The 142,998-nt window shown below is 36.3% G+C and overlaps 14 protein-coding genes, 1 long non-coding RNA gene and 2 pseudogenes across 20 annotated transcripts in view; 12 read left to right on the forward strand and 5 right to left on the reverse strand.

The window, feature by feature from the left end:
* LOC123889760 (uncharacterized mitochondrial protein AtMg00810-like) overlaps window positions 1-91 on the reverse strand; it is a 1,529-nt gene extending 1,438 nt beyond the window's left edge. Inside the window, exon 1 of the mRNA XM_045939251.1 lies at window positions 1-91. This exon is cut by the window's left edge and continues 1,102 nt beyond it. Coding sequence (XP_045795207.1) covers window positions 1-91 — 91 coding nt within the window.
* A 13,318-nt stretch (window positions 92-13,409) lies between these two features.
* On the forward strand, window positions 13,410-16,594 carry LOC123902619 (protein WHAT'S THIS FACTOR 1 homolog, chloroplastic-like). Of its 3 annotated transcripts, none has more exons than XM_045952387.1 (3): window positions 13,410-13,580; window positions 14,275-15,529; window positions 15,985-16,594. In XM_045952387.1, exon 2 carries the CDS (start codon window positions 14,289-14,291, stop codon window positions 15,468-15,470), a length of 1,182 nt encoding a protein of 393 aa, XP_045808343.1. In that variant the 5' UTR covers window positions 13,410-13,580; window positions 14,275-14,288; the 3' UTR covers window positions 15,471-15,529; window positions 15,985-16,594. The 3 variants fall into 3 exon arrangements, with proteins under 3 accessions (XP_045808343.1, XP_045808344.1, XP_045808345.1); XM_045952388.1 differs by having other exon boundaries at window positions 16,157-16,594; XM_045952389.1 differs by having other exon boundaries at window positions 14,287-15,529.
* A 743-nt stretch (window positions 16,595-17,337) lies between these two features.
* Window positions 17,338-18,166, forward strand: LOC123902620. Its single transcript, XM_045952390.1, has one exon. It carries the CDS (start codon window positions 17,434-17,436, stop codon window positions 17,893-17,895), a length of 462 nt encoding a protein of 153 aa, XP_045808346.1. The 5' UTR covers window positions 17,338-17,433; the 3' UTR covers window positions 17,896-18,166.
* Window positions 18,167-18,673: 507 nt separating this feature from the next.
* Window positions 18,674-20,826, reverse strand: LOC123922643 (adenylate isopentenyltransferase 3, chloroplastic-like). Its single transcript, XM_045975342.1, has one exon. The coding sequence runs from the start codon at window positions 20,406-20,408 to the stop codon at window positions 19,425-19,427; it is 984 nt and encodes a 327-aa protein (XP_045831298.1). The 5' UTR covers window positions 20,409-20,826; the 3' UTR covers window positions 18,674-19,424.
* Window positions 20,827-32,732: 11,906 nt separating this feature from the next.
* On the reverse strand, window positions 32,733-36,034 carry LOC123924722 (transcription factor bHLH7-like). 2 transcript variants are annotated; one of them, XM_045977695.1, is made up of 9 exons: window positions 35,884-36,034; window positions 35,791-35,851; window positions 35,340-35,699; window positions 35,159-35,242; window positions 34,141-34,293; window positions 33,918-33,983; window positions 33,658-33,729; window positions 33,521-33,580; window positions 32,733-33,114 (listed from the first exon to the last, which is right to left on the reverse strand). In XM_045977695.1, exons 3-9 carry the CDS (start codon window positions 35,673-35,675, stop codon window positions 32,926-32,928), a joined length of 960 nt encoding a protein of 319 aa, XP_045833651.1. In that variant the 5' UTR covers window positions 35,676-35,699; window positions 35,791-35,851; window positions 35,884-36,034; the 3' UTR covers window positions 32,733-32,925. The 2 variants fall into 2 exon arrangements, with proteins under 2 accessions (XP_045833651.1, XP_045833645.1); XM_045977689.1 differs by having other exon boundaries at window positions 35,791-36,034.
* A 6,429-nt stretch (window positions 36,035-42,463) lies between these two features.
* On the forward strand, window positions 42,464-45,732 carry LOC123923967 (R3H domain-containing protein 4-like). Its single transcript, XM_045976718.1, has 8 exons — window positions 42,464-42,549; window positions 42,645-42,740; window positions 42,820-42,890; window positions 43,519-43,627; window positions 44,100-44,182; window positions 44,692-44,850; window positions 45,016-45,117; window positions 45,249-45,732. Exons 2-8 carry the CDS (start codon window positions 42,677-42,679, stop codon window positions 45,399-45,401), a joined length of 741 nt encoding a protein of 246 aa, XP_045832674.1. The 5' UTR covers window positions 42,464-42,549; window positions 42,645-42,676; the 3' UTR covers window positions 45,402-45,732.
* A 1,762-nt stretch (window positions 45,733-47,494) lies between these two features.
* Window positions 47,495-50,130, forward strand: LOC123923958 (uncharacterized isomerase BH0283-like). Its single transcript, XM_045976710.1, has 6 exons — window positions 47,495-47,808; window positions 47,940-48,131; window positions 48,531-48,842; window positions 49,121-49,282; window positions 49,484-49,567; window positions 49,807-50,130. The coding sequence occupies exons 1-6, from the start codon at window positions 47,779-47,781 to the stop codon at window positions 49,912-49,914; spliced, it is 888 nt and encodes a 295-aa protein (XP_045832666.1). The 5' UTR covers window positions 47,495-47,778; the 3' UTR covers window positions 49,915-50,130.
* LOC123923947 lies at window positions 49,825-53,282 on the forward strand (annotated as a pseudogene).
* A 3,361-nt stretch (window positions 53,283-56,643) lies between these two features.
* LOC123884374 (uncharacterized isomerase BH0283-like) lies at window positions 56,644-58,949 on the forward strand. The gene is made up of 6 exons (XM_045933462.1): window positions 56,644-56,737; window positions 56,866-57,060; window positions 57,331-57,636; window positions 57,931-58,092; window positions 58,414-58,497; window positions 58,587-58,949. Exons 1-6 carry the CDS (start codon window positions 56,708-56,710, stop codon window positions 58,692-58,694), a joined length of 885 nt encoding a protein of 294 aa, XP_045789418.1. The 5' UTR covers window positions 56,644-56,707; the 3' UTR covers window positions 58,695-58,949.
* Window positions 58,950-62,484: 3,535 nt separating this feature from the next.
* LOC123902317 lies at window positions 62,485-69,718 on the forward strand. Its single transcript, XR_006807548.1, has 3 exons — window positions 62,485-62,830; window positions 64,820-64,873; window positions 69,484-69,718. It is a non-coding gene; the product is annotated as an uncharacterized LOC123902317 (long non-coding RNA).
* On the reverse strand, window positions 65,758-66,540 carry LOC123902316. Its single transcript, XM_045952001.1, has 4 exons — window positions 66,400-66,540; window positions 66,179-66,303; window positions 66,035-66,104; window positions 65,758-65,955 (listed from the first exon to the last, which is right to left on the reverse strand). Exons 1-4 carry the CDS (start codon window positions 66,499-66,501, stop codon window positions 65,818-65,820), a joined length of 435 nt encoding a protein of 144 aa, XP_045807957.1. The 5' UTR covers window positions 66,502-66,540; the 3' UTR covers window positions 65,758-65,817.
* Window positions 69,719-96,556: 26,838 nt separating the features above from the next.
* Window positions 96,557-99,285, reverse strand: LOC123889777 (protein FAR1-RELATED SEQUENCE 5-like). The gene is made up of 3 exons (XM_045939273.1): window positions 97,135-99,285; window positions 96,706-97,044; window positions 96,557-96,622 (listed from the first exon to the last, which is right to left on the reverse strand). Exons 1-3 carry the CDS (start codon window positions 99,283-99,285, stop codon window positions 96,557-96,559), a joined length of 2,556 nt encoding a protein of 851 aa, XP_045795229.1.
* Window positions 99,286-101,161: 1,876 nt separating this feature from the next.
* On the forward strand, window positions 101,162-102,809 carry LOC123898910 (probable aspartic proteinase GIP2). Its single transcript, XM_045949950.1, has one exon. It carries the CDS (start codon window positions 101,306-101,308, stop codon window positions 102,617-102,619), a length of 1,314 nt encoding a protein of 437 aa, XP_045805906.1. The 5' UTR covers window positions 101,162-101,305; the 3' UTR covers window positions 102,620-102,809.
* Window positions 102,810-104,569: 1,760 nt separating this feature from the next.
* On the forward strand, window positions 104,570-106,141 carry LOC123881428 (annotated as a pseudogene).
* Window positions 106,142-107,544: 1,403 nt separating this feature from the next.
* LOC123921859 (probable histone H2A.2) lies at window positions 107,545-110,930 on the forward strand. Of its 3 annotated transcripts, XM_045974573.1 has the most exons (6): window positions 107,547-108,078; window positions 108,175-108,370; window positions 108,509-108,526; window positions 108,698-109,019; window positions 109,630-109,756; window positions 109,859-110,930. In XM_045974573.1, exons 1-4 carry the CDS (start codon window positions 107,869-107,871, stop codon window positions 108,865-108,867), a joined length of 594 nt encoding a protein of 197 aa, XP_045830529.1. In that variant the 5' UTR covers window positions 107,547-107,868; the 3' UTR covers window positions 108,868-109,019; window positions 109,630-109,756; window positions 109,859-110,930. The 3 variants fall into 3 exon arrangements, with proteins under 3 accessions (XP_045830520.1, XP_045830529.1, XP_045830536.1); XM_045974564.1 differs by having other exon boundaries at window positions 107,545-108,078; window positions 108,175-108,526; XM_045974580.1 differs by lacking the exons at window positions 108,509-108,526; window positions 108,698-109,019; window positions 109,630-109,756; window positions 109,859-110,930 and adding an exon at window positions 108,459-108,494 and having other exon boundaries at window positions 107,550-108,078.
* A 12,079-nt stretch (window positions 110,931-123,009) lies between these two features.
* On the forward strand, window positions 123,010-126,884 carry LOC123921880 (small nuclear ribonucleoprotein SmD1a). Its single transcript, XM_045974587.1, has 4 exons — window positions 123,010-123,188; window positions 123,299-123,375; window positions 126,274-126,465; window positions 126,555-126,884. Exons 1-4 carry the CDS (start codon window positions 123,175-123,177, stop codon window positions 126,614-126,616), a joined length of 345 nt encoding a protein of 114 aa, XP_045830543.1. The 5' UTR covers window positions 123,010-123,174; the 3' UTR covers window positions 126,617-126,884.
* Window positions 126,885-135,497: 8,613 nt separating this feature from the next.
* On the forward strand, window positions 135,498-139,572 carry LOC123910429 (F-box protein At2g27310-like). The gene is made up of 2 exons (XM_045961530.1): window positions 135,498-136,309; window positions 138,406-139,572. The coding sequence occupies exon 2, from the start codon at window positions 138,420-138,422 to the stop codon at window positions 139,539-139,541; it is 1,122 nt and encodes a 373-aa protein (XP_045817486.1). The 5' UTR covers window positions 135,498-136,309; window positions 138,406-138,419; the 3' UTR covers window positions 139,542-139,572.
* Window positions 139,573-142,998: the final 3,426 nt, after the last annotated feature.

Raw genomic sequence — 142,998 nt, forward strand, 5'->3', positions numbered from 1 at the left:
CCCATTTGCAACCAACAGGAACTTTGTCATGGGGAAGATCAACAACAGACCAAGTTTTGTTTTCATCAAGAGCAAGTAATTCAGCATTCATAGCATTCCTCCAACACTCAAATTTAGATGCTTGGGTATAGGTTTTAGGTTCAACTATGGCTGAGATTGAACAACAAAATGTATGATAATCAGGAGCACAATTATTGTAAGATAACACAAAAGAAAGTGGATAAACAATGTTAGAAGATGCTGCAGAATGTGTACCTATAAGAGTCTCGCAATGAAAAATCTTCTAAGTGTCTAGGGCGATTAATAACTCTAGAAGACTTTCGTAAAGGTGCAGGGTTAGGGATAGGACTAGATTCTAGGGAGGTAATGAGAGTGGAATCATTAGAACTAGGATCGATGATGGGTGAAAGAGTAAGGTCAGGTTCAAGCATAACAGGAATGGGTAAAGAATTAGGGTCGGGTTCAGGGTCAGCAAGTAAAGTATGATGCAAATGAGATGCAGAGGATGTAGAACCAGTTTTCACAGAGTTTGATATATGAAAAGGAAAATCGGTTTCATAAAAAATTACATTTCTTGAAACAAAAATTTCATGTGAATTTAAATCATAAAGAATATAGCCTTTAGTACCATCTTTGTATCCTAGGAATATGGCTTTTCTAGCTCTAGAATCAAACTTGGTTCTATGAGCTTGCAAAGTGGTTGCATAGCTCAAACAACCAAAAACCTTAAGATGAACTAGAGATGGTGGTTCGTTATGAAGCATTTCATAAGGATATTTGAAATTATGAAGGGGAGTAGGTAACCTATTAATGATGTGCACAACATGTTGAATGCAAAAATTCCACATTGTTAAAGGTATACAAGAATGGAAAGAAAGGCACCTAGCCACATTGAGAATGTGTTGATGTTTTCTTTCAACAACTTCATTTTGTTGAGGAGTCTCAACACAAGTCTTTTGATGGAGGATTCCTTTAGAAAGTAAAAAATCACCCATGGCAAATTAGTGCCATTACCAGACCTAAGACATTTCAAATTAGTGTGAAACTGATTTTCAATATAGGCAACAAAGTGAATAAGACTCTTTCTAGTTTCATCTTTCGATTTGAGAAATATAACCCAAGTAAATCTAGAATAATCATCAACGAGAGTTAAAAAATATTTATAACCTTGCAAAGAAGTAGTATAATAGGGACCCCAACATGTAAAATATCAAAAGGAGCACTAGATTTCGACATACTGTTAGGAAAAGGTAATTTTCTTTGTTTTGCAAAGTGACAAGAATCACAAGGAGGCATATTATTCTTACTAGGAACAAAAGGAAAATTTCTAGAAATGGCTTGCAAGCCTTTATCAGAAGGGTGGCCTAATCTTAAATGCCATAAAGTAAAATTGCTAGAAACAGAATTACAAATGGAAGAAGCAAAACTAGTATGATCTGCGGTACTAATGACATATAAGCCTCTTTGAAGTTTAGCTATACCAAATACTGCCTTGGTACTAATCTGCAAAATTTCACAAGATTGAGATGTGATATTCACAAAACAGTCATTTGTACTAACTAATTTATTCACAGAAATTAAGTTAACATGAAATGAAGGTATGTAAAGAACATTATGCAGAATGAGAGAAGATGAAATTTGAACAGTGCCAGAAATATCAGTAAAAATTTGAGACCCATTTGGCAATGAAACAGGAATAGGATTAATGTGTCTATATGAATGAAAGGTTTTAATGTCATACGTGATGTGATCAGTTGCTCCCGTATCAAGAATTCAAAAGTTGGAAGACTTACCATTACTAGTGGATGATTGTGAATGAAGAGCAAGGGGTGTGGTAGAGACCGAGTTTACAGTAGGTGTTGGTTGAGACTTTGATTGCTGAATCATGCTAAGAATGCCATCATACTGATCTTGAGTGAGACCAAAAGGTGGTGTTGCAGTAGTGGAGGACTGTGAATCAGGTTGTGTAGAAGAATCAACTGCAGCAACTGTGTGAGAAGGCTGAGAAGAATTTTTTCCTTTGTTCTTATAACCGGGAGGATAGCCATATTTAATTCAACAATTTTGAACAATATGATTAGTGCCTTTGCAGTATGTGCACAACCTGTTGTATCCTTTAGGAGCAGAATTTGGTGCTTACCCCTTTCCTTTTTCATAATAATTGGGTTTTTCCATTTTGATTTCTATAATGAGAATTTGCCAATAAAGCAGTAGAAGAATCAACTTCAGGAGCATCATGAGTAATTAGATCAAGATTGGAGTAGGCAATTTCTCTTTCTTGTTGGATCAACATCGAGAAAACCGTATCAACATCAGGAAGAGGATTCATTAGCATTATTTGAGACTTAGTATTGGAAAAGCGATCATTCAGTCCCTTGAGAAACCGAATGACGTAATCTTGTTCGCGATAAACCTTGAAAGATTCTGATGGATTATTTCGCAAGTGAACGAATTACCACGTAGTAATAAAAATATCGATCCACAGGGATTGTGTGATTAAACTAGTCGAATAGTGCTCATAGACATTATGCAAGAAATACACATAAATTGGGGGTATGTTGAGTTATGAATTGCTAGAAAACGTGCTTTGATATAATGGAAAAGCGAGGTAGAATCATCGGAATCGCCTAGTCTATAGCTAAACAACATGCAATCTACTATATCATAGGAATCTACTCAAGTGTTAACAACTAGATCGACAAATTAGTGAATCGCAATCTCTTGTCAAAATCCACTCTATTCGTTGTCGATACTCCCCCGATCTCTCGGGCGGAAGCTACCTACAACGAATGATATTAACGCGCGTCAATCGTTCGCTACACTCTATGCCTCAATCTCTCGACCGGAGACACTCGAGCGCTTAATGCAATTCAGTTCAGAAATTAAATCAATACTCTCGCACGTGACTTAACTCGAAATCATTACAACACTAATGAAGGATTATAAAGCATTAAACATCGAATTGCATTAAATCAACACTATAACAGAGTAGTTTCTTACACATATAGCAGATTACATGAAGTCTATCTACATCCTAGGCTATCCTAGATCCTACCTCCGAAGAACTTAGCTCCTCATCTCCCTTTGTCCGCGTCCGAGCTTCAATGTCATGGCTTGTGAATCCATGCTATCGATGTGCTTGGAGCTTCCTTCGGAGTCTTGAATCCCAATCTTGAAGTTCAAAACCCAGAATGTAGATCAAATTTGCAGAATTTTCCAACCCGAAAACAGAATTATGCAGAAACTATATATACAGAAGGCAACCACGCCGCGCGCCAGATCTATCACGCCGCGCGTGGTTGCAAATCCATCAACTACGCCGCGCGTGGTAACAGAATCACGCGGCGCGTGATCAAGTCAGAGAGCAATCTTCATCTTCAACAAAGCTTCACGCCGCGCGTGGTAAGGCATCACGCCGCGCGTGATCAGAGTAAAAATCTTGGCTCCCTGTGAGCTCCATCACGCGGCGCGTGATGGGCTACGCCCCCAGCGTAGTGAAAATCCCCAATTTCCTGCAATTTTTCCTGTTTTCTTGCAAATCAAGTAATCAAGCTTATGGTTAGATTTCTCTTATATTTATTGCTAAAAACCTACTAAAATGCATCTAATGTTGCTAAAATAGACATGGATTAGAGAGTGTGACGATTCGTCATCACAACCCCAAACTTAAACCTTTCCTTGTCCTCAAGGAAACAACTTTTACCTCAAGCTTTTGTGTCAAGACCTTGGCATTTTCCTTAAATTCACTCGAATCATACATACGTGAGAATCACCTGATGATCAATGATCCACCTGCAAACAATGCTCAATCGCACCATCGTTCCCGCAAGACATTTTCAAGTAGTTCACACTTTTCGACCAAGGCTCTATGATTCCATCACACTACTCACATGCACTCTTCAGTTTTTGGCAATTCACTCAAATCAACACATCAATGCAAGTCAACAATAATTTTGCAAGTAGTCTAAGAATTCATTCGGTTCACTTTGTGCACACACATTAGAGGTCTTTTAGGGTTATAACGTGGCTTGGCTAGGGTGGATGGTGACATTTTGGATAAGTAGTAGAAAAACTTGGAGTTAGATCCCCCTATTAGTCAAAGAACATTCTCATAAACCAAACCCCCTTTTTAAATATAGTGGACTAGAGAACTTTTTCACAACATCGAACAAAGTTTTGCAATTCTTTGAATTCAAGGCTATCACTTCTTTTCTCTATTTTTTTGATTTTTCACATTCATTCATCTTCTTTTTTTTTTTTTTTTCATTTCTTTTCTCTTCTCTTTTGCCTTGCAACTTTTGAAATTTTTGAAAAAGTATTCGATCAAAACTTTTATAAGTTCTCTAGTACCCTCACCCCAAACTTTATTTGTTGCTAATTCCAAAGAGCAACCCCAAACTTAGTGGTGAGCAATGCGCATCAACCACTAATTAGGTGCCTAACCTCCAAGAAAGTCATTCCTTTTTTCATCAAAAATTTCTTAAGGTTTTGCAAAAATAACATTTTCTTTCAGCTCAAATTGGTTAAGCAAAGGATAATTATAAGTAAGGGTGGATAGAAAGGCTCAAAGGTACCAAGAAACATGCCTCGTGTGTGCTACAAAAGTACCAATCAAATAAAAAGGACGACAAGCAAAATCGAGAGACAATACATGAGTGGATATCACACATAGAAGAAAAAGGAGTGTTTGGCTCAATACCTCTCGGTTGGGTCGAATCAAAGAACCGGTCAAAAAGTGTGCGTTCCCTTCCTTTGCCTCTTGATCACATGAGTGCAACAAGCTATTGCACTGCAAGTTTCACATATCACACACGGAGAAAATCAAGTAATTGATACTCAAGTAACTAGAAGGAACATGCCAAAATATTGAAACAAACTCTAGAAGTAAAAACCATTCCACAATCAAACAAAAGAAGATTCAAATTTAGAGTACACAAATAAAATATCCAGCCAATATCCAAGCAACATCAAATATTATTACAAACCAACGAAAGTAAAAGACAATTAAGGAAAGATAGAGTAGTAGAGTAGTAAAGTAGTAGCAGCAGCAGCAGCAGAACATCATCACCAACAACGTCAAACCGCGTCATCCGGCTGGCCAGTGAAGTAGTTTGTGAATGGGCTATTCAAGTTCAGATTCAACCCATCCACGTCCAGCATCTCCCTCTCCATAGCAGCAGCCTCATCCTGCTCAACCCGGCGTCGCCTCTCGATCTCGGCCAACTCAGAAGTTCTCAGACCCGAATTGTACGCTTGTCTGGCCTGAAAAGATGTCAGCTCCCTCGCCTGATGCGCCTCCCAATCAGTATCAACGGGATACAAAGTCCCGAAAGTAGGAGGAGGGAAAGTAGACCGATAAGTCATCGCCTCGGTGTACATGGAAGAGGCGGTATCAAAGTAAAGATTCGGCAGCCCCGAATATTGAGAAATCTCCATCTGATGCAACATCGAAGCAAGCTGATTCATATCATGAGAGTAACGAGGAGGGTCCTGAGCTGGTATATCGTGATACTCATGTACCGGATCCCCCTGTTGATCCGGATGATTACCTTCTTCAAACCGATTAATTTCTTCCTCCTCCCTCAAAGCTTCCTCTCTTGCAGCATTCCCCTCACCTCAGGGCACAATCGGACCTCTCTCAAATCTCTTCTCAAAGTATGATAAAGATAGTGGACGGACGGGATGTAAGTCACCTTCTTGCACACACATAGGGACATTGCTTGCTCTACACAAAGCAGCAATTAAGTTGCAATGCCCCAAAGTAAAAGTCGGATTATTATTATTTGCCATTTCATGTAAATCCCTTTGTAACCAAAGACCAAGATCGATATAATGACCATCAGCTAATAATCGAACAGCAGCAACATTATCAATCTGGATTTCAGAGTTATTACCAACCACTCTAACATTCTTAAGCCAAAATTCCCCCCAAGCACGGTGAATAGGGTTAAAACTCGTCAAACTCAACCTAGTAGGAAGGGATGAGGCGGAGTGTGACAGCCATCTAGCTCCAGGCCTACAAACAATCGCCTTTAACTCTTCTCTCACCGCAAGGCCACCATTAGAAATTCGTTCCTTCTCGGATACCAACTCACAAGCACTTCTCACACGACAACCCAATAAAGTATTAATGTGAGCTGCGGAATAGTACACTCTTATTCCCCTAACTGTCGAATAGAACTCCGGAACCGACGACTGGTCAGGCAAATAAGCGTTCGCGAGAAACTCCCTTACCCACATCTGATTTCCCGGATTAGCTTCATCTTTAATCATCAACTTATTAAACTTCCCCCATTTTCTAGACTTGACCTCATTTCCTATCTCAGCCACACCATTCAGCAAATCCTCACCAAAACCCTTCTCTTGATTAATAGTAAAGGTTCGAATTTGTGAGTACCTTTTCTCATGAACTTCACTAATGAAGTGGGGGTGAACCTGTGGCCGAGTAACATTGCTCCGGCGAGGAGGAGATGCTTGAGCGGACCGAGAAGATTGGCCCTTGCTTGCACTCATCTTTGTTCTTGGTTTCTTTGGAGGCTCTTGTGGTGGATTAACATCACTCTTCTTCTTTCCCTTTCCGGTTAGCCGTGTCAACATGGTGATAGTAGATAGATTGAAGTGGGTTAATTTGGGAAAGTGGTGAAATGTGATGAAATGAGGGATTTGGAGTGGAATTAGGAGTGGGTGATATGGGTGGTATGTGAATGTGAAGGAAATGGATGATTGAAGGTGATTAGAAGTGAAATTGGAGAGGTTTGAAGAGTGAAAATGGGTTATCAATGGAGTTTTTCGTGTGGGAGACCGTGTGAATTGATGATGGGACGGATGGAGTAGTTGAAAAGATGAAGAAATTCAAATTTTACACGCTTTCCTGTGCAGCCACGCCGCGCGTGACCCCTGCTACGCCGCGCGTAGTACGAACTGTAACGGTCAAGAACTTCTTTCAAACAGGCCACGCCGCGCGTAATCACCATCACGCGGCGCGTAATCACTTAGTCAGAGACTCCATATTTCTCCAGTTTTCACGCAGCGCGTGATGCATCCCCACGCCGCGCGTGATACATTCTAAAACTCCTTCCTCTGTGTTGAAGGATCACGCCGCGCGTGATTGTACTACGCCCCCGGCGTAGTAGAACTCTGTTGTGCCCTGTTCTGCTTCCTGTTCTTGCTTCTGCTACACACCTACCTACATACTTCAAAAAAAAAACACACTAAAACATTAGAAACCGTTGGGTTGCCTCCCAACCAGCGCTTGTTTAACGTCCCGATGCTTGACGTTCCATACCCCTAAGGGTTAAGGAAAAGAAGTGCCACCATGTGGCAAGTAGTGTGCATTCCAAGGTAACTTAAGAGCATGTTTAACAATATGATCATAGACCTGGACTTTAAAACATTGTGGGTCTCCATCATCACATGTCATCTTGTCAAAGACATTGAATGTAACCTGCTGATCATCGGTCCTTAGCGTGAGTTCCCCCATCTCTACATCGATTAGGGCACGGCTAGTTGCTAGGAAGGGTCTACCAAGGAGTAGAGGCTCCCAATTCTTATCTTCTTCCATGTCCAGAACCACAAAGTCTGCGGGAAACACAAATTCACCCACTCTAACCAACACATCATGGAGAATACCTTCCGGATGCACTATCGATCTATCCGCCAAAGAGAGACTCATCTTTGTCGGTTTTGCTACCGCTCCCGGTATCTTCTTCATCATTGATAACGGCATCAGATTAATGCTCGCACCCAAATCACACAAAGCCTTTTCAATAGTGAGCGTTCCAATGGAACATGGAATTGTAAAGCTCCCCGGATCTTTCTTTTTCTGAGGTAGCTTCCTTTGGATGAGAGCGCTGCACTCTTCCGTCATACTTACCATTTCATCATCTAATGGTTTTCTTTTCTTTGTGAGCAGCTCCTTCAAAAACTTTGCATAACTCGGCATTTGCTCCAATGCCTCAACTAAAGGTATAGCCATCTCAAGCTTGTTCAACACCTTCATGAACTTCTTGAACTCCTTCTCCCGCTCAAGATTCTTAACTTTCTTTCTCCTAGGAAAAGGCATCCTAGCATATGGCGATTCATCAACTCCTCTACCTTTCTCAACCTTCTTACTCTCTTTTTCTTTTATCTCCCTCTGTTTTTCAACTTCTTCTACTTCATCCTCACTAATCTCCACTTCCTTAGACATGTTTTCATTTTCTACTTCTCCCTCATATCTCTCATTTTCAACTACGACCTCTTGCTTATTCTCAACTTCTCCCTCAATGACTTTCTTTTTCAAGGGCTTCTCCACAGCTGGCCTTTCCGGTATCTCTCTACTCCTCAAAGTGATTCCATTGCAAGTTTCATTTTTAGGATTATCATGAGTGTTTCCACCGAAACCTCCTTGGTTTTGCAACATAGAAAACTGTCTTGACAGCTGACCCATTTGCACCTCAAGATTCTTTATAGAAGCTTCATGATTCTTGTTAGAGGTTGCTTGACTCGATTTCATCGCTTCAAAGTTGCTTTGGGTCATGAGCATGAACTGATTTAGAGTCTCTTCCATCCTTGATGGAGGCCTTTGCTGATGTTGCGGTGCACCTTGACCTTGCATACCGTTCCCCCACCCGGAACCGTTGTTATTGTTGTTGTACGGCTTCCGGAAATTGGCTAAGTAGCGAGCCTCCTCTGAACCCTCCGGGAAGCATCCGCCATTTGGGTGATCCTGCAAACAAAAATCACAGCGCACATTGTCAATTTTACCTATTGGAGAAGATTGAACTTGCGGATTGGACAGCAGCTTCATCATTGCTTCCATTTGGCTAGTCATGAGCTTTTGCTGTGCCAATAGCGCTGTTTGAGTATCCAATTCCAACACTCCGCCTTTCTTCTTGGCTCCTCTATCATTAGTAGCTCTATACTCGTTTTGAGCCATGCTTTCCACCAATTCTCTTGCTTCAGTTTCGTCACGGTTCTTCAACGAACCACCGGCTGATGCGTCAAGTATCATTCGCGTTTGAGCCCTCAAACCTTGGGTAAACATTTGCATCTGATTGTGGCCATCGAAACCGTGATTCGGACACCTTTTAAGACAAACTTTGAACCTCTCCCAAGCATCATACAACGTTTCACCATCCGCTTGTTCGAAGTTGCTAATTTCAGCCCTTCTTTCTAGGAACTTATGAATAGGGAAGTAACGATCTAAGAACTTCCGCTCCAGCTGTCTCCAAGTCTCAATAGTTCCGGCGGGTATCGTGTCCAACCAATCTTTAGCACGGCCGGTGAGAGAATGCTTGAATAACCTAAGTCTTTTGTCCGATTCGCTCACCCCCGGTGGATCGGTATAGTCGCAGGCTTCATAGAAGTGAGACAAGTGTAAATTCGGGCATTGAGCTTCCGATCCTGAATACGGATTTTCCTTTAGGGCGGAGAGGACCGTGTTCTTGATGTCGAATGAGACAGGATTCGCCGGCTGAAAGCCTTGATTTGCCAACGCGTCATTGTCTCTCCTCCCATAATCACCAAGGGTACGCCTTGGCGGTTGAGGAACCGGTGGAATCTGCTCTTCTTCCATTGTTGCTGCAGTCTGTCCTTGACAGTCCGGTGTATCCCTTAGCAAAGCTGTTCCCCTTGAAGCTTGAGCTTCCCTTGTTGCCTTTCGAATTGCGCGAGCTGTCTTTTCAATCTCTGGATCAAATTGCAGCTCTTGAGGACCTGTTCTCCGCATGCACAATGAAACACACAAGTAGAACGCTCCGGGAGAAAAATATAAAACAGAAAAATAAAGAAAACACAGAAAATATGAACACTATCGCCTTGTCGAATCATTCACAATCCCCGGCAACGGCGCCAAAAACTTGATGGATTATTTCGCAAGTGAACGAATTACCACGTAGTAATAAAAATATCGATCCACAGGGATTGTGTGATTAAACTAGTCGAATAGTGCTCATAGACATTATGCAAGAAATACACATAAATTGGGGGTATGTTGAGTTATGAATTGCTAGAAAACGTGCTTTGATATAATGGAAAAGCGAGGTAGAATCATCGGAATCGCCTAGTCTATAGCTAAACAACATGCAATCTACTATATCATAGGAATCTACTCAAGTGTTAACAACTAGATCGACAAATTAGTGAATCGCAATCTCTTGTCAAAATCCACTCTATTCGTTGTCGATACTCCCCCGATCTCTCGGGCGGAAGCTACCTACAACGAATGATATTAACGCGCGTCAATCGTTCGCTACACTCTATGCCTCAATCTCTCGACCGGAGACACTCGAGCGCTTAATGCAATTCAGTTCAGAAATTAAATCAATACTCTCGCACGTGACTTAACTCGAAATCATTACAACACTAATGAAGGATTATAAAGCATTAAACATCGAATTGCATTAAATCAACACTATAACAGAGTAGTTTCTTACACATATAGCAGATTACATGAAGTCTATCTACATCCTAGGCTATCCTAGATCCTACCTCCGAAGAACTTAGCTCCTCATCTCCCTTTGTCCGCGTCCGAGCTTCAATGTCATGGCTTGTGAATCCATGCTATCGATGTGCTTGGAGCTTCCTTCGGAGTCTTGAATCCCAATCTTGAAGTTCAAAACCCAGAATGTAGATCAAATTTGCAGAATTTTCCAACCCGAAAACAGAATTATGCAGAAACTATATATACAGAAGGCAACCACGCCGCGCGCCAGATCTATCACGCCGCGCGTGGTTGCAAATCCATCAACTACGCCGCGCGTGGTAACAGAATCACGCGGCGCGTGATCAAGTCAGAGAGCAATCTTCATCTTCAACAAAGCTTCACGCCGCGCGTGGTAAGGCATCACGCCGCGCGTGATCAGAGTAAAAATCTTGGCTCCCTGTGAGCTCCATCACGCGGCGCGTGATGGGCTACGCCCCCAGCGTAGTGAAAATCCTCCATTTCCTGCAATTTTTCCTGTTTTCTTGCAAATCAAGTAATCAAGCTTATGGTTAGATTTCTCTTATATTTATTGCTAAAAACCTACTAAAATGCATCTAATGTTGCTAAAATAGGCATGGATTAGAGAGTGTGACGATTCGTCATCAGATTCAATCGCATCGCAAGTGCATGCAATTGAACATTTACAAAAAGGAATTGGCCGATAATTTTCTAATTCGTCCCAGAGAACTTTGAGTTTGGTAAAATAATCAGATACGTCGAGATTACCTTGACGAAGTTGATACAATTCTTCCTGTAAATCTGAGATGCGAAAGATATCGCCCTGTGAAAATCGAGTGCGGAGATTCTTCCAAGGGCCAGCCGCAGAATCAATCCATAAAACAGACCGAGCGATTGATTCAGAAAGAGAGCGAAGGATCCAATCCAAAACCATTGTGTTGCATCGAATCCATGGAGAATAAAGAGGATCAAGAGGTGACGGTTTAACAAGAGTGCCGTCAATGAATTTGTCTTTGTTCTTCGAAATCAACGCAATTTGCATGGATCTCGACCAGGTGTGATAATTCTTGTGATCCAAAGGAGGAGAAACCAGAATGACAGCCGGATTTTCATTCGGATGAAGGTAATAAGGATTTGCGGAATTTGAAGAGAAATCAGAGTAGGTAGCCATGATAAAGAACGCGAAGTGCGAACCGTGACAAGAACAGTTCGAAACGCAAAGAAAAATAAAATATTTGTGAAAGAAAAATAAAATAAAATAAAACAATGGCTACCAGAGCTATGTGAGCTCTGATAAGCTCTGATACGATGTCGGCACACATTGTTTTTGTAACAGCCTGGGCCCATTTTCTACGTATTTAGTAGGCAATCCCGGCTGTCACCTCACGATCTTCTCCACCCCCCTCTCTAGTGGAGTTTTTGCCTTTCGTGGGAATCGAACCACGTACCCGGGGGCTGTTACAGTTTTCAATATAAGAAACCTTATTTTCATTATTGAGATGAAAGAATAAGTATGTACTTACAATAGGATTAGCACTACTGTGTTATATAAACCTAATACATAAATATAAATAGCAACCTAATCAATGTAAAATAAATTGTACAGCTGTGTTAACTAATGTGATAAACTCTACAGCTGTATCCACTACTTAACAGTAATAAAATAAATATTATTTACATCAATATTCAACCAACTAACTTATTCGCTATAAGCTAACAGCTAGCTTATAAGTTAACCGCTATAAGTTCATCCGCTATAAGCTAGTGTATCAACTATCCGCTATTTTTTATCAAAGAGAGCTTTATTAGCATTTTTTATTTTTCCAAAAAGAAAGAGAAGAACGTGTGTTTATGAAGAAAAAAAATCGTAGTAAAAACACGTGTGTTAGCCAAAAGGTTGAGTTTATGTGGTCTTTGAGCGAAACAAACATGGTTTGACATCGGTGGAAATGAAACTGAAGTTGCAAAACAAGGAAGTTTCTAAATTGAGGACAAGATAGTGAATGTCTTTGTTGTCACCATTTGTACTCTTTCCACCCCACTCCACGTACCTTTCTTTTTTGTTAAGTTTTCTTTTTGGTTAAGTATGTTCTTTTCCATAATGCCTCGTTTTCTTTTTTGGGGTCAAAATTTGTATCCTCAACAAAATTTAAATTGTATCTTTCACATCCATATTACATGAGATTTTATTTTGCCGCTGTAGCTACTTCTCGCTATACCTATTTCGCGCACCCTACATATTTTCATTTTTACCGTTCCGTTATAAGTAGTGGACGTTATAAAAATGAAATTTTTTGTAAATGTCGTCCACTACTTAAATAGCGGACGTTATAAAAAAATTAGTGGGGTGTTTTTGAGAGCATCCGCTATCTAAATAGCGGACATAGATATCTTGATAAATTTATAGAGCGCACAAAAAATTAGGTAGGATGCAAAAGAAATTGCAGACCCATTTAAGTTAAACTTTTGAGATTTTCTTTTCATCCGTCCTAAATCTCTCGCGTCCTTTGAATCTTCAAATATACCCCTTGAAGTTCTGAAATTTAAATGTATATTTTACACGTTTAAGTTTTAGAATTTTAACATCTACATATTTGAAATTTCAGAATTTTACATTTTAGACTCTAAAATCTATTTTAAATTCTAAAACACAAATATAAACTCTACTTTTACCGATCGAGACAATCTATATCTATTGTTTTAAATGGTTTAAGCTATTTTTAAATATTGTCACTCCTCATAATTTTTGCGGTTAGAACTTAAAAATTGAATTTGATATTTTTCTTTTTGGCTTTCACCACCAGTTTAATCTGGTTCGGGGGTCATGGCATAAAGTGGTTTCAGCCCCTCCTGATCGCAGTTGTGGGAATCGAACCGTGGTCCTCCCTACTAAGTTCAGCGTCAATCACCACTGAACCAACTAACGGTTGAGATTGAATTTGATATTTCGACGAGAGTACTTTTAAAAATTCAGGTGGCAAGAGAGGCTTAGGGTGCGAATAGAAAAACTCAAAACCTTTCATTTCTAATTCTATGAGCCCATTACATATCTGTGCGCATCTTTGTTCCGCCGCGAACCAGCGAGTCGCGTCGTGCCGTCGTCTCCTTTCGTTTCCGCCGTGACTCTCCTCTACTCGCGACTCTCCTTCAAGGAACAGTAAGTTCTTCTTCAGTCTCCACTGTGATTTCGTTCTTCTCCACTGCAATATGAACCTGTTCTTCTTCACTGTGATAATTTCTGCGAATCTTCGATATTGTTTCTTCTCCACTGTGATTTGTCTTTACTTTTCAGCTATTTGATTCAATTGAATTGATTTTTCTCCATATTGGATTGTTGTTGGATTGATTTTTTTCTTGACTCCATTGTGGAACTGATGTTTTGCTTGACTTGAATTATGCAAACAAGGTATTTGTTGAAATGTTACAACACAGTGAGTTTTGTTATCTTGGTTTTGAGTTGAACATGTTTTTCTAATGATTTTAACATGCTTGCAAGTAGTAGTATTTGTTGAGAATACATTATTTTCTTGTTTGGATGAGTAAAAATTAATATGAATAGGGCTTGCCTTTAAGGTGTTTAAAGGATTGATTTAATATTCTTATCAAAAAAAAAAAAAAAAAGGATTGATTTAATATGCATGCATTTAGCACGATTTAGATTGCATGGCTGGAATGGTGGAAATTGGCCATTAGTTTGGTGTTGTTAGATAGGCTAAATGGAATGTAACGTGCAACGTGTTTATGTTTATGTAGTATTGGCTATGACAAAGTGGTGTTATTGGATGAGTTTATGTATTAGTCAAAAATTGACAATGTTATATCACTGTGACTGATGTAATTCTTTCCTCTAGCTCTATCTCAAGACATGTTCTCCAAGAGAAAAATTCAAACTTCCTTCTGCAACTACCTCAACAACAATCTCAACCTTCATATTTACACAAGATCTATATCCAGTCTCAAAGTAGTATGGCGCAAGGACCCATTACTAGACCAAGCCATAGAACATGATAAACGCTTCAAGCAATGTGCCCGCGTCGTTAAAGAAGTTCTCAATGAACCAGGTCAAGTCATCCCTCTACGCTACCTCGAAAAACGCCGCGAAAGGATGCGACTCAAGGTTAAAGTTGAAACCTTTATGAATCAAAACCCTTTTTTATTCGATATCTATTACGATCGCATTAAACCCAAAACTGAACCCGTTAAATTTATCCGGGTCAGCGATCAGCTCCTTCAGTTTCTGGAGGAAGAGAAACAAATTTATAAGGAGAATGAACCGTTAATTGTTTCTAAGTTGTGTAAATTGTTGATGATGTCAAAGAATAAGGTTGTTAGTGCTGATAAATTGCTTCACGTGAAAAGGGAATTTGGTTTCCCTAATGATTTTTTGGTTGATTTGGTTCCTAGGTATCCAGAATATTTTAGGTTAACTGGTTTACCTGGGGAGGGAAAATCGTTTCTTGAATTGGTTAATTGGAACCCTGAGTTTGCAAAATCTGTTATTGAGAAAAGGGCTGAAGAGGAAAGTAGGCTTACTGGGATTAGGGTTAGGCCTAGTTTCAATGTAAAGCTTCCTCCGGGGTTTGTGTTGAAGAAGGAAATGAGGGAGTGGATTAGGGATTGGATGGAGCTTGATTATGTATCACCTTACGAGGATGTTTCACATTTGGAGCAAGCATCAAGAGAGATGGAGAAAAGGTCTGTTGGGGTGTTCCACGAATTGCTTTCTCTTTCGCTGTATAAGAGGGTTCCGGTGCCGATTCTTGGAAAGTTTTGCGAGGAATATAGGTTTTCGAATGCTTTTTCAAGCACTTTTACAAGGCATTCTGGTATATTCTATATGTCGTTGAAAGGTGGGATTGAAACTGCAATGCTGAGAGAAGCATATGAAGGGGATAAGTTGATTGACATTGATCCACTGCTTCAGATAAAAGAGAGATTTGCCGAGTTGCTTAAGGAGGGTTGGCGGCAAAGAGCAGAGCAGTTGAGGTTGAAACAAGAAAATATTAAACAAGATATGGAACTTGTGGCCACAAGAGTTGCTGAATAATCATATGAAATCGGTGTGTGGATATATGAAGAGCGTTCAATTTGGAAACTTCTCACGAGGTAAAAGCTTGATCATTGCTGGGGAGTACATTACTCCTTACTTTTTATGATTGTTAATCTTCCGATGCATGAACTGTTTTAGGAATGATTGAATGGTAGCCTCTTAGTACCCTATTACTGAAAAGGGCTTCAGTAAAATGTTCTTGGCTTGGCTTTATTATTTCTAGAGATCAAAGTTTTTTGTCCATATTTATGTTGTTGAGACCAATTTCATGTATGTACTCTAGGGTAGAGCAGGATTGCTATTTAAAGTATACTCCCTTTTACTTGCATAGGTATTATTAAAGATCAACCTAATTTATTTATTTTAGGATTACCGATGAACCTAATTTTGAAATTACCGAATTCCAAGTATTGCCTTACATTCCTTGAAATGTCATAATTTAAATTTTAAGCGTAATTGAAGTTGTTGGAAGCTGAGTGCTAATTTATTTTCAACCAACTCTGTCTTGTAGGAATGCACTTCTATCATAAACTTGCCCATAACGATGAATTAGACTGTGTAACTATGCACTTTATCAACCTATGAAATAAATGCATGAAAAAATTACAGAAGTTAGACTAACAAAGGAGGTTGTGAATGGACTTAATTTGTGTTTGTCTAACTCCATGTGCTTTGGAATTTAGGAATTAAATGACATGGTTCTCCAAAATCCAAATAATCCTTTTGGCATCAGACCAATCCTGCATTGAAGTTCAAACATGAAAAATGCTGAATTTCTTTTGGAGACTACCTAATGTTGGATTTCCTCTTATAACTCGAAGTGAAAGAAACACATACACGTCTGAAATGATGGAAGCAATGAGCTGCATTGTTGGATGATTACATCCAAATTATCTTAGAGCAGCAATGAAGTATTTGCTTTTGGAAACGCGGGAAACAAGTCGAGCAAAGGTGTAAATAGATTAAAATTGTCATCGTACCACTACCATGAATGTTAATTTAATAATAAAACTTATGTAGCCATCTGATGTCTTGCTGTTTGAAGGTTCTAAATTTTTTACAATTTGTTATTATGAGCTGGTATGTATTATCAATGAGAAATGTTTTTTTTTTGACAGACACATACACCGTATATTTTCCAACCTTTAAATTGTTTTTCCTCTCCTTGCCTTTGGGTGTTTGTTCTCACTACTCAGAACTGATGTCCACACTCAATAGATTATTGTGTCTGAGATGTAGGTTTAGAAATAGTGTGTCCAAATAACGCAATTGATTATCAATATTGATTTTACAATAGAGTAAAGTTAGAAATCCTTGTGCCTGACCAAGTCAATCGCTGTTGAAGTTATTGGAACGTTTTATGTCGAAGTACTCTGCAGTCCGCACTTTGACTATGCAGAGTCAACATGAAATTTGTATCATCAAAACTTTGTTTGTATGGTTACTGTTGATAGGATGCGATGCTGTGAGCAGCAGAAATAAAATAAAGACCTGTTTTTTAAAGGCGACAATTTTTATTTTTATTTTTTTCATTGGATATTTGTGTTTCTTTCACTCTTTATGGTCTAATATATGAGACTTTTTGCTTGAAAGGTCCTTCAGTTGGTTTCCACTCATGTAAACATACTTGTTATTAATTTTCTTTTTTGCACATTGTTAAAAAGAGTTGTTGAAAACATTGTTCAGGAACAATGTTGGTGACTTGAACCCTCATTTAGAATAGTTTGTGCTTACCTACAAAGTCATCACACAAAATGGATGAGAAATGCAAGCAGCAGGGCCTAACCTCTTTCTCTTGGTAGTTGCATTTTATATATTAGTAATTCACTTCACAAACAACTTACTGGAAACAGTTTGATGATTTTGCAACTATTTAAGCAATTCTACTTCTAAGGAGCCAATGTGCACTTTAAGCTTTCAAATGTATTAGCATAAGAGGAAGAAACTAGAGAGACACAATATGAAGAGATTCAATATTTTTAATTCATTAACTTTGGTTCTCACATTTCTTGCATTTGTGCTGAAAATTTCGAGCCAAATCCAGCCACCGGAAATTCATCTACCACCACCATCTCTTCGCCCGCTTTGTGCACCTCAACTAGCACTGGTAAGCTACGCATGTGGAATGATACCTTTCACTCCACGAACACCGCCTTCTGCAATCCTATCTTCACCCTCTCCTCCACCCCCTAACAACAACGAGGGACACCAGAGTCACCACCACGGGCACGACCACAAACATAGACACGAAAATACCAAAGAAGAAGATAATTGTTGCAGGTGGGCTAAAGAAATGGACAACCGATGTGTGTGTGAGATTTTACTTAGGTTGCCTCCTTTCCTCACAAGACCTTTGCATCAATACACAGTCGTCATTGGAGAATCTTGTAATGTCACTTACTCGTGTGGTGGACCAATATGATGGGCAAAATTACAAAGGGTGATGCTACCTAAGTGGAAAAGAATCTGATGTTGTGTTTGGTATTATGGGTTGAAGTTATGGTTATCTTTTATGATTCCTAGCCTTGTTATTTAGCTAGCTGTTGTTCAATGTTTGACTTGATTTTCAATTGTTGTTTTGTTTGGTCAGAGGTTGGAAAAACAAAGTGAGCTGTAGCACTCACACACATAAAAAAAAAATTGATAGTTGTATGTTTAAGTTGTAGCATGGTGGAAGTATATTTATTTATTTATTTATATAAAAAACTATATTTACTCAGTGAAATTCATATTTAATATGGAGCATATGGACATAACAAGAACTACAATGTCATTTTAGGCTTTTCTTAACAAAGTCTAAATATCACTATACTATCAAATTTCGTAGCAAAACATGTGAAAGCTAATGTGGAGTTTTAATTAGAAAATACTACGTCCGTTTATTGGGTTTGGCGGAATACACACGAACACGATGTTGGTGAATGGTGTAGTTTATTACAGTAAACGGAGAAGATATTAGCAACGCACATCATCGTTAAACCACAAAGATATTAGCTAAATTCTATTAGTTGGTTATTTATCTTCATCTTTTTATATGCAACTTTTTCAGCTTGGTACATCACCATTAGTGTATTACTATTGAAATATTGCAAAAAAGCTCATTCTTACTTAACAAAATAAACTCTCTTTTTGTAGGGACTAGGGAGGTTGTGGCATTTGTTACTTCACTTTTTTTCCTTCATGTGAACAAATCAGTATAAAGAAGTTGTTATAATATAAGTATATTTGTAAACAATAACAACACAAACAATATGACCCTTCGTAATAGTGAAAAGGAAAGAATAAAAATAGTGTCCTTAACTCCTTATAGTAGTATCTCTTTTCCTATACATGAGTGGCACACCATATATCGAGTGCGCTTTAAAACAAAGGTAGTAGCTATTTATGGTATTGGTCTATTGGATACATCATCATTATTTAGAAAGCTTTATAAGGGACATATATGCGGAGACATGATCGATGCTAGTGCTTATAAAAATTTATACCAACCATGAATTGGTCTGATTGTTAAGAATTTTGATCCCCTTATACATGTGAATGAGGGGTTTGATTCATAACTCATGCGTATGAAAAAAATTCAGTTGAGAGGGGAAAATCCACCTTGTATGTTCTACAGATTTCCTAACAGAGGTTAATTATCGTTAACGACGGTGAAAACTTCATACCAAAACCAGGCAGAAAAAAAAATGTACATTTAGTTATCAAATCATAGTAAATTCTAATTAGATAACTCCGAAAAAAAAACTCTGTTTCTATTCTAAAATTTCTACATTGAATGGGGGATCCCATCCCAGATGATACATTTTTTGTATGCAAAAATGAAACAACTGTTTTTATTTATTTTCTCTCAAAACTGTCCTTATTACCCCCTCAAGCAAAAATGGAACAATTATTTTATCATTATTATTATACATAATTTCTTTGCTCAACAAAATTTTCATCATCTTCTAATTAACATGTTGCAGCAGCCATAAGATCACTCTGAGAAATTGGCACTCTAAGATTTGAAGAAGAATTCACAACATTAGAAGAATTTCTTGAGTTATATAAATATTGTGCCACAATCATAGCACTAGGTTCTGCAACAATCTTCTTCCATGTTTCATCAGCTTCATTTCCATGTTTCTTAAAAACAGGTGTAGCATCTAACCTATGAATATTCCATCTCTTAACATTCTTAAGCCAATGAATTTTTGCAAGTTGTTTCCTAGCTAATTTCCATGTATTCATCTTCATTTCACTCAAAGCTTTTTCAACCAACATTTTCTTTGTTTCGTCATCCACAAAACTTTCCTTTCGAAAATACTCATCGAATTCGGGAACACCAATGGCTTTTCGTATCCCTTTTGAGTAATCTCTGTTCGGATTATAAAAGGGTCGCAACTCATTAACCATTCCAGTGTTAAACATTTGATCAACGCGTTGATCTATGTACGAACGAAGAGTTGGTAATGAAACATCGACCCAAAGACAACAAAAATTGAACCTCGATCGGAAATTATAGTCGTCATCATCAACTAAGGCTTCAAGGTAGGAATTCGAGCCGCCAACAATGATCGGAAGATGTTCGCGGCTCGTGATTGAATCAATGGCCGAAGTTGATATTTCACGAAAATCGTTGGATGTGAACTCTATGTTGGGGTTATGTGTTGCTAGTAAATGGTGTGGTATTCCTTTTTGTTCTTCTTTTGAAATTTTGTTTGTTACTATGTCAAGACCTTCATAGATTTGAATTTTGTCTGAATTGATTATTTCTGATGGAAAATAATTTGCTAAGTCAATTGAAAGCTTTGACTTTCCTGTCCCGGTTGCTCCCATGACCAAAACTACATTTTCCTTTTGAATTTGTCTCATGTTGAGTTTTTGGCCACTATATGGAACATTGCTTATTAAAGGTTGTCTAATTAGTCTACACATAGACATTGAGATGGTCATGATGATGTTGACGGCGACGATGATCAAAAACCAATTTAAAGAAAGAGAAAAGAAAACTCGGGGAAGAAAATTTCGGAAACAATTAGTACAAGTTCGACGATGGTAGAATTTTTTTGATTTAAATAACAACTAATATACTAATATTTGCCGATAAAAATATCGATAGAGAGGTGATTTTTATGGTTGGTGTTTTTTGAGGATGGTGATTGATAAGATTCAATAGCTTGTGAGATATGTTAGCTCTTGTTTATTAGGAAAATGTGACTAGGAAGAACTAGCTTTGAGATTTTACCTTTGGAGATGGCACAAATTGATTCTAAGTGAAGGTTGAGCTCAATTGAGTGTAGATATAGCTATTTGCACGTTTTGAAGCTCACACACACAAGAACACAAGTGGTAATTCAAAATATTGAGGACAAGAGAAGGGTGTTCTCAAATATTTATAGTATAGGAAGTCGAAAGAGGTCACTATTTCTCTTTTCCTTTTTATAATTATAATTAACTATATATGCTTCTCTGTTTCTTTTTTAATAATAAAAAATTTATGTGAGTTAGGTCGAACTTATCAGGTCGAACATATTTCAAAAGAGAATACGAATTAAGTACTAATAAATTATCTACTAATGGCAATAAAGTCTTTATACCGACAAAATGAACTCAAATTCAAGAAATATAAATTAACTTCTTACCGATTAAATCAGTTACTATAATAAAAAGTTTAAGTGAGTTAGGTCGACCTTGTCAGGTCAAGCATGTTTCAAGAGAGAATGTGAATTAAAGTACTCACAATTTTTTTATACTGACAACAAAAATTGAATTTATGTTCAAAAGATATAAATCAACTTCTTATCGACTAGATCAATTTCTATTAGCTACTATGTAATAAATTAAGTAGGATATATGAATTATTGATGATTGTCAACTAGAAAGGAAGGTAGTGGCCATGTAAAATATTCTGCCAATATATTTGTATTAAGTACTTTATGCCATACACAAATGTTGATGGTCCACTGCAAGCTCAAAGAAGCTAGCTAGCTCTTCAATTAATTCAAACTCATAATTTAATTTTTGTTTTTGAGAAAACAGTGGGCACGGTAGGTTCTATACTTTTAGTGGATTATATGTCAAAAGTGGCAAATTGCATAAAGAATATATAGACCATGATATGGTCTATTCTTATTATTCTCTAATATTTGTTTCTTTCTTATTTTGTATATATATGTGTGTTTATTATATTAGTTTTTCTCTTGGCATTGTCATTCAGTGATTACAAAATAGCTTTTCCACTCACCATGTCTCACAAGATAGGGTATAATATTCTCTTCCTTTTTTTTTTTTTTGGTCAGGTAGCCTAGTGGCTTGAAATTCCACCTTTAAAGATGGATAAGTGGAGTGTCCAGGGTTCGAACCCTGGCTCCTGCATATAAAATGCTGATGTCCCAACCAATTGAGCTAAGTTCATGGGGACAATATTCTCTTCCTTTATATAAAGAAAAATATTTGAATTTACATTGAACTTTCATTTATTGTTTTAGACATCTTTGAATTTCTAATCTCATATTTTAAAATTAAAGATACGACACAAAACATAATAAAATAAATTTGAACACATTAAAATCCTTATTTAGATGAAAATGTGTTTGCAACAAGGCTGTATATAATATATATGTACTCCTAATTAATTATATTTAGTGTATGCTAACCGTGGACAAACATGATTGTCAATGATATAAAGAATAGGAATTTAACTTTATTTTTAGTCAAATTGGTAGCCTAAGGTGACTTATGACGTCATGGTTGACTCAACTAAAAAGTTTAATTCTTGCTGGATGAAACAAACTTTCCTCTCCCGCTTAAATTTCAATATTTGATCATTACCTTAGTAATTTTAATTTTGTTATCTTGGAGCGAGTAATGGGAAATTAAAGTTTTTTTTAGGCTCTCTTGTTTTAGATTTAGAAGATTTTTGAGGTATCCTTCGATAGAAATATTTCGGTGGTTGAAATGAACGTTGGGTTGTAGACGGAGGTGGTGGTGGCAAAGCGGGCAAGTCTGCCCCGTTTAGGTTCGGCCCGCTTAAGCCCGCCTAAAAGTGGGATGAAACGAGACGAGACGAGCCAATTTAGGTGGTCGAGTCTAAAGTTACAACCCGTCCCGTTTAATGGCGAACAAATGAGTTGACAAGCTGGCCCGTCAAACAAAAAGTTTTTTTTTGTTTTTTATTTTAATTTTATTTTGACACTTGTGGTGCTACAAAAACATGTATGTAGCTTATGAGACAAAATAATCAATGAAGTATATCATAGTCCATTGATTATATAGTTATAAACATGTATGTAGTCACTCTAATTATCAAGGAAGTATTTGACTATGTGTTTAGGGTAATGAATCAGAAAAAAAATGTGAACCACACCGTATGTGGTGTTGATTCAAGTAATAGAATAAAAAAATATGTTACACTGGAAATCCGGTGAAGAAGAAGAAGAACGAGTATGAAGACTAAAAAGACAAAAATAAGCAAGAACGATAATAAGAGGGTAAAGTGGCAACAAAATAATCATAAATTTGGCACCGGTTGTATGAATGAATAAAAAAAAAAAACCTAAATTTACTTTAAATAAGTCTTGTATTTTATTTGGTTGGGTCATCTTATACTATTCCGTACTAAAAAAATAGATTTTATATTTTTATGTAACTCACGGGCCAGCCCGGCCCGCCCCATGCTCGTCTCGCTTTTTAAGCGAGTTCGACGGACGGGCCAACTAAAGGAGTCGAGCTTAAAACTTAGGTTTAGCCCGCAAAAAATGACGGGGTAAATGGGCCAACCTGACGGGTTAGACTCGTTTTGCCACCTCGAAGTGGGTGGAGTAGTTTGGGAGGAGAAACAGCTCTCCTACCTTTGCTCTATATTAGATAATTATGTTTTATAGATTAATGTTTCTGATAAATGATTTGGAATTTTGACTCTGATAATTTTATTTTGTATGAAGACTCATTGAGAACAAACTTTTTACAAAGGATAATTTAATTTGTCGTGATATTTTAAATTTTAACTCATTATTTTGATTGGAGGTTGTCGGATAGATAAAAATTCTAATCATTGATTTTTGGCAAATTTACACGTGAAGTCCTTTATCTTATTTATTTGTAACAGATTGGTCATTTATCTTTTTTTTGTCACATATAAGTCCTTTATCTTTATAAATGGTCACAAATTGATCTTTTTTTACATTTTTTATTGAAAATATGATGAAGTGGCAAGCCACATAAGATAATCTGATTTTTTTTTTATTGAAAATTTTAAAAACCAAAAAATCATAGAACATTCATCATGTTCATCATCTCCTTCATCATCTTTATCATCTTCTCCATTACCCAATAACAAAATACATTCAAATACACCTCAAAATTCCATAGACTTATGTGTTTTGTTTACCTCAATCTTCTTCCAAACTCTAAAATTGAAATCCTCAATTCTTATAAACCCTAAATTTATCAAATAAAAAAATCCACAACTAACTCAAGATGTATCACGAATTTTGGATGTATTAAAAGCCACAAATTGTCCGAAATTGAAAGCGAGTGCAACTGTGCAAGTGCGTCAATATCACAACCTCTAATATGTATGTGCCTCCTATAATAGATGATGCCCCAGTCAAGTTTGCTCTCCAGGGTCAAAGAATTACTTAAAATCTCTATTAATTCAAATGGGATCAACACACCAATTCCTCAATATAGCCGAAGACAACATTTTTTACAGGTTTTAAAATCTCTTCCGTGTTTCTAATTTGTTAAAAGCAAACTGAAACTTTAAAATCATATTTATCATCTCATATTTTTTATTTGGTAAATTTAGGGTTTATGAGAATTGGGGATTTCAATTTTAGAGTTTAGAAGAAGATTGAGGTAAACAAAACACATAAGTTTATGGAATTTTGAGGAGGGTGTGGATGTATTTTGTTATTGGGTAATGAAGAAGATTTGTTCAAAAAAAAAAAGACGTTGAAGGAGATGATGAACATGATGAATGTTCATATGATTTTTTGGTTTTTAAAATTTTCAATAAAAAAAAAAAATCAAATTATCCTATGTAGCTTGCCACTTCATCATATTTTCAATAAAAAAAATGTAAAAAAGGACCAATTTGTGACCAATTATAAAGATAAAGGACTTGTATGTGACAAAAAAAAGATAAAGGACCAATCCGTTACAAATAAATAAGATAAAGAACCTCAGGTGTAATTTTGCCTTGATTTTTTAGTGTGATTTTTTTGACTTGTGGAGAGCAATATTCTAAAGTGGTTAAGTGTATTGGTGTATATGGGTCGGGCAAAATTCGATCAATCCAACCTAAAACAAAAGGTTGGGATGGATAATTGATTAGATATAAATTGCAAAATGAAAAACCGATAAAAAATATAAATCAAGTTTCGGGTAAACTCATACCAAAACTAAAATACTCTTTTAAATAGAAATTTTGATTTTGTTGTTTGGTCATTAAAAGAGAAAAGATCAAGGTCCAATACTCCGATATACAAAATAAGTTGTATGTGTGCAATGGCAAATGCACTACTTTTGGTACTTCACAATTACAACACATTTTCTAATTCTGTAACACGCTAGATCAATTTTTTTAAGAATTACTCCCCCATCCCAAATTATAAGGGAAAAAACAAACATCGCATTATTAAGAAAAAGTAAAACATGATAATTTGAAATATGTTTTTGTGGGTTTTCCTTGGAATAAGTTGCATGAGAAGATCTAAAATTAATTTTTATTGGTCGTTGTTTATTGAGAAAAGGGAACAGAGAGAAAATTAAATGCAATTTACATTTAATTTTCTGAGATTAAGGAAAAAAAACATTCTTAAAAATGGTTTTTCCCTTATAATTTGGGACAAACAATGAGGTTTTTTCCCTTATAATTTGGGACAGAGAGAGTATTAATTGTATCCACAAATCAACACAAGTTTTTTCGGTGTTTTTTGTTCTCTTTCGCACACTTTCTAGGCTACTCATCCAAAGATTGCTCAAAACCAAACACACTTAACTGGGGAGTTTTTTAGAATGTGTTACCAAAAAGAATAGTCATCTTGTTGATATAGGTAGTGCAAATCAATTCTTACAAGTCTTTTTTCAACCATCACAAGAGTCTCAGGATCCCTCTTATTCCGATATGAATTTGGTTTTATTCATATTCCCTAGCTGCTAGGAACCACTTATTATCTAAACATACCTTGTGCACCGACGATCACTCCCCATCCTCATCACTTGCAGGTGTCACAAATTCATCGGCTTGTATAGACTATGCATCGTTTTGATGTAATCTTGTCTAGTTTCATATTTTTTTTAAGAGTTTTTTTTTTTTCCTTTTGTATCTCTAATTTGTAGGGTATATCAAAGAATTTGAGTATATATCTGTGTGCATCACTAAATATAATGTCCATATCATTGAATAAGTGATTTGTTGGTGGGCATGTATGTGTTTTCTTATCATAGTGACCAAATCAATTATATTATTAGTGCCCCACTGCCCCCATATATTGAAATTCTTCCGTATATAATTTTGCATAGAATAGAAACGATGATGTGAAATAAAAAACCATGACTTAAGCGAAGTGCATTTGTTCTTATGAACTGTAAGGAAAAGTACTTGATAACTTTTTAAGATTGACACTGATCCTGTGTTTTTTAATTTCGTGCACGAGTGTGAAGTTTATAGTGAATTAATACAATTAATATATGAGGATGAAGATTCTTTCCTATGTAATTTTTTTATCTAGTAGTTTACTGACTACAAATTTAATCTTTAAAATAAATTATTTTAAAAAAAAAATCTGAGTATGAATTTCAACCCTAAATATATAATTTGATGTTCCTAGCAATTGAACTATATTTACGGAAACGGTGTATCTACTCTAAATATCTAATGGATACTTGTTCTGATTGATCCAACAATGTCATTGTAGTTCACCGCATACACACCATTCCTTGTTTTATTTTATTCCCTCATACAGCTGCAATGAATTAATTCCAACTTCACTTTTAATGTGGAGTTATAAATCCATATATCTGTTTTAATTTGTCCGATAAATATATAGCAATAGTGAGTCCAATTTTAAGGTTGACATTGATAGATAGGGTGATCTTACAATACGATATGGAATCCACTTTTTGGATATGGCTTGGCTTCTGGGATACTAATAATAATTGTACGGATGGCTTCATTTTACTTTCTTTTTTTAGAAGTAGAACCAAAATATAGCATGAAGTTTCTACCGTTGCTAGTGATGAATAATTTTTATTAGGAAATTTGTTGGGTATATAAGGTAGGTTCTCTCTATTGGTTTGACTGGTAATTCAAGCTCTGAAGCACTTCAGAGTCTGAAGCAACATAGCCTCTGAACCTCACAACCTCTGAAGCTGATATAGGTTCTGAAGCTCTGTTTTGGTTCTGATACGTGTTTCTGTTTTACTTAGCTTTTTAGAGGCAGTTAGTTAGTTAGTTTTGTACAGCTGTAATTCAGTTACTTTTTGTTTGTCCTAGGTAGTTATGCAGTTACTTGCATTTGAAGTAACCACCTATTGTATATAAACAATTAAGGCCCTTTGTGGAAGAATAAGATTTTTACTTTTCCTTTATTCAATTTCTGCTTATTCTAAATTCATTCTTCATTCATCTCTCATCCTTCAGTGCTCTTTGTTTTGGGTTAATCCCCAACAAAGTGGTATCTAGAGCTTTCACGATCCAAGGGATCTTGATTCGGATCTTTCACCAAGAAAGAGCATCAAAGGTTGCAGTGATTCAATCATGGCTGGGAAGAGTAATTTCCATGCGAATTTGCCAATTCTTGATGGAAAGAACTGGGATACATGGGTCAAACAGATGAATGTGATATTCATTGTTCAAGAAGTGGATGAACAAGTGAAGACAGTTCTTGATCCATTACCAGCAAATGCAACAGCAGAACAGAGAACAACATTCAGAGAAGCACTGAAGAAAGATAGCAAAGCTCTATTTCTCATTCATCAATGTGTTGATGCCAAGGTATTTGAGAAGATTGCAGATTTCACAACGTCCAAAGAGGCCTGGGACACTTTGCAGAAGAGCTATGGTGGTGATGCAAAGGTCAAGAAAGTGAAATTGCAAGCCTTGAAGAGACAATATGAGCTGCTGGAGATGAAGAATGATGAGACAATTGCAGATTACTTCACAAGAGTGGTGACTCTCACCAATCAGATGAAGAATTGTGGAAGTAATCTTGCTGAACAGGAAACAGTGGAAAAGGTACTTAGAACTTTAACTTCAAAATTTGAGCACATTGTGGTGACAATTGAAGAAACAAAAGACTTAAGTGAAATCAAGATTGAAGACTTGCAGAGCACACTTGAGGCTCATGAGATGAAGCATGGTGGAAGAAACCATGGCAAAGAAGATGAGCAAGCTTTGTTTGTAAAGTTCAAAAAGTACCAAGATGACAAAAAGAAATGGCAGAAAAAGAAAGAGTTCAAGAAAGGGAAAGAAAGTGTTGAAGACAAGCCTGAATCCTCAAAAGAAGGAGGAGGGAAAAAGAAGAATTATCAAAAGAAGGATAAGAGCACCATTCAGTGTTACAATTGTGACAAATATGGTCACTATGCTAAAGAATGTAAGGCTCCTAAGAAGAACCAAAGTCAAAACAGTGGAGAAGAAGCAAATGTGGCACAACATGATTCAACATCAGAAGATGATGTGAATTTCATGGTGACAATTACTGATGAAGCAGCAGATTCCATGGTTTGGTACTTTGATACAGGGTGCTCAAATCATATGACAGGGAATAGAAGCATCTTAACTGATTTTGACAAGTGTTTCAACACAAAGATCAGGCTAGCAGATAGCAATTCCATTGCAGCTGAAGGCATTGGAAATGTAGTGATACAGAGAAATAATGGAAGGAAAGCAGTGATTGAGAAAGTTCTATATGTGCCTGGTATGAAATGTAACTTGATGAGTGTAGGTCAGTTACTTGAGAAAGGGTTCAGGGTAGTGCTAGAAGATGAAGCACTGAAACTCTTTGATTCAAAGAACAGATTAATTCTGAAAACAGCACAAAGCAAGAATAGAACCTTCAAGAGTCAAATCAAAGCAATTGAAGCTGAATGCTTAGTTACAACTGCTGAAAGTAAAGACAGTGACTTATGGCACAAGAGGTATGGTCATTTGAATTTCAAAAGCTTGTCTATGCTTAATTCAAAGAACATGGTGTTAGGACTGCCTAGTGTTATACCTCCAGTCGATACATGCACTGTATGTTTGTTAGGAAAACATCCTAGATCATCTTTTAAAAGTAACTTGCCTATGAGATCTAGTGAAGTGCTAAATGTTGTGCATTCTGATATTTGTGGACCAATTGATGTGTTATCAACTGGTGGAAACAAATATTTTATCACATTTGTTGATGAGTATTCAAGGATGATATGGCTATATCATATAAAGGCTAAAAGTGATGCATTTGAAGTGTTTAAGAAATTTAAAACACTGGTTGAAAAACAAAGTGACAAGTCAATAAAAGTGTTGAGAACTGATGGTGGAGGAGAATATACATCAAAGGAGTTTGAGAATTATTTCAAAGAGCAAGGCATAATTCATGAAATTACAGCACCATACACTCCTCAACACAATGGTCTTGCTGAGAGAAGGAATAGAACTATCCTGGATATGGCTAGAAGCATGGTAAAGCAGAAGGGTTTGCCACATAGATTTTGGGGTGAGGCAGTTTCTACTGCAGTATATATCCTAAACAGATGTCCTACCAAATGCTTAGACAAAGTGCCAGAAGCTATATGGAGTGGTTCAATTCCATCTGTGAAACACTTGAAGGTGTTTGGTTCCTTGAGTTACAAGCATGTGCCAGATGCAAAGAGAAAGAAGCTAGATGACAAAAGTGAACCTGTGATATTTGTTGGATATCATAGAACTGGTGCATATAGACTGTATAATCCCACATCAGACAAGATAGAGATCAGCAGAGATGTGAAAGTACTTGAGAATGAAAGCTGGGATTGGAAACAGAAATCTGTATCTAAGAAAACTTGTGAAGTGGACTTAGATGATGGATTAAGCAACATAGATGAACCAGTTACTTTTGTTAATCCAAATCAAGGTACTAATCATGAAGAAGATATGCACACCTCAAGTGATGATGATGATAGAGTTCATCTAACACCAAGACCTCACAGAGTTACTCAGATTCCAAGAAGGTTAGGAGATTGTGAAATGGTTCCAGATAATGCTGTAGACAATGAGGGTGACATTGTGCATTATGCTATGCTTGCAGACACTGAACCTTTAGATGTCAAGAGTGCACTAAAGAGTAAAGTGTGGTTAGAAGCAATGATTGATGAGCTGAAGTCAATTGAAAAGAATAAGACATGGGACTTGTGCAAGCTACCTTCAGAGAAAAGAGCAATTGATGTGAAGTGGGTGTACAAAGTGAAGCAAAATCCTGAGGGCCAAGTAATCAAGTACAAGGCAAGACTTGTGGCCAAAGGTTTTCTGCAAAAGCAAGGCCTAGACTATGATGAAGTATTCTCTCTTGTGGCAAGGCATGAAACTATAAGGCTGGTTATTGCACTAGCTTGTAGCAGAAGATGGCCTTTATTCCATTTAGATGTAAAGTCAGCATTCTTAAATGGACCATTGGAAGAAGATGTATATGTCAAGCAACCACCTGGTTTTGAATTGAAAGGTAAAGAAGATAAAGTGTTGAAACTGAACAAAGCCTTGTATGGTCTGAAACAAGCTCCAAGAGCTTGGAACAAGAGAATTGACCAATTCTTTGTTGTACAAGGATTTGTGAAATGTAGTGTGGAATATGGTGTGTATGTTAAACACAGTGAGAACAAGCATATGTTAATCATATGTTTGTATGTTAATCATATGAAAGTGCTGCAGATGCTAGTGAATACAAGCAGATGGTGGGGAGCTTGATGTATCTGCTAGCTACCAGGCCTGACTTAGCTTTCTCTGTGTGCTTGGTTGCTAGATTTATGGATAGGCCTACTGAGTTTCATGTCACAGCTGTTAAAAGAATAATGAGGTATTTGAAGGGTACTCTTGCTGATGGAATAATGTACAGTCATAACTCAGATGAAGCCAAATTGGTTGGATGGTCTGACTCTGATTATGCTGGAGATTTAGATGATAGGAAGAGTACTTCTGGATATGTGTTCATGATTGGAACTGGTGCAGTCTCTTGGTCTTCAAAGAAGCAGCCCATTGTAACTTTGTCCACCACTGAGGCTGAGTATGTTGCAGCTTCACTATGTGCTTGCCAAGGGTTATGGTTAAGAAATGTCATGAGTCATTTGAAGGTTGAACAAAGAGAGGTAACTGTTGTCTACTGTGATAATAGTTCATCCATAAAGTTGTCCAAGAATCCAATTATGCATGGTAGATGCAAACATATTGATGTTAGATTTCACTTCTTGAGGAATCTTGCAAAGGAAGGCACAATTGAGCTCAAGCACTGTCCATCTCAGGAGCAGCTTGCAGATATAATGACAAAACCATTGAAGATTGATGCATTCTACAAATTGAAGGCTGGTTTAGGGATGAAGAATGCAGTGAAATGATAGTGTGAAGTGTGCTTGTGGATTGGTCAGGTTGACTGTGTTGCCTGCAGCAGTTGGCTGTGTGCTTGACTGGCCTAACCAGCTTGCAGGCCTGCCTGTTGGCCTAGGCGCGCGCGCAGTTTTTCTTGTTTTGGCTTGCTAGTGTGTTTGCCTTAGCTTGGCCTAGCAATTTCCTCTAGTTTTTGTATAGTTTGTTGTTTGTTTTTGTAATTGTAGGATTATACAATTAGGGGAGGATATGTTGGATATTGTATATTGGGCCTAGAATTATGCAAGCCCAATATCAAGTGTTTTGTACTTTAAGCTCATTGCTTGTATATGGCACTTTGCCTATATAAAGTATGTGTGGTGATCATTAGCAATTAATGAGAAAGATCCCTTAATCATAACAGATGTTAGGTAAAATATATTATGGTTTAGTAGTGTCCATTTCTTAATTATTTAGTAGTGTTAATGGCTTTTAAAAATTCTATAAAATTATTTTATTACTTTTTCTTTCGGTTAATTTAAAAAATATGTATGGTTTTATACAAGGGTAAAATTTTCATTATATATGTGTACACACCAAAACATAATAAAATAAAAACACGTGTGTTTTTTTTTTTCAAAAATGGAGAGCATGACATCATAGTAAGTCATCGACATCCCAACTATGTTGGCACCTCAATGCACTACCACTCCTCTACCATCTCACCAAAAGTATTATTAAAATGAAAAACAAAAGAAAGGGTGGGGGGCATAAACCAAATCCACCAAAACAAGATTAGCGAAAGCGATAATTAGACAAACCAACTCTATCTCTAAGAAACTCTCTCTAGAGCAACTTGGTAATTGATCTCACCAGACTAACCCATCAACAAAAAAACTCGCATTAACTAATATGTCTGCACAAGTATTTCCTTCTCTATAAATAAAAACACGTGTGTTATGTATGCCTCAAATATTAATATATATTCACACAAATCAAATAATTGCAAACAGTTCATCTCTCATGACTCATCTGGTAATACCGAAATTTTTATGTTAAATGTCTTTACCATGAATTAGAATCTGAAATCTCGCATTTGTATATGAGTTTTTGTAATACTTTTTTTTTTCTTAGAGTTTATGTAATACTTGACACTTCGTTTGTAAACAAAATATATAAATAATTGCAAGCAAAACTGATATTATGAAGAAAAGTGTTTTATAAATTATAAAAAGGTGTGAAAAATATACTTAGCAATGTAAATTATAAAGGTGATATTATTCTCAAACAAAACTATTTTTATTTTTATTTTTTTTGATAATCAAACAAAACTAATTTAGTGGTAGAATGAATCTCCAAAATTTAAAGTAATCTAAAAATTTAAATGAGAAATTCACTCTTTGCGGATCAGCTTGTTATGGACGTAACATCATATCATATCATATAGATGAGACAAGTAAATTAACTATAGCATTTATCGATATTCTTCTCAATTAGTGGGTACAAAATTAGACTTAGAGAATAGTACATATTCCCGACTTAGAGAATAGGATATATCGGACTACCTTACTAGTTGTATTAAGTACATGTTGGTGTAAGTAGAGTGTAATGTCTAATGTGTTCTGCTTTTAAATTGTGGTTGGATTTTTCTTTTGAAAAACCAATCTGGATAAGCAGCATAGTTTCTCATACACTAGAATTACCTTTAATCTTGATTTAATATGAAATCTCTAGATACATAACATAAAATAAAGTGCACTCAATGAAAATGAGTATTAGTAACAAGCATGTGAAACATTGTGCCAAGCAGAAATTGAAACAGAAACAGTAACACACCATGAACCAATCAAAGGAGTTAAGAACCAAACAATTCCCAACACAGTAACACACACCACCTCAAAGTACCATAGATTTCCAAAAAAACAAAAACAACTACATGCTAGATTGGTTCCACAATTGTATAGCTTGGTTCAAGTCATCAGCAAGAGAAATAGGCAGCATAATAAGACCTTTCTTTTCAAGTAGCTGACTTGCTGCTGCTGAATCTTCTTCAAGTAGTTTTCCCATTATCTCTTCAAGTGGCTCATTAAGCATTTGTCCCTTTATATAATGACCATAACCCTGTAAATAAAACTTAGTCAATCAATTTGTCACTTTGCTACAGCTACAACGATTCAGGTTCAATGAACCCACAATGTTTAGTAAACTAAAGAAATTTGGCTAATTGTGTCAGGTAGCCTAGTGGCTAGAAATTCCACCCTTAAAAGTGGATAAGTGAAGTGTCCGGGGTTCGAACTCCGTCCCTGCATATAAAATGCGATATCCCTACCAACTGAGTTAAGCTCACGAGGATAACTATAATTCTTTTCTATTATTTCAAGATTAAGATTTACAGTATACAACTTGTTTCCATAACTATGAGTCATTATCAACAAATTATTTGCTTGGAGAAGAGTTTAGTCAAGCACATGAATTAGCAATGAAGCAATATATAATATATCTACCGAATATAAGAAAAGATATGTACCTCATGAAAAACTAGTGGTATAGCATTTGAATCAGCTTGCAATTTACTTCCACTTAGTTCCTACAAAGGCACAATTTCCTTAGCTATAGTAGAATGTGTATTTGCAATTGATGACAACATTAGTAGTAAAAAGGTACCTTTACTTGAACTTGCAAGTAATTAACATAGTCAATTATGTCATCTAGTATGTAAGCTTGAGCTTGACTACCCTGCAAATTAAAATCCAGTTCATTAAGGTAAATATATGTGAATTCAGTATTTGTTAGCTACCTAAGTATACTAGTATATCAAATTCAACTGAAAGTAAACAACAATTGAGAAAAAGTTTATGACATTGTTTCATCATATATTCAATACACCTTTGAAGACTAATGTTAAATCATAAACAACATATTACCATTTCTGGATTTGGAAGCAATTCGTGTAAAGCTTTGAGGTTGTCGGCGAGACGTTGCCTGCGTTGCTGTAACGAAGCTAAATTGTGTTAATGAATTGGAATAAGATTGTTAATAAATTGACATGTACATAGTAATGAATCTAATGTAATGAATAACATCATATATATGCATTTTGAATGTTCCCTTTTGATATTACATGAGGATCCAAAAGGTTTTACTTACGCGGTCGGTGTAACGCGCTTTCTCAGTTCTCTGTTTTGAGGAGCTACCTCGTGATCTTTGAAGTAAAGAAGGTGCAGCAACCATTCCCATTGGATCAAATCTTGAAGCATTCTGTTTATCTCCAACTGAATCAGGTGTCCATGTTGCATGACCCTATCACAAAATTACAATGATACTATATGTTTAGATTTGACTTAGTTGACCTTATCTTCTAACTTTGAAAGAACTTATGTAAACAGGTAAGGACATGTTCATAAGTGTTTTCAACTTATTTTCATAAACTCAACAGGATAGCTATTCTGAGCAAACTTGTGCTCATTCTAGCCACAATGGTTCTTTGGTTCGTGAGTTTTTGCAAAATCTGTGCCAATTTCAACGTACCAATTTGCAAAAGTAACACGAATTGGTACGCACGAACCAATCAGCGGTTCCCTGCCCACTACAGCCAATTTTGTGACTATGGTTTGGAAAAACATTTGAAAAGAAGTTATGACATATGTCCATAAGGTGTTTTCAACTTATTTTTATAAACTTTTCATGATAGCTTATGGACACAACTAATAGCTTAGAAGAAAACAATTTAACTTTATTTTACCTTTTCTCATAGAAATAGCTTATAACTTATAACTTATAACTTATACATAACACTTATATGATAAGTGCTTATGCTATAAGAGCTTAATTAAGCTGTATACCAAACAACACTAAGAGCACGCTTGGATTGACTTATTTTTGAGCTTATGCGAAACAGCTTATGCAAATAAATAAGGTTGTTTTAAGTATTATTATAAACTTTTCAAGGTAGTTTATGAGAAAATAGCTTATAAAGATTCAATTTTTTATTTGCATAAGTTATTTTCATAAGCTAAAAAATAAGCCAAATCCAAATGGGGCCCAGATCATTATCATAAATTTCAGAATAATGAAGAATCTTTAAAATATTTTGACGATTGAAATATTCATAATTCATAAGAAATGTACATGATGAAACGACATATTAATTAATTAATTAACTAACCTGAGCACAGAGAAGATTGTGACTACTTCCAATTTCAGCTTTAATCACTTCCTTTCCTTCATCATATCTCCTAAACCCAACACGCTGAAAACAAACACCAAAAAAAAAAAAAAAAATCAATTTCCAAACCTCAAAATATAAACTTTCAGTTTTTCTGTTCATTAATTAACCTTATTAGTACCTTTTTAATGCCAAAATCAGTACTTGAAGAACCAATAAACTTAAAATCAAAAGCAGCTTTTCCTGAATCATTGAAGCTGCTACTACCACCACCAAAATTTTGATAATTATTCCCATGAATCGTAGGGTTTGGAAGATAACTAGCTGAGGATTCAGAGAGATATTCAACATAATTATTTTGAGGTAGTTTTGGTAAGGAACTCCATTGGGTCCCACTTGTTTCAACAAATTGTTGATTTTGAATTTGATGATCCTCTGAAATATCATGGCTGCTGGTTTCTTCATTGTCATGTGATACCTCTGAACTGTTGTTGTCTTTGTTACTTTCTCCTTCCATTTTTGTTTTTTTTTAATTACCAAGCTAAAAAAAAAAAAAAGAGAAAACATCAAACAGTATTCAAGGTAAGAACTTGTATGTTGAAAAAGTGATAAAGGAAGAAACTTTCAGTTACCCAATTGAAGAGAATGTAAAAGGGTATCAGGGAAAGTGTCAAGATTGCAAGTTTTATGCAGCAAGAGAGAGAGAGAGAGAGAGAGAGAGAGAGAGAGAGAGAGAGCGTGCTCTGTTTCTGCTCTGTTTTTTGTTGAGCTGTTGTTGGGTACGTACGTACTAGTACATGCAACAACCAACGACGCTAAGAATGTGCGTTGTTGTGCTGCTTTGCAGAGTGGTAGTGCGCTGAACTGTACGGTGGATTTGGGTGCACGTTTTATCTGAAGTATCGATTGTACCCCTGATATGAATTTCAAATTCTTTTGGAGAAACTCATGTGAGTTGTAACTTTTTTTTTTTTGGAATTGTAACTTGTTGCTTATGAGTAATAATTCATGACAGTATTTGGGAGAATATCTTCGAGGGAAAACAAATATTTCATCCGTCCAAAATAAATGACTTATTTTAACTTTATCTACTATTAATATGAGAACTTTTGTTGGGGGACTGCTGTAAATACTCCAACAAGAAGAAGATGAAGACGAATATGATGATGGTGCAAATAAATTCCAAAGCATGTGTGAACACACTAAGCTTTTGGTTCGATTCGCCCCCACCAGTTTATGTAAACCAGATTCAAATAGGTTATAATTGACGAATCCCCTTCAACATACTTTGGAATCCTTGACGTGACTTGCACATTCACACCAAAAATTTTAGTAGAAAGAACTCAAATTATCATATCGTCGTTGTTGCATGTACAAGTACGGAGTACGTACCCAACAACAGCTCAACAAAAAACTGAGCAGAAATAGAGCTCTCTCTCTCTCTCTCTCTCTCTCTCTTGCTGCATAAATCTTGCAATCTTGACACTTTCCCTAAGGGAAATTTTGATTTTTTTTTTTCTCTTATAATTTGGGAAAAGAAATTGGATTTTTTTCCCTTATAATTTGGGATGGAGGGAGTAGCTTTTAGCTTATAGTGAATAATATTCTAGATCGGCTAAAAGTAGAGGTGATAATAGGTCAGGCCGGCTTGTCAGGCCTTAAGGCCTAGCCTACATAGACTTAGGCCAGGTCAGCGTATTTCTTTAAATAGTACAGACCAATGCTTTTTTATAAGCATATTTAGTTAAATAGGTCAGACTGCATGTTATTACAAAAGTCTTTTAGCCTATTAAGCCGGCCTATTTAAATTAATATGATTAATATTTTTATTACTATTATTATTTATATATTAAAATTTGTACTTTGATTAAATTATAAATTTATTAACTTTTCAGTAGTTTAAGTTTATTAATCGACATTAGTTTTTCACATATATAAACGTATTATTATAAACTATAATTGAAATATGATGACATATAAAGTCAAAGTCTCTAGCATATCATGTTAAATATCAAAAGGACATTGATTTATTAGTTCATAAGTATATTTAAAAATAAATATAGTTATTTATTTAAATATGTTCATGTGAAATAAGTTTCTAAACAGGCTAACAGACCACATTAAACTTTCAAAAGGTTAGGCTCAGGCCTAAAAGATAAGCCTATGATAGGCCACAAGTCAGGCTCAGACCTTGAAAATTTTGACAGGTCAGGCTCAGGCTCGGCAAAGCCTAGCTCGGCCTAGCCTATTCCCACCTCTAGCTAAACGCCAACACGCATCAAGGTCCATCAAAATGGGATAAGAGCGATCACGTGGCGCAACAACCACCAAGCCTAAACTACGAACACGGACATAGGCCAAACACCCATAACATTTAATGTGCTCCCATGCAAACGACAATTCAGATGTTATATTTGGTCCTCTAAACATGGGGATCCCACTATATTGTAAAATCCTAATATTCTCCTATATATAAGCATTCATACATCAATCCCTAATCTCTTTTTATATGATTTCAATGGGCACCAATTCTAAAAGAAAATTGGAAAACACTAAAAAACATAAGTTCAATGACCAGTCTCAAACATTTTCAAGAAAATAAAAAAAATAATTTAGAAATTAAAATAATTAGAAATAAGACAAAATTGGGTGTCTACAATCACCTTATAAGCAAATTTACTAATATTGTTTTGACACAAATATTAGGAATTTATTAGTTACATTCAATGTAAAATTAAAGAGATAATACCAAAAGAACAACTTAATTTTGTAGCTATTTCAAGACTCATGTTCACCAAAGTTCAAATTCAAAGCCATTAATCATGCAACACTTACAAAGCATCATGCCAATTCAAAACCCTCAATCAAGTCATACTTGACTATTTATCCATGTGAATACATCCAAGACCTATCTCATTATTGGGTATAAAGTTGTTCACATTATCATACAACAAAATATTGTCTGAAGATGATTCATTTGATTGTTTTTCAGGTTCCCTTATATTGAGAACTGGTTTTTGAAATATCTCCACTGTCTCGGTATGCTTCATTTGATTGTTTGGAAAATTTATATTTACTCCAAATTTATCCATGAAATGCATTACGCAAGCGTTGCACAACTCTAGCTTTTCATCTGGTCCATTACACCAAAGTGGAGATGCTGTTCAAATCATGGTAATACATAAAAAAATTATCAGATTTATATATTGGATTATCAATATCTCCTTCCTTTAATAATTGGATATTTAAGACAAAAAAAATATAGTTAATAAATGGTTAGAATAGTCAATATATAGTTTCATTTACTTTGAGGAGAGCATTGCTCATTTATAATTACTTAGAATAACAATATATAGTTTCGTTTTTATTTGAACAAAAGGTATCTTTTGTGTGTAACTGCATAGACTAATTAAGATATCGTTTGAACCAATTTTTTTTAGATGTAGAAGTTATTTTAACCATAAAGCTAAAAATAATAGTTTTAAAACTAAAATTAAAGTTGTTTGGTAAATCTTACTTTTTTAAAAAAAAATATTTATTATAATAGGGTTAAAAGATATGTTTGATAATATATTATAATTGTTTTTAAAATATAGAAGCTGTTTTTTTTTTTTTTCCTTACTAGAGCTTTTAAAAATTATTGTTTGGCTTAACTTCTTACTTCTAAGGAAGAAAAAAAACTAGTTCAAACCAATGTTTTAAGAACCGGACCGGACTGGGAACCGGACACAGCAGCAGTCCGGGCTACTGCTGAGAACCGGTAGTCTGCAGAACCGGGAAAAAACCGCTTGAAACCGGTACGAACCGTCCGGAACTGTTCGAACCGGTGAACCGGGGGCGGTTTGAAAAAACCGGCCGGTTCAGAATCTTTTGAAAATTTAAAAAAAAAAAAAAACTGTGTATTTAACGTGTTTTTTTTTTCCTGTGTGTAACCCTAATTTTTCTCTTTCCACTTTTCAGAGAGCGTGAAAACGGTGGAAGGAAAACCAACACCTATTTTCTTCTTCTTCTTCTTCGTGAAAACGTTGTTGTTGCTGCCTCCACTGGTAAGGATTGAGCACCTGCACTTTTTTTCTTCTTCTTCTTCGTTAATTGTTTCTTATATTAGATAGTGGAATGAAACAAATTTATCCTATTGTTATGTTTAGGTTTCTTAATTTGTTTCTTAATTTGTGGAATGAAAAACTAAGGTTTTGTTCAATTTTTATGGGTTTCATCTTTATATTATTTGCTTTAGGAAATATTGTTTCAACACATTGATAGATTGCAACAAGAATAATTTTTTTCAGAATCTTGTTTCAATTTTGAAAAGGGTTTTTTTTTTCTTATATTACAGTGAAAAAAAAAACGTTAAATACAGTAGTTTTTTTTTTCCTTATATTTCAAAAGATTTTTTTTTATATTACAGTAGTTTCTAATTTGTGCTTTGTTTGTTTTAGGTTTTTAAAGTTTCTATTTTGTTAGTTTGTTTATCACCTGTGAAGTAGAATAATTATTATGAACCAATTTTGTTAATTTGTCAATTTATGTCTAAGTATTTGTTATTCTGTTACTGATAATTTGTTTATTAGCTACCAGATACGAAAATTATATGAACGGTTCATATAAACGGTTCAATAGCGGTTGAACCGGTCTAACCGATTGAACCATGAACCAGTGACCACACCTGGTCGACCTCCGGTCCGGTTCTTAAAACATTGGTTCAAACGGTACCTAATACCCTCGAGGTAACTGGAATCATTTAAGGGGCTGACCTCTCCCAATAAATGTTTCTCCATACGCACCCGCCAGAGATCAAACTTAGGACCAAATGGTTAAGGGACCCAAGTATCTACCACTTATATCACACTATGTTGGTTACCAATATTATATTATTCAAGGAAAGAATTATATTTTAAAAGTCTCATAAATGTAGCTCAAATGGTAGCTACCATGGATATTATTGGAGTGGCCGGAGTTTGAAACTTGGATTCCACGTTTCGTCACATTTAAATGTGTCAGTCTTGCCATTAGGCTACTCGACAAAAAAATTATCGTTTAAAAAAAATCATTAATGAATTATTATGTAATTTTTTAAAAGAATAAATTAGAGTATAAATACATCACTATGATAAGATTGAGATCCCATATATGTTTGCACTCAAAACTTAGAGCTATCATTCACAATTTCTTAATAAATAATAAAAATAGAGGAAAACAAATTCAAGAAAGGGGGAAACAGTGGAATCCATTGAGAATAAATATTATTTTATATTTGGTCAAAAAACATTAATTGAAATGGGGGTGGATTATAGCTACAAGGGATAGACTCTCTCATAAAGTGGTGAACTATAAGATTTGAGTTCATGCTGAGAGATGTACGCCTATTAAGTGTCCAAACCCGTCAAAATCGAACCTCAAATTTGGGTCGAAATGGTCCTTCTTTGTTCACCCGTGGTTTGGGCGGGGTGGAGGTTTTGGACCCATACCGATCTAATCCGACCCGTTGTCCACCCCTAAGCATAACCAAATTGGACCTTTTAATGAACTTGTATTAACTTTTTAGCCTTAGTTGATAGACTTTGTTTAAAATCTCTAATTCTATAAGATTTGTGCTATAACAATGCTGAGAAAGGGGGATTTTGAGTTTTTGGATTTTCGAGGGTGGGTTTTTTAGAAACAGGATGAGGAAAAATGGGAAGGGGATCCAAATTTACTATCGTCAATTATTGACGTAGTTTCACGTTGTAGTCAATCCTGACAATTGATTTGAAATCAAACGGTTCAGATTTAAAATACAGTTTTATTAAGCAAAATGATGTCAATTGCCGATCAAAGATTAGATGATCGAGATCAGTAAGAGCCCCCTGCTGTAACTGCAGGCAATTTGATTTCGGGACGGGGGTTCATGTGTGTATATGTTACCAGTTCAAACCCTATCATTCAAATTTGTTTTTAAAGTATTTGAACCCTAGAGTTTGTGCGTGTGTTGTGTTAAAAATGTTTTATAGCGGATGAGACAAGTTTAAAGTAAAAAATGTCTTTATTTTATCAATGTTGGAATTATATAATTCGAAACATGTTTAAGACTTTAAGTTCTACGACTCAAGTAGGACGTTTTTGAAATTTCTCATAATGATCAAGGGGCAAAAAAAAAAAAAACTTCTCTGCGAGACTCCCCCTAGCCTGAAAAGACTTTTTTACCCAGGCAAACTAATTTCGAAAAATACATTCCAAAATTTTTAGCATGGGCCAGAAGTCTTTTTAAGGGGAAGAAATGAGTAAGGAGATTTACTTTTGGCACCCTACTGATTCTGGGGCGCACCTACGAAAATTAACAAAATACCCCGGTCCACTACTTAAGTAACAGATTCTATGTAGGAGGGTGTTTTTCTCTCAAAAATCTCATTTTTATAACTTCCACTACTTAAGTAGCGGATTATAATGAGAAATTTTCATGTTAAGAGGTGTTTTTTTTCTTCTCAAATTTCACATTTTTATAACGTATGATACTTAAGTAGAGGAATATGTCCGCTATTTAAGTAGGGATGGCAACGGGCGCCCATGGGTGCGGGTTTGACACTTACTAAATCCACACTCGAAATCATCACTCAAACCCAAACTCAAAGGCTGTTCGGGTGGCAAAACAACACCCACACCCACCATTGAGTTCGGGTTTTTTTCACCCAAACCCAAACCCGCAGCACATTTGAAAATAATTTGCAAATTTAAGAAATTAAATTTCAACATAGACTTTGAATTAAATTACAATTAAAATTAAGGTCTTCCAAGGAAATTCAAACATAAACTTTCAAGAAATTACAACATAGACTTTCAAGAAATTAAATTACAACTAAAATTTAAGATCTTCCAAGAAAATTGAGGGAGGCTATGGGGGTAATTTGGTAATTATAAAATATTTCGGTTGGGTGTATGGGTTTCGGGTGTGAGTTTGACTGATACCAAACCCACACCCATATTATCGGGTGTCACCCGAACCCAAACCCAAACCCAGTCAAATCGGATTTCGCCCGTTGACTTGGGTTTAGGTTCGGGTGGGTCTCTCGGGTTTCGGTTTTTTTGCCATCCCTATATTTAATTAGAGAACTAGTAAAAATCTTGGTAGGGTGTTTTTTCCCCAAAATTTCTCATTTTTATAACTTCTGCTACTTAAGTGGAGAAAGGATAAAAAGTGAAATGCGTAGGGCGCGGGGTGGCAAAAGTAAAAGAGTCTTTGGGGTGGGGGTGTAGAGATTTCTTCAAAAGAAGTGTTATTGAAAAACGGCGATGTGTAATAGACCCGGTCCACTACTTGCATCCGAAGAAGAGAAGAAAAGACCGTCATCATGAAAGGGCATAACCAAAAATACCCTAACCACACGAATATTCTTCTTCTCTCCGACACAAATAAGGTAAAAAAAAACACCTCTAGTTATTATCTTGAGCTCTCTCTTTCTCTCTCTCTCTTTTACATTCGTGTGTTTTGTTTTGTTCCTCTCATTCACAGATCTACACTCTTCTTCTTCAATCATCATCATCATGGTTCTTCAGCACAGAGATCTCGACCTTCTCCTTTCTTCCCATTTAATCGACCATCCCAGAGGTATTATTTAATTATCTTCATTTAATCAATTTGCATATGCAGAAGATTCATCTTTTTTCTTTTTATTTATTTATTTCAGGAGATGGTGCCAAATCTCATTCGATTTCAATTGAAAAAAAGATTGAGTTCCTTGAAAGCTTCACTGGAAAGGTGTGTATTCGTTTTACAATAATACTTATTACTAATTGGTTATTAGCTCCATGAGAAATCTGTTGTTGCTTTCATTCATTTTTATATAGTTTTAATTCCTTTCATGTTATTTAATTATTTTCCTATTCAAATTCCTTTATCTAATCAACTCAATTAATTCTTCAAAGTATTTCTGACCAGAATTTGTTCTCTGTATGTCATTCTTGTATCTTAAAATGGAGGATAAAGGAACCATTTTTAATTGTTTTCTGTTAATTCATTGATGCATGCGTGGATCTAACTTCCTTTAAAGAAATTTGGTTGCCCTACCCAAGAGCACTTAAATGAGCTGGCACGTGACTTTTCTAGCTCAACTAAGGTCGTTGGTTCGATCCCTGACTTGGGCATACAACAGCGTTAACACTATTAGGGATAGTTTTCCGCCCATTTGGGATTAGTCTCTGGAGTTGCGCACTTATTGTATTGTATATTATTGCTTTGCTAATGTTTTATTTCAGTTTCATAAACGTGATTGTATTCTATGAATTCCTAAGTTTACTTATTCTGAGTGATAGTGTGATACCATTCACAGATAATGACTTATCTGATTCCATATTTGGTTTTGAATTACTAAAATTAACTTTTTCAGGTCACAAATCGAAGATCTCGTAGGTGGTTAAATGACCGCCTCTTGATGGAACTAGTGCCGCGTTTAAATGCAGAGGAAATTAGAGGCTTGTTTGCTCCACCACCTTGGGGTAATTATCCAACTTGTCTGTGTGTTATTCTTGGAATTCATGACATTTATAACGATGCCTTTTATTCTTTCCTTTTGGCCGAGACTACCGTTTGCACGAGTGCTTATTTACAGTTTCATTGTTTTCTTCTCTGTGTGGATGCTTTGTTACCGTTTAATACTTTAAGTGCATTGGAATGAACAGCAATGCATCCAATTTTACATCAAATATGCAGGACATTGTGAAAGTGAACCAGCTTCAAACTCTAAATGATGTTATTGTAATTCTATAGTCACTTTTTATTCTATGCTTTCTTTCCTTTATTTCATAGTGTAAAATGGTTGCAATGAGGTTTGAACCTATGGCCTCATTTAAACTACCTAAGCCCTTGCCATTAGCCCATTCCAAATGGCTTCATTTTTTTCTTTCTTTTTTCTATGGATTGGCAAGTATTCCCCTTTTTATGATGATAACGATTGGGTTCATAAAACAGGTGATGAAGTTCCACCTTCAACATTTTCCATGACTAATGTGGAGGAGTGGGACAGATTCAGGAATATAGACATGGACAAAGAGGTTATATTTCCTTCTCCCTTTTGCAGATCCTGGCTTCAAATTTTTCTACTGTTTAAGAAAGCTATCTGGTGCACAGCACTTGTAATTGGATTCAAATGTTCAATATACACCGGTTTTATTAATATTGGCTTTTGAATTAGCAGAGCAATCTTTAGTTATATCTTCAAAATTGCTTTCGTTTCTTTAGCAGTTATTTATGATGAAATGGGTCATGATGTTATTTAGGGCGTGACATGTGTTTATATTATTATTGTGCTTGAGAGCTTGTTAGTGTAATCATGATTTGTGTGACATTTACATGTGTTGTGGTTTGTATGGATTTCATGTTCATATGAAGCTATGTGTACATGAATGTGGGATGAAATTAGTTTAGATCAAGATGAAAGTATAATCTCTATGCTGTTTACTAACATGCTTGTTGTCATACGAAATTACATTTTGAGTATATTTTCATGTGATGCGGTGTGGTCACAACTGACAAATATCTATATGTTTCATCTGTTTGGTAGGTTAATATTATTCATGCCTTTGAAAAATCTTTAGAAAAGAAGGAAGGTCGCATTGATGCTGACAAGATGGAAGTGTTGAATGGTTGGCGTAGAGTTGGTTGTAGAACAAGAGATGCACTTCGCCGCAGCTCTCTTTTTGAACTCGTCGAGGGTTATGAGGTATATGTCTGATTATACCTAATAATAAAATACTATGCTTCTCTGTCCTGTTGCACTGGAAACAGGTTAAATGCTAAACTATTCAGTGTTTGCTGTATTTTTCCATTTTCTGTAGTTTAGAATGCGTTTCTTGGCATTAATGTGGAATCTTCATTTTCTCCTTAGGAATGTCTACGGGCCTTCATAACTGAAAGCACAGATGGAGATGTTCTTGAGCTAAAAATTAAGGATCCTTTTCATAGATTGTTGCTGCATGGAGTTTGCGAGGTAATATCAGATTATTCAGATACCAAACATTGGAAAACATTTTCCATCAAACAATCTTTCCAAACTATTGTTACTCTACTTCGTCTACCTGAGTATATAATGTTAGTTTTGTTGCAATGTTTTGTAAACAGTTCTACAATCTGGCATCAGACACGGTGTCGGATTTGAATGGCACTGAGGCGTCGAAGTTAACCAAGATACAGAAAAAGAAAAAGGGTTCTCCTGAGCTCCCAAAGATCACTCTGTCTCATTTCCTGAGAATGTCGAAGGACGGAAGTTGGTAGTTTGTTGGGGCAGCAGAAGTGTTGTCCATTGTCCATACAATAAATCCCCTGCCTATGTATACCAGGGATGAACAATGTTCAAAATGTAGTTTATTTTATTTAAAAAATTTCACTGTAAATTAGTTCTACAACCTGTATTTTTAATTGGTTGATACCATCAGTCAACAATAAATTGTTGATCGTTGGTTTGTTGTAGCTTATGAAATAAGATTTTAATAATTATCACAAGTTTCGGTTATCAGATATGTGTATCTATCTGCATGATGCATATCAGCATATCTATTTATTTTTTTAAAAGTAAAATACAATATTTAAATTATCATCTCGAAAACGGTGGGAGATGGGGTGGACACTTTTTTCTGGACTGATCCGTGGCTAGGTGGGATTCCCTTATGTGCGCGTTTTAGTTGATTATATGATTTGGTGGTCAATAAGTCGAGTACGGTGACAGAGATGTTCTCTTTATGGTGGACTGAAGGCGGTGGCGCGTGGCGGAGACGGCTGTGGGCGTGGGAGGTGGATTTGTCAAGAGTGTGGGACTTTACTTCATGATATTGTTTTGCAGACTCATTCTTCAGATACGTGACAATGGCAGCTTGATCTCGTTGGGGTTATTTTGTTCGTGGTGTTTACCGGCTTTTAACTTCACAGGAGTCAGTTACCTTGGATGCAACATATGATTATGATTTAATTTGGCACAACCACAACCACCTTCTCTTGAAGGTTTCTATTATTTGCGTGGAGACTCTTTCGAGACAGGTTGCCAACAAAAGTAAATTTGGTGACCCACGACATTATCGCTCCCAATGTTCACTATTGTGTGTTCGGATATTATTCAATAATTCGGATAAGTCCATATCTCAACTATTGGATAAGGTTCAACTTTATTCCCTTTGGTGGATGTAGGCAAAGAATGTTAATTTTATTGGATCCGGATTTGTTACAATAATAAAATCACACAGTTTCATGCAGTTTCAATCTCAGTCATTGCTTCTTGATCGGACGGATTTGATCAAATCAGCTATAAAATCCATCAAAATAATCACAACCATACATAACAGATCGGACGGTCCACAATCAAAACTGCGTGAAAAATTTGTAGAATATTACAGGAAATCTGCTTCCATTTTACTTTAGGCTATCATAATTGGTTATGGAGCCCGTTTACTTGTTTGAAGTTGAACATTGACTAACCTGATTTTTTTTTCTTTCTCAATTGACGTATTGTAAACTATAGTGGCCTCTTTGGTACGTCTTGTGCTAAAGAGTCTATTTTATTAGTGTTAATATATTTTATTTTTACTATTGTGCAAAGATTCAAAATAATTAAATTAAAAAAAATAAATTATTATCTTTAAAGGAACCGTAGCGTAAGAGATTTTTTTAGCAATTTTTTGACCGTGCTACAAAATTGACTAAATGAAGATGGACTAAGGCGGTGTAATGGTGTTTCGTTTGCTTGAGAAAATGTTTTCATTTGAACTTTTTTTACTAAACTTTCTAAATACTATTTTATTTAACAAAAAAATTAGGTGAATTAAGCCCAAAAAGCTCACTAGGATTATGACATGTCATGCACATGCTTAAACACTCAGAAGAGAAAACTGATTGAAATACTTTCATATTAAATAAATATTGTTTATTAGTTATAGAATTCCTTTTTATCACGTCATGTTGGAGGCAGAAAATTGTCTCATAAGGTAATAATAATAATAATAATGAATAATGAAGTTTGAAAATTCTGCTTACAAAAGAAAACCAATGATGTTTGAAAATGATTTAGAGCTCTAATAACTAATAATAAAGTAATAATATTATTATGTAGTATTATTTTGAACCAAGTGATAAGAGATTTGAATTTAAATGAGTAAAATATTATGACTTCTTTACAAAAAAATAATAATTATGAGTATATAAAAAATTCAGCTAAAATGTTGTTCATAGTATATTTTTAAGTAGATATTCGTTCGTTACCATGAAGAGATAATGTGATATCCGTTCGCCACAATAAAAAATAATGTGGTTGCTATGCACATAGTGGAATGAAATGAATTATAAGAGATATACGAAGAGAAAAAGAAATTGTTATGTTCAATTGCAGATATGTTTGTAGAAATCGATGCGTAAGAGTTGATGATTGTTATTCTTTTATGATTTGAGTATAATGCATTTTCTCTTTTAAGTTGTAACATTGATGAAATACTTTTAAATAAGATATTAGACACTGCAGTTAAAACTTGCACTTCGTTTTTACCATTATTAACTTACTATAAAAGTGTTGGAGGCTTTGACCATAGTACCATACTCATTCATTCCATAAAGGTATTTATCATCTGACCAGTGCCAAAACCAACACCTGTTCACTCACATATCATCAATGGCAAAGAAGCCTGTGAAATACTACGTGGTATGTAACTAACTAACTATGTATTTTTTTTGACAGATTGAATGTTAATATGTTATAACTATATATGTTGTTATTATTTTGAAAAACTAGTTGTGTTATTTTTGAATCTGAGTGATGAGATATATACACAGGTGGATGCTTTCACCGATTCAGCGTTCAAAGGAAATCCAGCAGCTGTGTGTTTATTAGAAGAAGAGAAGGATAATCAATGGTTACAATCAGTAGCTGCTGAATTCAATATCTCTGAAACCTGTTATCTCACTCCTATTCATGGAACCTCAGTTCCTCGTTTTGGTCTCAGATGGTTTACTCCTGCTGCTGAGGTAAATATATAACTGAGAATTAAATTGACAGATTTCGTTTTGGTCTCAGATTACACATAGAGATAATACTCTCTCATGTCTTTGTTATAAGAAAATTTTTACTTTTAAAGTTCATTGAATAATTAATATATCTGGTCTACAAAAACACGAGAGAGTAAACCAAGACATTAGACTCAAGTGATTAATGAGCCGGGAGAACCTGAGTTCGATTCCTGGTGGGAACAATTTTTGGCAGGATTTACTTACCTCACTGCTGAACTCTGGGTTACAGGGGCCTTTCCCCTAAGAACCAGAGAGTTAATACTGGAAAAAAGAAAAAGAAAAAGAGAGTAATAATTTAGAGATTAAATACACTATTTATATCATCATTGACATTATATGGATCCTATTATAATACAGGTTAAACTTTGTGGTCATGCTACATTAGCAGCTTCACACACACTTTTCTCATCTGGTTTGGTGGACAAGAATGTTATTGAATTTGTGACACTATCCGGACTTTTAACTACTAAAAGGATCTCAACAATCAATGGTACCAGTGTGCCGAATTTGCAGAATGGCGAAGCTAAGGATGGATTTTATATTGAATTGGATTTTCCTGCTGATCCTATTGCAGAATTCAACTCTAATGACACTTCACTTATTTCTAAGGCATTGAATGGTGCTTCTATAATTGATATAAAGAGAACTGCAATTGCAGATAATTTACTTGTAAATCTTTAATCTTTTCTCTTCCATTTTTATTACTATTAACATGCTTGTTGGTCTGTTTTTCTATTCTATTTCGATATGTTTATATATTAGTGTTAATTTGATTGCATAATGCTTGCTTAAATTTAATGATATCTTAGTTTTTGTTATGTCATATCCTTGTGATTCTGTTGAAGATCATAGTCTTAACATTGTTATTTCATATCTGCCAAATAGCACCTGTTTGTTTTGTGCAATTTGTGCACATCCAACATTATTAATCTTATTATTTCAACTAGGTTGTTGTCAAATCTGGAAAACATGTCGCAGAAGTACAGCCACAATTTGATGCAATTGTTAAATGTCCTGGAATGGGGATAATTGTTACAGGGAGTGCTCCTCCAGAGTCTGGATTTGACTTCTACAGTCGATATTTCTGTCCAAAATTTGGAATCAACGAGGTATGTGGCGAAGAACTAGTACTAGAATGTTCCTCAAGTTGCAATGACAATGTCTCTTTCATTATGCATAGAACTAACAATTTTTAAACTGCGCATATTCACTTAAAATGCTGGTTGTGAGTATATCCTTTGTTAAACTCTATTGGAAGAAAATGAAGAAATGGGATAATGTTGTTAATAACTAGTAGCATTTGCTTTCAGGATCCTGTTTGTGGGAGTGCACATTGTGGCTTGGCACCCTATTGGAGCAAGAAGCTCGGAAAGTCTGATTTAAAGGCTTACCAGGTAGTACTATACTCTATGTTTCTGTGTCAAGTGTGAGTATGTGACCGTTGAACAACATATGAATGAAAGGACCCATAAACCTAATCCGGTAAGATTTGAAGTGAAAACGTGGTGTCCAGATCACTTATGTGGTTGATTTTTGTCCAATGTAATGACCCGAGGTTCTTTAAGCTCACCTTCCCATCATTGGGATTATCTTTGTTATTGTTTTACTAACCATGTAGATGACATATGTGCAGGCATCAGCTAGAGGAGGAGTTCTCAATCTTCATATTGACGAACAGAAACAAAGAGTGTTTTTGCGCGGGAAGGCTATTACAGTGATGGAAGGCTGTGTTCTGGTCTAATCACTTGGACCAACACATTACACATGTAATAAATATATCATACGACAAAGTTGTAGTTGGAGCACTTAATTGTTATCAACTTATCATATATTTCTTTTAATAGAACTGTTGTGATGCTTTACCACATAACAAGAATATTGTACTTGATGCACACAAACTTTGGTGTGCACAATAGTGAAATTTATTTGAATAAATTGGTGTGGTGGTTACTTTTTAGCAGCATGACAAAGAGGAGGATTTGTTTAGGGTTCTATTGGAACTCTTACATAACAATGTAATAATTAATAGACCTAAAGTTAGGTTGATAAATCCTCTCAAATTGGATTTTGATACCTGAATTCCGATTATAAATCAATACTTTATAAATCAAATTGTCCTAAACCTTTTTTATCATTTGCATGAGAATTGTCTCATGGTACTTATAAATACTCATAAGTCATAGACTATAGATAGACACATGAGATAGTCTTCCACTTTAACAATTGTTAATATTATTAATACATCTTAATTATAGTCATAAAAAATATTATTTTTTAAAAAAATATGTATGTAGGCTTTGACCATATAAACTCATACATACTCATTCATTCCATAGGTGCTTTGACCAGTGCTAAAATCAACACATTTTCACATATCATCAATCAATGGCAAAGAAACCTGTGAAATATTACGTGGTATGTAACTAACTACCTATGTTTTTTTGTTTGATCAATGTTTATAACTGTATTGTTGTTATTGTGAAAATATAGTTTGTGGTGTTTGTGAATCTGATTGATGAGATGCACAGGTTGATGCTTTCACTGATTCAGCATTCAAAGGAAATCCAGCAGCAGTGTGCTTATTAGAAGAAGAAGAGAAGGATAATCAATGGTTGCAATCAGCTGCTGCTGAATTCAATATGCCTATGACTGCTTATTTAACTCCCATTCATGGAACCTTATTCCTCGTTTTGGTGTTAGATATTTTACTCCTTCTAGTACCGAGGTATATATTTAAGAACTAAATCGACGGATTTCATATATATTAAGAATTATTTTTAGAATATTTTTAATACCGTCAAAAAGAAGTGTTTTTAATATTCATATAGGTTTGAATGAAATGCATTGAGTTTGTTTTTTTAAAAAAAATATTCATATAGCTTAAGATTTTTTTAACAAACATATAGCTTAAGATTTAAATCTTTTTATTTTGCATGATGTATCTATTGAATTTATGAGCCAAACTGCATATAACATTTTTTTTTACTATATGTTTTTGTTTTAAAAGAAAAAAAAGTAAAACTTATTCATTGAACATAAAGAAGAAAAAAACAGACACTAGGGAAAATGGAAAACAAAATACAAAAAATATGCCAATAGAACTAAGATCTATGTTGTTCCAATGAGTATATCTCAATTGATAGATACATCATATTATATATATATATATATAGGGGCCGGAGTTAGAATAAAATATTTTTCACATTTGTAGAGGTGAATTTCTAGTCACCGTACTACTTAAAAAAAAATTAAAAAATCATGCTAAACAAATTTAAGAACACCCCTAATCTGGATATTCTATTGGTATGCTTTTAGGGAATGTTTGTGATTTAGATGTAACCACAATAAATTCATTTTTAGAACCAATATTAAATATACTATTTATACCATTTTTTTTTACGCAATTATTTATACCATTAGTGACATTATCTTGTCCTATTACAATATTACAGGTTAATCTTTGTGGGCATGCTACATTAGCAGCTGCACACATACTTTTCTCATCTGGTTTGGTGGACAAGAATGTTATTGAATTTGTGACGCTATCCGGACTTTTAACTGCTAAAAAAGTCCCTTCGATCAATGTCACCAGTGCACCAAATTTGCAGAATGGTGAAGCTAAGGATGAATTCTATATTGAATTGGATTTTCCTGCTGATCCTATTGCAGAATTCAACTCTAATGACACTTCTCTTATTTCTGAGGCATTGAATGGTGCTTCCATAGTTGATATAAAGAGGACTCAAATTGCAGATGATATATTTGTAATTCCTTAATCTTCTCTCTTAAATATTTATCAATGTTATTTAGAATAAACATGAATTAATTAAAATCTCGACGGGAATTGGTCAATTGAACTAGGAACCAACTAGTTTTCTGGTTGAGTTTGATTCAGATTACATTGCAGCCTAGTTGAACTTGTGTTCAAACGCGGTTAGTTCAACGGTTCTATTTTTTACAATTTATTTATTTTGTAACCAACTTGAATATTATTTCTCCTAGGTTGTTGTCACATCTGGAGAAAATGTCACAGAAGTACAGCCACAACTTGATGCAATTTCTAAATTACCTGGAAGGGGAGTAACTGTCACAGGGATTGCTCCTCCAGAGTCCGGATTTGATTTCTATAGTCGATTCTTCGCCCCAAAATATGGAATCAATGAGGTAAGTGGTTGAAAACTATGAATATAATGTTCCTTTAATTGCATTACTATTGAATCCTGATATTTGCTTTCAGGATCCTGTTTGTGGGACTGCACATTGTGGCTTGGCATCATACTGGAGCAAGAAGCTGGGAAAGTGTGATTTAAATGCTTATCAGGTACTCTTACTGTCCCACAATAAGTTTCACACTTGCTTATTTCACACGGATTAAAGAAACATCATAAATAAAGCGAAAGATAAGGATTTACAAAGTGATTCACATGGTAATAATTGTTTAGAAACTCGGTATCCAGTCTAAAGACCGGCTAATCTAAAAACCAATCCCTCTGTTCACCAGCAGAGGGATCCAACTGAAATCAGCGCAAAACTTTGTACATATATAGTAATAACTAGAGGATACAATTAAAATAATAATAATATTTCATTGGAAATTGAATGTGACACTCATTTTAGCATACATCTTTTTGAAAATGTGTCTCGAGGGCCGGCCCAAGCCCTAGCTTTAGGCCTCACATTATGTTAGGCCGGCCATGTGTGTCGCTTATCGTGGGACAGATGAAGTACTATACTATACTATCATTTCCCTAATTGGGGTTATCATTGTCATCATTGTTAATCTAATTTTTAGATTATGTGCAGGCATCAGCTAGAGGGGGAATTCTCAATCTTCGTGTTGATGAACAGAAAGAAAGTGTGTTTTTCCGTGGGAAGGCTGTTATAGTTATGGAAGGCTGTGTTCTGGTATAACTTTGTTATTAGCATTGCATTGAAATAGTAGCTCACTTCAATTGCACCAAGTATATGCAATAATAAATATTTATATGATATGAGAAAATTTGTAATTGGAGACCACCAAGGAAACAATTTGGTATCTGATGTACACAAAATTAGGTGTGCAATGTATTAGGATTTATTAAATTGAATAAATTGGTCTAGTGGTTACTACTTTTTAGCAGGCATCACCTATTGAAGTAGTTGTTTGTTCATATTTCATGCTATTGGAAAAAAAGAATATTATTGATGTCTTGAAAGGTTGTTAGTGTCTTAAATGGATGTGTTATGCGACGCAAAACAAATAGTTGATATAATGTAGTTATATACATATATAATTATGAAGCTACTATACGGGACACGATACGACATCGATATGGGAAAATTTTCAAAATTCTCGATACGATACGGCCGCGATATGTTATTTGAAAATTAAAATTATATATATATATAACTAAAATCAGTAATGATAAAAAATTAACATTCAAATTACATGCTAAAATTGACATTGACGATGCATTAGAAAGATGGAGAAGGGCATCGATTTATGAAGGGGATCTTGAATGTTCATCTGTAATGGTTTATATGAATTAGAAAGGGTGCTAGGAAGGTGTTCTCGTTGAAAAACAGATTGCGCTTGATTAAAGGATGACAACGAGCGTCCATGAGTGCGGGTTTGACACTTATCAAACCCACACCCGAAATCATCACCCAAACCCAAAGACTGTTCGGGTGGCAAAACAACATCCACGCTCACATCCATTGGGTTCGGGTTTTTTCCACCCAAACCCAAACTCACAACACATCTAAAAATAATTTGCAAATTTAAGAAATTAAATTCCAACATAGACTTTGAATTAAATTACAACTAAAATTAAGGTCTTTCAAAGAAATTCAAACATAGACTTTCAAGAAATTACAACATATACTTTCAAGAAATTAAATTACAACTAAAATTTAAAGTCTTCCAAGGAAATTGAGGGACACTATGTGGGTAATTAGGTAATTATAAAATATTTCGTGTGGGTGTATGAGTTTCGGGTGTGGGTTTGACTGATACCAAACCCACATCCATATTATTGGGTGTCACCCGAACCCAAACTCAAACCCAGTCAAATCGGGTTTCGGCCGTTGACTTGAGTTTGGGTTCGGGTGGGTCTCTCGGGTTTGAGTTTTTTTGCCATCCTTAGGAAAGGGAACCATGAAAAGTGAAAACTGCAAAACTTCAAGCTGTTTAGTTATATGAGATGATGTGGTTAAAATAGTACAGGTGTCACTTTTTGATTTGAAAACAGTAAAAACAGAATCTAAACTATGTGTAAGATTTGTCAAAAATAAATAAATATCTAGTACCCAAAGACAAACATCATTCTCTAACATTCAATACTTAAGAAAAAACGCAAATTGTATCAGTCTCATTTCCTACGTTTTCATCATCAAAGAACATTAATTGTCCGATAATTTTTCGATACGTGTATCGGAGAAGTATTCGACACGTATCGGTTATATTTTTTTTAAAAAATAATATTATTTTCCGATACGTGTATCGAAAAGTATCAGACAAGTATCAATATCGAGTACGTATCGGACACAATATTTCATCATTTTTAAAGTATCGGAGCTTGCATAAAATGTAAGAGTAATACTTATTGCTACTAGATACTAAAGCCACGATCATATTACCAACTAACCACCCGTGATTTCAGTCTAACAACAGGATATATAATTTTTTCTTTATTAAAAAAAGAAGAAACTCATCCAAATAGGCACATTTGTGATTAAAAAATCCTTCGTGATATATAGCAGTCCTCATAATGGAATAATGTAATTTAATCACGGGGGCCGACGTATATTAATTAAACTACTACTTGACAAAATATTTTAAAAATATATTTTAACTTTAGGAAGAATACGAATAATCCAAGAAAATGTGTGCCAATTGATATCTGGATCTGGCAGTGTTGCCAACTGGCCACGAGGAACCTGGGATACTATAATCAATTCTTTTTAAAACCATACAAGAGTACAAGACAAACACATGTAGTATTATTAAATGTGCTATATATGGGGAAGGATCCTCTCTCCATTGTGTTTTTCACTAGAGTGTCTGGTTTTAATTATATTTATCCAATTCTGTGAAACTTATTATAATAGTAAAATATTAATGGTTGAGATTCCATTACGAAGAATTCATTCCCGCTATATATAGATTTTGTGTAACATGGTGCGCAAATGAGCTCATAGCCATTCATCAGAATGACTATGTCGGTAATCTATCGTTAGGTGGTTTAGCAGTGATTCATTTTGGATTTGGTAATGAAGACCACGGTTCAATTTCCTATAATTACAATTGAGAGGGATTGAAACCATTTGATGTTATAACTGATCTAAAATTAGATTAGGCGATCTAATCTGCTAGATATTGGTGGTGGAAAAAAATAATGGAAAATGCTAAACAGTGCCCCCGGGGCACTAGTTAAGGATACAAATATAGAAGTTTTATCTCGTAAATTGTGCATTCAATGTTTTAATGAAGTGAAAAGTTATTCTCTTTCATCATTAACTTTATCATTTGTTTCATTTTTTAGTATGCTTAACTAGTGCCCCAGGGGCACTGTTTAGCATGACCCAAAAATAATAATGACCTTGTCTATGATATTTTATACTCCCTCCGTCTTAAAAAAATTGTTCTTTAAGGTTGTTTAACACATATTATGAAATGTAATAATGTTGTTAAAAAAAATATTTTTACTAAATTACCCCTATAAATTATAGGTTTGTTTCCTTGGGAAATGAAAATAATGCATATAGTAATTATTAGGGGTACAATTGAAAAGTATTACATTGAAAAGTGAGAATGACAATTATTTTGATACAAAATTTTATTCCTAACATGACAATTATTTTGAGACAGAGGGATAAACAAATTTAATATTTTTAGGTTTATTCCATAAGTAATATATTTGAACAATAATATTGTTCAAATATTCCGTTTGTGACACTTTATAAGAAAAATTGTATTTTTGTATGTTCATTGCATATTTAATGTATCTGATTTATATTATAGATCGGATACATTAAGTATGCAATCAACCTAAAAGATGTAATTTTGTTTGTAGTGTCATGGAGGAAGTACATTACTTATCCAATAAACCTAAAAAATATGAAATTTACTTATAAAATATAACAGATGGATTCAATGGTCAAGATTTACTCTACCATTATATAAAAATATCATTTTTTATTTATTTAAAAATAAAAAATTGGCTATATAGTAGGTGAGTTTTAGGGACCTGGATTTCCTACAGTTGAAAAACCACACAGTTTAACACTGTAATGAATCTTTACCACTGATTTTTGATCAAACGGTTTTGATTAAATATACTCTAAAATAATCCTGACCATTCATTATGATCGGACGGTTTACACCGTAACTGCGTCAACGCAGTTACAGCAGGGAATCTTTTTCCGAGTTTTAGTTAATAGGAGTAGTTATATGTATGGTGGAAGACAGGATATATATATATATATAGTTTGGTTGTATTCATAGGAGCTTTGACAGTTTAATTAGCAACAACTATCATCTGGTAGTGTCATCAATGTCACAAAAACCAGTGAAATACTATGTGGTATGTTTATTTGTTTGAGTGTTAACTCTGTTCTGTTCTGTTCTGTTGCATTGCATTGTTAATTTTTATTGGAAATAGTTACTACTAATTAACTATCTGGTGTTAATTAATAATGTTATTATATGCAGGTTAATGCTTTCACTGAAACAGCATTCAAGGGGAACCCTGCAGCAGTTTGTTTGTTAGAAGAAGAGAAGGATGAGAAATGGTTGCAAGCATTAGCAACTGAATTCAATATCTCTGTCACATGTTATTTGATTCCCCTTCAAGGAACAACCTCTAATCCTCGTTTTCGTCTCCGATGGTTTACTCATATTCTCGAGGTACTAATATTTGATTTTAATTGGAAATCTTCAACATAGCATGTGTACGTTTGGTTCAGCATTTGCCACAGCCGCGTGTGTCTAGTGATGATATAATATACTGATATTGCTGTGAAAATGTGAAGCTACTATTTGTTGCTTTAGAAAAACTCGCGTTAGGCTTTACTAGCATCGCGTTCCAAACACACTATTTGTATGTTTATTAGTAAATTCAATGCTTTAAATGGTTGTTAACATTATTGTTATTATATGGATCCTATTTTATTACAGGTTAGTATTTGTGCTCATGCCACATTAGCGGCTTCACACACACTATTTTCATCGGGTTTGGTGGACAACAATGTTACTATTGAATTTGTGACACTATCTGGAATTTTAACTGCCAAAAATATCTCAATGATCAATGGCACTAGTCACTTGAAGAATTTACAGAATGGTGTACTTCATATTGAATTGGACTTTCCTGCTGACCCTATTACAGAACTCAATATTGATGATACTTCACTTATTTCTCAAGCATTGAATGGTGCTTCCATAGTTGATATAAAGAAGACACAAATTCAACATGACATACTTGTAATTCCTAATCTGTTTTCTTCCTTACTTTTAAAAATAGATTGAATAAAACCCACATGTGTTGGCCTGGTGGTGAATGTTTAAGACTTTGAAGTGTGTTTCTCAAAAGGTCTCAGGTTTGAGTCTTCTTAGTGTCATTTTCTATGTTACAGAGCAATCAGTATGCTTTTAAATGGACCATCCGCTAGTGGATGGTAGGATTAGTGTGCCTTAGATTATTCGGTCCTTGAGCTGGATACCGACTATTTTTGTAAAAACTAACATTATGAAGCTTATTATTATTTCTCTCCCTAGGTTGTGGTCACATCTGGAAAAAATGTCACAGAAGTACAACCAAAATTTGATGCAATTGTTAAATGTCCTGGAAGGGGAATAATTGTTACCGGGATTGCTCCTCCACAGTCGGGATTTGATTTCTACAGTAGATTCTTCTGTCCAAAATATGGAGTCAATGAGGTAATTAGTTGTTTATAACTATGATTATAAATTGATAATATTTTTTCAATTGCATCGCTAACATCTCCTTAATTATATGTGTTGGGTTTCAAGTGTGAGTGGTTAAATCCCTCATCGACTATGAATGGAAAGAATGTTAAATTTACAAGAGAGGTGACGTGTGGAGATGTGGCGTCTCCCGCTGTTGTTGTCCTGGAACATTTGACCCACAGTTTCTCCAAGCTCCCCAGGACTCCCTAGCACTATGCAATGAATGAAGAGTAACCATCCATCTAAATTCTAAACCAAAAAATGATGTTAATAACTCATGTTTGCTTTTAGGATCCTGTCTGTGGAAGTGCACATTGTGCCTTAGCATCATATTGGAGCAAGAAACTGGAAAAGTGTGATTTAAAGGCGTATCAGGTAGAATTATTACTATAATTTCTTTTCCCTCATATTGTGATTATCTTTGTCATAATTGTTGTACTAATTTTTAGATTACATTTGTGCAGGCATCAGCTAGAGGGGGAATTCTAAATATTCATATTAATGAGCAAAAACAAAGAGTGTCATTGCGTGGGAAGGCTATTACAGTGATGAAAGGGTGTGTTTTGGTCTAATCTTGTTCCTTTGCATTGCAATCAATGCACTTGCACAAAATTATGCAACATATCACATGACAAAAATTGTTCTTGGAGCACTTGATTGTTATGATACTTTAGTATATGCCTGTTGCCTTTATTTTGAATTTAGCATTGTTGTTACTTGTTAACTACAGTACACTATGTAGAATTGCATTTTTTTTTTCCTCACTATATACTGTATGTTTTATGGCACTAAGTAAGTAAGATTTTTAACGAGATAGTTGGAGTTGATTATCTTCTTGAGTTTTGGCTAGTTCCTTCAAGATTTTTTTTTGTATTTCATTATTTTATTTATCAACAAATTTATTAGGGTGCTGAAAAAATAGGTAAATTTGAGATGTCAATCTAGTTAGAGTCAGGCCCGGCCACAAGGGGTTGCAAGGTGAGCGACGGCATCGGGCCTCCAAATTTTGGAGGTCTCAACTCAAAATTTTGAGGTCATATAATAATAGTCATATATTGTTAGTATTTATAAAATAGCAGATGTAGTTGATAGATTAATTTTAAGACCTTATAATAATAGTTATATATTATCAATACTAATTTTGAGACCCTATAATAATTACAAGATTCTTGATTAGAAATTTTCTCACCTCCCAACCGAATTTTCTTCATAACCATGAGCAATGGAATCAAATCTATGACCATGTATTTAAGGGGACGAAAACTCTTACTACTTGAACCAATTCATTGTTCTTATGTTTCTTATGTATTTAAGGGGACGAAAACTCTTACTACTTATTTAAGGGGACGAAAACTTAATTTAAATCAATGATAATTCTTTTTAATTTTTTAACATTTTTTTATATAAGGTCCAGTTTTAATTTTTAAACCGGGCCTCCAAATAGTCGGGACCGACCGTGATTAGAATATCAAATTTGTTTTGTGATGTCTGTGCATTCTAATTTTTATTTTAAAAAATTGGACTTAAATATACTTTTGGACTCTTTCAATACAAATATGCTACCCCCCTCGCGAGGTTTGATAATGGTGAAGGTGAGGATTTGAGAGAAAGGTGAGGGTTTGATTCGATGACGGTGAAGGTGAGAGTTGAAAGAAGGTGAGGTGTTTGAATTGTTTGGAATTTGGAATTTGGAATTTTAACCCCCTGTTGTATAATTCTTTGGATTTTGCCTCCCTATACACTATAAGAAAATCTGGGATTAGCTATGTAATGAATGGATTAGTCAATTGTATGTGATTATTCATGTTCTAGAATGATCTATAATAATGATGATATAAAAGAGAGGAAATTATATATATTGTCTTATTATCATTACATTACAATTGTGTTGTTTATATACAACCTGAGCACTAATGATACTACTAATGATACATAAAGAAATTGCTAGAAATAAGAGATTGCTATTGATTTCTAATAGACAACTCATGCTGACAGTAAGCTAATAATTATATACAATGATGTGCCATAATCACAATTATTCTCCTAATTAAACCATAGTTGACTTATCCTTAATAGATGAGTCATTGATTAGTTTGTTAGCTATATATATTGACATTTGGTGCATGTAATAATCAAGCAAAATGAATTAAAGAAATTTGTTATTTTAGTTTAGTGTAGTTTGTTAGTAGTTTTTAGTAATTATCTCTTCAAGTTATGAACAACCAAAAAGTTGTTCATAACAAGCTACGACAGCCTTTGTAGCTATTTTCTAGTAAAACATCATTGTTGTCCAAGACACTATCGGCACATCATTGTTGTCCACTTATACTGACTTTAATTTTTCTTTAAGTCAATGGCTTTTGCGACCGATGAATTGTTGGGGTTATACAGGATTTTATAGATTTTGCTTGTTTTACCTGTTAATCGCTTATGAGCTGGTTTGGCGTTGGCAATTGCGCTGTTTTGCTGTGCTCTTTTTCTGTTTCAGGTGTTGATTTCCTTCGTCGGTTAAGAGGACGGTGTACTCACTGCTTTTATTGCGATTTATGCTGCTGGATTCAATACCGATTGTCTGTTTTTTCCAATCGGTGATTCTGTTACAGATTGTGTTTCTTTTTTGCCCGCCTTGGTTGCATCTCATAAGGCTTTACCCGGTTTCCTCAGGCCAAAAGCTTGCGTTAAGCTTTTTGTAGGCCTGAGTCGTTAGTGGTAAGGCGAGAGATCCCAAAGGGTTGCGAAGTAGAGACACATTTTCTGTAATAACCATATCATGCTTATAAGTCCAATTTGTAAGAATGGATTTGGGGCTGTACTGTGTTGAGATCAAGCTATGTCTTTGTTTTGGTGTTGTTTCTCCTAGTTAAAGGAAGGTTGTAGTGCTGTTTATTTGCTGAGTTGCTAAACCTATGGAACTGGTTTTGTAGTGTGATTTTGGAGGCATCAGTAAGGCTATGATTGTTAGTCTTATTCTGGTTGTATTGCTAGTTTTGTTATGGTGGTTAGTCTTTGCATTTGTTTAGTTAATCACATGAGTATCTAGGAATGGTGGCCTTTGTGTATGGATAGGTGAAGCTGGTATAGGGAAACTCATTTCTTCTCTTTATGTATTCGACTGGCATATCTTATGCCCCAAGTCAAATAAAACTCTTTCTTCTTTTGCTGTTGAAAAAAAAAAAGCAAAGAAATCTTCAGTTTTCTTTGTGTTTTTGCTGCTAACAGTATAGTGGAGTTTTAGGTCTATTCAATTGCCAAGGAGGAGGGTGGTGTCCTTTAACCGAACTGGAATTAGCTACAAGTTCGATCATGATGTGTTGAAATGTAGTGTCTGGGACAAAAATGTTGTTTTACTAGAAAATAGCTACCAGTTAGCAACAAAGGTTGTCGTAACTAACCCCAAATTTTCTGGTAGTGTATAGGGGGCAAAATACAAAGAATTATAAAATAAGAGGTAAAATTCCAAATTTTAAAATAGGGGGGTAAAATTCTGGATTTTAAAATAGGAGGGTAAAATTTCGATTTATTCAAAACAGAAGGTAAAACTGCATTTAAGCCCCAAATGATATATATACAGATGAAAATACGACCGACTAATTCAGGACCGACTCAACGGGCCGATTTATAGGTCTAAACTAATTTTTTTAGTCCAGCTTTAAAAATAAATAAATTGAAAATATTAAATGTTGCACAGTCCAGAGATAAAACTTTGGTCAAAGAGAATACAAGATAAATAAAACCACTAAATTTGATATAGTGGTGAGAGATTTGAGTAGCATACATGAGATCTTGGGTTCGATACACTGCTTCGTTGTAAACAAAAAAAAAAAGAATAAATACAAGATAAATACGTATATATAAAATTTATCATATCGTATATTTATAACAAAATTGAATATTTTTGTAAGATTTGTTTTTGAATTAAAATTTGGGTGTTAAACGGTGTTTTCGAGACACTTCTAAAAGATATTAAGGATAAAGTTAATGTTAAAAAAATAATTTTTATATTTTTAAGATATTAAATGTACAAATTTTAAAATAAATTTTTCTTATTACTATGCTTAACTAGTTTCCCGAAATTACTCTCCAGTATTTTTCTTAAAATGTTAAGGTCTAAAATTCTTGTTTCAATCGCTTAAATGCCTTATGCCTGAACTAATATCAATCGTTAGTTGTTTTAGTAATAATGAATGTTGAACTTGATAGTGAGAATCACGGTTCGATCTCCCACAACGATGATCGGAAGGGGTGAAATTACTTGATGATAGAACTAATCTTCGAACCAAATTAACGGATGGTGAAAGAAAAACCTAAACTAATTAATTAAGGCAAATTCTCCGGTGCAGGATGGGTTTTTTGCTGCACCGGTACGCACAAATGACAAATTGCCATGTGGATGTGTTGCTTTTATGCCTTTCGACCCCACCAATGAGCCTTGGGTGGATTTTACCAAAACGCCCCCTTACTTACTTTGCAACTTCTGATTAACCTTCCCTCTAATTAATCACCTCCCCTTAAATTATCACCTTCCCTCTAATTTATTTACAAAAAAAAATAGGAGCTTGCTTCGTGGATCTGTTTCGACTTTGCTCATCTCCTTCACGACACAATCAAAAGTTCTTCAAATTCAAACCCAGCTTCGTGGATCTGCTTCTTCTTCAACCCCAGCATTTTCGAGCTCGGTTCCTCGGTTACGGATCTCTCGCTATTACAGGTTTGTTTTATTTGTTTCACTGTTACGGATCTATCTATAAGAGTAATTTCTGCAATATCTCTATATAATTTGTTAGTTTGGGTTTGATTTTCCGCACTTGTGCCGTTTTACTTTATCGTAATACTGGAGATATTTGGTGAGTTCAAATGAAAGATTACACTATGAATAGATTAAAAACGAATTATTTAAAAAGTCGCGTGTTTAAAAACGAAATTTTCTACATATAATTTTCCTGAATAATTTGTGGTCGGTTGTTGTTCAAATCCGATTAATATGGTTGAGTGGGGAATAAATATGCACCAAGACAATAAACGGTGCACTTGAGAGGTTAGTGTAAATTAAAAACCAGTTAGTGGGAACTTGAGTGGTTTAAGGGAAGTAAATACTAGTGGGAACTGGGAAGTGAAAAAAAATTAGTGGGAAGGAAATACTGGTCAGTGAGAAGTTATTGTTGACAAACTTTCAAATTCATTTCATGCGTATATAAAACCCACATACACTTAGGCTAATTTCACTCATTCTTGTTTACGCGAAAAAATCTTTCTTTCTTTTATTCTACTATATCCTACCTTACTCTCATTTTAATATCATGGGTTCTTCTTCTCATTCTTCTCCTTGTCCATGAAAAGTTTGCTAGTTGAAGAGGATTTCTTGTTTCTTTTAGAAACCCCAGGTATGACCGATCGCTTTCGCTCTTTAATTAGTGAAATTAAAGAGATTACTGATCTATCAACAGATCAAAAATCTTTCTTGCACATGGCAGAGATGTTTTATTCTCTGCTTGCTTCCGATAAACCCTTGTTTCTTGCTGTTTGGTCTGAAAATGATGAAATCCAAAACGAGTGGCTTATTTTGATCGACAAAACAAAGACTGCTCGGGAGAATGTCAAAGTGTGGAGTTCCACGTACAAAGTTTACCGCGAAGAGGAGCGGTCACTTGATAAAAATCTGAACAAATTTTGGAAAAGTTGTCCTCTCTTTGGAAAAGAAAGAGAGGAGAGGAATTTGGACAATGATATACGGGATGTGATGAATCAATTGCATCCTCTTAAGAAACGGATGGCAGAAGTCCAAGGGGCTATTGCAGATGCTTTGGTGAGACTTCAAGACCGAAGTTGCATCTTAGGCCGTTTTGAAGGGAAGATGGATGACCTGTAAGTTTACAAGCTTAAAATTAGTAAACTAGAAGAAATCATGCACCACAAGTACTTGTGATTACAGGAAGCGTGGGATAAGCTTAGGACTTTTGGCCACCTTATGTAATTTACAATAATTTATTATTAATCTTCAGTCTTATTTTTATGTTAATTTATTTTAAAGATTTATGTTAATTTATTTTAAATATTTCAATCTTATTTTTATCCCAACACACCTTCAATCTTATGTAATATTCTCTGTCAGTCAACCTAAAACCAAAGAACAAAGTGTCTCGTGCAGGTTACATGAATTTTAAGGTCGTTAAGCCAATCCCTTAAAATCGCACTAAATTTGTACTAAATTTGTACAAGAATATTATGTTGGGGTCGTGGGCACTGGTAGCTTAATTCACTTTGATGTAAGGTGGTTAAGTTCACATTGGATTTAATATTTTAATTAAGTTCACTTTGACATGATTTGTGTATTACTCCCTCTTTTTGCAATCCCTTAAAACTGTTCTTTTTTATTTTCAATCTGCACTTGTTGTCGTTCATTTTACCTGGTTTTTGTCGTTCATTCAGCCCGTTTTTGAAGGGTGTTGTTGACTTTACCTGGTTATGTTCACTTTGATGTAAGGTGGTTAAGTTCACATTGGATTTAATATTTTAATTAAGTTCACTTTGACATGATTTGTGTATTACTCCCTCTGTTTGCAATCCCTTAAAACTGTTCTTTTTATTTTCAATCGGCAGTTGCTGTCATTCATTTTACCTGGTTTTTTGGTTCCTTCTATATACTTATGCATACTGTGTGGTAGTTACCATCATGGCTTGTGTATTTCTATTTTCACAGGTTGTGCCAGCGTAGAGCTTTAGAGAATGAGTAGGGCAATCGTCAAAATACCAGGTACATGTAGTTATTATTTTATAAGGCCATTTTAAAGTCTTAGCTAAAATGCAATTATAGGGTCTAGTTCTAATCATTATAGTTGTTGAATAAGTTGTAATACACGCGAATATACATAGAAACATGCTGCCATGTACACCTGTTTATTTTTTATATATGCTAAGATGTGCTAATACATTAAGCAAGACTGAAAATAATTAGGAAGCTTTTCCAAATTGAATTCCAGATGCTTAATGAATAGGAGTTGATAATTGCGCTCAACCTGACTTTGTTTTGAAAACAATTTCACCGTTGCTTATCGGGGGATAAAGTAAAGGCCCAACTTGCATAAAGCACAGTAAGGGACAACATTATCCGCCTGCTACCCGGGCCCATGAAAACAAAAATCTTATAAAATTACACAATTAAGATACAATATAATACATTTTTAAATTTATAAATATTGGCGGAAAAAAAGAACCACACGCACGATCCCACCACTCCATTACCATAGAACGTGGAGAATAGGGACTTCAGAGGCAAAACTGTCACTCCCAGAGGCCTATATATATCGCATAGAAGCAAGTATACACTAGACACCACACATCAGTACCAGAACCCACAACTAACCAGCAAAATATAACATTCAAATTGTAACCATAAAATTAGAACATTCTAATTGTACCATAATACATAGAGATTCAAATTGTACCATAATAAATAATACAGCAGCAACATCAGTACCAAAACCCACAGCTAACCCACTGCAACATCAGTACCATAAATTGTACCATAATACATAATCCGACCATTGTCCAAATCATACAAAACCCACAGCTAACCCACTGCAAAATCAGTACCATAAATTGTACCATAATACATACCAAAAAACATAACCTTTCAAGTTGTCCCATAATACATAATCCGACCATTGTCCAAATCATACATTGTACAAATCATACAAATTACACCCCTTTACGCAATGATGATCTTTTCTTGCGCGCATTGAAATCTTCAGCATTCTGCATTACGATTGACTTGTGTTTATTATATGGCGCCAACACCAAATCAATCGCAATCTGCAGTCTGGATCCATTGTCCACCTATACAAACCGATAAAAACTTAAAACTCTACAATATACAAAACTCTAAATTCAGAATCTACTGTGTAATGTTTCGTACCTCCACTTTGTATCCTTCCTCCTCCTTTGCAGATGTCATCCAAAGGATGACGAAGACTGCACAGTCATTCCTACAATATATCTTCGTATTTAGAGTCTTGAATGGATGTACTTTTATAAAAATGTAGTTTATATAACCGCTTACGAGTTAATGCCCTGTGAACCAGCGGCACTGGGGAAAGACATGTGAAAATGCGACACCAGTGGCCTAGGTGTGCTCGGATTGTCGTAAAATATGCCACTTTGCAGCATTCCCTCCATAAACAGCGCCTGGCCAAAATAATTTCTTATAACACTATTAATTTGTATAATTCGTATATTATCATAGTACTAATATACAGTTGGAGACAAGTGACCGAATTTCACCATAGTTTTTATGCTCCGCGTTATGTTGTGGGAAGACTTTGTCATGGGGAAAGAGTCAAGGTAGGTCAATTTCTCCTTCTCAAAATCAATGACTAACAGCATCCAGTGTGGGCCACACGTTGAGTCGTGGAAAGGTATGAAAACCTTTATAATAAATACAAAACATATTATAAAAAACAACGATGAATTGATGGGTATTATCCCATACAAATGCTCTTTGTAAGTTTGTGTGTTAGTGTATTACCTTTGACAGTTTGTCGGCCTTTCCCATGAATGCCTTAAAGTGCTTCTTGGCCACTGTTGTGTGGGAGCACTCCCAGGACAGAATATATTGCTGTGACGCATTACAGTTATTTTTTAAAATCAGCAAAAAAATTATTAAAAAGGGCATTAATGTACGAGTATAGAAAGACCACAATAGAAATACCAGGAAACATCCAGGCAATATAAAGTGGACAGCACCGATAAACTAACGCGAAAAGCAAAACAAAAGCTATATTTTTCTTTTAAAATCTAATTTATAAGTTTTACTGAGAATGTTAGTAGTATACCGAAAACGTTGTTGGGAGATACCAGCAATTTGCATTTGACATTGATTGTCTGGCCGTGTGCGTCATCATGCACGCTGCCAGACTGATGATCTGCAGCATAATATTCTCGGTTAGAATCTGAACAAATAATAATAATAATAATAATAATAATAATAATATTCTCGGTAATGACATTTAGTTAATAATATTACCTCGTCATCAACCAGTTGCTTGGGGATCAAACAGTTCATCTTTTGCCTGGTTGCTTGACAGTACCCATTCTCGGGACTGATAAAAACATCATTCCTGTATAGCAAACTTATGTTATGTTACTAATGAATATGAAACAATAATTCGATCCCATTTAAATTAAATTCAAAATGAATATTTCCATTCGGTCGTTCAAAAACATCACTCACTCGCTAATGTGTTGGCTTTTTCTTCGGTGGAACATGTAGGTTGCTATTTGGGTCTCTTCCTCGGTCAGGTACATGTCGTTGGTCAGCTTAAATGTATTACCCAGCCACTGTATAAAAAACATTGGCACAATTAGTTACGCATTGTTGACTTACTATGAGCACAATAGTTTCAGCTACAAGTTGTTGACTTACTGGGGGCACATGGGTTTTCCCGAAAGAGATGACATTGCCATGCTTTTTTGACGGGTTTATGTTAAACCCAGTTCGCGTGCATGTTGCCTTTACGGGCCCTCTGTTTTTTTTGCAATTAGCTGGCGCTCCGAACAGTTTGCTTCCATTGTTCCCTGCCTCTTCTTCTGGTTTCATTACCTCCTTAGCCTTCCTTTTCTTTTTTCCTATTCCTGAGACTTCCTTTGCGTTGTTCTGCACCGCGGTTTGGAGTATGGTTTCTTTCAGCTCCGCAAACGATTCTTTCATCGTTTCTTTCATACTTTCAAATCCATGCTCCAAAACATCTATCCTTCCCCTCAAATCCTGTTTAGATGTGTAATTGCACTTAAGGCATTAGCTAAATGGTTACATGTAATGAATTGTGATATTGTTTAAATTCATGTACAAAGTTCATCCAGAAATGTCATACATTGCTCTTTTTTGAATCTTTATTCTTTTCTATGAGAGCGCTCCAATCAACAGATTCCTTTTCATTAACCGGACACCTTGGATCCTGTTACGTGAATTTTAACTTATTAGATCAACAAAATGGTTGCCGGCAGTAACATAAGGATGAACAACAGCATAGAACAGCATATGTAGAGTTCATCTGGAAATTTACCCCAACGCGTGTTTTTGTCTCTTTTATGCGTTTTCTGTGATTAATCCATATCGTGTCCCCTAGTCTTCGACCCTATTCATCGTGTCGTTTAACTTATAAGATAAGATTAACATAATTTTACTAGCAGAAACATTAATGGCACCAACATTAATTTCCTAAGATTCGTGTGCACAGTTCATCAAGAATATTCATACCTGGTATGTTGTTGCTTTGTTATCCTGTTCCGTGTCATTACTCTGGTCATCTGATGGCATCTCATCTTCCTGATATTTTAAACCCTGTTCACAGTGTCGTTTAACTTATAAAATTGTCAAAAATCGCTACAAAGATTCGTCAAACAAATCGTAAATTTCATACACAGTGTTTTTTGTCATCAGCCCATTTGTTGGCCACCGCCTCGCTATCTTTACTTGTACCCTGTTTTCCATGTCATTTAACTTGTAAGATTTTTAACTTATAATATAAGTTTGTCTAAAACGGCTACAAAAAATCGTTAGACAAAGGATCGTAAATTTCATACACAGTGTTTTCCGGATTCTTTCTTCTGTTTTTTATCATCGGTCCATTTGCTGGCCACCGCCTCGCTATCTTTACTTGTACGCTGTTTTCCATGTCATTTAACTTGTAAGATTTTTAACTTATAATATAAGTTTGTCTAAAACGGCTACAAAAAATCGTTAGACAAAGGATCGTAAATTTCATACACGGTGTTTTCCGGATTCTTTCTTCTGTTTTTTATCATCGGTCCATTTGCTGGCCACCGCCTCGCTATCTTTACTTGTACCCTATTTTCCATGACATTTACCTTGTAAGATTGATTAACTAAATGGTTGATAGGAAAAATAGTATAATATTGTTAAAATTGGTTTGCAAATTCATCCAGAAATTTACCCTATCCATGTTTAGGGTGTCATTTAAATTGTAAGATTGTCTAAAATGATTACAAAGTATATTAAATTTCATACATGTTTCTTGTATATTCTGGTGTGCAACCATTCCTCATCTTTTCCATGACATTCGTTGACTTGATTTAACTGTTTCTGTCCGCTGTGTATTCCATTTATATACATGTAAATAGTCAGTCTTGTAATCCAAGACAACCCTGAATGCACACTGGTTTTTTCCCTGTAGAAAGATAGGTAAGAACCTGTAAAACATATTAATATGATGTGTACCTGGATGATACGTTCACTGGATTTGTTGCTGTTCCAGCTTCTTGAAATGTAAATGATTTCTTTGCTTTTGGCGGAGTTGGGGTTGCGGCAACTGCCTCGTCGTCTGAGTCGTTAAATGTTTCATGTAGGTTTGATTTGCTTTGTGAAACTAGAGGATCATGGGGTGAGTATATCGTCTTATTTTGGAGGGGTGAAGTAGCTGATTGGCCATCCGAAGAATACATTGCAAGTTTGATCAAGGTGACTGTTACTTGGTAGGAGGATGTGATTTTAAGACAAGTATGGTCACTTGTGGGTGTGATTTATATATCATTTCATCTCACTTCAACCTTAGTTTATGCCTAATGGCTAACTGCAGTTAGTGCTCGGTTAGTGTATGTAAATAATGTAAATTGAGGTTGTAATGTAGTTATGTAATTTAGAGTAGCATAGTTAGATGGTACGTATTAGTTTAGTTGGATTATATGGCATTAGATGGTAATGTAATCAGTTTAATTGAAATGGTATTAGTTTGACTTGGTTTATTCTTATTTTAGTTTGATAGCATATGATAACACTTTACCAACTTTGCATTTAATGCAAAGTATCTTAGTAGGGATTTACAATTCCTCAATGTAGACATGTTGCAAGACAGGATTTTGCTGGGCGCTGTCCTTTGCTGCATAAAAGGGGGGTACATGTTGCTGCTTGTATTTAATGCAGAATAGTGAAACTATGGTTTGGTGAAGGGTTATGATTAGCTGCACTCCAGATTGCAGGGAGGTGCAGTCACTAACACTCATCTCGGAAAAAAATGTTCTGATATGTAAATTTTTTTCGGCAATGCTAAATGGCACGACTTGCACTGTCGTTGGATTTGCATGACACGCTAGTTCCGTTATTATTTTTTCATATACTGTTGTATGAAAGTATTATATTATTATATAATCCGTAGTAAGTGTTAACGTGATAAATTGATAATTGTTAGTTTACCGTCAAATATTTCAAACAAAATATTCGTCCAAGTTAAATATACTTTTTAAAATAAAAAAATTGTCCCCGTGATTATAGTTACTTAGTTAGTAGAGATATTGCATGTAAAATGTAGGACCGAGGAGTAATAATGTATATGGTTATCAATGATAGGTCCAAACATTTCACGACAAACACTGTAGTGCAATTAAGTATTTTTTGTTTTTTTTTTTGTTACCGGAACACTTTGGAAAAAAATGTTCAGGTATATAAATTTTTTCTTTTTTTTAAACACACTTTTCTAAACATCCCTACACACTTTTTTTCAAAGTGTTCAGGTAAAAAAAAATTATATATCAGAATACTTTTTTCCAAAGTGTTCCGGTAACCAGGGACGGAGGCACTTGGAGGAGAATGGGGGCACCGGCCTGCACAAAGGTTTGGAAAAAAAATTTATAGTATATATGGCTAGATAGCCTAGATCACATTCATATATCATCCATGAAAAAGTTGTTACATGAATCTAAAAGTTGTGTTCATTTCCATCCATTCACTACACAAGTACTGAGTACATACTTTATATATTTTTTAGTCCATGTCATTAGTTTTAGTTAAAAAACTAATGGCAAATGCTAGTGCCCCGGACACTATTTAAGATCTTAAATAGTAAATATTAATATAATTTTTATAGAAATTTATAAAGTCGACGCATTGGAAAATCGTTAGCAAGACCAAAAACTAAAATGGTAAATAAGTAAATTGTATAATTAACTTTTTAAAATTAAAAAAAAAATAAAAAATACTTGTTTTTTCTAATGTGAAATTTACTTCTTTTTGGCTTGCTTAACATATTGTGTATCCATTGATATATTTACTTTTAAAGTTATATTTGATCGATATTACCCGTGACAACTGCAACAGTCGATATTACTCTTCGCTCTTTGTTATTCTTTCTTCTCCTTATTTTGCAGGAGAGTTTTTTAAGTAGTTGGATTATCATAAGAAGCTTTAACTACATCAAGATAAGATTCATTAGCAATGCCAAACTTCGAATTTGTCCGATCTCTTAACAATATTGTTAAACAGTTTTTTAAAAATACAAAGCTTTCGCTAATTTCTTTGAAATATTGATCTGGTCAAATTGTTACTGGGATATTGTTTTGGTACCCAGCTACCTTTGTTAGGTCAGCTTAGAGACAATTTTTTTCAAAGACAACATTGAGCATATTTTTTCAAGCAAATAAACTACGGTCACATTATGTTTGTCAACACATACCATAAACTATGGTAAAGTTCATGCAGACATAAGCATTGTACAGATTACAAATAACATTATGCATACAAAGATAACAAACTTCATGCGACTCTTGTTTGATTTGTACTCCCCATGGATCTCACTAGCCTACACATATAATAAAAAAAGAAGAACATCAGTAAATATACTATGAGAATAAATAAATATATAAATAAATAAATTGAATTGCTTTTGACGCAAAGTAGCCCAAATCGGTCATAAGGGCTCATAAGCATTAATGACACGTGGCACATGATTGATCTAAGGGCTCATAGGCATTGAAAGTCACCTACCTTTAATGGGCTAAAATTAGAGAATATATTGGTCCCGTTTTTGTTCAGTTTGGAAACGGTGCCACATGCACCGATAATGCTGCTCTTACTGTTACTGACGTTATGATGCTTTTGCACTATTCTAATACTGACGTTAGAATGATTGAACTGCGAAAGCAGTGCGCAGTGACGGCAACTCAGTCAGAGCAATTGAAAGACTGGTAGACAGTAACCAGATACTGGAGAGAGAGAGAGAGAGAGAGGGAGCACGTGAACAAGTAGGACAAGTGACTAACTACTTGGTCAAAGGGAAAGGGTTCTCTCCAGTGGGACACAAATACCATTACTTTTCCAATTTTTTACTTTTCCACTTGCATATAACTATTAGCTCTAACTGCTTGGTTTGTCTTCAAGCTGGAATAAACAGTGCACACCTATGTTGCATGGGTACTCCATTTTAGACCGAGTACCGGTACCGGATACGTACCGGGTACCGGTACGCGTATGGTACTCCCCCGGTACGCACCGACGCCGTACCTATATTTTTTGTTTTGTTTTTTGCAACGGGTACACGCGTGGTACACCTGTGGTACTCGCGTGGTACACCAATTCAAAAAAACACGATTTTTTTTCTCCTTTTTCTTTTATTATTAGTTTTTTTATAGGAAGATTTACGTTTTTTATTTGTTTATAATATAAAGTAGCAATTATTGCTAAAAAACAATAAAAAAGTAGCCGCCGGAATTATTCACTCATTCGTTGAAAAGGAATAGACTAAATTCAAAGAGAGATGAAGATCTAGTTTTTATTCATACCAATCTTCGTCTTCTCTCAAGAAAGAGAAATATTAATACGAAAGTGCAACAAAAATGTGGGATATTCGTAGAGATGAATGGGATTTATTTAATATATAGTTGATATTCTTGAAATTGCTAGTCTTTCTCGCGGTGAACCTAACTAGAGGTCACTCTTTTTAGTGATGATGAAGAGGGAAATAATTGACTCTTTTTGAGCTAATTGGTTTTAATTTCATATTTTGATGTTTCGAACAATTTAAATTACATTTAAAGTGTGTTGTGATATTTTTTATGTTTAATTATTTGTTTTAACAATATAACTATATTATTTGATATATATAATTATATTTTTTTAAAAAATTATAGGGACGTACCCGTACCTTAGTTTTTATAAAAATGACGTACCCCGTACCGGTACCGGATACCGGTACCGTACCCGCACCCGGGCAACATAGGTGCACACAAATACCATTCCTTTTTCAATTTTTACTTTTTGTTTTTTTTTTCAAGGGTTTGGGGTTTAGCTTTTTTTAGGGTTACGGGTTTAGTTTTTTTTTCCTAACAACCACTACTACATTTTAAATAACTTGTGTAATTTATGGACTTACCTTGCCCTGGACAACACATAGAGGTGGTCTTGTAAAATTAGAATTTTTCAAAACAAATACTGATTATTAACTCAAAACACAAAAAGCATACATATTTATTATTTTTCAAAACACAAAAGCATTCTGATTTTGTTTAAAACAGATAAAACACTGTGAGATAATACCAACGCACGTTCCTCACCGGCTTTGATCTTTCCAGTGTTTAGTAGAAACCTGGATATGGTTCCTCGCCCCACAGGCTCACGAACTCATTGTAGTACATGCGCTTTAGCCTTCGATGGGATTCCACATCAGCAATCAGTTCCGGATCGTTTTTTATTGGACCCATTATAAACTCATCGTCAAACATAATCACTATGCGATCCCTGGCATCCTTCAGAATCATTTCTTCAAGTGACTGGCGAGGAGGGGTTGCCTAGGTCCGTTTGTTGTTGTTGGATGACATTTTGTTGAAGGGTGGTGGAGTTTTACAATATTACTAGTGAGTAGTGACTGTTGTTATTCTCCCTTGTCTCTTGTAAAGGCGTGTGCGTTTTATACTAGTGAGTAGTGGTATTTGTTGTGTGCAAGTTTGGACATTGTAAACCGGTCTATCTTGTACACTACGAGTATTTAAGAGCGTGGGCATCGGTTCAGTGGAACCTGGCTTTTGCGCTGATCAAAACAAAATTGTCAGGCAATGGCACATGGGGTAGAGTTTATAGGTAACACTATAGTTTATAATCGTCTGATCATGATCGTACGATCTAGAAAATCAAATTTCATTTTATTTAACAAATGCAGACGATGTTGTTTAAATAGAGACTGTCTTGATTAAGATCAAACGGTCCATAACGTCTGACTACAAGACAACAAACGGTTTTACCGCACCCAAACTGGGTCCCAAAACTACACTGTTTTCAATTTCGTGGAATCCAGCCGTCCACACTCCACATACACTCTTTTCAGTTGTTGTAATAATTGTGCACATTGTTTTTCAGCACCAATTAAATGACCCACGTTTGTTACTAGTTACTATCCATTTTATTCATAACTTTACATATTCCTTGCAAAAATATTTGAAAAAAACCATTATAATCCTAAATTACCTGAGTTATTTTAATTTAATTAGTCCATTTATTTTTTTTATTGGTGAACAAATTTAATAATTAAACCAATATTAATAGGGTTAGTTAATTTTGTTTTCACATTTTGTTGTCCACTGGGCTGGGCTGGCCTGGCCTGGCCCATAGGCCCGAGTTATATACATGGGATAGCCCGTTCCAACACAATTATTATCAAGCTCTGCATTAACGACCCGGCCCATTCCCATATGGGCCATGCAGTTAACGGGACGACCCGGCCCATTCCCATTTTCTTTCCCCCCGTTTATTCGATGCTTTTTACGACAAATTTTACTTATTTGCCGGTGCTCCGTAAGTTAGTTAAGGACATGCTAGCTAGTTTTAAACATGTGCATGTTAAAGGAAATATGCAAATTGCATATGTGGAAAATTATTAATCTTACGGCGTGAAATTGTATTGGAATCATTCATGGTTTTAAACTTTAAGCAACGGAAGGAAGGAAAAAAAAACTTACCGGTGTAATTTAGGATGCCCCATTGCACGGCACTGGAGCCAAGACCTTGGCAGTGAATATGGAAGGCGTTTTGGGATCAACGGACATCCTTATCCTACTCCCCCGCATGACTCCGTTCGCCGCACAAAAATCTTTCCATTTTCCTACCAGATATAGTTCATTCTTCGCATTTTTACGGAGTCGGATATCACAAACAAACACTGAACCCTTCTCGTCTATAATTTTTATACTGTGATTGTGTTTCGTTAGTTGGGCTTGTTCGGTGAATCTTTTTGGGATATACTGCATACAAATTAAAGACTGTATTGTTTTAACCAATCTACCAAATATAACTAACGAATTAACAGATTTGTAAACATTACCATATTATTGGCCATGGCTTGTGAGTTGGTGAGCGTTATATCCCAGTGGACTTGGCGACTAGCTTCATCGCACTCAGATAAAGCGTGGGTGGAACAAGCAACTTCTGCGGCAGGGCCATCGTTAACTGCTTTGGTTTCTGGTACATGACTGTTGAGATTGGGAAATGTAAAGCCAACGGCAGGTCCATATACCTTTCTAAGGTAATTATCAACGCGACTGGGGGGGTAATGTGAGTAGGTGAACTTCCAATCGTCCTGTGGGGTGTAGTCCCTCTGATTCCAATGTTCCTGCGTAATACCATATTCTTCGGTATCTGGATATTGAATGATCCTCATATCCAAATCTTTAACCGTAATAATGTTGTATGAGTTAAAACCCCTGTATTTGAAGTTTACCCACAGACCCTCCGGTTCATTGTAGTGGATAAGCATGTCGTCCCATCTAGAAAAATATAAGTGACCATAGATTTTGTAAACTATGGCTTGAAATATTGATCCCACCGGGTCTATGAACGTAGCCATGTCCTTTAACTCATCCATGAAACGTTCGTAAAAGTACTGTGGAGCCTGTACAAATTCCTGCAAATTACAATCGAGCATTGCAACTGTCAAGTAATACCAACAACCCAAGGAATGCATTACAATTTTTTAAATTACAGCCATTTAGATTCTATTTGGTCCAAGCAAAACGGATTGTTGATAAACTATATTATAGCTAGTAGCTTATAAGCTAACTCCAAAGTAAGATGGCAACTGTACAACTATATTATAGCTAGGGGGGTGTTTGTTTCATGCCAACAAATTGTTAGTCAGACCCTTTTTTTTTGTAAAATTTCTTATAATAAAATTCGCACTATTATGTTTCTGGGAAAGTTAGTCCTATGATTAATTTTTACATCCATGAACAAACACACCCTAAGTATAGTGGAGAAGTTAGGTCAAGTTGAGCCCAAATTCAGAAAAACTAAATTTAAATAACCATATAGTTTGCAATTTTGGAGTACTTCTATTCGTACTGTGATGTAGATAACCAGGCAGTGGAAAGACAGAAGAAACAACCTTACCTTGTTGGGTTGAAGGAGTAACGTGAAATTGTTGTGTGCGAATGTCATTGGGTGGCTGAGAGACTAGCGATCCTGGTAAACGTCAAGGAGTGTGGTGTGAAAGGATAAACTGTAACTACGGTTAAACTGTGATTGTTGGAGTATGCGTCTGGATCTCTGTTTCGTGAGCACCAGGTTGCGAGGTATGAGAGAGATCGGAAGTGTGTTTGGGTGTGGGAGACGACGGAAGTTTCGGGAAGGCCACTCCAATCGATCACGTGTGCAGCTTTGATAAAAGGGTAGAAAGGTCATAGTGACATTCAACTAATTAGACCATGTACAATGGGGAAAATTTTTGGTGTTGAATGGAGGGTTTAGAGCATCCACAATGGAGCACTCTATTTTTTAGTACTTAAATGGTCCCACATAGACACATCATCAATTTTTTTTTTTTTTAATAATAGTATCTAATAGGTACTCAACCCCTTCAATAGAGCATTTTTTTAAAAAGTTCTAAAATGGGTCCCATCAATAACTGCACATCATTAAAATTTGAAATTTAATTTAAAATAATATTGTCAAATTAAATTTTTTTGAATATATTAAATAATAAAGTGGGTCCCATAAAAATAAGAGAGAGAGTTATACAGCCTTTGCCGCTAATCTTCCAATAACCACCTGTTGCTTTTCCATCACACCTTGTAATTTTGTTCATCTTCATCAAATCAAGACAAGTAAAGAAAAATCCTTCTTTCTCATCTGATTTCATCTTCAACTTTGCTGTAACATATCACATTTATATAAACACAAGAATGAGAAAAATAAAAGATAAAAAAACCACCATTTCATATATAACCCCATTAAACAATGTTGGATATTTGAATTGGCTTAATTTTGCTAAAACAAATATACTAACAAGATGTTGGAAAACATGTTACAACATCATATTTATTCAAGGAAATCTCGCGCATTGATGAAAGCATCTGCTATTTATGGAAATCCACTTAAAGAGCACGCTCAATGGAGATTTGATCTGATCAGGAGTTTTAAGGATAAGACAAAGTTAATGAAATAGCTGGATGACTTATCCTATCATATAAAGTCCTTTAAACACTTTTGGAAAGTCTTGATATATCCTTAATGAAGATTGAAAAAGTATCAGATCATCTTTTATGATTCTCAAGGAGCGTCTGAGCATTTGTGAAGAAAGAGGAGCGTGCCTAATCATTATATATACGAAGACCAAGCTCAAGAATATATATCTGATTGAAAAATATTAGTTCACATATTGAGTCTTTGTTGAGTCTTTTATTATTTGATTGTAATTCTTGCTTGTGGATTCTATAACACGAGTTAAGAAGTAAGTTTATTAGTTTAAGGTTGCTCCTAAGCTTTGAAGTACGGAGTTTACCGTGTGTGATTCACTTGAAGCTTTTAAGCAAAAGTGAAGTGTTGTCTTGACAAGTTGTCGCCACATCATTCTCAACATTGTATAATCAACACAGGTTGTGTTGTGTGAGTGGAAGTGAGATGGGATCTCATGTCTAGGAGTTCCTAGGCAGAAGTTGCATGAGTAGTGTCGAGGTTATAAGGCGTAAACTAGGGGTTTGCTGGAGGTCTTAGTTTAAGGCGTAAATCCTAAGGTTTGCTGGAGGTCTTAGTAACTAGAGCTATTAGTGGATTTCCTTCCTGGATTGGTATCCCCCAGAGTAGGCAGTTGGCTGAACTGGGTTAACAATTACTTGTGTCATTTATTTATTTTCTGTCAGTTTTTATATGTTATAAGATGTGCCAACAATAGAAACAACATTATTCATAAAGTAGTTGTTGGGACATCTTCGGTAACATCATTCTAGTGATACCAGAATTTCAAACAAGAAAAAAAAATGTTGTAGAAAATTAATGACATATACCTGGTAATTCTGATGGTGCAAAGTTGAGAAGATGAATATGAGCTATGTTGTCGACCATAAAATCATCACAAAATTATTTGTGCTTCAAGTAGTAATTTACGAGTTCTTCATCACTTGGGTAAAATATATACCCTATTATAGATTTTGTTGCTGTCATTGAAGTTTTATAAGGTATGATTTGCAAATCTAAGGAAGATGAAGAATGGGTGGAACCAAAAGAAGAACAGACAAGATGAAGAAAAAATGAGGAAAGGTGAGAGGAAGACCTCTATGGGTTAGGGGAAGGCCTGAAGATGTCGAGGATGGCTGAAATGTGAGAGGAAGACCTATATGGGTTAGGGAAAGGCCTGAAGATGTCGAGGATGGCTGAAATGTGAGAGGAAGACCTCTATGGGTTATGGGAAGGCCTGAAGATGTCGAGGATGGCTGAAATGTGAGAGGAAGACCTATATGGGTTAGGGGAAGGCCTGAAGATGTCGAGGATGGCTGAAAGGTGAGAGGAAGACCTCTATGGGTTAGGGGAAGGCCTGAAGATGTTGAGGATGGCTGAAAGGTGAGAGGAAGACCTCTATGGGTTAGGGGAAGGCCTGAAGATGTCGAGGATGGCTGAAATGTGAGAGGAAGACCTCTATGGGTTAGGGGAAGGCCTGAAGATGTCGAGGATGGCTGAAATGTGAGAGGAAAACCTCTATGGGTTAGGGGAAGGCCTGAAGATGTCGAGGATGGCTGAAATGTGAGAGGAATACCTCTATGGGTTAGGGGAAGGCCTGAAGATGTCGAGGATGGCTGAAAGGTGAGAGGAAGACCTCTATGGGTTATGGGAAGGCCTGAAGATGTCGAGGATGGCTGAAATGTGAGAGGAAGACCTATATGGGTTAGGGGAAGGCCTGAAGATGTCGAGGATGGCTGAAAGGTGAGAGGAAGACCTCTATGGGTTAGGGGAAGGCCTGAAGATGTCGAGGATGGCTGAAATGTGAGAGGAAGACCTATATGGGTTAGGGGAAGGCCTGAAGATGTCGAGGATGGCTGAAAGGTGAGAGGAAGACCTCTATGGGTTATGGGAAGGCCTGAAGATGTCGAGGATGGCTGAAATGTGAGAGGAAGACCTATATGGGTTAGGGGAAGGCCTGAAGATGTCGAGGATGGGTGAAAGGTTTTTTCATTTCAACACAAACAACATGAAAACCATATACCTTGTTGTGAGGACAAATTGCTTCAATTGCATGGTATTCGTGAATAACCCAGTTGTTTTTTTCATGAAGAGAAGTATAGAAAAGAACAGTATTTTTTCTACAAATAACATTGTTAGTGTGTCTTTTTTATTGATTATACAGCCTTTGCCGCTAATCTTCCAATAACCACCCGTTGCTTTTCCATCACACCTTGTAATTTTGTTCATCTTCATCAAATCAAGACAAGTAAAGAAAAATCCTTCTTTCTCATCTGATTTCATCTTCAACTTTGCTGTAAAATATCACATTTATATAAACACAAGAATGAGAAAAATAAAAGATAAAAAAACCACCATTTCATATATAACCCCATTAAACAAGAAAAAAAAATGTTGTAGAAAATTAATGACATATACCTGGTAATTCTGATGATGCAAAGTTGAGAAGATGAATATGAGCTATGTTGTCGACCATAAAATCATCACAAAATTATTTGTGCTTCAAGTAGTAATTTACGAGTTCTTCATCACTTGGGTAAAATATATACCCTATTATAGATTTTGTTGCTGTCATTGAAGTTTTATAAGGTATGATTTGCAAATCTAAGGAAGATGAAGAATGGGTGGAACCAAAAGAAGAACAGACAAGATGAAGAAAAAATGAGGAAAGGTGAGAGGAAGACCTCTATGGGTTAGGGGAAGGCCTGAAGATGTCGAGGATGGCTGAAATGTGAGAGGAAGACCTATATGGGTTAGGGAAAGGCCTGAAGATGTCGAGGATGGCTGAAATGTGAGAGGAAGACCTCTATGGGTTAGGGGAAGGCCTGAAGATGTCGAGGATGGCTGAAAGGTGAGAGGAAGACCTCTATGGGTTAGGGGAAGGCCTGAAGATGTCGAGGATGGCTGAAATGTGAGAGGAAGACCTCTATGGGTTAGGGGAAGGCCTGAAGATGTCGAGGATGGCTGAAATGTGAGAGGAAGACCTCTATGGGTTAGGGGAAGGCCTGAAGATGTCGAGGATGGCTGAAATGTGAGAGGAAGACCTCTATGGGTTAGGGGAAGGCCTGAAGATGTCGAGGATGGCTGAAAGGTGAGAGGAAGACCTCTATGGGTTATGGGAAGGCCTGAAGATGTCGAGGATGGCTGAAATGTGAGAGGAAGACCTATATGGGTTAGGGGAAGGCCTGAAGATGTCGAGGATGGCTGAAAGGTTAGAGGAAGACCTCTATGGGTTAGGGGAAGGCCTGAAGATGTCGAGGATGGCTGAAATGTGAGAGGAAGACCTATATGGGTTAGGGGAAGGCCTGAAGATGTCGAGGATGGCTGAAAGGTGAGAGGAAGACCTCTATGGGTTATGGGAAGGCCTGAAGATGTCGAGGATGGCTGAAATGTGAGAGGAAGACCTATATGGGTTAGGGGAAGGCCTGAAGATGTCGAGGATGGGTGAAAGGTTTTTTCATTTCAACACAAACAACATGAAAACCATATACCTTGTTGTGAGGACAAATTGCTTCAATTGCATGGTATTCGTGAATAACCCAGTTGTTTTTTTCATGAAGAGAAGTATAGAAAAGAACAGTATTTTTTCTACAAATAACATTGTTAGTGTGTCTTTTTTATTGATTATACAGCCTTTGCCGCTAATCTTCCAATAACCACCCGTTGCTTTTCCATCACACCTTGTAATTTTGTTCATCTTCATCAAATCAAGACAAGTAAAGAAAAATCCTTCTTTCTCATCTGATTTCATCTTCAACTTTGCTGTAACATATCACATTTATATAAACACAAGAATGAGAAAAATAAAAGATAAAAAAACCACCATTTCATATATAACCCCATTAAACAAGAAAAAAAAATGTTGTAGAAAATTAATGACATATACCTGGTAATTCTGATGGTGCAAAGTTGAGAAGATGAATATGAGCTATGTTGTCGACCATAAAATCATCACAAAATTATTTGTGCTTCAAGTAGTAATTTACGAGTTCTTCATCACTTGGGTAAAATATATACCCTATTATAGATTTTGTTGCTGTCATTGAAGTTTTATAAGGTATGATTTGCAAATCTAAGGAAGATGAAGAATGGGTGGAACCAAAAGAAGAACAGACAAGATGAAGAAAAAATGAGGAAAGGTGAGAGGAAGACCTCTATGGGTTAGGGGAAGGCCTGAAGATGTCGAGGATGGCTGAAATGTGAGAGGAAGACCTATATGGGTTAGGGGAAGGCCTGAAGATGTCGAGGATGGCTGAAAGGTGAGAGGAAGACCTCTATGGGTTAGGGGAAGGCCTGAAGATGTCGAGGATGGCTGAAATGTGAGAGGAAGACCTATATGGGTTAGGGGAAGGCCTGAAGATGTCGAGGATGGCTGAAAGGTGAGAGGAAGACCTCTATGGGTTATGGGAAGGCCTGAAGATGTCGAGGATGGCTGAAATGTGAGAGGAAGACCTATATGGGTTAGGGGAAGGCCTGAAGATGTCGAGGATGGGTGAAAGGTTTTTTCATTTCAACACAAACAACATGAAAACCATATACCTTGTTGTGAGGACAAATTGCTTCAATTGCATGGTATTCGTGAATAACCCAGTTGTTTTTTTCATGAAGAGAAGTATAGAAAAGAACAGTATTTTTTCTACAAATAACATTGTTAGTGTGTCTTTTTTATTGATTATACAGCCTTTGCCGCTAATCTTCCAATAACCACCCGTTGCTTTTCCATCACACCTTGTAATTTTGTTCATCTTCATCAAATCAAGACAAGTAAAGAAAAATCCTTCTTTCTCATCTGATTTCATCTTCAACTTTGCTGTAACATATCACATTTATATAAACACAAGAATGAGAAAAATAAAAGATAAAAAAACCACCATTTCATATATAACCCCATTAAACAAGAAAAAAAAATGTTGTAGAAAATTAATGACATATACCTGGTAATTCTGATGGTGCAAAGTTGAGAAGATGAATATGAGCTATGTTGTCGACCATAAAATCATCACAAAATTATTTGTGCTTCAAGTAGTAATTTACGAGTTCTTCATCACTTGGGTAAAATATATACCCTATTATAGATTTTGTTGCTGTCATTGAAGTTTTATAAGGTATGATTTGCAAATCTAAGGAAGATGAAGAATGGGTGGAACCAAAAGAAGAACAGACAAGATGAAGAAAAAATGAGGAAAGGTGAGAGGAAGACCTCTATGGGTTAGGGGAAGGCCTGAAGATGTCGAGGATGGCTGAAATGTGAGAGGAAGACCTATATGGGTTAGGGAAAGGCCTGAAGATGTCGAGGATGGCTGAAATGTGAGAGGAAGACCTCTATGGGTTAGGGGAAGGCCTGAAGATGTCGAGGATGGCTGAAAGGTGAGAGGAAGACCTCTATGGGTTAGGGGAAGGCCTGAAGATGTCGAGGATGGCTGAAATGTGAGAGGAAGACCTCTATGGGTTAGGGGAAGGCCTGAAGATGTCGAGGATGGCTGAAATGTGAGAGGAAGACCTCTATGGGTTAGGGGAAGGCCTGAAGATGTCGAGGATGCCTGAAATGTGAGAGGAAGACCTCTATGGGTTAGGGGAAGGCCTGAAGATGTCGAGGATGGCTGAAAGGTGAGAGGAAGACCTCTATGGGTTATGGGAAGGCCTGAAGATGTCGAGGATGGCTGAAATGTGAGAGGAAGACCTATATGGGTTAGGGGAAGGCCTGAAGATGTCGAGGATGGCTGAAAGGTGAGAGGAAGACCTATATGGGTTATGGGAAGGCCTGAAGATGTCGAGGATGGCTGAAATGTGAGAGGAAGACCTATATGGGTTATGGGAAGGCCTGAATATGTCGAGGATGGCTGAAATGTGAGAGGAAGACCTCTATGGGTTAGGGGAAGGCCTGAAGATGTCGAGGATGGCTGAAAGGTGAGAGGAAGACCTCTATGGGTTAGGGGAAGGCCTGAAGATGTCGAGGATGGCTGAAATGTGAGAGGAAGACCTCTATGGGTTATGGGAAGGCCTGAAGATGTCGAGGATGGCTGAAATGTGAGAGGAAGACCTCTATGGGTTAGGGGAAGGCCTGAAGATGTCGAGGATGGCTGAAAGGTGAGAGGAAGACCTACATGGGTTATGGGAAGGCCTGAAGATGTCGAGGATGGCTGAAATGTGAGAGGAAGACCTATATGGGTTATGGGAAGGCCTGAAGATGTCGAGGATGGCTGAAATGTGAGAGAAAGACCTCTATGGGTTAGGGGAAGGCCTGAAGATGTCGAGGATGGGTGAAAGGTTTTTTCATTTCAACACAAACAACATGAAAACCATATACCTTGTTGTGAGGACAAATTGCTTCAATTGCATGGTATTCGTGAATAACCCAGTTGTTTTTTTCATGAAGAGAAGTATAGAAAAGAACAGTATTTTTTCTACAAATAACATTGTTAGTGTGTCTTTTTTATTGATTATACAGCCTTTGCCGCTAATCTTCCAATAACCACCCGTTGCTTTTCCATCACACCTTGTAATTTTGTTCATCTTCATCAAATCAAGACAAGTAAAGAAAAATCCTTCTTTCTCATCTGATTTCATCTTCAACTTTGCTGTAACATATCACATTTATATAAACACAAGAATGAGAAAAATAAAAGATAAAAAAACCACCATTTCATATATAACCCCATTAAACAAGAAAAAAAAATGTTGTAGAAAATTAATGACATATACCTGGTAATTCTGATGGTGCAAAGTTGAGAAGATGAATATGAGCTATGTTGTCGACCATAAAATCATCACAAAATTATTTGTGCTTCAAGTAGTAATTTACGAGTTCTTCATCACTTGGGTAAAATATATACCCTATTATAGATTTTGTTGCTGTCATTGAAGTTTTATAAGGTATGATTTGCAAATCTAAGGAAGATGAAGAATGGGTGGAACCAAAAGAAGAACAGACAAGATGAAGAAAAAATGAGGAAAGGTGAGAGGAAGACCTCTATGGGTTAGGGGAAGGCCTGAAGATGTCGAGGATGGCTGAAAGGTGAGAGGAAGACCTCTATGGGTTAGGGGAAGGCCTGAAGATGTCGAGGATGGCTGAAATGTGAGAGGAAGACCTATATGGGTTAGGGGAAGGCCTGAAGATGTCGAGGATGGCTGAAAGGTGAGAGGAAGACCTCTATGGGTTATGGGAAGGCCTGAAGATGTCGAGGATGGCTGAAATGTGAGAGGAAGACCTATATGGGTTAGGGGAAGGCCTGAAGATGTCGAGGATGGGTGAAAGGTTTTTTCATTTCAACACAAACAACATGAAAACCATATACCTTGTTGTGAGGACAAATTGCTTCAATTGCATGGTATTCGTGAATAACCCAGTTGTTTTTTTCATGAAGAGAAGTATAGAAAAGAACAGTATTTTTTCTACAAATAACATTGTTAGTGTGTCTTTTTTATTGATTATACAGCCTTTGCCGCTAATCTTCCAATAACCACCCGTTGCTTTTCCATCACACCTTGTAATTTTGTTCATCTTCATCAAATCAAGACAAGTAAAGAAAAATCCTTCTTTCTCATCTGATTTCATCTTCAACTTTGCTGTAACATATCACATTTATATAAACACAAGAATGAGAAAAATAAAAGATAAAAAAACCACCATTTCATATATAACCCCATTAAACAAGAAAAAAAAATGTTGTAGAAAATTAATGACATATACCTGGTAATTCTGATGGTGCAAAGTTGAGAAGATGAATATGAGCTATGTTGTCGACCATAAAATCATCACAAAATTATTTGTGCTTCAAGTAGTAATTTACGAGTTCTTCATCACTTGGGTAAAATATATACCCTATTATAGATTTTGTTGCTGTCATTGAAGTTTTATAAGGTATGATTTGCAAATCTAAGGAAGATGAAGAATGGGTGGAACCAAAAGAAGAACAGACAAGATGAAGAAAAAATGAGGAAAGGTGAGAGGAAGACCTCTATGGGTTAGGGGAAGGCCTGAAGATGTCGAGGATGGCTGAAATGTGAGAGGAAGACCTATATGGGTTAGGGAAAGGCCTGAAGATGTCGAGGATGGCTGAAATGTGAGAGGAAGACCTCTATGGGTTAGGGGAAGGCCTGAAGATGTCGAGGATGGCTGAAAGGTGAGAGGAAGACCTCTATGGGTTAGGGGAAGGCCTGAAGATGTCGAGGATGGCTGAAATGTGAGAGGAAGACCTCTATGGGTTAGGGGAAGGCCTGAAGATGTCGAGGATGGCTGAAATGTGAGAGGAAGACCTCTATGGGTTAGGGGAAGGCCTGAAGATGTCGAGGATGGCTGAAATGTGAGAGGAAGACCTCTATGGGTTAGGGGAAGGCCTGAAGATGTCGAGGATGGCTGAAAGGTGAGAGGAAGACCTCTATGGGTTATGGGAAGGCCTGAAGATGTCGAGGATGGCTGAAATGTGAGAGGAAGACCTATATGGGTTAGGGGAAGGCCTGAAGATGTCGAGGATGGCTGAAAGGTGAGAGGAAGACCTATATGGGTTATGGGAAGGCCTGAAGATGTCGAGGATGGCTGAAATGTGAGAGGAAGACCTATATGGGTTATGGGAAGGCCTGAATATGTTGAGGATGGCTGAAATGTGAGAGGAAGACCTCTATGGGTTAGGGGAAGGCCAGAAGATGTCGAGGATGGCTGAAATGTGAGAGGAAGACCTCTATGGGTTAGGGGAAGGCCTGAAGATGTCGAGGATGGCTGAAATGTGAGAGGAAGACCTCTATGGGTTAGGGGAAGGCCTGAAGATGTCGAGGATGGCTGAAAGGTGAGAGGAAGACCTCTATGGGTTATGGGAAGGCCTGAAGATGTCGAGGATGGCTGAAATGTGAGAGGAAGACCTATATGGGTTAGGGGAAGGCCTGAAGATGTCGAGGATTGCTGAAATGTGAGAGGAAGACCTCTATGGGTTAGGGGAAGGCCTGAAGATGTCGAGGATGGCTGAAAGGTGAGAGGAAGACCTCTATGGGTTAGGGGAAGGCCTGAAGATGTCGAGGATGGCTGAAATGTGAGAGGAAGACCTCTATGGGTTATGGGAAGGCCTGAAGATGTCGAGGATGGCTGAAATGTGAGAGGAAGACCTCTATGGGTTAGGGGAAGGCCTGAAGATGTCGAGGATGGCTGAAAGGTGAGAGGAAGACCTATATGGGTTATGGGAAGGCCTGAAGATGTCGAGGATGGCTGAAATGTGAGAGGAAGACCTATATGGGTTATGGGAAGGCCTGAAGATGTCGAGGATGGCTGAAATGTGAGAGAAAGACCTCTATGGGTTAGGGGAAGGCCTGAAGATGTCGAGGATGGGTGAAAGGTTTTTTCATTTCAACACAAACAACATGAAAACCATATACCTTGTTGTGAGGACAAATTGCTTCAATTGCATGGTATTCGTGAATAACCCAGTTGTTTTTTTCATGAAGAGAAGTATAGAAAAGAACAGTATTTTTTCTACAAATAACATTGTTAGTGTGTCTTTTTTATTGATTATACAGCCTTTGCCGCTAATCTTCCAATAACCACCCGTTGCTTTTCCATCACACCTTGTAATTTTGTTCATCAAATCAAATCAAGACAAGTAAAGAAAAATCCTTCTTTCTCATCTGATTTCATCTTCAACTTTGCTGTAACATATCACATTTATATAAACACAAGAATGAGAAAAATAAAAGATAAAAAAACCACCATTTCATATATAACCCCATTAAACAAGAAAAAAAAATGTTGTTGAAAATTAATGACATATACCTGGTAATTCTGATGGTGCAAAGTTGAGAAGATGAATATGAGCTATGTTGTCGACCATAAAATCATCACAAAATTATTTGTGTTTCAAGTAGTAATGTACGAGTTCTTCATCACTTGTGTAAAATATATACCCTATTATAGATTTTGTTGTTGTCATTGAAGTTTTATAAGGTATGATTTGCAAATCTGAGGAAGATGAAGAATGGGTGGAACCAAAAGAAGAACAAACAAGATGAAAAAAAAATGAGAAAAATTATTTTGAAATCAGGTTGTAGACTTATATGTTGAATAATTATTAGATACACTCTAGATATATCAATCTACCAATGTATCTAAAAAATAATTTTTATTAGACTCCTCATGTTTAGCATTATTATTAATTAATAATTTTTTAATAAAAAATGATGCAAATATAAGGTTAAAATATCAGCAGCGGCCCAGTTATATACCCGGCCCAGTTACATACCCGGCCCAGTTATTATGTGACATATCTTTTAAAGTCAAAACCCTAAATTTATTCCACTTATTCAGACCCTCTCCCTTTTAATCGTCTTCTTCCTCTAATTTTTTCTCTCCGCTCTCCTCATAAAAGCTTTCGTGCTCCAGAATTTGTGACTTATGGAAGGTAATCGAATCAACAATCGAAGATGCGGCGGTAGCAGAAACGAAAGCAATAATTCCCAATCTCATTCTTCCATGTCTGTACCTTCGTCGTCAGTTTCTCGCCGGGGAAGATTGTGTCGTTGCGGCTTTCATACTATACTTTTGACTGCAAAAAAGGGTATTCATGCAGGGAGACAGTTCTGGAGGTGTCCATTTTGGATGGTAGTAATTTACAATTAAATTAACTTTTGTGCGATTTTTTATTTTAATTTTTTCTCAATACTTTTATGTTTTGGATTATTGTTGCTAGATGCCAACCACATGTAATATGTTTATTTGGGTTGATGAAGAAGATGAGATCTTTGATGTTGATGAAGTTGACGATGGCAGAATTGATGCACTGTCAAAGTTTTTTTTAGGGGTTATTGAAGATGGAAGGAAGAAAATTGAAGAAGTTGAAAAGAAATTTAATGATCAGAGGATGACGGTCAAAATTGTAGTGACTTTATTGGTGTTGTCTATGTTAATGAATGTTGTGTTTCTAATGAACTGCTAGTATTAAGTGTTTTAGTCATTGTAATTGCCAGTTTATGTGAACTGTTATAAGTGTTTGTAATTGTGTACTTAGTGTTTGTAATTGTGTATTTGTGTAAGTGTTTGTAACTGTGTTTGTAAGTGTTTGGACTTAGTGTTAAGTGTGTATTTGTTAAGTGTTTGTAATTGTTCTCCTAATCTCATTATCTCATTAATTAATTACTGTTTTTTTCTTTTTCAGAATGGTTAATTAAGTTAAATAAACATTCGAAGGCTTAATTAACTAAAAGTAATACTATTTTTTGACAAAAAATGTTTTTTAATTTTAAAAAAGGTTTGGTCTCCCCCGCACACACTTCAATTGTTATGGACCATTGGATCAATTGTGTGGTTCAACCAGCACCATGTTTCCATTTTTATTTTAATTTTAAATTTTAAAAAAGAAATAAAAAGGATATGTGACATGATATCAATGGTTGGATTAATCGGATGGACTGAAACAATTGAAAGGCAGGTGCAGTCCCGCAATAAAGTTAGAGGACAGCAGTCAGGCAAACCATCCACTTCCTATGCACATTTACGAAGTAGGTGAAAGGTTAAGGAAGTTTGGGGTGGGACCCATCACCAAAAACGATTTCACTTTCACACAAACTGGTGGTACAGGTCACAGGTACTGCACACCAGTTACTTTTGGAACTAGAAAGTACTTGTACTTTAAAATGGACTTGTTACTATTTGTCACAATATGCACTAGTACAATTTGACTTGTTAGACACAAGTCATAATTCTCACCACTTTAAAGGCCAAACACTAGATATGCCCTACTTTATAAGGGTATAAAAGCTATAATAGCGGCTCCTATTTATATCAAAATTAGTGTCCGAACCCGGTACGGGTAGTTGGGCTTTCAGTCCGGGCCGATTTATTTTATTCTTATTTATATTTATATTTTTTTTTATTTCTAGTGCTCAAATTCATCCACTACCTACGAGTTTCTCGCACGTCATATTTTTACTCACCCGCTACCTACGAATTTCTCGCGCGCACTATTATTACTCATCCCGCTACGTACGAGTTTCTCGTGCGCCCTATTTTTATTCATCCACTACGTACGAGTTTCTCGCGCGCCCTATTTTTATTCATCCACTACGTACGAGTTTCTCGCGCCCTATTTTTACTCATCCGCTACCTACGAGTTTCTCGCGCCCTATTTTTACGCATCCGCTACTTACGAGTTTTTCGTGTGTCATATTTTTACTCATCCGCTACCTACGAGTTTCTCGCGCCCTATTTTTACTCATCCGCTACCTACGAGTTTCTCGCGCCCTATTTTTACGCATCCGCTACCTATTTTTAACAATATTTTTAAAATATTAGGCCTATCCGTTTGTCTTTCGGTAAAGATTTTATGTAGTTTAAAAACATAATTTTTGCGCTTTAATTGACCACGACTGTTCATGTGAAATTCGGCAATGTAGATTGAACTCGAATTTTTGTCGGTATAACGATAGTTGCAGATGATCTAAATCCGACGGATCAAACCATACCCACACTATAATGTAGCAACGAATTGCCACATGATTGATCGAACGGACAAGAATGGATCAAAGTCACCTTGACTTTCCCACGTGACAGTCATGTATAGCCACATGATTGATCGAACGGACAAGAATGGATCAAAGTCACCTTGACTTTCCCAGGTGACAGTCATGTAATCCCCTCCCACAAATATTATCGGTTATGGTGACACAAACAAAACAAGTCTCTTACTACTGTGCTATACTAGTATTTGGTTACCATAATTGAAAGGAGTAAGGCGCTCCTCCCTAGTCACACGCCATTCCCCACCAATGAATCACTCTCTGAAGATTTGAAAAGACACCACCAAAACACATTATCCAACACAAGTGCACAGAAACCCCTTCAAGTTCAACCTACTGCACATAGCAACAGAACCAGAAGACAAACGTGCACTTTCCTGGTTTGCCCTACTCCAAATCGCCACCTCTACTGTACGACGCTGCTCTCAGCAGTGACCGAAGATGGTTTTCCAGTTCAGAACTTTCTGTATACATCTTGACCCGGAGAAGGTAACGCTGTTGAATCTGATATTGTTTGTGGGTTTTTTTATTTTTATTTTTATTTTATATTTTGTTTGAACGGCATTGTTTGTGAGTGATGGCTTGGATCTGTTTTTTTTTTGTTCTTCTCTTCTCTGAGTTAAGGCTTTCACCCGATCTTTACATACTAGATGTGTATATACGTATATTTTTTTTTTTTGTTTTGAACAGATGTATATACCTTGAACCTGTTGCTTTGTTTGACTGCGTATTGTTGGGAAACATTGATTGTATTGTTTGCTATTGCATGCATATTCACATGATCGCAACAAAAGGGCTTATTAATTTTGAGATGATTTTGGTTTGATGATTTTTTTGTTGTTGCTTGCATTTAGTGTTTTTTCGCATATAACTGTTTCCACTGTTAATTTCAACTTCACAGGATCAGTAGTATTTTTTTGGTTTTTCCTTATTTTATTTTTCTTGTAGTTGTTGCTTTTATCATTTGTTGGGAATTTTGTTTGTTTGTTTTTGTTGGTAAGGTTAATCTTGGTTGCACATATGCCTCCAAGTTATTTGTTCCACACAGCACGATACCAGATCCCGAAATTGCTTTTTTCACTACAGGGGGAGCAGTGAACCACCCTACCATTGATTATATTGATTATTTGTTAAATCAAATCTTTCAATCTAAGGCCCGTTTGTTTATATGGAAATAAGTGCCGATACTTCAATCACCGTAATAACTAGGACTGTTTGCCGAATTGGCCACAACTATATTCATACTCACATAACCATTCACACGAATACAACAAAACTGCACATCTTCAATGCTTATATTTATTTTTATTGATTTTTGACGAATTCAATGTTTGTATTTGGTGTAGCTTGTATTGTTGTTTGTTTTATGGTCTTGTTTTAGATGGTTAAAATACACAGACGTGTCACTCTTTATGTTTGTTTACAACGCGGGACTTGTGTTTCAAGCAATCCGTTCTACGTTGGCTGTAATGACACATATTCGATCATGGCTCCAATCATTGCTGTTTGATTATTCCAATGGTTGTCAATAATATTGTTACCAATCTGCAGGACATTGCACGTCTTCCAGACTACTTTTACAACCGGTTCAAGGGCGAACTTACCGAAAGGGTATTTCTGGAAGATGCAATAGGATCAAAGTTTGAGATACTGCTAAGTAAATCAACAACATATGGTTACATCTACCGATTATACAAACTCTTTATTCACTATGGTCAACCGTTGGGGCTTTGGGTCCACCTCCACTACGAGGGTAACAATAGATTTATAATGGCTGTCCGAGACATTGACATGAACGACATTGTATATCCACCGACAGTGGAACATCTCCTTCCACGTGGTCCGTTAACTTTAATAGAAACCTTGAATGCTGCTGGTACCGGTTCATCCCTCTACTTTCCTGGAAACTACTCCCCTCCCCGTGCTGCTGATGGCCCTCCCCCCACCCAAGTTCCTGAAAATGGTTCCCCTTCCGGTGTTGCTGCTATCCCTCCCCCCGGATACGTTCCCGAAAATGGTTCCCCTTCCGGTGTTGCTGCTATCCCTCCCCCCGGATACGTTCCCGAAAATGATTACCCTCCGCCCGTCAACGTTCCCGAGAATGATCCCCCTACCCTCGCTGCTGCTGCCCCTCCCTCTGTCAATGTTCCTGAAATTGACCCCCATCCCCCACAAGATGTTGCTGCCCCTGATGCCGTCCATCCCCAGGCTGTCAGATATAATAGGGTAAGCTGTGATGTATGGCTTTCCGAAACGCAGGCGACGCTCAACAATATGGTAATATTTACTTCAGTTTTTTAAAGTTATTAATTGTTATGAAACATGGTTGTAAGTAGAGTTAGATACTTCAGTTTTTTTCTTCTTTCAATTGCACACACAATCGACAGTTGACACGTGCTACAAATGGTAGAATCATGGTGTTATTTAGTTATTTATTTACAGCTGACATTTAGTTATATTTTGATTGATTACGCAGAATCTGCCAACGGCGTTTGTCCGTCGGGGACTGTTAAGGAACGACACTTTCCCCTCGAAAGTGATTATAACGGATCAAAATGAGCGTCTTTATTACTGTCGTATCAGGTGGTCTTACTCAAGCAATCGGCCGCATGCCTATATAGTAGGGAAATGGAGGCAGTTTTGCTCAGATAACAATCTAAGGCGGGGGAGTCTGGTTAGGCTGGAAGTTGACCCGGATATGCCAGCCTCCATCTATGCAACAGTTATGCAGCAGTGAGTTGAATCTATGCAACAGTTATGCAGCAGTGAGTTGATCATGGACCAAATTTATGATGTCTACTTTGTATATTTTCCTAGCTGGTTTGTGTATTTTGGAAATCCTCTATGTTAACAACACAATGGGCTCTCTATGCCCTTTTTGAAAGACCTGGACAACCCTGGACAAGTGTAATGATCCATGCATGTTTGCTATTGCATGTCATTGCTATTTTGTATATTTTCCTAGCTAGTTTGTATTTTGGAAATCCTCTATGATGTTAACAACACAATGGGCTCTCTATGCCCTTTTTGTAAGACTTGGACAACCTTTAATGATCATGCATGTTTGCTATTACATGTCATTGTTATTTTTTATTTATCTCTACTGTCTGATGCATAGGAAAGTAAAATGTTACACACACACACACACACACACTCACAGTATATATATGTTTCATCAAGGGGTTAGTTTGCAGTAGGGTACATAATGAAGAAAACGTAACTCTTATTTACACATACATACACATTTAAAGATAATGTCATATAGCACGAAGCTAAGTACACGTATTGCCACGTATTTGTGATGCGAAGAGTTGATGAATGTTTATGTGGACGGAGCTACGATTGTCAAGAGAGAGACACTGCCCCAAATTTATTTTTTGTACATGACAATGCTCCAAATTTGTCGATCCGTCCATGAAGTTTCTCATTTATTTTTTGCAAATTGCTAGTGCAAGAATTAACAATACAATTTGTTAAAACTTAAAACCATATAGTAATTGAAAAATTTGTATTTATTTTACAAATATACAGTTAAAACGTAAGACATAAGGAATTCGGGCTAGCCCATTTTGACTAGAGCTGTCAAAACGGGCGGGCCGGTCAGGCTTTGGGCTTCGTTGGGATAGGCTAAAAAGTCCGGATAAAAAATGGGCTACCAAAATTAGTGCCCGAGCCTGGCCCGGTACGTGTAGTCGGGCTTTCGGGCCGGCCCGGTTAATTTTTTTTAATATTTTTTTTACTTATAGTGCTCAAACTCAACGATGTCAATAGCATTAATAATTCTCGCACGTCCTATTTTTTACTCATCCGCTATATATATATATATATATATATATATTCGCGCGCGTCATATTTTTACTCATCCGCTACCTACGACTTTCTCGCGCGCCCTATTTTTACTCATCCCGCTACGTACGAGTTTCTCGCTCGCCCTATTTTTACTCATTCGCTACGTACGAGTTTCTCGCGCGCCCTATTTTTATTCATCCACTACCTACGAGTTTCTCGCGCCCTATTTTTAAGCATCTGCTACCTACGACTTTCTCGCGCACCATATTTTAACTCATGTGAAATTGTACAAGTTTCTCGAGCACCCTATTTTTATTCATCCGCTACGTACAATTTTCTTGCGCGTCATATTTTTACTCATCCGCTACCTACGAGTTTCTTGGATGCTCTGTTTTTACTCATCTGCTACTTAAGTAGCAGACGGTGTTTTATAATTTATACTACAAACTAATTTCAAATAATCCAAAACAAATTATTTAGATTTATATTTTATTTTATTTTTTCAATTTTAATTTTTTCGGGCTAGCCCATTTTCACAACTCTAATTTTGAGTTTTTGACATCTCTGTGAAACACACCACTTGCTTTATTTTTATTTTTTTACAAAGAAACACAACACTTACTAGTACAGTAGTACATTGCAACGTGTTCCCCCTATGCCCTAAGCCCCTAACTAACCAAAGGAAAATCAAAGGGTGCAATGGTTGGATTTCAAATTGACAGTGTAGAAGCTCACGTCAACCACTCCCAAGTCCCAACACACCCGGTCACACCACACTATGCAACACTTCACCCGTTGTGAATAAATACAAGCAAAGCCACCGCAATCACACTCCAGGCGTGTATTCCGATCGAGTTCCAGGCGTGTATTCCGGTCTAGTTTGCTTTGCACACCAACAATGGCGTTTCATTACAAACTGTTCAGTTTGCTGCTTCTACCCGATGTGGTAAACAATATTGTTCTTTCTTCACACATCTTCCTTGTATTGTGTCGTTTTGTTTTCTTTTCCGTTGAAATCTTATACGATCTGTTGTGGTATGCAAGTAGTGGTTTTTAATCTGTCTCTTTGTGCATTACAACCTTATTCTATACAAAGAGACAACAATAAGAGTCTCTTCACTTGTCTAGTTTATGGCTATTTTGTTGTCTCTCTCACTATGGATTTAATGGATTTAATTTTTAGCACAATATATTTTGCTTGAAAACCCAAAAAACGCTAATCCATTCGTTGGCTGTTGTTATGTTGATTTTATTTTAGACATTTAGGTTTTTTTTTTTTTGGTCAACAGACATGTAGGTTTTTATCCTCTACACACTATATTTTTGCAGGGTATTGGAGAATTGCCACCATACTTTTTTGAACGATTTAAAGATGAATTGAAAGATAAGGTGTGGTTACAAGATCAAAATGGGACAAGATTCGGGGTACACCTGTTCAAGTGCAAAAAACACGGTTTTATCCACAGAGGTGTAGAGAATATGTTTGAACACTACCATCAACCGGAGGGGATTTGGGTCTCATTCACTTACTTAGGTGACAGCACGTTTCACATTGGAGTCTACAACATTGATATGCAGCCCATCACATACCCTCCCGCTTCAATTTATCCTCATCTCGACCGTCTGTTTACCCCCAGAGAGTACTTGAACGTTGTGAGTGGCATGATAAATCCAAGCAGCATGATCACCGGCAAACACCCTGACTCTCCCCCTGAAGAATTCCCTCCCTGGCATTGTGATTACGATCCCCCCTTTGTCAAAGCCACTGGCTCTGAAGGTGCAGGACCATCTGCCATCTCCCTTGTCCCTCATGCTGCTGCCGCAGGCATTGACCATGGAGAACACGCAGAAATGGTCGACTGCGACATAGAACTTTCACAATATAAAGCATCGAGCAACAATCTGGTAATGTTTACATAACTTTCATGTCATCGATGTGTTACCAACAAGTAACAGTTAATTATTTTTTATTTTTTGAAACAAGTAACAGTTAATTAATTGATCACGTTGTTTGTGTAGAATATTCCGGCGAAGTTTGTTCGAGAAGGCCGGCTGTCTAAAAGTATGACTGACATTATATTACAAGATGAGGAGGGTGATGTATTTGAGTGTCAACTCAGATGGTCGAGCGGAAAGAACACTACGGAGACTTTCTTAGTAGGAAGATGGAAGGAATTTGTCAAGGAACACGGACTAAAGAGTGGAAGTAGGGTCAGGCTTTCGGTTGATCCCAACTGTCCTTCCAAAATTTACGCTGCAATCTTGAATGTTTAAAAATAATGCTATGTTTCTTTTGAAGTAGGGTCATGATTGTTATATCAAGGATGCAAATTAACCTGTGTTGGGTGGTATTATGTTATGTTTCTTTTTTGGTATTTTGTATTTAAACCTGCAAGGATGCTATACTTGTGCTACCATATATGCCTGTGATTTATGCCATATAAGTATAGTTTGCATGAATGTTTGTTCTAGTTTTATTGGTCCAAAATTTATAATAATTTACATTTGCTTGTTCAAAATATAAAAAAAAATTGATTTTATGTTACGAGCAATCGAGGAAACAACAGTCAGTCCGATAACTGCTTCAGCAGCTGCAATAACTATAACAAAGTTTGAAAAAAGTTTTCCTTTTTATTGTCGATTATGAAAAGATTGAAAAAACATTTCCTTGCATATAAGTATTACCTTTGCCGTTAATCCCAACACACACACAGACACACACACATATATTTCATATAAACTCATAATTTTCAAATCATATATATTGATTTTACCAAGAGTATGGGGAGGTACTCAAAAGGAGAATTGAAAAATACAACATACAATCTGCAATATACAACAGGAAAACAAAGGACAACCATATTAAATATTTTTACAAAGGCCGTTTATGACGCTCGACTGCAAGTGTGTAATTCATTGAATCACAAGTCAATTTTCCGGTCGTTCTTTCTTCATTTTTGCTTTCAGCTCCACGTCCCCCAAGGTTTGCAAGAACTGCCAAAAACAACAAAGGACGACAATTATAACATGTCCGGCCTTCTAACATAAGGATTGTTAAGAATTTTGTTTACACTAACCGATGAACGAGAAGGAACATTATGAGATCCACCCGGCATATAACTGTTCGTTGGTGGCGCATGCGGTGCACAGTTAGCCATATTACTGTTCATTGGTGGCGCATACGGTGCACAGTTAGCCGATGGTGGAAAGTTTGGAAACAACCCCACACTTTGATTTACTCTAAACTGTGATGGAAAGTGCGGGTATCCGTGCCCTACATTGTAGCTGGATGATGAGGACTGTGTTGGTACTTCAGTGGTTGTACTTGTAGTAGTTTGTTTCTTCCTTCGCTGACCACCATTACTCCTGTCACCGGGTACGCGGTCGTTTCTGCCTTCAGTAAGCGAATCTGATACCTGTACATTAACATAGTAAAATTTTTAAAAAACGACAGATAGTAACTTTCGCTGAAGAATAAAAACCCCAAAACACTCAAAACTGCATACATCCATATCAATCGATTCATTTTCAGTCTGCACAGTGTCGTCGAATTCTAAATCGCTGCCCGGATGTAGTACCGGACAACCAGATTTGTCGTGGCCAACCATCTGACAATGGCCACACTTTGTATTCTTCTTCTTCTTGTGTTTATTGTATTTGCGAGGAGCGCCTTTGGCGTTCGACTTCTTTGGGTCGCGAATCGGGGTTTCATTTGTATTTTTTCCTCTGTTCCCAGCATCAGCTTTCTTGAACTTGTTAATAAGACCGTACATTGCACTGATACCCTGCTTATAACCGGAATCAGTTTTACAACAAACCTCCAACAATGTATTGAACGCAGCAGTCAATGAACTTCGACGATACATTTCCAACTTATCAGCATCCTGTTTATCCACCGTACACGTCAAGACATTATTTTTCGCCATTTTAGTCCACCTTTTGCAAACCAGGTTGTCCGGGAGGTAATCCATGTGTCTCTGCTTGATGGCACAAAAGATGTGACAACATGGAATCCCACTGCGCTCAAAGTGTTGGCATTCACATTTAAAAATGGGACCAACCAAATTAACGCAAACTGTCACCGTTGAACCGGGAACGCCAAATCTATCCATTTTAATCACCACTGTATTCCCCAACGAAACTTGTTCACCAATAACCAGCGAGGCTGAATTTGTTATCTGTTCTCTAACCTTCATAAACATGGCTCTGGTGAAGATCTCAGAAACTTTTTGCTCAAGACCTGGCATATGTGTTAACATCACAGGTTTATAGTAAGTTGAAACAAAATCAGACGTCATTTCCTGGTTTCTGTACTCTGCTAAAGCTCTATGAAAATCCCTTACAAAATCAACTAGAGTGCTTCTTTTCTGCACAAAATTTTTAACAAATGAATTTAGACCTTCACACATTGAAGTCGTTCTCATTCCATAGAACATATCCGACCGCATAAACGCAGCTGCCCAACTTTTCCTTGTCTCATAAACCTTTCGAGTCCACGGATTCCCTGATAGACCATGCTCATCTATAATCCTCTGCCACTCACTTTCAAACCTCGCAGGGCTACAAGTAGAATAAACCAACGAAGAGAACTCTTGGCAAAAAATTTTATTCTTCACATTTTCAAGTGCATTCTGGTGGATATGCCAAGAACAAAGGCGGTGACTTGCATTCGGAAATACACATTTAATTGCTTCTCTCATAGCATTGTCTCCATCAGTCACCACCCGAAGCGGATGCTTTTGATACATCGCATCTAAGAATGTCTCTAACAACCACTTGTATGTCTCAGTTTTTTCGTTGACAATTAAGGCACAGGCAAAAACTGTAGTTTCCTTGTGGTGATTGTAACCACAAAAAACAACGAGTGGCCTGTCGTATTTGTTCTTCTTATAAGTCGCATCGAAGGCAATCACTTCCCCGAAACAGCTGTAGTCAACGCGACTAGCTCCGTCGCACCAAAACAAATTATTTAGATGCCCCATATCATCGAGTGTAAACTTACAATAAAAAAGGTGGTCATTTTCTGTTCTTGTCTGGATATCACACAAAGCAGAATACGCGTCGCCAACATCCTCCATTTTTGCCTTCCCACTCCTGGTGATGTAGTTATAAAGGTCTTTTTTGCAAAAACCAAGCCCTGCATGACCACCTTTTTGACCCATCAAATATCCCAGAATATGACAAGATCTAACCCCGTACGAATGCAACCCATCTACGAAATTCTTATCGGCTTCATTCAATCCACGATACTTGGGGATCAGGTGAACATGTGTGGATGGAGTTAAAGGATGGTTGTGAACGGGCATAAAGCAGACAACACCATAAGTACCACTACTGTTATTAAGGTGAAATCGAATCATAGCTACACAAGATGTTCGTGACAATCCCCTGGGTTGTCTCGAACGTTCAGTGCGCTCAATATTTTTTTTAGCTCTCTCACCCTGCCTAGAACAAACCATCTGACGTGTATGTACAACACCTTCAGCGGTGACTCGCCTTACATCTTTTCTAGCGGAAAACCCAAGACACCTTGCATATTCTACATAAAATTCCTCTGCTTTTTCTATAGATTCAAATTCCATATTTTGTATTTCTTCTGCTGTCAAGTCTTTCATGTTTACTTCGACATCGAAACCCGACAAACCATCCGCAGACATCTCTCTAAGTAAACTACAAAAATTACAATTCATGAAATGATAAGAGTTGGTGGTATTGTGGAGGTGGTAATTGACACTAACACGCTAAATGATAAGAGTAGTAATATGATAAACCATTCTATTGTTGCATAATTCAGCACACTAATCAACTAATACACATGAGTATTTTTGTTATTCCATTTGCAACTCATACACATGACATTATGATAATTTCCACTAACATGAAATCAACACATTAATCAACATAAATCAAAATAACAGCAGAAATCAAAATAACAGCAGAAACAAAAATTAAGTCATGAAATCCTAGACTAAATAATTAGGGCGCCAATAATTAGATGCAACAGCAGCAATAAAGATAAGAGACTGTCATCCTTACATCGACGAAGATCTGCAACAGCAGCAACAAAGATAAGAGACTTATACTTGGGGATCAGACGAAGATAATGAGAAGTGATGAACAGTGACCTCCTTTGGTAAACGATAAACAGTGATCTCGTTTGGTAAACGATAAACAGTGATCTCCTTTGGTAAACGATAAACAGTGATCTCCTTTGGTAATATAGGTGCGCTTATAATTTAAAGCTACTAATCTTGTACCAATTAAAGAAAAACAATTAAGTTGCTAATCAGGATTTTGAAATATTAATAAAAGGGTATTTATGTAAACAGACATATCAATACAAGGGTATTTATGTAAACAGACGCATCACGTGGTGATTAACTCAGTTTTGAAAATTTTCGTGCCAGGCAACCATTTCGTAACGAATTTGCAGGCGTGGCATCCGCCTATTGGCTTCGTGCATACTGCACCGGTGCAGCGCAAAATTCTGCTGCACGGAAGTGCTCACCATTAATTAATACACTGGCCTACATTACTTTATAACACATCAGAAAAATTAAAGATAAGAGATACTAGTATCTCAAAGTAAATATCAGAAAATATAGATATCAATTTGAACTCTGGATCACGCGTGCATTCTTTCTATTTCTAGACATATTTTGTTAAGTTGATTTTTCACATAAGTAGTTCTTTTTTTGTTTTAATAATCTACGTAACTGTATTTTAATTACATATTGTACAAAGATTCCTAATCTAATCATATACAGTTTTTTCTTCCGAAAAATGTTTAAAGTTCAAAATTCTAATTTTATATAATGTGATATTATATTAACTAAATTAAGTTCGGAGAAGTATTTTATAATAATATTTTTTTTATCTCATAGTTTAATGGTTAAAAATTTCACCTTAAATATAAATAAGTAAACTGTTCGAAGTTCGAACTCAAACTTTTTTTTTTGTTTTTTTTTTTGGTACATAAAGAGTGCAACAAGCCCAAATAAAGAAAAAAATTACGAAATTAGACGAACATTTCTAGGCATGCAAGTCCCTGAAATATCATCAAACAAGATACTCTGGAGCTCCCTCGGTGGGGCCTCTAAAACAATGGGAAAAAAGGAATCATTTATTAGAACAGAAGTAACCCCATTAATCTGGCAATTATTTGTAACCATGTCCACTAGCAATTTAGAGTCACTTTCCATAATTATATCGAACTCAAACTTCTACATATATGATATGTATACCAATTGAGGTAAACTCTCAAAACATTATAGGAAGTTTATACTTCTGTATAATGTCGGTGTGTTTAGATGGAGTATACATTTTTTTTTTATATTTATAATAAAATAAAAATGAATCTTGGCCCAAAAATTAAAGCAATAACGCGTATAAAATCGGTTTCTCAAGTTTGACCAAAAAATAAATGTGGCGTCTAGATAATAACAACATCACATATTTGTGTTAGATACAATGAAACGTGGCAAACAGATTTGACATATTGATAACATCTCTCGTTGTATTTGACTTAAGCGCCAAATACTTTAATCAATAAATCAAATCAAATGTGGCAACTGATCAATCTTCTCATCCAATTCTATCCATAAATACAGCATCTTATGCACCATTCCCTCCAACTCAATATCATATTTCATACACATATTCACTCTCTCTATAGCTATGGCTAATTCATATTTCAAACACTTCATTACCCTTTCCCTCCTATTTTTCTTCATTTCACCCACTTTCTCTCAACAATCATTTAGGCCAAAAGCCTTGCTTCTCCAAGTCACAAAAGATAGTGCAACAACACTCCAATACAAAGCTCAAATTAACCAAAGAACCCCACTAGTCCCACTAAACCTCATCGTCGATCTCGGCGGCCAATTCCTCTGGGTCGATTGCGAAAATCAATACATTTCCTCTACATACCGTCCTGCACGGTGTCGCTCTGCCCAATGCTCCCTCGCCAAAGCCAATGGTTGTGGAGATTGTTTCTCGTCACCCAAACCCGGCTGCAACAACAATACTTGTGGTCTAATTCCCGATAACACCATCACCCATACCGCGACTAGTGGTGAACTAGCCGAAGATGTTTTATCAATCCAATCCACTAACGGATTCAATCCAGGACGAAAAGTCTCCGTTTCACGCTTTTTATTCTCATGTGCACCAACTTTTTTACTAAAAGGACTCGCAAGTGGTGCCACTGGCATGGCCGGTCTTGGAAGAACCAAAATTGCTCTTCCATCTCAATTAGCTTCATCTTTTAGCTTCGATAGAAAATTCGCTATATGTCTTTCCTCTGGAGATGGCGTAGTTATTTTCGGTGATGGTCCTTATGGTTTTCTTCCTAATGTTGTACTTGATTCAGATTCGCTCGCGTACACACCACTTTTAATCAATCCCGTTAGCACAGCTTCCGCTTTCTCACAAGGAGAGCCTTCAGCCGAGTATTTCATCGGCGTGAAAACAATAAAAATAGATGAAAAAGTTGTTTCACTTAACACAAGTTTGTTATCTATAGACAACAACGGTATTGGTGGAACAAAAATTAGTACCGTGGATCCTTACACGGTTCTAGAAGCTTCTATTTATAAAGCGGTTACAGATGCTTTTAATAAAGCGTCAATTGCTAGAAACATATCAAGGGCGAGTTCGTTTGCGCCTTTTGAATTTTGTTACAGTTCAGATAGTGTGCTTGGGACGCGATTGGGTGCGTCCGTGCCTACTATTGAACTTGTTTTGCAGAATGAAAATGTGATTTGGAGAATATTTGGTGCGAATTCGATGGTGAATATAAATGACGATGTTTTGTGTCTTGGATTCGTTAATGGTGGTAAGAATCCGAGGACTTCGATTGTGATTGGAGGGTATCAGTTGGAAAATAATCTTGTGCAAATTGATCTGGCTGCTTCTAGATTGGGATTCAGCTCTCTACTCTTTGGACGACAGACTACATGTTCTAACTTCAACTCTACCTCCACAGCCTAGATGATGTTTTTCCAATTCAGAATTTTTTAGTACACTTTCAAGTTTGAATAATTAGTGTTTGCCTTTTTTTCATAATAAATGGCTTTGAATTCATGTCTGGCTTGACATGGTCAAGGAGTATAGATTGATGTAAACTAAAGTATCTCTTTTCCACTTTTAATTTTATACACATATGGTTTGTTTTATAAAATTCAAAGATTTGTTTGTCTCCTCTATATTAATCTCATCTTTTAATGTCTGCTTATTTAAGTGCATCATATATTATTGACAATATAGTAAAGTTAAGTCATTTCATTTATACTCCAATACTATATAATATATATAATGGGTACATGTTAAAATAGAAATGAAAAAAACCAGAGCTGGCTACTTTTGTTAAAGAGTGAAAACATGACACCTGCAATATTTTCTTCTACTTCTTTAAGGGGTTTCACATCTTCTCTTTTTTTAAAGGCAAAGTATAATTATAAACTCTAAAGCATAAGGAGTGCTTTGAATAGTAACATGGCTACAACAAGAAGCAAAAACAGAAACTAAAAATTACACCAAAGTAAAAAGGCACAACACGCCTAACCAGTGGCGGAGCTAGAAAATTTATAAAATCTGGATAAAATCTTAGTTTTAAACAAATATCTCAATTTTGCACTGAAACTAATTTTAAAATTTTAAAAAAAGATTACCAGGTCCTGGGCTGGTCGGGCCATAGATCCTCCCATGCACCTAACTAGGGGTGTCAAAAAAATTCATTTATCCATTATCCATCCAATTCATTCACTAATGGATCAATCCAATCTATTCATATGTGGATGATTCTCTGACTGCCCCTCGTGATGACCCAACAACCACGCCTAGAAAAGGCACGTAGGCGAATTTAGCTTGCTTAAACCCCACTTTCATGAATTGGGATAAAAAAAATTTACTAGTACTTCATAACCTCAAAGCTCAAAGGTTCAAATTCTATTCAAGACACTTGTAAAATACGGTAACTATTTAATGTTAATATTTTCTTCCTACATTTTTAGTTTATAAAAAGTGTTCCATTACCATAAATCAATAGTGTTGTGGAGGTTGTCACACTCACAAGGTTATAGAGGAACACTTCCATAGACCAAATACAAACTATTTAAATTTAGACATACATACAAAACTTAAATAAAATTTTAAAATAAAAGAATTAATTGATGTGGTTAAATTATTTATGATTTAATTTTTGTCATTTATGTATATCTATCTATCTGTCTATATATAATAGATTTAGAGTTGTGCCCATAGTAAAATTGTTATGTAACACTGAACGAAACCAAAACTTTAATAACTATAACCGATGTTCTTTACAAACATTTAGACACATTACTTTAACACACAAAAATACATATCAATTCATCATTTTTCCTTTACTTTTTTTCAATTGTGTGTTCAAATACTTCACCATATATAATAGAGCAACACTTATTTAGTCCATATGGGCTAAACTCAGTTGATATAAACAACACATTATATATGTAGAGTCAAAATTCGAACTCACTCCAGTTATTCACCTTAAGAGAGAGATTGATAGAAAATTTGACAAAAAAAACAACACTTATTTGAACATATACAGACATCAAAATACATATAACTTTTTTATTTAAGAAATACACATTATTTAATTCAACTTTCTTTTATTATTTTTTTTATATTTATATATGTGTGTGTTCAAATCTCCTACTTATTTCAACTTGTGAATGATAAAATGTCCAGATGATTATGTAGGCAGCATCCCATATATAGTCGTGTTCGATACAAAACGTAGCAATCATATTTGACTTGCTAACATCACAACTAGTTGTCTTTGACTTAAGTGCTAAATTCTTTAATGCATCAAATCAAAAGTGGCAACTCAATCTTACCCATCCAATTCCAATTCCATAAATAAATAGAGCTGCATATACACCATCCTCTCCAGCTCAATATCTAGCTATAGCTTCCATACAATATCTCTAGCCATGACTAATTCCAATTTCAAACACTTCATTATCCTTCTCCTATTATTCTTCATTTCACCCACTTTCTCTCAACAATCATTCAGACCAAAAGCCTTAGTTCTCCCAGTCACAAAAGATAGTGCAACAACACTCCAATACATAGCTCACATCAACCAAAGAACCCCACTAGTCCCACTAAACCTCATTGTCGATCTCGGCGGCCAATTCCTTTGGGCCGATTGCGAGAACCAATACGTTTCCTCTACATACCGCCCTGCACGGTGTCACTCCGCCCAATGCTCCCTCGCCAAAGCCGACGGCTGTGGCAATTGTTTCTCATCACCCAAACCCGGCTGCAACAACAACACATGCGGTCTCGCTCCCGATAACACTATCACCCACACCGCCACAGGTGGTGAACTAGCAGAAGATGTTTTATCAATCCAATCGACAAACGGCTTCAATCCAGGACAAAATGTCGTTGTTTCACGCTTCTTATTCTCGTGTGCACCAACTTCCTTATTACAAGGACTCGCAAGTGGTGCCTCGGGCATGGCCGGTCTTGGAAGAACCAAAATCGCTCTTCCATCTCAATTAGCTTCTGCTTTTAGTTTCGATAAAAAATTTGCATTTTGTTTTTCCTCTTCAGATGGCGTCATTATCTTCGGTGATGGTCCGTACGGTTTTCTCCCTAATACCGCTACTCTCCCTAATGTCGTATATGATGCAAAGTCACTCACATACACACCACTTTTAATCAATCCTATTAGCACAGCTTCTGCCTTCTCGCAAGGAGAGCCTTCAGCTGAGTATTTCATCGGGGTGAAAACAATAAAAATAGATAAAAAAAGTGGTTTCACTTAACACGAGTTTGTTATCCATAGACAATAACGGTATTGGTGGAACAAAAATTAGTACGGTTGATCCTTACACGGTTCTTGAAGCTTCTATTTATAAAGAGGTTACAGACGCTTTTGTTAAAGCGTCTATTGCTAGAAACATAACAAGGGTGGACTCATTTTCGCCTTTTGAATTTTGTTATAGTTTTGACAATTTGCCCGGGACAACATTGGGTGCGTCCGTGCCTACTATTGAACTTGTTTTGCAGAATAATGTGATTTGGAGTATGTTTGGTGCAAATTCGATGGTGAATATAAATGATGAGGTTTTGTGTCTTGGATTCGTGAACGGTGGTGAGAATCCGAGGACATCAATTGTGATCGGAGGAAATCAGTTGGAAAATAATCTTCTTCAATTTGATTTGGCTGCATCTAGATTGGGTTTTAGCTCCACACTCTTTGCACGCCACACTGATTGTTTTAGATTCAACTTCACCTCCACTGCCTAGATGCATATTGTCAACTTGGACATGCTTTTGAAATAACTAGTGTTACCTTCATTCATAATAAGTGAATTTAAAATTTGTATCTGCTTTGAGAAGGATTATAGTTTATTTGATGTAAACTAAAGTATCTCATTTCCCCTTTGGGTACACTTGTTTGTTTATTTATCTAAGATTGAATAATTTTTCCAATACAAACAAATATTTGATATTTCATTGATTCTTATTTACTAATCCTTTATTAATCTCTTATTGTCAGCTTATCTAGGTGCATAATGTATTTTTGACAATAATAAAGTGAAGCCAATTTCATTTATAATAATAGTATGGATCCATGTTAAAATATAAATACAAACAATGAAAGCTAGCTACTTGTGTTAAAGAGTAAATAAGTCACAATATTTTCTTCTATTTTCTTAAAGGGTTCCAAATGATTGATTGCTAGGCGACTTCTATGGTGCTTGAGCTTCTCATATCGCACACCATATGCGAGTAAAAAAATATCATTAGATTAAGTGGTTATAGATTTCATTGTATGTTGTTGTCCCCGAGAATTTAGTGGGGTTCGAACCCGGACACTCTATTTATTCACCCTTAAGATAAAATTTCTAACTATTAGGCTATTTTGACAAAAAAAAATATTCATTGTATGTTGCCTATATTAGAACATTTCCATTTATGAAACAATCTCTTTATTATTCTAGTTTCTCCTCCACTATCGTTTTCTTCCCCCCACTTCTCTCTAACTTGTTACATGCATGTTATAAATTTATTTTTAGGATTGAGTCCGCTTTTCTAATGAAAGTTTGATATGACTTGTTACTTAAATGTTAAATGTTTAGGTATTTTATGTTAAGATATTTATGTTGAACTAAAATAGGTTTAAGAACAATAGCTTTTAATTTTTGATTTTTGAGTTTTGATGATAACTGTTCTGGACTAGACTAATGCAAGTCCACCTAGACCCTCACCAAGTCCACATGGCTTGCCCAATCACCTCCATGTCAGCATGGCACAACCTCTCAACCAAGATAGGGTAAAATTACTACTCTACCCACTATCTAAGGGTAATATCTTGGCAGTCCCTCTTAATGGGCCTTGGCTAGTCCAGCCCACTAAGAGGACCTTTGGCCCAGAGCTGGGGGCTATAAATACTCTCCCTCATGGGAGAGCAAGGTAGACACTATTCATTATTGCAATTACTCTCTCTCTCTAACTTCTCTCTTGTATCTCTTTTGCTCTCTACCCTTACTGACTTAGGCATCGGAGCACCTGCAGGTACAACCCCCCCTTCGTGGATCATCTACTCGGACCTGCTGCCTATCACCTGCTCAACGGACTTCCAGCTGGCCTTCTACCTGTTCTGATCAACAGTTAAGATCAGTGGCGCCGACTGTGGGGAACTGAGTTCTCCCCTTCTTTATTTCGAACAAGAAAACTAAAGAACACACTAGTAGAAAAATGACTTTTGGTTTAGAGATACCACTACTGGTATGTGAATACCAGTAGTGAAATACATTTGACCAAAGGATTCCACTACTGATATTTTAATACCGGTAGTGAAAAGTTCATAGACAAGGGATTTCACTACTGGCTTTCTTAAATCAGTAGTGAAAAGTAGACACGGTGGCAATGTTGTAATTACGTTGAAATTTGTTTTAATTGGATTTCACTACTGATTTGGTCTTCAACCGTAGTGGAATCCCTTAACATATGTTTCGCGAAGCTTAGTGTTCATTTGTTCATTCATTCATTCCCAATCCCTAACATATGTTTCGCGAAGAGCGAAGAACGAAGAACGAAATTCTTCCTCGTCAATTCCCAATCACCAATCATCATCTTCTCCAGAACGAAACAAGGTCATCAATCATTCTAAGTTTCATCTTCATCACACTCTTCATTTCTTACTTCACAAAACACCGATTTCAATTTTCAATCTCGCAATGGATACTTCCCCAAAATCGAAGAAAGGAGCTGGAGGAAGGAAAGGCGGAGGTCCAAGGAAGAAGTCAGTCACCAGATCCACCAGATCCGGTCTTCAATTCCCCGTCGGAAGAATCGGCCGTTACTTGAAGAAAGGTAGATACGCTCAGCGTGTTGGTACCGGTGCTCCGGTTTACTTAGCCGCTGTTCTTGAATATCTTGCTGCTGAGGTATAATTAAATCAATTTCAATTTAATCGCTAATATTTAATGATTTTGAATTTGGAACCCTAATTTTGAATCTGAAACCCTAATTTGTTTGTTTAGGTGCTTGAATTGGCTGGGAATGCTGCACGTGATAACAAGAAGAATAGGATAATCCCTAGACATGTGTTGTTGGCTGTGAGGAATGATGAAGAACTTGGAAAATTGCTTGCTGGTGTTACAATTGCTCATGGTGGTGTTCTTCCAAATATTAACCCAATTCTTTTGCCTAAGAAGACTGATAGATCTACTGCTGCTAGTAAGGAACCAAAGTTTTTATCTTTTAATCATTTTTTGTTTATAAAGTTTTTGTCTTTGCGTTGTTTTGAACATGGAGTTGAAGCTAGATTGGAGGTTTGGTTGATAAAACTGCTTTCACTGGGAATTAATGTTGCAGCAGGCGTATATCAGTGGGGTGAGTGTTTTTGTTAGCATTCATAATTATGGAATTTGCTACTATGGATGTGTTTGCCTTATTTTGATTGCATAGGGACTCATGAAGGTAATGTGCTAGTTATATCTGTGACATTTATCACTTTGCATTTTCTTATAAATTTTGACAGCAAATCTGTTTTTTTTACTGCAGATGTTGAATCCAAGTTACTTAAAGCAAGAATGAAAATGCAACAGAAGTATTTGGATCAGTTTTACATGTTGTATGATGACTTTAACATTACTAAGCTTCCACTTCTTCCACAAGAGGTCAGTTTTCATGTTCTTGATATTCAGAGTCCATGTTATCAACTATGTTGTTAATTGAGCGCGCTATAGCAGCATAGTGTGGTCAGTTTTCTTATCAATTTTGTAATTTTGAAACCCATGTGACAATTGTTTTGGATACACATGGTCAACTAGTATCTCTTTACAAGCCTGGTGGGCCAGTTCTTGCCTATACTTCTGCTATTCAGGTAAGTTTACGCATTGCAATGGAATTTAAGATGTGAATCATATCAAAGGCATATTGATATCATGCATGGTCTCTCATTTTGAGTTAGCTTGCTAGTGAGCAATTTTGTGATAAATTATGCAAATACTTTACAAAATATCTGCTAGTCTTTTAAATTTAAATGAATACAAAAGAACTAAGGTCCTTTGAAGCTTTCAAGAACCCGGACTGATACCACAGAGCAAGACCATACCCAGGCTTGCTTCTATATGTGAATGTCAGAATGTGGTTAAGTTTATAGATTCATGCGAGAAACTGTGTTTCTTCGTCTTAGGCCTCCGTCACTTTATTATGTTTAGTTTGTGGTATAATTTTCTAGTCCAATCTTTTCCTGACTGTTCATTTATTTTAGATTTTAAATACAGTTTTAAATTTGAACTCAATATATGACAAAGTAGGTTCACAGTCGAAAAGTATATAGTGTTTTCTGTAATATAACGAAGGAAAGTTTAGTATCGTAACTTTGAACTGTTTAATAGTTATCTACCGAAATGGTGGATGAAATTATATAAGTTGATACTATTTTGGCTGGATATATAAATTGATGTTAATTACAATTGTTGTGATTTCAGGACTGTGTTGCCTTGACCAGGCAAAGAGTAAAGGAACTAAAAAGCTTCTTAGACGAAGCAAATTCTGCTATGGAGGTTGAGTAGAATTATAAATTAATCTTAACATTTTTGAGTAAAGGAACTACAGGTAGTGCTATGTCTACCAGTGATGTAAGCATAATTTGAAATGTTTTAGCCGATGATTTCATTATTCACCTTAAGCATCTTTCAATGGTGTCTTGTCTTCTAGGTGGTCCAAAGTGGTTGCACAAACAAAGGCCTCGTACGGACGAAAGCTATCTTGGAGGTTCCGCTAATAGATACGGCCCGAGAGGACAAACTGATTTGGGTAGACGATATGCATCTACACAGTCAAGTCTGGATATAAATTCATATTACAGAGTCTGGCTCAAAGTGACATTCTACAAGTGGAAGGCGAATGGAATGCTATTTGGCGCGCTGCTGCACCGCACAAAATGCGCCATCTGTTATGGCGATTGTGCAGAGGTAGTGTGCCCACAAGGATTCGCTTATTACAGCGTCATGTAAACTGTCCGTCTATCTGTCCAGTTTGCGATCAAGAGGAGGAGGACGATGTGCATGCTTTTTTTACTTGTTCGGTAACAAAAGAAAGCTGGCGAGTAGCAGGTTTAAATGATATATGTTCCTATGGCGATACGCGGGGTCTGAACGCTGCTTAAATGTCTTTGCAATATGTAAGGCTCAGGACAGTGCAACTGTTGGTCGTGTAGCAGCACTATTGTGGTGTATTTGGCATAACCGCAACGATATAGTGTGGAACAACGTTCTGCAGACCTCCAGCCAAATCGGGAAGTGGTCTTGTAACCTATACAATATTGCATAATATAGCCTTTCATGTTGATTGTTTTCTAAAAATTATGTGGTTGCAGATGTACTACTTTGTCTACTCAGAGAAACCTTGTTCGTCGTTCATTGCGCTGCTTCGTCGGTCCACCGTTCACCGATTCTTGAAGTTGTTTGCCATATTCCTTCGTTTCTGTGTTGATTCGGTATTCGGTATCTTTCAGTTTATCTCTCAACTCCCTTGTTTTTCTTTTCTTCTGTTTATCTTACAATTTTGAAGATTTATGCTTCATGAGAGAATTTTCTTTAAATGCTAATTGTATTGCTGTGACATTGTGATACCATATATGCTTAGCCCGCTATCTCTCATTGTTATTCCATTATTTACAAACTTCTACCTGTTATACTTCCCATTACTATAGCTAGAATTCCAGCTATATGTTTGATAATTTTGTTTTTGTATGCAATGCAGTTTGCTTTAACTCATCTATCACACATATTTTTTGTAATTAAAAAACTGGAAAACCATACATACCACTACGGATATGTGTAAATACCCGTAGTGGAATCCCCATGATTTATATTAAAAAAATTTGAAACCATACATACCACTACTGGTATTCATTATAACCGACGTGGAATCCCATACATACCACTACGGGTATGCGTAAATACCCGTAGTGGAATCCCCAATTCTTAAAAAAAAAAAACTGGAAACCATACATACCACTACGGATATGTGTAAATACCCGTAGTGGAATCTCATACATACCACTACGGGTATTTTTAAATACCCGTAGTGGAATCCCCAATTTTTTTAAAAAAAAATGGAAACCATACATACCACTACGGATATTGTAAATACCCGTAGTGGAATCTCATACATACCACTACGGGTATTTGTAAAAACCGACGTGGAATCCCCATAATTTTAAATAATAATTACAGAAGAAACTACACATACCACGACGGGTATAAAAATACCCGACGTGGAAAGTGTGTACTTACAACGTCGACTGCATTTACTACTGGCCGCGGCCAGTAGTGGAAAGTCTGTTTGGCCAGTAGTTGTATCTCCTTTCTGCACTAGTGACAAAACCAATCAATCACTTTTTCATCATGGCCAGTTCATCTCATTTCAACAATGACGTTGAGGACGCTGCTCCTCCATCTTCTCCCCGTCTGTCTCCTGCTCTCATCACTGACCTCCAGGCCCTCCCCGAGTCAGACCCTAGAGACGGGCAGGAAACTTCCTGGACTTCCGAGGATGGCGACTTGGTCATCTTGACTGAGAAACAGGCAGGGAAGCGCCTTCAGTCCGAGCAGGGCAAATCAGCAGAGACCGACTTGTCCGCTGCTTCAGTTACCAATGCTGAACTAGCAACACTCATAGCTGCCCTGAAACAAACCACCGAAGCTCTCCAAGGCCAGAATCGCCGAATGGACGAGCAGAATCTGAGACTCGATCGCTTGGAAAGGAATAAGCGATTCTCAAGGAACAACTCTCCCCCGAGGAGAACTCCCACTTCTCAATCCCCTCCTCGTCAGGAAACTGTCAAACAACGACGACCTGCCCTCGAGAGGATCGAGCAACCTGGCAAGAAAAGAGACCATGTCTCCCCTCCCCGCGAGGGTATATCTTCTCCAAATGTGAAAAAAGGAAAAACTGTGGACCGAGCACCTCCTCGTCATCATTCTCCCCAGGGACTCAGCTTGATGACCAAACAAGGGCAGCCAGTAAGTCGCAGCCATCACACTGACCAATTCTCCAGGAGCCCTACTCCTAATCGTGAGGGCTCACCTCCCCTAAACTCACAAGAGAGCGACGAGGAGGATCCCCGCTGCCCTTTATCTCACGATATCCTTCAAGCACCCGTTCCAAAAGGATTTGAGCGACCACCTGCTCTCCCAGCTTATGATGGACTTACTGACCCAGATGAACACATCGCATCAGTCAATGCTACCCTGAACTTCTTAAGGGTCAGCGGAGCAATTAGATGCAGAATCTTCCCAACTACACTAAGAAAGGGAGCTATGGCCTGGTACCACAGCCTAGCTCCTCGCTCCGTTATCTCATGGATGGATCTGACCGACCAATTCTGCAGGCACTTCACTGCTTCCCGCAAGCAACCAAAGACTGAGGCAGTCCTAGACGCCATCTTCCAAGCTGATAATGAATCTCTCCGCAGTTTCATAGAGAGGTTCAACAGAGAAGCCGTCCAGGTAGAAACAACTGATGACATGAAGAAGTACCTGCTACAAAGGGGCCTTAGGCCAAACAGTGACTTTGCAAGAGCCGTGGGAATTGAAAAACCGCGCACCTTTAGCGACCTCCTCCTTAAATCTCAAGCCTACATCCAATATGAGGAGCAACAAGCTGCAGATGCTGCCCGTTATGGGCGAGCAGGAAACAACCAGCCTGCTCCTGCTCCTCGTTCAAATGCTGAACAGTCCAGCCGAGGAGGAGGAAGACGAAGAGGCGAAAGGCCTAGAGAACCCCGTGGACCTCCCAGCACATTCAACAACTATACTCCCCTTAGTAAAACTCGGGAAGAAATTTGGAAAGAGTGCAACTCAGCTGAGTTCACTAAAGCAGGAATTAAATTTCCAAGACAACAACCCACAAAGCCTGGCCAAGACAAGAGCAGATACTGCAAGTACCACAAAGGCTACGGCCATCTGACTGACGACTGCATCCAATTGAAGGACGCCATTGAAATTTTAATTAGAAATGGGCAAATCAAACAATACGTGAAGAGGGGCAATGCTCCCCGGGCAGAAGTTGCTGAGACCAGCAACGCTGAAGAAGCTGCACCAGAAAGATCCGGGCACAAGCCAGTTGCCCTTGCCATCTCCAGACCTGAAGACTTCTGTGTCCCTGACTACTTGGACGACACCTATGTTGCTCCCACACTGAACAAATGGGACGCACTTGCCCAAGCTATGGTTATCTCTTGTGGAGGTTTTGACAAACAGACTGTGGGATCCATCAAGAGAAAATTTGAAGAATTGATAGATGGCTCCTCCAACCTAAGTGCAACTTTGGATAAACCGAAAGGGCAATCAAAGCCCTTAGCCTTCTATATGGAAGAGCTGCCCGGTGGAACTGGAAACTCCCAGATACCCCTGCTCATCAGAGTGGACATGGCAAATATGGACGTCCGCAGGGTACTGGTCGACCAAGGAAGCTCCTGTGATATCATGTATTCCCAACTTTTCAAGACTCTGCAACTAGATGAGACCTACCTCACTCCTTACTTTGGATCTGATCTCTCCGGATTTAATGGAGCAACAACTAAGCCATGGGGCTATGTAGACCTGCTAGTCACCGTTGGCTCTGAAGAAACTTCAAAAACCATCAAAGTGAAATTCCTGGTAGTAGACTGCCCTTCTCTCTACAAGTGCATCCTGGGCCGGACAGCTATTGCTGACTTAATGGCTGTCCCTTCAACTGCCCACCTCAAGATGAAGTATTATACTCATAAAGGCCAAGTTGCGACACTGCATGGAGACATTGAAGCTGCAAGAAGAGTCTTCAATGCCTCCTCCAAAGGAAATGAATATATCGGGCAGCTCCCCGAGTCCAAGAAGTCCAAGGCAACAACTTCCCTGCCCTTGCCAGATATCAGCTCCATCGACCTCGACAGCCGCTTTTCCAAACAGGAAAACAAGGATGAGAAGAAGCTCTGCAAAGAGAAGAAGGAAGACGACGAGGCAAGCCAAGAGCACCGTCGTCCAGTTCCAGACGGGGAGTTCGAGCTGATGCCCTTCGGAGAAGACCCGAGCAGGGCAGTGAAGATTGGGATTGGGCTCCCCGAACTTGCTAGGAAGCAGCTTGAAGCCTGCTTGAAGGAAAATGCTGATCTGTTTGCCTGGAACGCTTCCGAGATGCCCGGCTTGGACCCCAACGTAGCATGTCACCAGCTGACTATTGATCCTACTGCACTTCCCATTGTACAACGTAGGCGTAGGCAGTCTCCTGAGAAATCGGAGGCTGCAGAAAAATGTGTAAAAGACCTCTTAGAGGCAAATTTCATTTCGGAGGCCAGGTATACAACCTGGCTGTCCAACGTTGTACTCGTCAAAAAATCTAATGGAAAGTGGAGGATGTGTTGTGACTATACCGATCTTAACAGGGCTTGCCCTAAAGACTCTTATCCCTTACCTTGCATTGATAGACTTGTTGATAATTCTTCTGGCTTTAAATTATTGTCTTTTATGGATGCTTATTCAGGTTATAACCAAATTCCAATGGCAGTGGAAGATAGAGAAAAAACAGCTTTCATGACTGAGTCGGGCAACTATTACTACAACGTAATGCCCTTCGGTCTCAAAAATGCAGGAGCCACATACCAGCGAATGATGAACAAAGTCTTCCGAGGACAAATAGGAGACATGCTCGAGGTATACATGGACGACATGATCGTAAAATCCCCCGAGGAACTCGACCATGTCGTGCACCTTCGAAAGGTGTTCGAGCAGGCCAGGAAATACAACATGAGATTCAATCCAGAGAAGTGCACCTTCGGGGTCCGAGCAGGAAAATTCCTGGGGTTTTACCTAACCGAGCGAGGAATTGAAGCCAACCCTGACAAGTGCAGAGCTTTTGCCGAGCTCCCCACTCCGAGCGATAAGAAGTCCATACAAACTCTTAATGGAATGCTGACATCGCTTTCCAGATTTGTATCCAAATCAGCACAACATGCACTTCCCTTTTTCAAATTACTAAAGAAAGAAGCAGTCTTCGAATGGACAGAGGAGTGCGAGCAAGCTCTCCAACATTCGAAAAAGGCCTTATCAGAGCCACCTGTCCTCTCACGACCAAATGACGAGGAGGTATTATACCTGTACCTTTCCGTCGCCTCAGAGGCTGTAAGTGCAGCTCTTATTCGTGAGACAAACGAAGGGCAGAAACCAGTATACTTTACGAGCAAAGCCTTGCAGGGTCCTGAACTAAGATACCAACAAATTGAAAAAATAGCCCTTGCACTAGTTTATGCTGCGAGGAGACTAAGACATTATTTCTTGGCTCATACAATTGTGGTCCGAACAGACCAACCAATCAAATCTTTGCTTGGCCGACCAGATATGGCGGGCAGGATGCTCAAATGGTCCCTCGAACTCTCAGAATTCGACATTCGTTACGAAAGCAGAAAAGCTCTAAAAGCCCAAGTCCTAGCTGACTTCGTCGCAGAGATGACGAGCTCCTCCCCTACAGTGGACGGAGCAGATAAATGGACAATCTTTGTGGACGGAGCATCAAGCGCCACAGGAGCAGGTGCAGGCATCATTCTTGAAAATGAGAATGGCTTACTAATCGAGGTGTCCCTAGCACTATCCTTCCCAACTTCAAACAACCAAGTAGAATATGAAGCATTCCTCGCTGGACTACGTTTGGCCGAGGACGTACAAGCCAAGGAGATAAAAATCTACACAGATTCGCAACTGGTCGCCTCACAGGTACTAGGAGAGTACCAGACCAAGAATGATAACCTCTATGAATATCTAGTGTTAGTAAAGGAAAAGATCACCAAGTTCAACTCTGTTGAAATATTACATGTTCCCCGCGAGCATAACAAAAGGGCAGATATCCTGTCCAAGCTGGCAAGCACAAAAAGGAAGGGCGGAAACAAATCTGTCATCCAAGAGATACTCCCTCGTCCAAGCATAGAAAAACCAAGCAAGGTTGTGGACATAAACGTCATTGGCGACAAAGACTGTTGGATGACTCCAGTATACAACTTCCTCGAGCACGGAACTCTCCCTGACGACCAGAAACAAGCAGCTGTAGTCAGACGAAGAGCCTGCACCTATGTCATCCTTGATGGAAAATTATATAGGAGAGGATTTTCCATTCCTCTCCTAAAATGCGTGGACGAGGACACAGCAGATTACATCCTGCGCGAAGTCCACGAGGGCATTAACGCCCAGCACCTAGGAGGAAGGTCACTTGCCAGGAAAGCTCTATGAGCAGGGTACTATTGGCCTACAATGCAACAGGACGCCAAAGACCACGTAAAAAAATGTGACAAATGCCAAAGGCATGGGGATATGCACATAGCTCCCCCTCGAGAACTAAAATCTTTGTCTTCCCCCTGGCCCTTCGCCTGGTGGGGCATGGACTTACTTGGTCCTTTTACCAAAGGACTTTATCAAAATCGCTACCTAATAGTAGCAGTGGACTACTTCACAAAGTGGGTGGAAGCCGAACCCCTCTCCGACATCACATCACTTAGAATCCTGCGCTTCTTCAAAAGAAATGTGCTAGCTAGATTCGGAATACCACAGGTGGTAGTCACAGACAACGGAACACAGTTTACAGACAAAGATTTTCAAGCATTCCTTGTTGCCCTGGGCACCAAGCAGCACTTCACATCGGTCGAGCACCCCCAAACCAACGGGCAAGCTGAAGCAGCCAACAGAGTAATCCTGAGAGGGTTACGAAGAAGACTCGACCAAAATAAAAAGAAATGGGTCGAAGAGCTTGACAATGTACTCTGGGCCTATCGAACAACCCCACACTCCACAACCGGAGAGACCCCCTTCCGAATGGTATATGGAACGGAGGCAGTTATCCCCGTAGAGATCGGGGAACCATCTCGTCGGACTGAGCAACCTCTAGACGAGGAGCAAAATGACGAAGCACTTCGAGAGGAGCTTGACCTCGTCGAAGAAATTCGAACGGGAGCTTCCTTAAAAGAGGCCACCCTGAAGCAGAAAATAGCTGCCCGTCATGACACCAAAGTCATCAAAAGAGAATTCGAGGTGGGCAGCCTCGTCCTAAGACGCAATGCAGACTCCCAGGATGGCAAACTTGCACCCAATTGGGAAGGACCATACCGCGTCATTGACAAAACAGAAAATGGTGCATACTATCTCGAGGACCTTCGAGGAAAGAAACTTCCTCGACCTTGGAATGCCCAGAAATTGAAACAATATTACAGCTAAGTTATTGCCACACCAAAAAAGGCTGCTCGCACTTCAGAACACAACGAATCGAGCACCTTAAACAACGGAGGGCACCATGGCACACGTGCTCATCTAAAACCATAGCAGGGGAACTAATTCACCATAAGGGAAATGGAACCCCTGCTAGACGAGGATAACTCTCGAAACGAGCCCATCGTCCCCGTGCCACGACCTAGCACCCAGCTCGCGATGGGAGGTTCAGGTTGCGAAGAAAGGTACACTAGCGTGCTCGTATTCGCGTAACTTAGAAACAACTCTAAATGCTTATACAGTTCCCTAAACTGTTTAAGTCAAAACAGAGGAGACCACCCTCAATAAAACATGCTCAGTATCAAGCAGGGGAAACCTCCCCGGCAAAATAACAACGAGCGCAGCATTCATACATGCAAAAATATGATAAGTATACAAAACAGGCATAAAAATAAACAGGCAAAACTTAGCACACCAACTTGCTCGAATGAGCATACCAGCATGCCCAGACGAGCACCTCAATAAAGGGGAGAGAAACTCCCCGTCACGAAGTTTAAACAGCAAATTTCGTTAAGCTTAAAAAGGAGACAAGTTCCCCGGCTCAGATTTTGAGCAAAAAATTAGCATAAAATTTCGCTAAGTTAAAAGTAGGGACCAGAACTCCCCGGTTGAAATTTTAAAAACGAAATTTCGCAAAATTTTCTAAGTTATTAGACGGGGAAGCTCCCCGATCGAAATTTTAAAAAAAAACAACGAAATTTCGTACAATTTTCTAAGTTAAAAGACGAGGAAACATACATGCGAGCAGGTATAGGCGAGCAGTTATAAACAAGCACAGATAAATAAAACGGGCACCTGCCCGGAATTGTCATAAAAATCAAACGGGGACAAAAGCCCACTTGTTCCAAAATTACAAACCATGGCTCAAAGGCCCCAAAAATTCAAAGAGACAAAATAAATTACAATAGAAAGGAAATTACAATAGAAAGGCCGGGGACATCTACTCCTCGCATCTATCTTCCTGCTCGTGCCCGTCACCCTGTTCGTCTTCACGACCCTCCTCGAACACCACCTCAGCATCTTCCTCCTCTTCATCAGAGTCGGCCAGGCCAGCCGGGATAACAATCTGGCCATCCTTGACCTGCCCGTTCACATGCATTCCCCGGGTCACCAACTCCACGTCAGGATTAAGGCACTTGATTTGCTGCACGGCATTCTCAAAGGCGTACTCAGTGCCCTCTACAAAGTCATGGGACAGCTGAGCAATCACCTTGACCAAGTCTGCTCGGGTGGTCAACCCCTCGGCAGCCTTGTGCTCGTTCTCGCCCGGCGCCATGGCAGCATTAAGCCTTTCAATTTCAGCCCGAGCAGCATCCAACTCCTCTCTCCTTTTACGGTGCTCATCCAGCTGATCACCCCAGCGTTTTTGCTTCTCCTTGAGGTCATCCACATCAATTTTGAGCTGGTTGATCCGACTTTTGGCCCGCTCGTGCCTGGCCTGGGCATTGTTCAGCTGCTCGAGCAGAGACTCCCGGTCGTCACCGAGGACTAGGGAGCTCGAGATCATTCGCACCACAGCAGCCATGTCACGAGCATGCTGCTGCTTACGGACCTCAGGCTCTTGGTTGAGAATAGCAGTCCTTTCAGCTTCAAAGACCTCCGGAGGATACTTCTCAAAAAATCTGTCCACGATAAAGCACCGAGGAACAGGAAACTTGCTGCATGCACTCATGCCCGCCTCCTCAACCGGGGGATCTTCTTCTCTTGTCCTCTTCGCTGGAGGAGGCCGGGGAGCTGAGGTAGGGGTGCCCGAACCACCAACCGAGGTCCCAATAACCTGCACGGAAGGGGTCCCCGGCCTCACTTCCTGGGAAGCTCTGGCAACAATCTTCTTTTTTCCTCGGCCAGACCTGGTCGCCTTCTCATCCTGCTTGGCCTTCAACATGCGCTCGGCAATAGTTTCCATTTTGTCTGCAAACAAATGACGAGCACGTTAGTAAAGGACGAGGAATACACACAACAATAACATAAATTTTTCTAAGTTAAAAAGAAAGGAAGCAATACCCAAGCACAGTTTAACCTCCCCGGCATTTTTGCACTTGAGGAGGGTCCTAGTATTAATAAAACGAGGAGAGGCCTTAGGCACCCCGTGTTCATCTCTTATTGTAACTCCCTTACGAGTCGTCCAGACCCCGGGAGTAAAATCGGCCACAAAGGCCTTCAAACTCTCGAAGGCAGCCATGTCCTCGGGAGACAAATCTGCGTCCCCGGTTGTATATTCCTTAGGCTCCTTCTGGAAGTGGGTGTACGACCAGCTTAACGGGAACTTAGGAACTGCCCGAACTATAACTTGCCCGCTGGCATCCTTACGAGCAACACCTTGCTCATCCCTATCTTCCTCCAGCTCCATTAAACTCTCCCGGGCAGATGGAGACTCTGGCCGGACGACATAGTACCTCTCCTTGAAATCCTTAACGGAATCCACAAACATCTTAAAGAGTTTAACATCCTCGTGATGCTTCAACGAAACCCAATTTTGACGAGGTGCTCGTCCTACTTCCTTCGTCGGCTTGCGCTGAATTTTAAAGATCCTAAAGAAGAGGGGAAGGCTGGGACGAACACCTTTGTACACGCAGAGACGCTCGAACCCCATTATAAATGACCAGGAGTTAGGGTGCAGCTGCGACGGAGCCACCTGCAAGGCTTTGAGTATACTGGCCGCAAAAGGGCTGAACGGCAGTCTAAGCCCCATCTCCTTAAAAACGAACTCGTACATAGCAAAATCATGCCCGTCAAAAGACGAGCACACCCGTTCATCCTCCCTGGGGAGACGAGTCGACCACTGTTGGGGCTCGTTTGCCCTCCGCTGCTCGACAGTGGTATATAACCTAGGATCCTTAGGAGTAAGCGCCGAAGCTATTCCCCGGGGTTCTGGAGCAACCCAATCCAGTGCAGGATCGGTTATACAGTCGACCAACATATACTTCTCTGCACCCTGCGCTTCCACAACCTCCTCGGATTCTGACATTTTAAAACCTGAAATGCAGTAAAAACAAAGTGAATTCGATGACCAAATCCACCCTTTCACCGCAATTCAAGTGAAAGGGCGCAAGATAGGACGAGGACGCTGTCCCCGACCAAAGCCCTTTTTAAATGGCAATCAAAATCAAACCGAGGAGGGTAAGCCAGGCAAAAACGGGGAGGTAGGCTCCCCGGCACTAAGGCTGTATAACGAAATTTCCTCAAAACTTCTAAGTTAAAGACGGGGAGGTAAGCTCCCCAGCATGAAATTTAAACAACAAATTTCATGAGAATTCTTAAATTAAGGACGGGGAGGTAAGCTCCCCGGCATGAAATTTAAGCAATAAATTTTCATCAAAAAATGTTCTAAGTTAAAAAAGGGGAGACAAGCTCTCCGGCATATTCAAACTATCTAAAGTTTGAAACGGGGAGATAGGCTCCCCGTCACTCAAATAAACTATCTAAAGTTTGAAACGGGGAGATAGGCTCCCCGTCACTAGTTATCTAACCTAGAGTTTCAAAGGGGAGGAAAGCTCCCCGGTACCAAGTTCAGAAGGTGCCCGGCACATTCATCCTAATGTTCATAAATTCATACATTCTTCATGTAAAAACGCCCAAAGCTGGGCAGGAACAACAAAAAATAGATCTAAATAACGAAATTTAGAAGAATTACCTTGAATATGAAGAAAATCTGAAGAACGATTTGACTAGTAAGTTGAAACTTCAGAGAGATTCACAATTGAAGAGAGAGAGTGAAAAGTAAAAATGAAATTCACTCTCCTCTATTATATAGACCAAGCCAGGAAAGTGAAGAGACGCTTTGATCCAATGGTCCTTACACTCCCTCGTAAAAATCAAAGCAGTAAATGCACCCTTTCACATCCCCAACGAAAAAGGATGCTCGAATTTCACTCGAGCAAGTCCTCAAGCAAAAGGCTGCGCTTTACAGAAAACCTCCTCGTTGCTAACTTCTTCGTCATAGCAACGAGCAACAATTCCTTCTTATAAATTATCTCCTCGCCATAAATACGAGCAACAAATCCCTCTCGTAGTTATCTCCTCGCAGTAGATACGAGCAGAATACTAAATATCCTCGAAAAACCACTTCGAGCAAAACATTGCAGATGCTTGCTACGAGCAAGGCTTTGACGAGCAACTTCCTCGTCCACTTTTGTTCAAGAGAGGTTGCAAGGAGATTTCCTTCTGCACTTGGGCACACATCTAAAGTCATCGCTCCTATACCTAGGAGCAACGACTTGGGGGGCTCCTGTTCTGGACTAGACTAATGCAAGTCCACCTAGACCCTCACCAAGTCCACATGGCTTGCCCAATCACCTCCATGTCAGCATGGCACAACCTCTCAACCAAGATAGGGTAAAATTACTACTCTACCCACTATCTAAGGGTAATATCTTGGCAGTCCCTCTTAATGGGCCTTGGCTAGTCCAGCCCACTAAGAGGACCTTTGGCCCAGAGTTGGGGGCTATAAATACTCTCCCTCATGGGAGAGCAAGGTAGACACTATTCATTATTGCAATTACTCTCTCTCTCTAACTTCTCTCTTGTATCTCTTTTGCTCTCTACCCTTACTGACTTAGGCATCGGAGCACCTGCAGGTACAACCCCCCCCCTTCGTGGATCATCTACTCGGACCTGCTGCCTATCACCTGCTCAACGGACTTCCAGCTGGCCTTCTACCTGTTCTGATCAACAGTTAAGATCAATAACAATATATTGTGAAAACAATATGATACTCTAATATTTTTGTTCCTCTATATAGCTTTTACTGATCCTAGGCTGGATAACGTAAGCTCTAGAACTCATAGTGCCATTAAAATCTGGATATGATGATCACCATGTTATGGACATACACATTCTTCTTCTGTATACCATAGTAGATCAAAAGGTCAAAGTCAACACTTCACTCCATCATCTGGACATATCATCCTCTAAGCCTATTCATATTCATTCTGGCAAAAAAAATTCTGAATGATGGAAGTATTGGGTGATCAAGGAAATATTCAGATTAAAAAAATTATAGTTATAAATTCATCCACTATAAACTATTTTATCAGTTATCCACTAATATTTTTTTACCAAACAAACTCTCTCTAAATATATCAAATTTTGTTTTTAGTCCATCTAAAATTTTTCTTCAAACTTCGGTCCTCTAAATATTATGTTTTCAATATTAGTCCATCTTTTTTACAAAAATTCACGTACCATGTTTCAAATGACTTTTTCTATTACATATTATTTATTTTTTATTTTTTGGTCAAGTAGTCTAGTGACTATAAAATCCACCTACTATGACATATTATTTATAAGACCTTAAAATATTATTTTTTAATAATGTTGTTATATAAAAAAAAAAGTCATTTAAAATATACTACATGAACTAGTTGTAAAAAATTAAGAACTAAAATTAAATAGATTATGTAGAAGACCAAAATTAATTTTTCTTTTTGTCAAGAAATTAATTTTTATTTTAAAAGGACTAAAAGTAAAATTTGGTATATTTAAAGGATTAAAAAGTTTTTTTTTTATGTGTCAAAAAAAAGGATTAAAAAGTTATTTAATACTTTATTTATTTGTTTTTTGAGGTTTCTAATTACCATCATTATTCATTACAAAGGTATACACAAGGGCAATACTAAAACGATGTCGTATGAGAAGTGCCCAAAAACACTTGTTCACTTCACAGAACCACAATAGCGTCACTGACCCGCCGCACCCTCCGTGGTTGTTGAAGCTGTAAGGTGGTGTGCATTTTCCGCCGCCATGAAGCTCGTCAGGTACCTCTTTCCCCTCTCCTTCTTCCTCAACTTCTTATTTTCCCCCCCTCTCTCTCTCTCTGTGTTGAAATTTTCTAAAGCTGAAAGTGTTTCTATGAAAACCGTAACAGGTTTCTGATGAAATTGAACAACGAAACCGTATCAATCGAGCTCAAAAATGGTACAATTGTTCATGGCACCATTACAGGTTCATACTAACCCTTTCTTCTTCCTTTCTGCTCTCATTACACGTTGTTCACTATTAAGCCGCTAAACCCTAAGTAAACCCTAAGTACCTTTCGTAATCACACATTTATCAATTATCAATTATCGATAACTGCGTTTATCAGCTTTGAATTTTCTAATGTTTGTGTTATTATTCTTTATGGTAGTGTCGTTAATGTGGTCATTTTCGTGTTGTAAATGTAGTGATATCTTAATTGTTTTGTTTTAAACCGGTTGCTTACTTATTTGCAAACTGATAGTTACAGTGCTGAGAATAAAGATTCATTTTTAGCTTTGTATTTTACTGTTTGACATGTTGTGTAATATCTACTGCAATTAAGATATCACTTTGTCCCTTTGTCAAAAAAAAAAAGATATCACTTTGTCCCTGTGTGAGCATAGCTCAGTTGGTAGGGACATTGCTATATGCAAGGGACGTAGTTTGAACATTCAGGGTGAAATTCTAGAGACTAGGCTACTTGACCCCAAAAAAAGGAGATATCACTCTTTTGATGACTGATTGTTTGTTGTTGCTGTTGTTGATTCCTGTCTGTAAACCTCCCTTCTGTCTAACAATGAATAGCTGGTTACCCTGTCATTTTCCTAGGTTTTGTTTGCGAGTTTGGAGGGGAGGGCTTTGGAAAGAGGGAAGTAGAGAGGAGAATAGAGAAATCTTTCACATTTTTTATGCTGGTGTTTCCCTTTTTCTAATTTATTGGAGGTATAATCGTGACGGTTGAATTAATGATCTTAGAAGTATACCTATTAGGATAAGATTGTATCAATGCCTTCCCTTCAACTTTCTGCTCAACTCTTTTGCTTTGTGTTCTTTTTGATGACTTTTTGTTTTCTATCACAATGATGATAATAATGTTTAATGTAAAATAGAAGTCAATTGTTACCATTTGAACTCTAAACTTGGAACAGTCTGAAGATGTGTGTTTCCAAATACATTTTGGCAAGATACATATGAAGCTCTTGAATGTTAATTGTTTCATTGGTTGCAAATGTATTGCTTTTATGTTATAGATAACTACCGGCTTTCTAGTCTTTAGACAAATGGACTGGAAGAGTATGCTTAATAATCTTAAAATATAAAATTACACTCTGCTTCTAAAGCATGTACTATGAAAAGTGACAAATCATTTAGAAATGAAAAATACTATTTGTACTAAAGCATGTACTATGAAAAGTGACAAATACATTTATAATAATAATAATTATTACTTTTCTTGAATAAATTAAAATAAAACAAAACAAAATCATGACCATACAATGATTTTATTGACTTTTCTTTTAAAATATTTCGCACTATCAATCATTTTCATTTGTTAACCTATTCACCTATTTCTTTATTATGCCTTTTTTTATTCTGTTGTACTGTAACATAAATATCCCCATCATATCAGCCTATGCATTTAAGTGTTATATATTATGAAACAATCTCAAGAATTGCAAGGAAAGGATGTGTTGTTTTAAAGATGCTGCGTGTAGTTACTTCTGTGCGTAGAAAAATATCAAAACGAGCCAATCAAATCATTCTTATGTTTTCCGTTTTTATGATTTTAGTTTTTCAGAACATTCAACGATTTCCTTTGACCTAATCTAAGCCAATTTTTCAGAGTTACACCAATCTCATCAACAGCTTCTGATAAATCTTCACACAGCCTGTACTCTGGATTTTTCTATTAAACACACTGGGTTTAATTATACTTTTTAGGTAAATAGAAAGTTTTCAAGTTATATGCAACATCTGTTTTCTTATCTTTGCTTGTGCTAAAGTTTGTATGTTTGAGACTCAAGTGCAACCAGCTTCATGCATTGTTAGTGAACAGTTGAACATAATTATTTCCTTTTGTGGAGGCTTATTAGAATCAGTGTAGCCAAGATCGCACACTGGCTTGTAGGATTCTACAATCCACGACCATGTTTCCATGTGGCGTGGTCAAACTTGCGAGTTTGAGGTGAGATCATAGGATTGTTCCTGTTTGGCCAACCGTTTTGCAATGGGCCTTGCTGAAACAGGTCAGGTATTGGGAAAAATATCATTTTTATAAAACACTTGAAAAACCCGAAACACAATCATGTCTCCTTCCCGCGTCGGTGTTTCTTTTTGCGCTGCCACCAATGTCGGTCTTCTTGTCTGTGTGCCTCCGGTTGCGACAATTCACATTTTTCACTCCCTTCCCCTGTTTTCTTTCATGCAACCCTTACTTCCTCTGTTTCTGGGTTGGATCATGTCTTTTGAGTTACGTATTATGAACCAAGTCTTTTAGTTACTTATTAACTTAGTCTTTTTAGTTACTTATGAACTTGGTCATTTGAGTTACTTCTGAACTTATGGATTGATGGTTATGAATTTTTAATTAACTTAGTTTAGAGAGAAGATGATGGATACTAGACTTAGGTGGTTTGGGCATGTAGAGATAAGACAATCTTGGCTGTTGTTATTGTAGTGTTGTGATATAGAGGTTATTTTGTTCATGTATGATTGTTTTTATGCTTGTGTGGGTGTGTATATGGTTACAGTACATTTTTGCCCTTAGGTAGGATTTCACGAGTCATGTTGCGATCCTCGAGTTATGAGCTTTCACCCCCTCCCAATCCTATGTAGGATCTCGAGTTTGACTGTTGATTAGAATTGAACCCTGTATTATAATTTGGCATGAATACTACTGCTTGCTTACAATCCAAATATAATGTTAATCAAGCACCAGGGGTTTTCCTTGACAGTCATTAGTAAAAACATACTGGCAGACAACATAATGTTTCTAAACAAATAGCTTGCCACTTAGTGTCTCTGAGTCTTTTATTTTTGGGATGAGATCATCCGTGTATTGAAAAGCTTTAATGTTGTTCCCAACTTGTTGCTATTCTACAGGTGTTGATATTAGTATGAACACACATTTGAAAACAGTTAAACTAACACTGAAGGGGAAAAACCCAGTGACTCTGGATCATCTCAGTGTGAGGGGTAACAACATTCGTTATTATATCCTTCCTGACAGCTTGAATCTTGAGACTTTGCTGGTTGAAGAGGCACCTAGGGTCAAGCCTAAGAAGCCAACTGCTGGTATTTTACAATATCCGACTCTCTGCAATTTTTTTATTCAGTTTAGCTGCTATCCAGTTGTTTATGGTTTTCAACGTTTTTATTTTCAGGGAAGCCTTTGGGACGTGGGCGTGGTCGTGGGCGTGGACGTGGTCGTGGCCGCGGTCGTTGAATTGCATATTCAGAATTTTTGTGCCATATGGTTATATTGTAGGAAGAATTTATGAGTGGTCTTGTGGACATCAAGAGAGTGTTCTTGCTGATTAGTTATGTTGGCTTTGCCTACATTGCTATTATTTTTGAACAAGTTCTTCTGTATAATTCCTGTGAGTTCTTCAACTGAGTAATACTTTCTGTGAGTTCTTTAACTGAGTAATATACTTTGTTGACTTCTAAAAGATACCTAATGCAATTCAAGTCTCAACTAAGGTCTGCATATATGGTGCCCTCGTGTCTCTTTAAATGACTGAGATATGGTTCCTCAAATTTTTCAACGGCCAAGACATTTTTTTTTAGTAAACCACCAAATTAGTTTCCGATGCAAGACACTTTCAAATAAGACTATGAATATTTCAAAAAGGTCTTTTATCTTTGTTAAATTTTACTCATGACACAATTGACAATAAGTGAATGAACTTAAGGATCAAATTAATAATTTGTATAATATAAGGACTTAATTGATAATAAGTGGTTAAATATAGAGATCAATTTAACAATTTAAGAGAGCCAGATCTTTTTGAAATATTTATCAAGTTAGGGACTTCAAAGACCTATTTAAGAGTATCTTATAAAGTTATAGATTAATTTGGTGGTTTATTTTTTTTGTTTGTTTATTTTAACTTGATCTTATATAATAAATTTGGATGGATTTTGTATGATAAACATATGATAGGTGTTTGATATTACATGCTTTTGATGCAGACTACATACCAAGATATTGCACCTAGGTTATTTGAACTCACCAAACCTTTTTGAAGTTTATATCCAAAAGGCAAGAAATTTCAAGAAGTTTATGTTTATTTGTTAAATGTGGAAAGAACAAATATATCTCTAATGTGGAAAAAATAAATAGATCTCTGAAAATAACCTAGGTACCAGTACTAGGTTATAGTAATCTCTACAATGTCATATAATATTTTTGCAATCCATACTCTCTACAATCTACTTTTGCAACCCATACATATTTTACTATAATGATACAAAATTATGCAACTCATGTGTGTGTCTATATATATAAAATATTTAATATGATCCACTAAATAAGTTAATATTGTGTAAAAAAAATCTACAATATATTAAAAGAAGATACATATGAAATCACCAATTTGCCCCTATTTCATTTTTTGACACATAATCATTTTCAAGGGTATTTTGTGTCTTTATTAAAAAAAGTTAGTAGAAAAATGCTAAAAAATTTCTAACATTTCTCAGCAGGATTTGAGCCCTTAACCTTTTAGTTACACTCCTTATTATATTTATAACTAAGCCATATGAATTGATTTGTTATATTTTTGGAACCATCTACAATATATATATCTACAATATATTAAAAGAAGATACATATGAAATCACCAATTTGCCCCTATTTCATTTTTTGACACATAATCATTTTCAAGGGTATTTTGTGTCTTTATTAAAAAAAGTTAGTAGAAAAATGCTAAAAAATTTCTAACATTTCTCAGCAGGATTTGAGCCCTTAACCTTTTAGTTACACTCCTTATTATATTTACCACTAAGCCATATGAATTGATTTGTTATATTTTTGGAACCATCTACAATATATCTACAACATATTAAAAGAAGATACATATGAATCTACAATATATTAAAAGAAGATACATATGAAATCACCAATTTGCCCCTATTTCATTTTTTGACACATAATCATTTTCAAGGGTATTTTGTGTCTTTATTAAAAAAAGTTAGTAGAAAAATGCTAAAATCTACAATATATTAAAAGAAGATACATATGAAATCACCAATTTGCCCCTATTTCATTTTTTGACACATAATCATTTTCAAGGGTATTTTGTGTCTTTATTAAAAAAAGTTAGTAGAAAAATGCTAAAAAATTTCTAACATTTCTCAGCAGGATTTGAGCCCTTAACCTTTTAGTTACACTCCTTATTATATTTACCACTAAGCCATATGAATTGATTTGTTATATTTTTTGAACCATCTACAATATATTAAAAGAAGATACATATGAAATCACCAATTTGCCCCTATTTCATTTTTTGACACATAATCATTTTCAAGGGTATTTTGTGTCTTTATTAAAAAAAGTTAGTAGAAAAATGCTAAAAAATTTCTAACATTTCTCAGCAGGATTTGAGCCCTTAACCTTTTAGTTACACTCCTTATTATATTTACCACTAAACCATATGAATTGATTTGTTATATTTTTTGAACCATCTACAATATATCTACAACATATTAAAAGAAGATACATATGAATCTACAATATATTAAAAGAAGATACATATGAAATCACCAATTTGCCCCTATTTCATTTTTTGACACATAATCATTTTCAAGGGTATTTTGTGTCTTTATTAAAAAAAGTTAGTAGAAACATGCTAAAAAATTTCTAACATTTCTCAGCAGGATTTGAGCCCTTAACCTTTTAGTTACACTTCTTATTATATTTATCACTAAGCCATATGAATTGATTTGTTATATTTTTTGAACCATCTACAATATATCTACAACATATTAAAAGAAGATACATATGAATCTACAATATATTAAAAGAAGATACATATGAAATCACCAATTTGCCCCTATTTCATTTTTTGACACATAATCATTTTCAAGGGTATTTTGTGTCTTTATTAAAAAAAGTTAGTAGAAACATGCTAAAAAATTTCTAACATTTCTCAGCAGGATTTGAGCCCTTAACCTTTTAGTTACACTTCTTATTATATTTATCACTAAGCCATATGAATTAATTTGTTATATTTTTGGAACCATCTACAATATATGAAAAGAAGATACATATTTTTTTGAAGGAAAAAAGAAGATACATATCAATTAACTAGGCATCGATAAATCCTATACAATCTACTATATAGGCGAATTAATATATGCAGTATTAATTTTGTTTTGCTTACTCAATTTAAAACGTTTCTTTACCTTAAAAAAAATAAAATAAATAACATATAGAAATCCGCATAAAATTAATAATTATGACCGATGAATGAATATAATGACACATCTACAATATATGAAAAGAAGATACATTTTTTTTTGAAGGAAAAAAGAAGATACATATGAAATCACAAATTTTCCCCTTTTTACTTTTTGACACATAATCATTTTCAAGGGTATTTTGTGTCATATTTGAAAGTTAATAACTAATTTCAATATTTTAATAATACAAGGATCTAATTTTTTGTGGGATTTCTGCGAGGCATGTGTTTTTACTCTTATTAATGAAGTTTTCAGTTTTTTACTATTTTTTGTGAGACCTATATTTATACTCATATATTAATACGAAAATCTACTATTTTTTGTGATTCTCAAAGAACTTGTGTTTTTACAAATATATTATGTTGTCTATTTTTTTTAATAATTTTAGGGGCTATATTTATATTAATACGGGAACCTCTTTTTTTTTTGTTATATCTACGAGCCTTATATTTTTACTCCTATATTAATAAAGTTGTTTGTTTTTTTTATTTATAATTTTACGAGTTATACTCATATATTTATACGGAGACATAATCTTTTGTGTGAATTATGCGGGACCTATATTTATCCTCTTATTAATAAGGTTTCCTGATCTTTAATAATTTATGTAGAACCTAAATTTATACTCATATTTAATACGGTGACCTAATTATTTTGATGATTGTTGCGAGACCTATATTTTTACTAGCATATTAATAAGATTGCTTATTTTTTAATAATTTTTACGGGACTATATTCATACTCATATATATATTTATTACAAGGACCTAAGAAAATAAGATACATGTGAAAATCTCATGTTACCCCTACTTAATAATTTGACACATCATCACTTTCATGAATATTTTGTGTCATATTTGAAAGTTAGTAAATAATTTCAATATTTTAAAAATTTTCTTGAGGTGGTTAATTCCATCTTAATATTTTACTCCTTCCGTTTTTTTATAAGTGTTCAGTTAGAATGATAACACTTAATTAATAAAGTGGATTTTTGCACATTATCTTCCTATTATACCCTCATCTTAATCCAAGAATAAATTCCTATTTTTTTGCACTTTTTCAAATAAATTTTTGTTTTCAATTTTTTACTATTTTTTTTAGAGCTATATTTATAATCATATATTAATACGAGAACCTAATCTTTTGTGTGATTTTTGGGGACCTATGTGTTTTTTTTTGTACACGGTGACCTATGTGTTTTACTCATATTAATAAGCTTGCCCATCTTTTATAATATTTGCGGGACCTATATTTATACTCATATATTTATATGGAAACTTTTTTGTTTGCGTGGTTTCTACGGGACTTATACTTTTAATTATATATTAATTAAGTTGTTTGTAACAAAAATAAAATAAAAATTAAGTTTTCTATTTTATTTTTTTTTACAATTTTACAGGTTATACTCATATTTAATACGGTGACCTAATTATTTTTATGATTATTGTGAGACCTATATTTTCACATATGATTGCCTATTTTTTAATAATTTTTAGTGACTATATTTATACTCATATATTAATACATTGACATAAGTTTTTTGGTGATTTTTCCAAGACCTATGTTTTTACTAATATATTAATAAGATAGCCTATTTTTTTCATAATTTTTACATTATCCTTATTTATATTCCTATATTAATATGGAGACATAAGGTTTTTTGGTAATGATTTTACCATTGTTCTTTTTCTATTTTTTTACCAAATATTATATCCCTTCTATTTTTTTATATTTTAATCAACTTTCCAATAAATTTCATCTTACCAAATGAGGAGCGGCAACGCCGCGACTCCCGTGCGGACGCACGGGTGTCATGCTAGTTAATATTAAATTGATGATACAATATCTTAAATAAAATATTTGATGTTTGCTCTAATGATAAGAAAAAATGAATACAAATTATTAGTCTATGAAACTCTCTTCGTTTGCGGTGTACATATTGTCCCTTCGTTTGCTCAGAGTATTGATATTAACTGGTGCGAGAAGGTTGGAAAGGAATACAGGAACATTATTTTTATTACCATGTGGATTCTCTAGTGTGCGAGAAATGAGTTGGTTTTTAATAATCAAAGAGAAAATGTTCACACGAGTGTGGCGAAGATTCAATCTATTGTTGTTTCGTGCTCTACCGTGTTTAGTGCCTCACCGTCGGTCTCTCATCTCAATGTTAATCCTCTTCGTGTGTCATGGTACCGACTACCGACCTGCAGAAGGTACAATTTTTCTCAATGTGGATGGGAGCTTATTGGGGTTGTCGAACACTGCCGGTTATGGAGGACTGTTGTGAGACAATAACGGCGAATTTATTTGGGGTTTCTATGGTGCTGCAACTGTTCAGAACATTCTATTTGCAGAATTAATGACAGTTTTGCATGGTCTGAATTTATGTTGGGATAGTGGCTATCGCAAGATTGTGCGTTGCTCGGATTTATTACTCTCTGTCAATTTGATTAAAGAAGGAGTCACAATACATCACCGTTTTGCTAACGAGGTTCATTGCATTCGTCAACTCTTAGCTAGGGATTGAAATGTTGTTATCAAGCATACTCTTCGTGAGGGAAATGCGTGTGCGGATGTTTTAGCAAAATTGGGTGCTACATCTAATACAAAGTTGGTGAAGATTACTACTCCTACTAGTGAGTTGCTAAGACCACTCCTTGATCATGCTTGGGGTGTAGAATTTACCAGGGAATAGAGCCCCTGTTTGTTTTCTCTTTGTTTTTTCTTTCTCTTTGTTATAACCAAAAAAGTTTATGAAACTCTCTTAAATATCTCACCGGACATATAAGCAACATTCTATTTTCAACTCCTTGTTTTCACTATTTAATATTAGTTCATAAGTCATAGTTGTCTCATAAATTGTTCAATTAGAAAGAGTGCTCACTTATTAGAGAATGATTTATTAATAGGTTTAGAAAGTACATTGAAAGAGTGTTATTTATTATGGCTGCTTCTATTATGCACAAGTTCATCAAGTGGTGCACGGTGCACCACTTATCAATAACCCGATAATGAATACGAATTTTACAAAATCCACCGTTGGATAGAAAGTTTATATCGTATAGATCATCCATATAAATTTTTTAAAAAATTGAAAATCATTTGATGTGTTATTGAGACCTATCAAAATTAACGGTATTTAATAAAATTCATAAACCGTTAATTTTGATGAGTCTCAATAACATATCAAATGATTTTCAATTTTTTTAAAAATTTATATATATGATCTATACGATATAAACTTTCTATCCAACGGTAGATTTTATAAAATTCATATTCGTTATAGAGTTATTGGCAGAAGCGATTATGCCGCCAGGCATGCCCGCCAGGTGCCTGGGCTCCCACTTATCTTTTTTTTTGACAATAATAAAATGATATTATTTCATTCAAATTGATAGATTACATCAAATACAACCACATAATCAACATCGCTAAAAACATAAAGGATGAATCTGCGAACAAAACTCACAGCATCCGAGTTAATAGCATACAACGGCAAAATGCCTACAACAAATACTATGATAAAGTTAAAGTCACCGAAGTATCCATGCCTTCGGATCTGCAGCGTTGAAGTCCAAATCATTGGTTGAATCTGTAATTGATTGAAGCCGATCTTTTCAATAGAAATCAAATGAACACCGCACAGTACGGGACAACAAAAACGTCGCACAAGACGACGAACAACACAACGCCGCACTCAGACGGCGAAATCACAAAAAGAAAACACAAAAGGAAAATTTGATCAATGTGAAGATCACTTATTTAAATAAAAAAGAAAAGGAAAAACAATTATGAGGGGTGATTTTGGGTCAAAAATTGACCCTAAAACCACCCCTCCTTGATAGATCAAGAAGAAAAAAAAACTAGGTTAAGGTATGGGGGGGGGGGGGCGACTATGAAGGAGAAGTGGATTTTTGGGCTCCCACTTATCTTACTCTTTCATTTTAGCCAAAGTCATTTTTTATTACCCGTGTTTTAATATGGTAATGGTAGGTGGTGTGGTTATGTGTTGCTATATAATACTTTCATCAGTCATTTTTTATGCCAGTTAGATACTTGGATTAGACTGATAATTGACCTTTAACACCCCTGGTTTCATTGAAATTTATCTTGGTGTGTAGTCTGCATCAAAAGATAATTTGTATTAAACAATGTTTAATTCAGATTGGTTGGTGTTAAAACTTTTAACCTTGTTACATTTAAATGAATAGAGCTAGATTATGTCTCGCTAGCTGGTTTTACTTTTTTTAATTATAATATTGATACGAAGTTTTTATCGCCGTTATTAATGATTAATTTTCATCGGGAAACTTGTGAGGCACATAAGGTGGGTTCTCTCATTTCAACCGAATTTTTTTCATACGCATAAGTCAGAAATCAAATAGGTTTTACTCCTTTATTATGTTTAGTTAATTTAAAGACCGCAATTTTTTTTTGATTGGTTATAAAAATAAAGGCAAAAAGTAGAAGAAAAAAAGTGGCATGATGATCACGTTGTTTTACGGTTATTATTTGATAGTTTTCTTTCGAGTTCTTTTAAAATTTACACTGAAATTATCTGTTCTTTTTTAAGAATCGTGTGCACTATTCATATAATCTACACTAATAATGGATTTTTTAAAATTCGTATTTATTATAATATTATTCATGACTTGTAGAACTATATGTCATGTGTAATAAACCTAACAGTAACACAATGTCATGTGTAATCAACCTAACACAATGTCATTAGTGGGGTTGACATTTTGCAACCTAACATTAGATATATGTTTAATTGAATATGTACACTCTCATTTAATTATTCAACATTTTGTCATATTTTTATATTAATTTATTTTTTAAAATAATTATTTTAAAAAAAATAAATTTTGTAAATTTTATTTATAAGATACTAGTGTCAATATTTAATTAAACTTTAAATTATTTAGGAATTTATCTTCAAAAAATCTTAAATTTGTGTTGTCGAAATGTGTATTGTCATGTCATTTGAGTGGTCCAAATGAACAATTTAAAAACATAAAAGTAGTTTGATAAATGTTGTTTCTTTAACTAACACCAAATCAAACATAACAACAAATCAACACCAACGACACCAATAAAAAGAAAAATACATGCATATATTTCTTTTAATTTATGACGAAACTGCATCAAAGAAGATATTTTGAAGTAATAATAGATAAAGAATTAAAAAATATTGTTTTTTTTCGAAAGATCACTTAGTTGAGAGTATTCTCTCCAACTTAAAGAAATTCGGTTTGAAACCTGACACAAAGACAAAGAATTAGAAAAGTGTTTGACCGAAAAATTATGTAAAACAATAAGAATGAAATAAAAGATAAAATTGTTGGATGCAAGATTCGAAGCCACACACATAGCTCCGAAAAGTAGGTGAAAAGTAAGTTTCAACACCTTAATTCTTATCTTAAAAAAAAAACACCTTAATTCTTTATTTCGGTAAAAAAAACACACCTTATTTCTTTATATGTTGTTTTCCTTTAAAAATAAAGATCCAACTTTTTGGGCTTTGCCCTCTTTCTTCAAATAAAAAATAAAAATCCAACTTTCTCTTTTAAGGAGAACATAAATAAATAAATAAAAGCCAGACCAAACATGCTAAGATATTTTAGTTGACTTATCTTTGAAAATTAAATTAGGCCAAAATGAATAATTCATTCTCCAATTGATTTGTGGTATGATTCGGGATATATACCCGCCATGCAATGTCTCAATAAAATTAGAAGTAGTTTAATGTGTAAAAAATACTTTTGCGGAATGATGGTAATGAATTGGTGTTTAACTAGTACTTCAATCTTCGATAAAATTGCCTCCTTTAAATATCTAGTCAAGTATAAATAATTGTCGACGGTATAGCTAACTCTATAGTTTATATGGATAACTTTGGTTCCACTATTTATATCAAATGGGAGCCCTCTCCTCCATAAACCCTTAAGTTTAATGTTAATGGCCACATATCAAAAGGAATAGCTTCTTAACTTGTGGCGGATTATTTAGAGATGTTCAGAGTGGTCTTCTCCAAGGTTTTTAGTGCAATTTTGATCACAATAAATTTCAGGATTATGAGATGTGGAGTTTATTTCATGTTATGTGTATTGCTCGTATTAATATGTAATCAAGACATTTGGATTGTCTCATTAATATCAGACCGTCTAGATTTCTAGATTTTAACTATTATAAACCACCTAATTTTAATCAAACAATTCAGATATAATATAACCATCTGCAGTGTAGTCACCTCTCTCCGATTACGTATCATTCGAATCCAAACGAGAGAGTATAGACTATTTGTCTCTTTCTGCCTAGAACGTGCCTACATAAGAAAAATCTTGTGATAAAGAACGCTTCCTTCGTGTCATAATTTGTGAGGTGGAGACCAGAAAAAGGGTTTGATTGACTTCAGAAACTGCCTCGTAGTTGTGTCTTTCAGAAGAACAACCCGACAAACACAGTACTAACACTTTTCTTCCCAAAGTACATAGATTGTGACCTTTAACCCAATCCTTCTAGATTATTGTTTCTTCTTTAAATACTCTCATCTGGGTCAAGCTTCAAAATCACTCTTTTTTGCTTCTTCTTCTTCTGCCTCTTATGTTCCAGTTTCAGACAACTTTCTCGTGTTGTTGATCACTCCTATTAAGCAGGTCTTATATTTAAGGTGAGTAACTACAACTGAAAACCTTTGACTTTCTCAAATTGATTATATATCTGTTTATGTTTGGAATTTTCTCAATCTCGTTTAGGTTTGTTTGTCAATTATTTGTGTTGTTGTTGTTGTTGTTGTAAAAGGGTATGCTGCTCCTAAACATATTAAGGGTTGCAATTTATTCATTTGAAGTTTACTCTGACTTTTGTTTGGATAAACAACTTAATTAAGCGCTTGTAACATGAACACTTAACATATAAGTACTTATGTATAAGCTATTTTTAGGGTTAACCAAGTTTTTCCTTCTTAAAAATATAGCAAATTTTGATATTAGTTCCTAAAAGTAAAAATAGAATGTTTTCGTCCTATCAAAATTTATTGATTCATTTTTGGTACTTATGGACTTAATTTTGACATTTCCTTGACATTTCTTGAACATAATATGGACATACAAATGTTTCATAAAAATGATTATAACCTTGACATTTACATGACCATAAATTTGGCCATTAGGGATAAAAAATATAATAAAATTTTGGGAGGACGAAACGAAAACATCCCATTTTTATTTTTATGGACTAAAATCAAGATTTGCTATATTTTTAGGGACAAAAAACTTATTTATCCCCTATTTTGATAACCGAAGATAAAATGAAGTCAACCTGTTTTTATATAAACTATAGACGGTTTTCGTAAGCTATATCCTATAGAGCTTACAAAAATAAGTTAAGAACAACTTTTGGACATGTTATAAGCTGTTTTCATAAGCTCTCCTAAACAATATTACTAGTGATCTGGTGAGTAGATAACCTCAAATAAGTCAATCAAAACAGACCTTATGTTGAACTTTAATTTAACCCACACACACACACATATACTAACTTGATACTTTTATATAATGTACAACAACTTGATGAAAGGGAAACTGAAAATCAGTAGTGAATTTTCTTTAATTTAAGTGCTGAAATTGTAGGAAACTATTAGTATTAATGTAATAAATTGGATGTTTTCAGTAGTTTTTCAGCTAATTTCATTTTCGACTTGTTTTCAAACAAAAACCACTCAAATCAATTTCAATGTTATTAACCTTTCACTTCATAGATGCTCTAGTAAGTAGTATCTGATATCTTGAGTAGGACCTGCCATCAATTAAATGTTGTAATTTCGAGTCGAGTTTGAGCTAAAAAAAATGTTCGTAATGAACTCAAGCCGAGTTTCGAGCTGAACCAATTCTTAACGAGTTGAGTCGAGCTGATGCGAGTTCGACTCAACTCATTTCCAGCCCTAGTTGTAAATGCATATACGTAGACATGGAATTGATGCAACTGCTTGCTGATCTTGCTGTAAAGATGTGAATTGAGAAATGAAAATGTTATATTATTGGAACACTTAGCTTCTATAATCTATTTAGGATATCTAAATTTATAGACGATTGTTATGAAAGTTTCCTCTTCTCATCTATAATGCTTCATATGTAAATTTTATACTTTCGAGTAACATATCATGACGAAGCATCTTACAAGAGGTGTGTGCATGTGTTTCTAAGTAGCTTACCTTGATAATATTTATTAATCCATCAATTTAGTCCCTCAATTCTTTTAAAAACATGAGAGATAATGATACTTTAGGGACCATATCGATTGATTATTAATAGTTTAGGGACTATTTAATAATTAATATATTTCTATAGTTTATGGACCAAATTGGAGAGAGGTTGATAGTTCGGGGACCAAATTGAAGGTTTATTCATTATTTGGCATTTCAAATAGCAACATTTTGGATTCTTTCTTTGTTACACTTTCTTGTCAAATCATGTATTTTTCCTTTTACTAATAAGGTTTACAAAGCTCAAAATAGCCTTCTAGTTTGCAAATGATTTGTTTTAGAGTACAAAATTTCACGCATGGTTCTGATAAACTAACTTGCTTCTGTAGTCCTCGAGAGCTCTGTGCTGACGCACTAGTCTTTACATAGTTGTGTTTACCATGTTAGCAAAACATTGTATGCCCAATTATTGGTTTATGTGTGAAAATCACTAATTTAATTTGTTTTCTTCTATTCAAACTAATTCATGTTCATATTCTGATTTGAATTTTGTTTTCTCACAGTCAGGACTATTGCTATGTCAATTGCACCAATTGATAGTATAGCCTCATTGAGTAATGATCTCTTCTATGACATATTAAAACGACTCGATGGCCCTGCATTGGCTAGTTTAGCTTGTACATGTGCAGCATTTTGTTCCATTTCAAAAGAAGAGAGTTTATGGGAAAACGTATGTGCATCCGTGTGGCCATCAACCAATAGGGAGGATGTCAAAAGTTTAATATCCTCTATCGGCGGTTTCAGAAAATTCTACGCCGATTGTTTTCCTCTTATCGTAAACAAGGAGGTCGGACAGTATCAATGGAACAACTATCTAGAATACCCTGATGATTGGACCGAAGCCGAATACTATGGGGATACAAATGAATTTGAAAGCATCACCCCATCGGATTTTGTTTCCATCGTAGACATTAGGTTTAAGGGGAAATCAATCTGCTCCAAAGTTCTATCTGGAATTCCAAACGCAAACGATAATGGTGGTTGGTTCTACAACTGTCCTTTTCGTATCGATCTCCTTACATACGCAGATAGAGATGATAACAACGACGAGGAAGTGACCCTTTCCGTATCCGACGGTCTTCCACCGATTACATCGATGGAAAGAGAAAGGAAAGACGGGAAACTATGGCACGAGCTTCGTGACGGTCTATTTCTTAGTTGGATATTAGTAAACAAGAAAATAAAGCAAGCTGCAAATCTTGCTAGCTGGAGTCCTCTCGACGGTCAAAGACATTGGCCGACCGATAAAGACTTTGTCATCCGATTCGGATCTGTTCTACCTGCACAGGACATTCTTCCTTCTCAAGTAGTGCAATGTATCCTTGTTATGAAGTTTCGAGTGGTTCACATTGAAGAAGAAGGGTTTGAAACAAGTCTTAAATTAACAGAACTTAGCATGCAGTTGGAAGACATGGAAGGTGCTCATGTTAATGGAAAAAACAGTTTGCATATTCTTAAGGAAGCACTTAGCTGCAGAAGAAGCAAAAACTATAGTGAAGTTATTGAATCTTGTCATATGTATTCAAAAGTGCAAAATGAGTTAAAAGAGGAAAAGATGAGAAGTGAAAGTAGGTTGGATACACTTTGTATTTTAAGTGGCATTGCTGCTTTTATGACATTCTGGTACTATGTTTTGTGAATAATGGTATGAATTTAGGGACTCTTTGTAAGATAAAATTCCTAATAAAATAAACAATTGAAAAAAGTTTTTTTTTGTTTTCGTTTTTTAATTTGTATTAAGTGATATAAGTTTCACTTGGTTTTAGTAGTTTTAGATTTGAAATTCTCTTGGTATGAAACTTTGGTAAATTAGTTTTATCAGCAGCATGTAATTTTTTATTTTTTTTACCGTGAGTTAAGTAAAATCTAACAAAAAAGTTGTTTCACCTAGAAATTGAACTTACCAGCCGCATGTATTATAAATATGTTTATCATACAAAGATTAATAATGATTGAGAACGAGAATAATTGTTTTTAAGGAATATTTAAATTTTTGCTTACTTTAGAATTTAGATACTAAGATTACATTTACTTTTGCAAAAATATTATCTGTTTTTATTTTTAAAAAAATTGGGTTAATTTTATGTGTTGACACGAATAAAAGATATTCTTAAAGTGAACAATTGTTTTGCATTCTTGAAAACAAATAAAATATCAAAAGAGTTAATTTCATGATTTTTTAAAATGCATCATTTCTAACTTACATTTTATTAGTCTATATTATCTTCATCATCACAATGACTCATTTGCTTCATGCTGTCTCCAAGTCAAGTCAACACATTTTGTGGCCCAATTGCTTCACACTATTGAAAGTTTCTCTTTTCATCCCCAAATTTCCATTCACACGCAAAAATATGCGGAAAATTTCGATTTCTATTTACTGAAATTTTTTGCATTTTTTACGTGAGAAAAGAAACTTCGGTGCGAAAAGAAACTATCCACACTATTTGGACTGCCTGACTTGCTGATCTAGTTCCATGGCCTAACCATAAAGATCATTTAAGCCCATATGTTACCTTTGGGTGGATACTTTAGACCTTCTCCACATTTCTAAAATTTATATTTTTTTTTCTCCAGAAATATAATTAGAGAGTTTCCTTTACCATCCTTTGAGTCTTTCATTTTACTACTTAAATAGCAAATGACAAGTTTTTTTTTTTTTTTTCCAAATTCAACAGCGTTTGAAGATATCACGTCCGTCAAAACAGGTTCAATTGTCAAAAAATTGTTGATGCGTTTTGGAAATGCAACGTTCACAACTTAAGCAGCGAACCAAGCCAATCACACGTCTGATTGATGTTTTGTAGTCCAAAACACACTGACAGTTTTTTTTTTTTGGTAAAAAACGCACCAAAACCATTATAAATATAAGTGAAATACGCGCGGTTCGGGGGGGGTGGTGGTGATAGGGATGACCACGGTTCAGTGGTTTAATAGTGATTGATGTTGGACTTGGTAGGGAAGACCACAATTTGTTCCCCACAACTGCGGTCGGGGGCTGGAATTGTTTGATGTTAGAACTAACCCTCCAACCAGATTATATGGTCCAATATTAGGTCGGATACCAGTGGTGAAAACAAACAAAAAAAATTCATAAACATGATGTTTGCCAAATTAAAATTGAGGCCGGAAATAATAAAACCTAATTATTAGAATCATTACTCATTGTCATCTTTTGTTTAGTTTCTAGTATGCTCTCAAAGAATATGGGAGGTAATGGACCAACTAAGAACGTGCAATGTAATCAAATGTATAAGAGATCATTGTGTTATGGGGGGGTAGCATTTGGATTCCTCCTAGCCTATACTGTGAAGCAATCCAGATTAAGATGAAATGATCTTGATTGCATTTTGCAATTGATTGAACAATTTCTCTAAATGTCACGTATAATTAATTTGCTACCGTGAAACTCGCTGCAAAAGTTGGCAATAGCAATAATACTATACATTATACCTATATCTAAGATGGTTCTTTGAAACTTTCTTTTCATATGCATATGACTTTTGACATATGGACCAATATTCATTAATTAATCTGAGTTTTGAAATGAGGGGACAAATAGAATAGGGTGAGCTTCCAAAATTAGTTCCCTGCAACTCACTACAAATGAGATGCTATTCCTTTCAGTCTCAGAAATTTTCTTTGTTTTATTGTCATTCTTGATAGAAGTCACTGTCGAGAGAAAAGTATGTTGAATAATGAGAGAATTGTTTTTTGAGTTAGGATCATTGTTGGTTATTTACATAGTCTACTCCCGTTGACAACGTGTGATTAATTTCCGTTTGTTCGAAGTATAATTTTTTTTGGACTAATTAATACTTTTTTTTTAACTCTCCAAGAATCGAAACTAGGATTGGCAACAAAAAATAATCGAAACTAGGAGACTCTCGAGTCGGCATGTTACTGTTATGGTAAGTGTGAGGTGAGTAAAATCTTACATTGTTTGAAAAAGTGGAAGTTGAACTTTTCATAAACCTAATTTCTTAATATCTTAAGTTTTGGGTTAAGGATGTGATGTCCAACTTACTTGTATAGTTGTTGTTCTGAGTCCAATGTGAATGAATCTCTAGCTGCCACCTAGTGATCCAAGAGTGGTATCAAAACCGATAGTTCGACGAATGGTTCGACCGACTCATTGTATCGAAAGTCTTCTTGATAAAGATGGTTAGACGTATTAAATGAGATCATTACAAACTAGGGTAAAATATGTTTTTAGCCCTTACTTTTATATTAAAGTTTTTGTTTTCGTCCCTGTAATTTAAAGTCACTTGTTTTCGCCCCCAATTAATTTTCAGTTTTGGTTTTATCCAAATGCTAGATCAACTAATTATTGACTAACGGAAGTCCACGTAGCATTGACACGTAGGATTTCGATGACACATGACATCTTACGTGGACTGCTGTGTCATTACTTTTTTACTTATTTACCTTAAAGATAAAATTCTAGCGGTTAAGTTACTTAAAAAATATCAATGAATTAGAAAGAATGGAATTGTTTAACTATCAATTACTATTTTTTATTAGATAGAAGCTAAGATATCTGTGTTCTTGAAAGCTAGACTGTCTTGCTCTCTTCTTATTCTCTATTTTCTTTCTTCTTGCACATGGATTTCAGGTTTGGTGAGAAATGAGAGCTCTTGCAAAGCTAAACAAAACTGGAACACATGAAGAAAGCAGATTTAATGATAGCCAAACTTCAAGTCATTTTTATATTAAAACAATGTTAAGGCAGTATGAAGCTATTCTAATATAAAAATTCTATATTTAATAATATTAAAAATTTAATGTTTAAAATGTAAAAATGTATAATTTTAAAAAACAATTTTATATATTTTTTAACATGTTCCTTTAAAATATACGCTAACATTATCCTTATAACAATAACCATTATATACAAGTACTCATGTGCTTCACGTTGTTTGATGCACATCTTCCGTCAAAACACCTCAAACTCTGCTTACTAAGTTGACGTATAGATGATTTGATTTTGGTTTTGACTTTCTGACTATTTGTAAACTTTTGTAGTTTACTTCGGTACGTCTTGTGCTGGAGGGGCTGTTTGTGTTAATATAGTTAAAAAAAAAGTTGTTGTATGG

This window comes from Trifolium pratense, linkage group LG1 (assembly GCF_020283565.1).
Source record: "Trifolium pratense cultivar HEN17-A07 linkage group LG1, ARS_RC_1.1, whole genome shotgun sequence".
In the NCBI taxonomy this organism is placed as follows: Eukaryota; Viridiplantae; Streptophyta; class Magnoliopsida; order Fabales; family Fabaceae; genus Trifolium; species Trifolium pratense.

Bases quoted from the DNA above. Each gene is read 5' to 3' on its own strand.
- LOC123902619 (XM_045952387.1), top strand. From the start codon at position 14,289: ATGTTCTCCAAGAGAAAAATTCAAACTTCCTTCTGCAACTACCTCAAC.
- LOC123902620 (XM_045952390.1), top strand. From the start codon at position 17,434: ATGAAGAGATTCAATATTTTTAATTCATTAACTTTGGTTCTCACATTT.
- LOC123922643 (XM_045975342.1), bottom strand. From the start codon at position 20,408: ATGACCATCTCAATGTCTATGTGTAGACTAATTAGACAACCTTTAATA.
- LOC123924722 (XM_045977695.1), bottom strand. From the start codon at position 35,675: ATGGAAGGAGAAAGTAACAAAGACAACAACAGTTCAGAGGTATCACAT. The intron at 35,243-35,339 runs GTACTAATAAGG...GTTTGTTTTCAG, and splicing joins CTGATTTTGGCATTAAAAAG to CGTGTTGGGTTTAGGAGATA. The intron at 33,984-34,140 runs GTAAGTAAAACC...GCTTCGTTACAG, and splicing joins AAGCGCGTTACACCGACCGC to CAACGCAGGCAACGTCTCGC.
- LOC123923967 (XM_045976718.1), top strand. From the start codon at position 42,677: ATGGTTCTTCAGCACAGAGATCTCGACCTTCTCCTTTCTTCCCATTTA. The intron at 42,741-42,819 runs GTATTATTTAAT...TATTTATTTCAG, and splicing joins TTTAATCGACCATCCCAGAG to GAGATGGTGCCAAATCTCAT. The intron at 42,891-43,518 runs GTGTGTATTCGT...TAACTTTTTCAG, and splicing joins TTGAAAGCTTCACTGGAAAG to GTCACAAATCGAAGATCTCG.
- LOC123923958 (XM_045976710.1), top strand. From the start codon at position 47,779: ATGGCAAAGAAGCCTGTGAAATACTACGTG. The intron at 48,843-49,120 runs GTAAATCTTTAA...TATTTCAACTAG, and splicing joins CAATTGCAGATAATTTACTT to GTTGTTGTCAAATCTGGAAA. The intron at 49,283-49,483 runs GTATGTGGCGAA...ATTTGCTTTCAG, and splicing joins CAAAATTTGGAATCAACGAG to GATCCTGTTTGTGGGAGTGC.
- LOC123884374 (XM_045933462.1), top strand. From the start codon at position 56,708: ATGTCACAAAAACCAGTGAAATACTATGTG. The intron at 58,093-58,413 runs GTAATTAGTTGT...GTTTGCTTTTAG, and splicing joins CAAAATATGGAGTCAATGAG to GATCCTGTCTGTGGAAGTGC. The intron at 58,498-58,586 runs GTAGAATTATTA...ACATTTGTGCAG, and splicing joins GTGATTTAAAGGCGTATCAG to GCATCAGCTAGAGGGGGAAT.
- LOC123902316 (XM_045952001.1), bottom strand. From the start codon at position 66,501: ATGCTGTTAGTCATTGATTTTGAGAAGGAGAAATTGACCTACCTTGAC. The intron at 66,105-66,178 runs GTAAGCGGTTAT...GATATATTGTAG, and splicing joins GGTTCACAGGGCATTAACTC to GAATGACTGTGCAGTCTTCG. The intron at 65,956-66,034 runs GTACGAAACATT...CGGTTTGTATAG, and splicing joins AGGAAGGATACAAAGTGGAG to GTGGACAATGGATCCAGACT.
- LOC123889777 (XM_045939273.1), bottom strand. From the start codon at position 99,285: ATGTCTGCGGATGGTTTGTCGGGTTTCGATGTCGAAGTAAACATGAAA. The intron at 97,045-97,134 runs GTATGCAGTTTT...GTTAATGTACAG, and splicing joins ATGAATCGATTGATATGGAT to GTATCAGATTCGCTTACTGA. The intron at 96,623-96,705 runs GTTAGTGTAAAC...TGTTTTTGGCAG, and splicing joins ATGTTCCTTCTCGTTCATCG to TTCTTGCAAACCTTGGGGGA.
- LOC123898910 (XM_045949950.1), top strand. From the start codon at position 101,306: ATGGCTAATTCATATTTCAAACACTTCATTACCCTTTCCCTCCTATTT.
- LOC123921859 (XM_045974564.1), top strand. From the start codon at position 107,869: ATGGATACTTCCCCAAAATCGAAGAAAGGAGCTGGAGGAAGGAAAGGC. The intron at 108,079-108,174 runs GTATAATTAAAT...TTGTTTGTTTAG, and splicing joins TTGAATATCTTGCTGCTGAG to GTGCTTGAATTGGCTGGGAA. The intron at 108,527-108,697 runs GTGAGTGTTTTT...TTTTTACTGCAG, and splicing joins AGCAGGCGTATATCAGTGGG to ATGTTGAATCCAAGTTACTT.
- LOC123921880 (XM_045974587.1), top strand. The intron at 123,376-126,273 runs GTTCATACTAAC...GCTATTCTACAG, and splicing joins TGTTCATGGCACCATTACAG to GTGTTGATATTAGTATGAAC. The intron at 126,466-126,554 runs GTATTTTACAAT...TTTTATTTTCAG, and splicing joins GCCTAAGAAGCCAACTGCTG to GGAAGCCTTTGGGACGTGGG.
- LOC123910429 (XM_045961530.1), top strand. From the start codon at position 138,420: ATGTCAATTGCACCAATTGATAGTATAGCCTCATTGAGTAATGATCTC.